This window comes from Ranitomeya imitator, chromosome 2 (genome assembly GCF_032444005.1).
Source record: "Ranitomeya imitator isolate aRanImi1 chromosome 2, aRanImi1.pri, whole genome shotgun sequence".
In the NCBI taxonomy this organism is placed as follows: domain Eukaryota; kingdom Metazoa; phylum Chordata; class Amphibia; order Anura; family Dendrobatidae; genus Ranitomeya; species Ranitomeya imitator.
The window spans coordinates 489,579,394-489,723,572 of NC_091283.1; the positions used below are offsets into that span (position 1 = coordinate 489,579,394).

A 144,179-nucleotide genomic window follows, 5' to 3' on the forward strand; every position below is an offset into this window, starting at 1 on the left:
ATCCAAGGTGGATATATATCTGGCGTGCCCAAGCCTTTCGATGAGCTCATCAATACGGGGCATGGGATAAGCGTCGAACTTGGAGACCTCATTCAACTTCCGATAGTCGTTGCAAAACCTCCACTCTCCATCAGGTTTTGGGACCAGGACAATTGGGCTTGACCAACCGCTCTTGGATTCCTCAATGACTCCAAGCCTCAACATACGCTCCACTTCCTTGGAGATAACTTCTCGACGAGCCTCAGGAATACGATAAGGTTTCACATTCACCCGCACATGGGGCTCTGTTAGGACCTCGTGCTCTATGACCTTCGTGTATCCTGGCAATTCTGAAAACAGGTCCCTGTTTTTCTGGAGTAACTCCCGGCACTGCTGTTTCTGGGTTTTCTATAGCGTCTCTGCTATAGTAACCGCTCCAACCTCACCTTCTGGGTTGCTTAACAATGACGGAGTAACTGTCGGCTCTCTATCTTGCCATGGCTTGATGAGGTTGACATGGTAAACTTGGAATGGTTTCCGTCTTCCTGGTTGGTGAATTTTATAATTTACCTCACCAAGTTTCTCGACAACCTCATATGGCCCTTGCCATTTGGCCAAGAACTTGCTTTCCACCGTTGGAACTAACACCAGAACTCGGTCTCCCGAATTGAACTGCCTCACTCTTGCAGACCGGTTGTAGACCCTGGCTTGAGCTTCTTGTGCTTGGAGAAGGTGTTCTTTCACGATAGGCATCACCTTTGCAATCCTCTGCTGCATCAGGGCCACATGCTCAATGACGCTTCTGTGGGGCGTGACTTCGGCTTCCCAGGTTTCCTTGGCTATATCCAGGAGTCCTCGTGGATGTCGGCCATATAGAAGCTCAAACGGTGAGAACCCTGTGGAGGCCTGTGGAACTTCACGAATGGAAAACATCAGATAGGGTAAGAGACAATCCCAGTCCCTACCGTCTTTCTCTATAGCTTTTCTCAGCATGCTCTTTAGAGTCTTGTTAAACCTCTCAACAAGACCATCTGACTGGGGATGGTACACCGAGGTCCTCAACTGGGAGATCTTCAGGGCTTTGCATAACTCCCTCATCACCTTGCTCATGAAAGGTGTACCCTGGTCAGTCAGGATCTCCTTTGGCAGACCTGTCCGGGAAAAGACATGGACCAACTCGCGGGCTATGCTCTTTGAGGAAGAATTCCTCAAGGGAATTGCCTCAGGATAGCGTGTGGCATAGTCCAGGATGACTAATATATACTGATGGCCCCGAGCTGATTTAACTAAGGGACCGACCAAGTCCATGGCAATTCTCTCGAACGGTACCTCAATAATGGGCAGTGGCACAAGGGGGTTCCGGAAATGAGGAGTAGGAGCAGTTAGCTGACATGTAGGGCAGGACCTGCAATAGTTCACTATTTCCCGGTGACACCCAGGCCAATAGAACCTCTGCACAACCCGTTCCTGCGTTTTTTCCACCCCTAGGTGTCCACCCAAGATGTGTGAATGGGCCATGTCCAACACTTTCCGTCTATACGGACCCGGCACTATCAACTGCTCTACCAACTCCTCCCTTATTTTCGTGACCCGGTACAACAATTCCCCCCTCAACAGAAAATGGGGAAATCTTTTGTCTGCCCCCGGCTCCTGTACCACCCCGTCAATAACTGTGACATTATTAAAGGCTTCCCTCAGAGTGGGGTCCCTATGTTGGGCAGTCCCAAAATTTTCACCGGATACCTCTAACTCCAGAATGTCAGATGTAGGGGATACTTCCTCCTCATCCCCAACCAGAACACAAAAAGGAAAGCTGTCTGCCTCTGGGTGTGGCGATACCGTTCCAGGGTTCACTGGTTCCCTGCCAGGGAGCTCAGAACCCTTTCCCCACAAATCCCAAAACAAACAGAAATCCCGGCCAATAATTATAGGGTGCAACAAGTCCTGAACTACGCCGACTATGTGGGATTCAGTGCCACATGCCGTTTCAATGTCCACCCTGGCCATAGGGTAGTCCTTTGCATCACCATGTATGCACCGCACTCCGACCTTCTTTCCTGGGAGCAGATGAAGAGGAAAAGTGGCCCTCACCAGGGTCACTAGGCTCCCCGAGTCTAACAGTGCCGTTACTGCTCGACCGTTCACCTTTACGGGACACGCTTGAGGTCCCTCGTTGGATGGAGAGTTCACACTACAGACTGGATACGCATAGTATGAACAACGGCGTCCCATGCTGCAGTCTATCTGCTCAGTGGCTTGGGAACAACGGGCAGCTATATGTCCTGGCTTGTGGCACCTCCAACAAATAACATCACCCGTGGGGACCTTGGGCACCACCTCCCCCGCCCTTTGTGACCTTGGACGCACCACCCCTTTTTGGGACTCAGCTGCCCTCTGGGACCCCCAGTACGGCATGGGCTGCCTCCCGAAGGAGCCTTCCAACCCTTGGTATCTCTCAACCAGTCCGATCAGCTCGTCGGCATTCTGGGGATCACCCTGGGCAACCCAAGACTGTATAGGCCTCGGGAGGGAATGGACAAACCGATCCATCATCACCCGTTCTACCATCTGTGCAGGCGCAGAGGTCTCTGGCTGCAGCCATTTCTGGACCAGGTGCAACAGATCAAACATTTGGGAACGAGGTGGTTTGTCCCGGTGATAGCCCCAGGAGTGAACTCGCTGTGCCCTGACAGTCAGTGTCACCCCCAGACGTGCGAGAATCTCGGCTTTCAATTTGTGATACTCTTTGGCATCCTGCAAGGTCAAATCATAGTACGCCTTCTGGGGTTCTCCCGTCAGGTATGGCGCAAGTACCTCTGCCCACTGCTCTGGCGGAAGTTTTTCCCTCTCAGCGACCCTCTCAAACACCATCAGGAAGGCCTCAACATCATCCCCGGGAGTCATTTTCTGCAATGCACGTCTTACCGTCTTCCGGACGTGGGTGTCATCAGCCAAACCTGGGGTTGGGGCGCTCGCCTTGCCCTGGATGGCGGTTGCCAGAAGCTGCATCTGCTGCTGATGCTCCTGCTGGCTCTGTTGTAACTGCTGCCGTTGCTCCTGCTGACTCTGCCGTTGCTCCTGCTGGCTCTGTTGTATCTGCTGCTGGCTCTGTTGTATCTGCTGCATCAACAGCCTGTTGGTCTCTTGCTGCCTTTGCTCCTGCTGGACCAAGTGTTTCAGCAGGTCCTCCATTTTCTCCGGCAATGCTTGCTGGCTTGCAACAGCCTTGACCCAGGACATTCAAAAATAAACTCACGTCTCCGCTGGGAACGCTGCTCGCAGGTCTCCACCAATTGTAGCGATTTCACTCACTCAGCTGCGATGGCTGACACTCAGGAGACGTGTTCCTTTAAAGTTCACTGGGTTTATTGCTTCATAAACCATGTGGCAAAACAACAGAAAGCAAAAATAGCCTTTGGTTCAGGCAAAGGAAAACAAGTGTCCAGTTCATCCGGCTCAGTCCTGAAGCCGAACACACTCAGGAGGGTTTCACCTCCACACATATCTGCTGTGTAAAGGATTAGCCAGTCTTATATAGGACTAACCACACCCAGTAATCTATCACATGATTAGCCATGTGGTCTGACATCACCACAGGTCCTGAAACACAAACATATGGTTATATAAAACAACGCAATATTCCGGGCTACATTACAGCAACAAGGCACTTATGTGGCACATACCTCCCATCGACTACACACCCTTTAGCCATGCTACACTCCAAACACGACAAGTTGTGTTTCTACCAAACAGTTCCAGTTTGGTTTCATCAGACCATAGGACATTCTCCCAAAACTCCTCTGGATCATCCAAATGCTCTCTAGCAAACTTCAGACGGGCCCGGACATGTACTGGCTTAAGCAGTGGGACACGTCTGGCATTGCAGGATCTGAGTCCATGGTGGCGTAGTGTGTTACTTATGGTAGGCCTTGTTACATTGGTCCCAGCTCTCTGCAGTTCATTTACTAGGTCCCCCCGCGTGGTTCTGGGATTTTTGCTCACCGTTCTTGTGATCATTCTGACCCCACGGGGTGGGATTTTGCGTGGAGCCCCAGATCGAGGGAGATTATCAGTGGTCTTGTATGTCTTCCATTTTCTAATTATTGCTCCCACTGTTGATTTCTTCACTCCAAGCTGGTTGGCTATTGCAGATTCAGTCTTCCCAGCCTGGTGCAGGGCTACAATTTTGTTTCTGGTGTCCTTTGACAGCTCTTTGGTCTTCACCATAGTGGAGTTTGGAGTCAGACTGTTTGAGGGTGTGCACAGGTGTCTTTTTATACTGATAACAAGTTTAAACAGGTGCCATTACTACAGGTAATGAGTGGAGGACAGAGGAGCCTCTTAAAGAAGAAGTTACAGGTCTGTGAGAGCCAGAAATCTTGATTGTTTGTTTCTGACCAAATACTTATTTTCCACCATAATATGCAAATAAAATGTTAAAAAAACAGACAATGTGATTTTCTGGATTTTTTTTTCTCAGTTTGTCTCCCATAGTTGAGGTCTACCTATGATGTAAATTACAGACGCCTCTCATCTTTTTAAGTGGTGGAACTTGCACTATTGCTGACTGACTAAATACTTTTTTGCCCCACTGTATGTCCCCATCCTTGTATATGTCCCTCCATCCTAGTATATGCTCCCCCATCCTTGTATATGCTCCCCCATCCTGGTATATGTCCCCATCCTTGTATATGTCCCTCCATCCTTGTATATGCTCCCCCATCCTTGTATATGCTCCCCTATCCTGGTATATGTCCCCATCCTTGTATATGTACCTCCATCCTAGTATATGCTCCCCCATCCTTGTTTATGCTTCCCCCCGTCCTGGTATACAGTGCCAGCAAAAAAACCTTTACACTTGTGCATCAAAAATGACTTCACTTCTAAGAGTGCACACAATGGGGGAGATAATAAAAAAACTGTCTAATAGCAAAACTGGCTTAGTTGCCCATAGCAACCAATCAAAGCTCAGGGTGACATGACAAAATACTAATTGTAATTAAAACTCAACAATAAAAGACTTGAATGTTAAGATTTTATGGTTTAGTCCAACTTGCAAAAACATTTTTTGCCAGTACTGTATGCTCCCCCATCCTGGTATATGGTCCTCCATTCTGCCTGCGCTACAGTTGTTCAATGCATAGAAAAAAAACAATAAACACTCCTACTCACTTTTCTCCCACTCCCCTGCAGCACGTCGTCATCTGAAGCCAGCAGCTGACTTCAGCATCCAAGGGACGAGGGTGCATGATGTGACTGCATGTGCCCAGTCACATGAACGCCCACGTCAGCTGTGTATTGTGGCGCACGGACCCGGTATACGAGGACACATATCCAGCAGGAGCTGGCAATAAAATGGCGCCATAGTGCGGTATGCGCATGAACTGACTCCAGCGCCACACTGCGCAGGTGTCGAGGCTTTGGACAGAAGAACACATCTCTGCTTATTTTATAGATAGAGAGACCTCTCTCAGTCACTTGGTTTTCAATCTATGTTTTCTTTAAAATGTTGCAGTGTTTTAGAGTAATACGTATCTGGATGCAATCGTACAGTTAGGCTCTGATTCAATACTGCCCACGATTCAGGCAGTTTGAACCTGATGACAGGTTCCCTTTAAAGTGTTATTCTCATCTTCAAGATCCAATTCCAATACGTAGTAGGTGTAATAATAATATTAGCAAATACCTCCAATTAGAAATTTATAGTTCAGGAAAGGCCGGAGCGAGCCGTGCCCCTTCCCCCCCCCCCCTTCCCCACGGAGTAGGCGAAGGCCTGCATGACAATGGGGGGGAGAGGGGTAGATAATATGGGAATGAGCAAGGGGAGGATCTAGCTCGGGGGTTTATGGGAGTTTGGGGGTGGGGCCCGTCACTTCCCGCTCTTGGAGGATCGTGAGCAGACATACCTGACATGTCTGGCATCGACGCGATCCTCGAGGGCCTCAGGGCGGCGGCAGCGCTACATCCCCCTGGGTGGCTGCAGGAGCAGGTCACCCACATCATGTCGGCGGCAGGGCCGTCCGGCGCTGCAGGATCGCCTGGCGCTGCAGGATCGTCTGGCGCCGCAGGTTCGTCCGGTGCTGCGGCGCCGCTGGAGCGGCGTTCTCGGAGGACGCGGCCCCCCGAGCGTCTTTCCCCAGACTCCGATCCTCGAGCCCCCCGAAGGCGCAGGAGCCCCTCCCGGGACCCTCCAGGCCGGGCGCCGGTAAGATCATCGGCTGCGCGGCCCCGGCCTGGGAGGAATCCATCTGCCGGTCGGGGCTCATCGGCGGTTATGAGGCCTACACCTCGCAGTGCAGCAGGGGCGGGGCCTCGGCGCGCCCGGCAACGACTGGGGCCTGTTAGAGCGGGAGGCCGCAGCGGTGTGGCTCCTGCCGCGCGGCCTGCCTCGGCCGCATCTGGTTGGACGGCGGTTCCGGCAAGCAACGTCGGGGCGGGCGGCCCGCGACTGGACGGACCCGGGCTGGCTCCACCTTCAGCGGCAGGGTCCTCTCCTGCATCTGGGCGACAGGACGGCATCATAGCTGCGGCGGTCGGCGCTGGGACAGATGTGAGCTGGTGCGCTGCCAGCTCGTCTACGCAGGCACCTTTCTCCCCGGGAAGTCAGAGTCTGGACCCCTTATCTGCCGTGCCTGTACCTGGACAGGGCATGCAAGTGGACCTCATGGGACTTCAGGGTCGGGTGGATTCGGGCGGATCTTTCGCAGACACGGCGAGTCCGGGACGTCTGGATGCCAACACTTCGGCTGGGGGGTCCACAGATCCCTTGCAGCCCGGTGAGTATGCGTCTGTGTCAGGTCTTTGTTCACCTAATTTGGCGTCGCCTGCTTTTTTGGGTAGTCAGGGGGTTGGTAGTGTTGAGAGGGTCGCGGGTGATGCAGGTTCAGCAGGGGTTCGTGAGCTTTTGGGTAGCGTGCAGGATTTGTTATCTAGGTTGGAGCAAGGTATGTCTGCGCAGTGGCATTTAGGGGCTTGGTTGAGCCCGCAGGTGGGGGCTTTTGGGGCGGTGGTGGCGCCAGTAGCGGCGCCGGCGCCGATATCGGTTTCAGTGCAGACGGAGAAGGAAAAAGAGTGTAGGGTGCATTTAGATGACAGGGCCCATGGCGAAGTTTATGTGTGTTTTGAGGGCCCGTTGGGGGCGCATCTAAAAAAGGAAGTTAAGGAAAAGATTGCGAAGGATGAATATGTCGAGATATTCTCGTTACTTCCGTTAGAGAAATTTAATTTGGATAAGAAGAAAAAGGAGGAGGGTAAGAAGGAAGACGAGGAAAAGCGGCGATGGCGCCTGATTCCTCAGATGTTTGGTAACTGGCTGCAGGCTTTTGTCATTCTGGCTAGTGTGATTGGAGAAAAGGCGCTCGAGAATTGCTCGGGTCTGTTCTGTTACTTGGATTCGATTAGCGAGGCTCATCGGGTTTATGGTGGTCAGGCGTGGCTCAGGTATGATGAGCAGTTCAGACAGAGGAAAGCGGTTCGGCCAGCAATTCGCTGGGATCAAAAAGATATTGGGTTATGGTTGCGGGTTATGGCGCAGTACAAGTTCGGCAACCCCTTTCACCTGGGGGCCGGAAGTTCCGGCCAGGGTTTTCAGTCCAGTACCGCGGGGTCCTCTAGTTCAGGCAGTCAAGCAGGGGGTCAAAAATTGGGTGTCTGTTGGCAGTTTAACGAAGGCCAGTGTAGATTCGGGGCTAACTGCAAGTTTAAACACTTGTGTTCACAGGTTTTCGGGAGGGTTTTGTAATCCCGGCCCCTTCTTATGATGTTCCTTGTGTTAGGAAGAATTTGCGGTCGGCTTTGTTGCATGCCGATGTGGTTTCCGAGAAGTTGCGGAAGGAGGTTGCGTTGGGTCGGATGGCGGGCCCGTTTGAGTCACCACCTTTTGTGGATTTGGTGGTTTCCCCGTTGGGGGTCGTGCCTAAGAAAGAGGTAGGGAAATTTCGTTTGATTCAGCATCTGTCTTATCCAGGGGTATGTCAGTTAATGACGGGATTGACCCAGGGCTGTGCTCTGTTGTTTACGCGTCGTTTGACACGGCGGTAGAATGGGTTCAGAAATCCGGGAAAGGGGCCCTGCTAGCTAAGACAGATATAGAATCTGCTTTTCGGTTGTTGCCTGTTCATCCAGATAGCGTTCGGCTGCTGGGTTGTTTTTGGGAGGATCGCTTTTTTGTTGACAGGTGTTTGCCTATGGGGTGTTCGCTATCTTGCGCGTTGTTTGAGGCGTTTAGTTCCTTTTTGGAGTGGGTAGTTCGTGATGTTTCGGGGTGTGATTCTGTCATTCATTATCTGGATGACTTTTTGTGCGTCGGCCCGGCGGGGTCTGACCATTGTTAGATGCTTTTGAGAGCAATTGAATTGGTGGCGCATCGCTTCGGAGTTCCGTTGGCTCCGGGTAAAATGGAGGGGCCGAGCACGTGTTTGTCTTTTCTAGGTATCGTGATCGATACTATTCAGTGGGAGTTCAGGTTGCCCATCGACAAAGTTGTGAGTTTGCGCGAGGAGGTGTTGCGGGCTTGTCGTTTGCGGAAGTTAACATTAACCCCTTCAAGACCCAGCCTATTTTGACCTTAAAGACCTTGCCGTTTTTTGCAATTCTGACCAGTGTCCCTTTATGAGGTAATAACTCAGGAACGCTTCAACGGATCCTAGCGGTTCTGAGATTGTTTTTTCGTGACATATTGGGCTTCATGTTAGTGGTAAATTTAGGTCAATAAATTCTGCATTTATTTGTGATAAACACGGAAATTTGGCGAAAATTTTGAAAATTTCGCAATTTTCACATTTTGAATTTTTATTCTGTTAAACCAGAGAGATATGTGACACAAAATAGTTAATAAATAACATTTCCCACATGTTTACTTTACATCAGCACAATTTTGGAAACAAAATTTTTTTTTGTTAGGAAGTTATAAGGGTTAAAATTCGACCAGCGATTTGTCATTTTTACAACGAAATTTACAAAACCATTTTTTTTAGGGACCACCTCACATTTGAAGTCAGTTTGAGGGGTCTATATGGCTGAAAATACCCAAAAGTGACACCATTCTAAAAACTGCACCCCTCAAGGTACTCAAAACCACATTCAAGAAGTTTATTAACCCTTCAGGTGCTTCACAGCAGCAGAAGCAACATGGAAGGAAAAAATGAACATTTAACTTTTTAGTCACAAAAATTATCTTTTAGCAACAATTTTTTTATTTTCCCAATGGTAAAAGGAGAAACTGAACCACGAAAGTTGTTGTCCAATTTGTCCTGAGTACGCTGATACCTCATATGTGGGGGTAAACCACTGTTTTGGCGCACGGCAGGGCTTGGAAGGGAAGGAGCGCCATTTGACTTTTTGAATCAAAAATTGGCTCCACTCTTTAGCGGACACCATGTCACGTTTGGAGAGCCCCCGTGTGCCTAAAAATTGGAGCTCCCCCACAAGTGACCCCATTTTGGAAACTAGACGCCCCAAGGAACTTATCTAGATGCATAGTGAGCACTTTGAACCCCCAGGTGCTTCACAAATTGATCCGTAAAAATGAAAAAGTACTTTTTTTTCACAAAAAAATTCTTTTAGCCTCAATTTTTTCATTTTCACATGGGCAACAGGATAAAATGGATCCTAAAATGTGTTGGGCAATTTCTCCTGAGTACACCAATACCTCACATGTGGAGGTAAACCACTGTTTGGGCACATGGTAAGGCTCGGAAGGGAAGGAGCGCCATTTGACTTTTTGAATGAAAAATTATTTCCATCGTTAGCGGACACCATGTCGCGTTTGGATAGCTCCTGTGTGCCTAAACATTGGCGCTCCCCCACAAGTGACCCCATTTTGGAAACTAGACCCCCCAAGGAACTTATTTAGATGCCTAGTGAGCACTTTAAACCCTCAGGTGCTTCACAAATTGATCTGTAAAAATGAAAAAGTAATTTTTTTTCACAAAAAAATTCTTTTCGCCTCAATTTTTTCATTTTCACATGGGCAGTAGGATAAAATGGATCATAAAATTTGTTGGGCAATTTCTCCCGAGTACGCCGATACCTCATATGTGGGGGTAAACCACTGTTTGGGCACTCGGCAGGGCTCGGAAGAGAAGGCGCGCCATTTGACTTTTTGAATGGAAAATTAGCTCCAATTGTTAGCGGACACCATGTCGCGTTTGGAGAGCCCCTGTGTGCCTAAACATTGGAGCTCCCGCACAAGTGACCCCATTTTGGAAACTAGACCCCCCAAGGAACTTATCTAGATGCATATTGAGCACTTTAAACCCCCAGGTGCTTCACAGAAGTTTATAACGCAGAGCCATGAAAATAAAAAATAATTTTTCTTTCCTCAAAAATGATTTTTTAGCCTGGAATTTCCTATTTTGCCAAGGATAATAGGAGAAATTGGACCCCAAATATTGTTGTCCAGTTTGTCCTGAGTACGCTGATACCCCATATGTGGGGGTAAACCACTGTTTGGGCGCACGGCAGGGCTCGGAAGGGATGGCACGCCATTTGGCTTTTTAAATGGAAAATTAGCTCCAATCATTAGCGGACACCATGTCACGTTTGGAGAGCCCCTGTGTGCCCAAACATTGGAGATCCCCCAGAAATGACACCATTTTAGAAACTAGACCCCCAAAGGAACTAATCTAGATGTGTGGTGAGGACTTTGAACCCCCAAGTGCTTCACAGAAGTTTATAACGCAGAGCCATGAAAATAAAAAAAAAAATTATTTTCTCAAAAATGATCTTTTAGCCTGCAATTTTTTATTTTCCCAAGGGTAACAGGAGAAATTTGACCCCAAAAGTTGTTGTCCAGTTTCTCCTGAGTACGCTGATACCCCATATGTGGGGGTAAATCACTGTTTGGGCACATGCCGGGGCTCGGAAGTGAAGTAGTGACGTTTTGAAATGCAGACTTTGATGGAATGCTCTGTGGGCGTCACGTTGCGTTTGCAGAGCCCCTGATGTGGCTTAACAGTAGAAACCCCCCACAAGTGACCCCATTTTGGAAACTAGACCCCCAAAGGAACTTATCTAGATGTGTGGTGAGCACTTTGAACCCCCAAGTGCTTCATAGAAGTTTATAATGCAGAGCCGTGAAAATAATAAATACGTTTTCTTTCCTCAAAAATAATTATTTAGCCCAGAATTTTTTAATTTTCCCAAGGGTAACAGGAGAAATTTGACCCCAATATTTGTTGTCCAGTTTCTCCTGAGTACGGTGATACCCCATATGTGGGGGTAAACTACTGTTTGGGCACATGCCGGGGCTTGGAATTGAAGTAGTGACGTTTTGAAATGCAGACTTTGATGGAATGCTCTGCGGGCGTCACGTTGCGTTTGCAGAGCCCCTGATGTGCCTAAACAGTAGAAACCCCCCACAAGTGACCCCATTTTGGAAACTAGACCCTGAAAGGAACTTATCTAGATGTGTGGTGAGCACTTTGAACCCCCAAGTGCTTCATAGAAGTTTATAATGCAGAGCCGTGAAAATAATAAATACGTTTTCTTTCCTCAAAAATAATTATTTAGCCCAGAATTTTTTATTTTCCCAAGGGTTACAGGAGAAATTGGACCCCAAAAGTTGTTGTCCAGTTTCTCCTGAGTACGCTGATACCCCATATGTGGGGGTAAACCACTGTTTGGGCACACGTCGGGGCTCAGAAGGGAAGTAGTGACTTTTGAAATGCAGACTTTGATGGAATGGTCTGCGGGTGTCACGTTGCGTTTGCAGAGCCCCTGGTGTGCCTAAACAGTAGAAACCCCCCACAAGTGACCCCATTTTAGAAACTAGACCCCCCAAGGAACTTATCTAGATATGTGGTGAGCACTTTGAACCCCCAAGTGCTTCACAGACGTTTACAACGCAGAGCCGTGAAAATAAAAAATCATTTTTCTTTCCTCAAAAATTATGTTTTAGCAAGCATTTTTTTAGATTCACAAGGGTAACAGGAGAAATTGGACCCCAGTAATTGTTGCGCAGTTTGTCCTGAGTATGCTGGTACCCCATATGTGGGGGTAAACCACTGTTTGGGCACACGTCAGGGCTCGGAAGTGAGGGAGCACCATTTGACTTTTTGAATACGAGATTGGCTGGAATCAATGGTGGCGCCATGTTGCGTTTGGAGACCCCTGATGTGCCTAAACAGTGGTAACCCCTCAATTCTAACTCCAACACTAACCCCAACACACCCCTAACCCTAATCCCAACTGTAGCCATAACCCTAATCACAACCCTAACCACAACCCTAATTCCAACCCTAACCCTAAGGCTATGTGCCCACGTTGCGGATTCGTGTGAGATATTTCCGCACCATTTTTGAAAAATCCGCGGGTAAAAGGCACTGTGTTTTACCTGCGGATTTTCCGCGGATTTCCAGTGTTTTTTGTGCGGATTTCACCTGCGGATTCCTATTGAGGAACAGGTGTAAAACGATGCGGAATCCGCACAAAGAATTGACATGCTGCGGAAAATACAACGCAGCGTTCCCGCGCGGTATTTTCCGCACCATGGGCACAGCGGATTTGGTTTTTCATATGTTTACATGGTACTGTAAACCTGATGGAACACTGCTGCGAATCCGCAGCCAAATCCGCACCGTGTGCACATAGCCTAATTCTAAAGGTATGTGCACACGCTGCGGATCCGCAGCAGTTTCCCATGAGTGTACAGTTCAATGTAAACCTATGGGAAACAAAAATCGCTGTACACATGCTGCGGAAAAACTGCACGGAAACGCAGCGGTTTACATTCCGCAGCATGTCACTTCTTTGTGCGGATTCCGCAGCGGTTTTACAACTGCTCCAATAGAAAATCGCAATTGTAAAACCGCAGTGAAATGCGCAGAAAAAAACGCGGTAAATCCGCCATAAATCCGCAGCGGTTTAGCACTGCGGATTTATCAAATCCGCAGCGGAAAAATCCGCAGAGGACCAGAATACGTGTGCACATTCCTAACCCTAACCCTACCCCTAACCCTAGCCCTAACCCTACCCCTAACCCTACCCCTAGCCCTAACCCTACCCCTAACCCTACCCCTAACCCTAGCCCTACCCCTAACCCTAACCCTAACCCTAGCCCTACCCCTAACCCTACCCCTAACCCTACCCCTACCCCTACCCCTAACCCTAACCCTATTCTAACAGTGGAAAAAAAAAAATTTCTTTATTTTTTTATTGTCCCTACCTATGGGGGTGACAAAGGGGGGGGGGTCATTTATTATTTTTTTTATTTTGATCACTGAGATTATATCTCAGTGATCAAAATGCACTTTGGAATGAATCTGCCGGCCGGCAGATTCGGCGGGCGCACTGCGCATGCGCCCGCCATTTTGGAAGATGGCGGCGCCCGGGAGAAGACGGACGGGACCACGGCTGGATCGGTAAGTATGATAGGGTGGGGGGGGACCACGGGGGGGGGATCGGAGCACGGGTGGGGGGAATCGGAGCGCGGGAGGGGTGGAACGGAGCGCGGGGGCGTGGAACGGAGCACGGGGGGGCTGGAATGGAGCACGGGGGGGTGGAACGGAGCACGGGGGGGGTGGATCGGAGTGCAGGGGGGGTGATTGGAGCACGGGGGGGGTGATTGGAGCACGGGGGGAGCGGACACGAGCACGGGGGGGAGCGGAGCACTGGACGGAGGGGAGCCGGAGCAGTGTACCGGCCAGATCGGGGGGGTGGGGGGGCGATCGGAGGGGTGGGGTGGGGGCACACTAGTATTTCCAGCCATGGCCGATGATATTTCAGCATCGGCCATGGCTGGATTGTAATATTTCACCCGTTATAATGGGTGAAATATTACAAATCGCTCTGATTGGCAGTTTCACTTTCAACAGCCAATCAGAGCGATCGTAGCCACGAGGGGGTGAAGCCACCCCCCCCTGGGCTAAACTACCACTCCCCCTGTCCCTGCAGATCGGGTGAAATGGGAGTTAACCCTTTCACCCGGTCTGCAGGGACGCGATCTTTCCATGACGCCGCATAGGCGTCATGGGTCGGATTGGCACCGACTTTCATGACGCCTACGTGGCGTCAAAGGTCGGGAAGGGGTTAAGGGACTTGCAATCGCTCCTCGGAAAGCTTAATTTCGCTTGTCGAGTTATGCCTATGGGCAGAGTTTTTTCTAGGCGGGTGGCCATGGCTACGGCAGGAGTTAGTGCTCCTCATCATTTTGTGCGGTTGTCAGCTGACCATAAAGAGGATTTGACGGTGTGGAGTAAGTTTTTGCAGAGCTACAACGGTCGTTCGTTGTTACAGGAGGGAGTGTTTGATAACGAGTCGTTGGATTTGTTTACGGACGCAGCCGGGGGGTCAGGCTTCGGGGCGTATTTTCAGGGACAATGGTGCACAGCAACGTGGCCGCTATCATGGATTTCTTCTGGCTTGGTTCGGAATATTGCACTTTTGGAAATTTTTCCTATTTTGGTGGCGGTGCATTTGTGGCAGCAGGCTTTTCGGAACAGGCGTGTTCGTTTTTACTGCGACAACATGGGAGTGGTTTGTGCGATAAACAATCTGTCGGCTTCATCGCCTCCTGTTGTGCGGGTGTTGAGACAGCTGGTTTTGTCGTGTTTGAGTTTGAACGCACAGGTGACTGCGACGCATGTTCTTGGTGCTCATAATTCCATTGCTGACGCTCTTTCTCGTTCACAGTTCGAACGTTTTCGGTCGCTGGCTCCGGAGGCGGAGGTCGTTGGGTTGGAATGCCCTGCAGAGCTTTGGCTTGTGGCGTCCGAGACGCGGAGGCGTTGATCAAGTCGTCGTTGGCTCCCAGAACGTGGGAGGCTTACCAGGCTACTTGGGTGGAGTGGATGGAGGTGTTGGGGGCTGCTGGGTGTGGGTCGAGCGAGCAGGAGCAAGCGGGAGTGTTGTTGTCTTGGTTGAGTCGGGGAGCTGCAGCGGGTTGGTCTCCGGCTAAGGTGTCACGGGTTATGTCAGCTTTGGCTTTCGGTTTTAAATTGCGTGGTCAATTGGATTTAACTAAGATCTTTCTGGTGAAGCAAGCGGTCAAGGGTTTTCGGCGGCGGCCGCGGCGCATGGATACCAGGCGTCCCGTGTCTTTCAGCTTGTTGGAAAGACTGGGTGGGGTCTTCGTGTCGGTCTGCGTGTCGGATTTTGAATTGCGTTTATTTCGCCTAGCTTTTTCTTTAGCTTTTTTTGGGGCATTGCGGGTGAGCGAGTTGGTTTCACCTAGCAAGAATGTTGTGGGAGGTTTGTTGGCTCGGGACGTGCTGTTATTGGCGGGCAGAGTCGAGTTGTGGCTGCGGCGGTCTAAGGTGGATCAGGAAGGTAGGGGGAGCAGGATCGTGTTGGGTTCGGTGCCAGGGTCGGTTATGTGACCGGTTACCTGTTTGGCAAATTTTTGGGATTTGGGGCCTAGTCGTGACCGGTCGTTATTATGCCATATGGATGGTTCCTTGTTGTCCCGGTATCAGTTTACGGTGATTTTTAGAAAGGCAATTGGGTTGCTGGGTTTGGATGTGGGTGGTTTTGCTCCCCACTCTTTTAGGATTGGGGCAGCGACGGAAGCTGCGTTGGGGGGTCTGGGGGCTCCGGCAATTCAGCGCATTGGGAGGTGGCGTTTAGATAGATATCGGAGCTATGTGCGCCCGTAAAAAATTGTGGGGCTCTTTGGGAGGCGGGGACGGTTTGGCTGTTGGTTCGTGTGTTGATTTTGAGTTTCTGCTTTGTGTTTTTTCAGGTCCCTCGCCTTTGTTGGTGTGGATATTCGGCCATTCGTACGTCTATTGGGGAGCGCAGCATGCCGACGTGCGGAGCGAGGGGAGGCATTTGGGTTTCGATCGCGAGGAGGCGGTAATCCGGTGGTTGGGTTTTCGGGGGTTGGTATGGCATAGAGTTCTAAAGGAAATTAATGACGGTGCCCGGTTGGACAGGGCTCCAGATATTTTCGTTTTGCACGTCGGGGGGAATGACTTGGGGGCCCGACCATTTAGGGAGTTGATTAAAGACATTAAGCAGGATTGTCTGCGTTTGTGGGTCCTGTACCCTGGTTTGACCATTGTTTGGTCAGAAATCGTGCCGAGGAAACGGTGGAGGAACATGAGGTCACTGGACAAGTTGAATAAAGCCCGGATAAAGGTTAATCGGGCTGTGTCCAGTTTTGTGGTTAGGAATGGTGGCGTGGCGGTGCGGCATTTTGAGCTGGAGAATGGGGAGGGGGCCTTTTGGTTGGCGGATGGGGTCCATTTGAATGCGGTAGGAATGGACTTTTGGGCTCTCGCTATTCAGGAGGGCATTGAACGGGCCATATTTTTTCGGAGTGGTGGGGTCTCGGGCCTTTGAGGGGTTCAAAGGGCCTCTCGTTGTGGCGGCTGGGGGGAGTCCTGGGAGTTGGTAAAAATTGGATTTGGGAATCCATTTTGGCATATGGCTCCTCTGTTTTAGTGTTGGTATCTTTTGAATCTGGTGAATGGTGGTTGGGGAGTTCCGGCAGGGGTGGCTGGATCTCCTGGGATTTTTTACCGTGAACAGTGAACCCTCGTTTGGGTTTTTGGTGCTCCCGAGCCAGGGTTTTGAACAGCTGGGGGTAAAGTTGGTGTTATGTATGTTCACGGTATGGGTTGTCAATCACCAGATTCTTGGAGCTCCTATGACTCCTTCTAGCCTTTAAAATGTTATTTATTCTTTTGTTATTAATGTATTATTGTTATATGTTTAATAAAAAAGGCTACTGTGGCCTAGATCATTCCAAAGAATTACAGTGGTTGTGTTTTTATTGGGTTAAGAATGATAGTTGGGGGGCCACGGGTGGGGATAAAATGGGTGGGGGTGTTGTACCGGCAAAGTCTACTCCGTCGACAATACCAGGGTCAAGGAAAGGCCGGAGCGAGCCGTGCCCCTCCCCCCCCACGGCGTAGGCGAAGGCCTGCATGACAATGGGGGGAGAGGGGTAGATAATATGGGAATGAGCAAGGGGAGGATCTAGCTCGGGGGTTTATGGGAGTTTGGGGGTGGGGCCCGTCACTTCCCGCTCTTGGAGGATCGTGACCAGTCCCGCCCTCCCGCCCTATTGTTATTCATAAAAAAAATTTAAAAAAAAGAGAAGGGAGGGGGTTTTATTAGGTTGCTCGTTAAATGGCAGGGTTGTTGTTTCTTTTGGGTCATTGTGGCCGTGGCGGCTGAGGGGAGTCCTGGGAGTTGGTAAAAATTGGATTTGGGGATCCATTTTGGCATATGGCTCCTCTGTTTTAGTGTTGGTATCTTTTGAATCTGGTGAATGGTGGTTGGGGAGTTCCGGCAGGGGTGGCTGGATCTCCTGGGATTTTTTACCGTGAACAGTGAACCCTCGTTTGGGTTTTTGGTGCTCCCGAGCCAGGGTTTTGAACGGCTGCGGGTAAAGTTGGTGTTATGTATGTTCACGGTATGGGTTGTCAATCACCAGATTCTTGGAGCTCCTAGGACTCCTTCTAGCCTTTAAAATGTTATTTATTCCTTTGTTATTAATGTATTATTGTTATATGTTTAATAAAAAGGCTACTGTGGCCTAGATCATTCCAAAGAATTACAGTGGTTGTGTTTTCATTGGGTTAAGAATGATAGTTGGGGGGCCACGGGTGGGGATAAAATGGGTGGGGGTGTTGTACCGGCAAAGTCTACTCCGTCGACAATACCAGGGTCATGATTCACTATGTCGCATACCCCATGTGCAGGGCATTGTAGTAGGTTAGGTATCCATACCTACATACTGGGATAGGATCTTGGAGATGGGAATATTCCTTTAAGATCAACACTAGACATATCGTACGTACCACAAAATTAGAACCTGGAAATCAATGGGAAAAAATACTGTTTTTTGGAATGGGTTCTGATGCTGATGTCCATCACTGGGAAGGATTAATGACAATATTGACTAAAAGGGGCGTTTCTAGCTGAATGGGTGGTCTCCCACCTTTCAGGCATTTATGACATGTCCTCTATGTCTATGGTGGGAAAGAATCCACTTCAGTAAGCCCAGATTAACAGTGTTCTCCACCATCACAAGTCACAGTCAGCGATATTTCCAAGTTTACTGCACTTGCTTTCTCCAATTATCTGTGTCACTGTCGCATGTTAGATTGTTCCTACGTGGAGCTGACCTTTAATTAAACATGTCAATGTTATTAGATCCTACAAATCCCAGGCGAGAGTTATCCTTTAATCCACTAAACATGTCAGCCTATTCTCCAGTGGTCTCTGCTAACCTGTAAATTGTGCTGCAGTCATCGCCCCTCTAAGTCTATTTGTTCACATAACACTTTCCCTCGGATTTGGGCCATCAACGTGTTTAAACAGGCGCAGTAAGAGCGCCTCTCGTCTGTGTAGACAACAGTCTAATCTCCTGAAGAAAAATAAGAGCAATATTTGAAGGCTATTATGGGAGTCCCAGAGGTAAATGTGAGTTTACGGGTTAAATTATTGAATTCATCATCCACAGGGCCGCAGGGCTATGGGAATGTGGTGCTCATTTGATGAGGCTGTTTCCAGCAGGGCTCAAATCACTGACATATCTCATATATATGAAATTGGCGGCAAGTCTGTACACAGCTGAGAAGAGCCGATTTTGAATATATATCTATATCTCTGTACCTTCACCTCCTGTATGTGCAGGTTAATATTGAAAATAAGCAAAATCTTCTATTTATTATGTATTGTCTGTACATAGTGCCTTTACAGATGCCAACGGTGTGCCAGCCACAGAATGCTATCCTCGGATAGTCCTCATTGTTCCTGCCATAGATGCTCCCTGTGAGTACCATCCATAGATGCTACTCTAGTGCCAGTCATTGTTGCCACTCAGTGTTCACTTGCAGATGGTGATCAATGTATTTGTCACAAATGCCCCCCTAGAGTGCAGCCCTTGGATACATGTCAATGCGCCTGCCACAGATGCCCCTGAGAATGCCATGCAGAAATTCCCCTTCAAACCGCAAAATGCTGTCCCCCTTAACGTTCTTGCAAAAGAGGCCCATGACCTTTTAATAATTTATGTAGCAGCCACAGACGCATGAGTTGCAGATGGTGTTTAATGCATTTACCACAGATACCACTTTTCTGGCCTCCCTTCCCTCTTCACCCCTAAAGTGTTGTCTATGGATGCCTCTCAATTTGCCTGATATAGGAAGCACCTGAAAATGCCATTCATGTAGCCTAATGTGCTAGCAACAGGTAATCCCCAGTATGATGTAATTGGATACCCATTAATGTGTATAATATAGCCCTGATCATTCATTAATTCATTGACATTACTTTAATTCCTGCCACAAATTATTATTTATTTATATAGCACCATTGATTCCATGGTGCTGTACATGAGAAGGGGTTACATACAAATTACAGATATCACTAACAACAAGCAAACTAACAATTACAGACTGATACAGAGGGGAAAGGACCCTGCCCTTGCGGGCTTACATTCTACAGGATAGTTGGGAAGGATACAATAGGTTGAGGGTTGCAGGAGCTCCAGTGTTGGTGAGGCGGTAGCTTTGGTAGTGGTGAGGTGAGGAGGCATCGGGGTCAGTGCAGGCTGTAGGCTTTCCTGAAGAGGTGGGTTTTCAGGTTCCGTCTGAAGGATCCGAATGTGGTTGATAGTCAGACATGTTGGGGCAAAGAATTCCAGAGGATGGGGGATATTGGTGAGAAGTCTTGGAGGCGGTTGGGTAAGGAGCAAATAAGTGTGGAGGAGAGAAGGAGTTCTTGGGAGAACCAGAGATTACGTGCGTGAAGATATCTGGAGATTAGTTCAGAGATATATGGAGGAGACAGGTTATGGATGGCTTTGTAGGTTAGTATTAGTAATTTAAACTGGATACGCTGAGGGAATGGGAGCCAGTGAAGAGATTTGCAGAGGGGGGAAGCGGAGGAGTAGCAAGGAGAGAGATGAATTAGTCGGGCAGCAGAGTTAAGGATGGACGAGAAAGGTGCAAGGCTGTTAGCAGGGAGGCCACAGAAAAGGATGTTGCAGTAGTCAAGGCGGGAGATGATTAGGGCATGCACAAGCATTTTAGTAGATTGACGGTTGAGGAAAGGATGGATTCTGGAGATATTTTTGAGCTGGAGGCGACAGGAGGTGGAAAGAGCTTGGATGTGCAGTTTGAAGGATAGGGCAGAGTCAAGGGTTACTCCAAGGCAGTGGACTTCCGGTTCGGGGGAAAGCGTGAAGTTGTTAATTGCGATAGATAGGTCAGGTAAGGAAGATCTATGAGATGGAGGAAAGATGATGAGTTCAGATTTGTTCACATTGAGTTTGAGGAAGCGAGAGGAGAAGAAGGAGGATACGGCTGATAGACACTCTGGGTTTCTGGACAGCAGAGAGATGACGTCTGGGCCAGAAAGGTAGATCTGAGTGTCATCAGCATAAAAGTGGTACTGGAATCCATGGGACTTTATGAGTTGTCCCAGGCCAAATGTATAGATTGAGAAGAGTAGAGGTCCTAGAATAGAGCCTTGGGGGACTCCAACAGAGAGAGGGTGTGATGAGGAGGTAGTGTGGGAGTGGGAGATGCTGAATGTGCGGTTAGAAAGGTATAAGGAGATCCAGGATAGGGTGAGGTCTTTGATGCCAAAGGAGGAGAGGATCTGTAGTAGGAGGCAGTGGTCAACTGTGTCGAAAGCAGAGGACAGGTCTAAAAGGAGGAGTACAGAGTATTGTCCGTTAGTAATTTTGGTTAGGGCTGTCTCAGTTGAGTGATGGGGGCAAAAACCAGATTGTAGATTGTCAAAGAGCAAGTTAGAAGAGAGGTGGGAGGAAATTTCAGCGTGGACGTGCAGCTCCAGGAGTTTGGAAGCGAATGGAGCAGCGATATTGGGCGATAGCTGGACATAGCAGTTGGATTGAGGGTTGGCTTTTTAAAGATAGTCATGATTGTGGCATGTTTGAAAGCAGAAGGGAAGGTGCCAGAAGTTAGTGATAGATTGAAGAGGTGGGTTAGGGATGGGATAAGAGTGGTGGTGAGGTTGGGGATGAGGTGGGATGGGATGGGGTCAAGCGCACAGGTGGTGAGGTTCGATTTGGAGAGGAGACAGTTAAACCCCCCTTCATTGATGTTGAATAGGGAGGTTATGTGGTTTGGGCATTGGTCTGGTATACAAAGGGGTTGTGGTGGTTGAACAATGAAGACTTGCCTTGTTTGGTCGATCTTATCTTTAAAGTGTGTGGCAAAGTCCTCTGCAGAGATGAGGGAGGTTGGAGGGGACAGTGGGGGCAGAGGAGGGAGTTAAAGGTTTTGAAAACTGTTTGGGGTTGTAGGATACGAAAGATACGAGGGTTGTGAAGTAGGCCTGTTTAGCAGAGGTGAGAGCAGATTTAAAGGGAGTGTTGCCTGTTGGAATGCAGTGAAGTGGTCTTGCGAATGCCCCTCAAGCGTGCCTATCACAAATGGTCTTTAGTATGCTTGCCACAGATACCTCCCAAAGTGTTTTCTTTGGATACCCCTCAATTTGCCTGCCTTAGATGCCGTTGCTCAATCCCTAAATGCCCATTTAGTAACAGCCATAAATGCCCCTCAGCATGCCTGTCACAAATACCCCTTCTATGGTGGCTGTAAGACACATAGTGGATGAAAGAAAAACCTGGAGTAATGCTTTAGTATATCTAGGACAAAAAGTGATTAATCAGCCTTTCAGACTTGACAGGTTGATTATGAGCAGCTGAATGGCTGCTCATCATCTCACCATCCTTAGTTGTGGTTCACTTGGTAAAATTAGACCTGTTTGTCTCACACATGGCTGTGTGTATGTATGGAGTTATACCGTTTTCCTGGATTGAGTGCCTTTGCTAAAGGACTAGGAAGTTGGACTCTGTGTTGTTTTATTTTCTGCCAGACAAGGGTTGTATTTGAGTTTCCTGTCATTTGGTTAAGGAGGACTGAAATAAACCAGCGGGACTTTAAACAGAAACGGTTTCTGTGATACCTCAGGTCGCTCCCAAGTGAGTAGCCTTGTTACATTTGGTATTAGAAGTGTGGTCAGTATTCCCAGGGAGCACATGTGACTGTTACACAAGTACTGCATGTCCTAGAGGAAGGCAGCTATAAGCCAGGGAGCAACGTCAAACAGCTTGGAGGACCTGGTTAAACAGGTGCAAGCCTAGCAGCAACAGCTACAGCAGCAACAGCTAGCACAGCAGGAGACAAGTAAGCTGCTTATGCAACAGCCCCAGCAACAACAGTACCAGCAACAGCACTGACAACAGCAGCAGCAGATCGAAATACAGTGGTGGTTCATGGGACAGCGGCAGCTCCAATTCCAAGGTCAGCTGATGATTTTTCTATCTGGAAGGAGGGGAGGAGAGCCTTGCAGAAAGTGATCCCGGGTGATGATATAGAGGCCTTTTTAACCATTTTTGAAAGAGTCGCCGATAGGGAGAAACTCCTGCTACAGCAGTGGGTGGAAGTCCTGAAGCCATTCTTAACGGGCGAGCCACAAAAGACCTACTGTGATTTAGCCTTACAGGATGCAAAAAATATGAAAATTTACAACAGAAATTTTGGCACGCTTGGGGGTGACAATGTTTGTCAGGACACAACCAGTCCACTGCTGGGCATATCATTGTGATAAACCCCCTCACTCCCAAGTGTTTGATCTGCTGCACCTCATGAAAAAGTAGTTGCAGCCAGAGTGTTCTACCCCAGCGCTGATGGTAGAGCGAGTTGTAATGGACTGGTTTGTGCACTCCCTTACGAGCCCGATGCAAACTTGGGTTGCCCACGGAGATCCCCGGAATGCCGATGACTTGGTTGGACTGGTTGAAAGGTAATGGGGTTGATGGTTCCTTCGGGAGGCAAAGTGGGCAGGGGAGGTCATGTTGAGGGTCTCATTGGGGGGGATGTAATTTGGTGGAGATGTAACGGCCCAGGTCACATAGCTGCCCAATGTCCACTGACCACCGAGAAAATGGACTGTAGCATCGGTCGCCGGTGTTCATTCTATGAATATCCGGCTTGGAGAGTAGACTGTCCACCCGACGAGGGGCCCCAAGTTTGTCCTGTAAAAGTGAATGGTCATACTCCCTCTCCAGTTGATACCTGGGAAGAAGGTGGTCGTCCGCTGCATTCACGGGGATGCTAAAGACTAGCTGGTGGTCAGAGTGGTCATTGAGACAGCCCAAGGTACTGATTGCCAAGAGGCTGGCTTGGTCCTGGATTTATTGCACCCAATTATCATAGACCGGGACTTTGTTTTCTTTGGGACTTATGGGGGGGTGAAGACCTCAATTGTTTGAGTAAGAGATGGGTTAGCCCTAAAAAGTCTCATCAACCCAAGAGCCTGACAGTTTGCTCTTCTGTGTAATGGTGGTAGATAAGGAGGTAGTATCCCCAGATGTCAAAATTCCTGAGATATAGGTGACCAGAGAAATTTTAGCTCCACCCAACATAAGGACTTAACTCTAAAAGAAGCGTTCAATAAGGTGACCGTTATAGACTACATAGCAGAGGAGCCAGGGGCTGACACAAAGTTTCCCTAATTCATGTTGAGTGGGGACTTATTGTATCAGGTTACTACGTAAGGGAGGAGATAGTGGAATAATTGTTGGTACCACGACCCTGTAGATGGTGGGTGTTGGATATGGCCCATTCACATGTCTTGGGTAGTCATCTGGTGGTGGACAAAACTCAAGAACGGGTCATATGGATGTTTTATTGGCCCTGATGTCACCAGGAATTCCTAAGGTATTGCAAGTCCTGTCCCACCTGCCAGTTAACTGCTTCCACCTCATGGCAAGACAAGGACCCCGTTGAAACTCCATATTTGCTGGTTAAGCCAGAAGGGGACAGTGAAGATTTTACAATAGCCGAGATGCTGTTGAAGGCCCAAAAAACAGCAAGATCATGAATTTCTGCAGCAGAACCGAGACCTGTTTTCAGATTTCCTGGTGTGTACCGATGTCATAGAACACAAGGTTCTGACAGAACTCCATGTGCAGGTGAATTCAAAGCCCTATCAAACTCCAGAAGCCCAACAAGAACTGATCTCCAAGGACATGAAGAGTATGCTGAATCTCAGAATTATTGAATAATCTAAGAGCGCGTGGTGTAGCCTGATTGTCATTGCTCCAAAACCTGATGGAGAATGGAGATTCAGTAATGAAACTAAATGAAGTATCAAAGTTTGTTGCATATCTGAAGCCAGGTGTGAATGAGCTGATTGAGAGACTTGGGCTGGCAAGGTACATAGAGTCTTGGGCTGCCAAGGTACATTACCATCTTGAGTCTAACAAAGAAATATTGGCAAATCCCCAAATCACAAGAATCCAAGGAGAAGATGCCTTTCTCTACGCTCGACAGTTGCTTACAATATGTCCAGATGTTGTTCGGACTGCAGGGAGCTCTGGCCACCTTCCAGAGGGCCATGGACCAGATCCTCACACTCCATGAGAATTGCGCTGTGGTATACCTGGACGATATGGTAATCTTCATCCTGGATTGGGGAAGTCATCTGGGAAAGGTCCAGGCATTGTGTGATGCGGGGTTCTCTATAAATCCAGAAAAATGTGTCATGGTGAAAGAGGAGGCCAAATACCTTGGATATGTAGTAAGGAGAGACAAAAGCAAACCCCAGATCAATAAAGTAGACACAATCCATAACTGATCGAAACCACTCTAAAAAAAAAAAAGTTGGGACCTTTGTGGGAATCGTGAGGTACTACAAGAGGTGCATTCCATACTTTGCCATGGTGGCCGCACCCATGACTGACCTCCTTAAGGGGTCAAAATCGGTCATGGCCAAATGGACATCGGAGGTGGAGATGGCCTTTCAAGAACTGAAAGTAACTCTGTGTAAGGGGCAAGTCCTGATTACCCCTGACTTTAAGAAGGAATTTGAACTCCAAACGGACACCTCTGAAGTCACATTAGGAGAGATACACGGATAGGAGAATCCTGCTTTCTACCTGAGTAGGAAACTGTCAGCAAGTGAGAAAAATTATTATATTGTAGAAAAAGAATGCATGGCCATAAAGTGGGCGGTGGACACAGTGCTATACTATCTCTCAGGGTGAATATTTAAATTAGTGTCAGACCATAGCCCACTAAGGTGGATGAGGAAGAAAAAGGGAAAATGCTTGCATTACCTGCTGGTTTCTAGCCCTGCAGGATTTTAGCTTACATGGCAATTCTGATGCCCTCTTGAAAATCCTATGTCTAGTAGTAGAAGGTGCCAAATTCACGGCTTTAAGCAGAGGTGAGCAGTATGTAAGGTGGCTGTTAGACACAGAGTGGATGGAAGGTAAACCTGGTGTAATGCTTTAGTATATATAGGACTGTGAGGAGCTGGCCTAGTTTTAAGACTATTGGACCAATGGATGTAGATTGAAATTGGCAGCTCTAAAGGTACCGTCACACATAGCGACGCTGCAGCGATACCGACAACGATCCGGATCGCTGCAGCGTCGCTGTTTGGTCGCTGGAGAGCTGTCACACAGACAGCTCTCCAGCGACCAACGATCCCGAGGTCCCCGGTAACCAGGGTAAACATCGGGTAACTAAGCGCAGGGCCGCGCTTAGTAACCCGATGTTTACCCTGGTTACCATCCTAAAAAGTAAAAAAACAAACGCTACATACTTACCTTCCGCTGTCTGTCCTCGGCGCTCTGCTTCTCTGGTATGGCTGTGAGCGCCGGGCAGCCAGAAAGCAGAGCAGTGACGTCACCGCTCCGCTTTCCGGCTGACCGACGCTCACAGCCAGAGCAGGAGGAGAGCAGAGCACAGCGCTGGAGGACAGACAGCGGTAGGTAAGTATGTAGTGTTTGTTTTTTTACTTTTAGGATGGTAACCAGGGTAAACATCGGGTTACTAAGCGCGGCCCTGCGCTTAGTTACCCGATGTTTACCCTGGTTACCAGCGAAGACATCGCTGAATCGGTGTCACACACGCCGATTCAGCGATGTCTACGGGGAGTCCAGCGACGAAATAAAGTTCTGGACTTTCTTCCCCGACCAGCGATCTCCCAGCAGGGGCCTGATCGCTGCTGCCTGTCACACTGGACGATATCGCTAGCGAGGACGCTGCAACGTCACGGATCGCTAGCGATATCGTCTAGTGTGACAGTACCTTAAGAGATGCAGACTATCTCCAACACGGAGCACCGGTCAATCTTACATCAAGAGATTTGCTTGCTGTGTTTTATTAGATATTTGCTTGTTTGTCAGTTCAGCCTCAGGAATCAATGTTTCCATTCAGTGACAGTAAGCAAAGGAAGACGTGCAGGCTGGATCTTATGAATATTTAAGGCCATACCCAAGATTAGTAATCAAGGAACGCAATCATTTCATTATTCTCCCAGGCACTAGTCCAATTGTGTGGATAGAATTAGCAGATCCAATGGAGCCATCACTACAGGGGGTCACACATGAAGTCTTAGGTGATGGGCTTCTGGAACATTCTTTATTCTTTGACTAAAAGCGAATGTTTATTGGGGAGGGTGTGAACACTTCCGCTCATTCAGGGGGCTGATCCCAGGGAAGGAGAACAAAAAGTCACATGTCTAGTCAAGGAGTCGTAGGAGTGACGTCAATGAGCAAGGATCTAGGCTGAGGTCCTGGAGCCCATGGATGGATGGCCTATGGAGTTTGGAGATCGATTTCCGGCTGGGCTGTTTCCCCCTGCTACAGTTGAGGGATCTGTTGTCTGGATTTAAGGAACTTTCTTAAGGACTGTTGCTGCTGGATACACGAGTTTCAGTTGTGTCATCTGTCATCTGGAGGAGTGTGGACTGTGACAACAGACTATACTGGAAAGAGATACGAAATTTGTGGGCCAACCAAAAGGTGGGAGACAGTGAGTATCTCCTAGTATGGTGGCAGTGGGACTACCAGCCACGGGGAGGGGATTTTGAAAAAAAAAAATAATGAAAGCTATACATTGGATTTAAAAAAAAAAAATGTATACTATGCCCTGAAAATTAGCACATGTAGTCAGTATGGTAAAGTCTGTGCTGAAGCTCTACGTCTCCATAGAATAACAATATAACTATGAGCATAGAAGCTATACTGGAAGCAACTCTCCAAAATAGAGTTCAAACTTGAGCTAGGCAGACACATTTGTGCATTGACTGCAGGATGGTACACTAAGGCCTCCACAGATGTTAAAGACTGATAGGCACAGCTAAATTGGTGGACCTGGTCCTGGGTATCTGTTTGGTCTTCTGTTTAATTGATTTTGGCTTATACATTATAGTTCTGCAGATGTTCCAAAAGCAGGAATGCTTTGGTCACGTATTAGGATGGCATCTTCTATTCTTCAGTTCTTTCTTCCCCTATTACAACAAGCTGTATAACGAGAAATCTGAAATTTGTAGAGGATGCAAACTTCTTGTGAACCTTATGTACCTGAATGAGGAATGTGAAATATATAAACTTCTGTAATTAAGTAGTATTGGACCTTTAGCACCTGTGCTCCCATAGATCTATATGCCTCCATAATAGAAAGCTCCCACCATAAGTAGTAAGTATTGCAGTGGGCAACTAGTTGCATTTGCAATCACTGATGTTATAGTTTTTAAAGATGTCTAAGTTTGCATATCAGTAATACTACTCTGCTAAAATACATGTGGTGAACGCCATAGGTGCCACCTTAAAAGTGAAGAAACAGCTGGATTACCCTTGCCACTGTGATTCCAATCTAGTTTACTATTATTTTGTTTGTCCGTGACCTCAGACTTTCTTCTGGACTTTGCCTAATTCTCTTCCTCTTTTGACTACCGTATGTCACCTAGTCCTGGTTTTGACCCCCATACATTTTCTAATTAGTCTTTCTCTTACCCTCAGGTTTGTCGCATCATTTATTCTGCCTAGTGATGACCCATAGCTGTGTTTCTGATCTGTTTCTTCTTCAGATGTTCCATTCATTGTATCCATCACTGATTAGTGGCTGCTCTACAAACATGACCTGGGAATACAACCAGGAAAGTTCATATGTCCTTGAGGGGGTAAAAGTTGAAGAACAAGGAGTTTTCTTCTTGTAGTTTAGTCATTGTATTTCCATTAGGAAAGGATGTATCTTTCTGTTGAAAATAGTAACAGTTGCATAGCATCTTAAAAATTCTTTTCATTGCCACATATCCAGTTGGGAAAAACATGATCATGGTGACTATTGCTTACCCTAAAGCTGTCACATAGGCCTAAAGGTACTGTCACGCTAGACGATATCGCTAGCGATCCGTGACGTTGCAGCGTCCTCGCTAGCGATATCGTCCAGTGTGACAGGCAGCAGCGATCAGGCCCCTGCTGGGAGATCGCTGGTCGGGGAAGAAAGTCCAGAACTTTATTTCGTCGCTGGACTCCCCGTAGACATCGCTGAATCGGCGTGTGTGACACCGATTCAGCGATGTCTTCACTGGTAACCAGGGTAAACATCGGACTCACCGCTGTGCTGTGCTTTCACTTTCACTTTACGGCCAGCAGTCAGTGCAGGAACCAGACGGCAAGGGACAGACAGCTGAATGTAAGTACGTACTGTTTGTTTTTTTACGCTGGTAACCAGGGTAAACATCGGGTTACTAAGCGCGGCCCTGCGCTTAGTTACCCGATGTTTACCCTGGTTACCGGGGACCTCGGGATCGTTGGTCGCTGGAGAGCTGTCTGTGTGACAGCTCTCCAGCGACCAAACAGCGACGCTGCAGCGATCCGGATCGTTGTCGCTAAGTGTGACGGTACCTTAATTCTAAATTCTTTTGTTCTTTGGCAAATACCTTAGACCAGGTTCTAAACTCAGGGTGACAAAATAAACTGTTCAATACTACAGGCTAACAAGACCTATGTTGAATTTCAGTTGTCATTTCGATCCACTAAACAACAAAGCGCCGCCTCTCTCTTGTTCTTCCATGTCTTGTTCCAAGAAATGCCTCACATACGATCCATCGCCTGGGAAGGACACTTAGCAACTGATCAGAGAGATTCACTGCATGGCTTTTGAAGGATAAAATACACTTATTTTTCATAGGACACACACAAGCAAACCGCTCGCAGTTCATTAATCCTGTTGCCAATTATCTCTGTAAACCGTTGAAGAAAATCAATTTTTCTCCCCTTCTCTCGCTAAGTGGGACTGGCCCTTTCAACGTAGCTCGTTAATATTCTACATCTTCTCCACCTTCTAATTATTTTCTTTCTCCTTTTTCTTTCCTTTTTTTTATCCTTCTGCCTTTTCAATTCGCTAAACCTAGGAGCATAATTAGAAGCCGAACAGTTATTAAAATGGTAGTTTAGAGAGAGCGAGAGAGATTCTTATAATTACATCCATCTCTCCAGAAAAATAGGCACAGCTTCAACCAGCGCTAATTAAAGAATCCCCAGCCGTTAGGGAGGGACGAGGGAGACACAAAATCCTATTTAATTAGTTTTTCCATGTTGTAAACGTTGAAAAGAAAGAGCAGAGAGATTTTGATGTTTTTATTTATTCCGAGCTATAAACTGATCTCTCCCTTTTTTATTTCTCTCGAGACTGGGGTGGTAGAAAGGTAATCACGAAAATCTGTTTCTAGTTCAGTTGCAGATTTTGGATTCCCAAAGCCCATGGTAGGTAGATTTTCTTTTATTTTCTCCATCAAAGTAGAGATGTTGGCACCCGGGATTAGGCTTGTGTGCTATTTTTTTTATACATGAAAAATTAGATTGCACTAAACTAGAATTTATAGGTCAAACCAATATCCAATGGAATGCAGCCTATAAATATTACCTAAAAGCTTTGTTCAGAGTTAGAAAATGTGGATGCTTTATTTTACTAAAGAGGATCACATTATGTTGCGTATGGAATATCAGCTGGGTATGATTTATTTGCATTAAACTGAGCTGTAATAACAGAAACAACCAGTGGACAAGTGTGGCGATGCGTCATGAACACCGCCCACTCGGTGTACACGTTACTCGGATGTGACTGCCAAGGTGGGACTTCACTTTTCACATTCGCTCCTCGTCCGCTCACTTATCAGAATAGGCTGACAATGAGCTAAGCGCAATCTACAGCAAGCGGGATGGTTGAACTGAGTAATATCCTAGCACACATGCCACCCAGCTTTCCCAAGCACCTGACAGATACACTTCTTGCACTCAGGCATCCACAGTGTAACACAACCAGGCTATACTTTCTCTCTTTGAGGTTGTGGATACGTTTAGAGTAGCAAGGAACAAACTTCTAAAATTTTAGATTAAATATACCATAAGAGTACATTGCCCACAAAGATGACAATAAGATGAAACTAGATGGGTATTTCCTGAAGGAACTACAGATAGTGCTTTGGAATGGTGCCCGGGCTGCCCCTGCAAGGCTTTCACACTTGAGTGCCCCTCAGGCGCCCGTTTGGTGGGTGGGGCCCCTCAGGGGCCGATTTGGTGGGCGGGGTCACTCTGGGTCCGATTTGGTGGGCAGGGTCACTCTGGGTCCGATTTGGTGGGCGTGGTCACTCTGGGTCCGATTTTTTTGGGCAGGGTCACTCTGGGTCCGATTTGGTGGGCGGGGTCACTCTGGGTCCGATTTGGTGGGCGGGGTCACTCTGGGTCCGATTTGGTGTGCGGGGTCACTCTGGGTCCGATTTGGTGGGCGGGGTCACTCTGGGTCAGATTTGGTGGGCGGGTCACTCTGGGTCCGATTTGGTGGGCGGGGTCACTCTGGGTCCGATTTGGTGGGCGGGGTCACTCTGGGTCCGATTTGGTGGGCGGGGTCACTCTGGGTCCGATTTGGTGGGCGGGGTCACTCTGGGTCCGATTTGGTGGTCGGGGTCACTCTCGGTCCGATTTGGTGGGCGGGGTCACTCTCGGTCCGATTTGGTGGGCGGGGTCACTCTGGGTCCGATTTAGTGGGCGAGGTCACTCTGGGTCCGATTTGGTGGGCGGGGTCACTCTGGGTCCGATTTGGTGGGCGGGGTCACTCTGGGTCCGATTTGGTGGGCGGGGTCACTCTGGGTCCGATTTGGTGGGCGGGGTCACTCTGGGTCCGATTTGGTGGGCGGGGTCACTCTGGGTCCGATTTGGTGGGCGGGGTCACTCTGGGTCCGATTTGGTGGGCGGGGTCACTCTGGGTCCGATTTGGTGGGCGGGGTCACTCTGGGTCCGATTTGGTGGGCGGGGTCACTCTCGGTCCGATTTGGTGGGCGGGGTCACTCTGGGTCCGATTTGGTGGGCGGGGTCACTTTGGGTCCGATTTGGTGGGCGGGGCCACACGGGGGCCGATTTGGTGGGCGGGGTCACTCTGGGTCCGATTTGGTGGTCGGGGTCACTCTCGGTCCGATTTGGTGGGCGGGGTCACTCTCGGTCCGATTTGGTGGGCGGGGTCACTCTCGGTCCGATTTGGTGGGCGGGGTCACTCTGGGTCCGATTTAGTGGGCGAGGTCACTCAGGGTCCGATTTGGTGGGCGGGGTCACTCTGGGTCCGATTTGGTGGGCGGGGTCACTCTGGATCCCATTTGTGGGCGGGGCCACTCAGGGTCCGAATTGGGGGCCGGGGGCGCACTTACTTTTGCACACCCGGGGCCGGGGTGCTCTTACTTTTCACACACGGGATCGGGGATGCACTTACTTTTCACACACGGGACTGGGGGTGCACTTACTTTTCACACACGGGACGGAGGTTCACTTACTTTTAACTCACGGGACCGGGGGTGCACTTACTTTTCACCCACGGGACCGGGGGTGCACTTACTTTTAACTCACGGGACCGGGGGTGCACTTACTTTTCACCCACGGGACCGAGGGTGCACTTACTTTTCACCCACAGGATTGGGGGTGCACTTACTTTTCACACCCGGGAACGGGGGTGCACTTACTTTTCACACACGGGACGGGGGCGCACTTACTTTTGCACACATGGGGTCGGGGGCGCTCTTACTTTTGCACACCAGGGGTGCACTTACTTTTGCACAGCCGGGGCCCACTTACTTTTGCACACCCGGGGCGCACTTACTTTTGCACACCCGGGGCGCACTTACTTTTGCACACCCGGGGACGGGGGCGCACTTACTTTTGCACATCCTGGGCCGGGGGCGCACTTACTTCTCACACACGGGGCAGGGTGCACTTACTTTTGCACACACGGGGGCGGGGGTGCACTTACTTTTGCACACACGGGGGCGGGGGTGCACTTACTTTTGCACACCTGGGAGCGGGGGTGCACTTACTTTTGCACATCCGGGGCCGGGGGCGCACTTACTTTTCACACACGGGGGTGGGGGTGCACTTACTTTTGCACACACAGGGCGGGGGTGCACTTACTTTTATACACTTGGGGTGGGGGTGAACTTAGTTTTGCATACACAAGGGGTGCACTTACTTTTGCACACATGGGGCAGGGGTGCACTTACTTTTGCACACACGGGCGGGGGTGCACATACTTTTGCACATACGGGGCGGGGGTGCACTTACCCTCTGGGTCCGATTTGGTGGGCGGGGTCACTCGGTCCGATTTGGTGGGCTGGCACCTCAGGTAACAATTTGGTGGGCAGGTCACTTTAAGAGCTGATATTATCTGGCAAAACTGTGTCCTGGTGGGGTCATGTAGAGTTCGTACGCGTTGGCATAGTAACTGGGTCTGACTTCGCATATCAATGAGCTGATCAGCCAGGTGGCAGTTGGCAGTTATTTTTAAATTGCCTCACAAATCAGCCATTATACCTTATGGCAAAATTTCCCTATTGAAATGCATTGCGGCAATGCTTTCTAATGAGGGGTAAACAATTTTCAAACGCTGGCTTCGAAATGACACCTCACTGGAGTCTGTGCGTGCAGCGGTTCGGGCCGCATTAATTGCGGAAAAAAGCCTAATAATAATAAGAAGAACTAGATGGGTATTTCCTGAAGGAACTACAGATAGTGCTTTGGAATGGTGCCCGGGCTGCCCTGCAAGACTTTCACACTTGGGTGCCCTTCAGGCGCCGATTTGGTAAGTGGGGCCCCTCAGGGTCCGATTTGGTAAGTGGGGCCCCTCAGGGTCCGATTTGGTAAGTGGGGCCCCTCAGGGTCCGATTTGGTGGTCGGGGCCCCTCAGGGTCCGATTTGGTGGTCGGGGCCCCTCAGGGTCCGATTTGGTAAGTGGGGCCCCTCAGGGTCCGATTTGGTGGTCGGGGCCCCTCAGGGTCCGATTTGGTGGTCGGGGCCCCTCAGGGTCCGATTTGGTGGTCGGGGCCCCTCAGGGTCCGATTTGGTGGTCGGGGCCCCTCAGGGTCCGATTTGGTGGTCGGGGCCCCTCAGGGTCCGATTTGGTGGTCGGGGCCCCTCAGGGTCCGATTTGGTGGTCGGGGCCCCTCAGGGTCCGATTTGGAGGTCGGGGCCCCTCGGCCTCCGGTTTGGTGGTCGGGGCCCCTCGGCCTCCGATTTGGTGGTCGGGGCCCCTCGGCCTCCGATTTGGAGGTCGGGGCCCCTCGGCCTCCGATTTGGTGGTCGGGGCCCCTCGGCCTCCGATTTAGTGGTTGGGGCCCCTCTGCCTCCGATTTGGAGGTCGGGGCCCCTCGGCCTCCGATTTGGTGGGCGGGGCCCCTCGGCCTCCTATTTGGTGGGCTGGCACCTCAGGGTCCGATTTGGTGGGCGGGTCACTTTAAGAGCTGATATTATCTGGCAAACCTGTGTCCTGGTGGGGTCATGTAGAGTTCGTAGGCGTTGGCATAGTAACTGGGTCTGACTGCACATAGCAGTGAGCTAATCAGCCAGGTGGCAGTTGGGCTGATTTCTGAGGCAATTTCAAAATAACTGCCATTATAAGCTTATGGCAAGATTTCCCTATTGAAATGCATTGAGACCAACTTTTCTAACGCAAATTGCGCCAAAACTACAAATCCGATCGACACGAAAAATACTTAGCACACCTCCCAGGAATGCTGGCTTCGAAATGACACCTCACTGGAGTTTGTGAGTGCAGCGGTTCGGGCCGCATTAATTGCGGACTGAATAATAATAATAACTAGATGGGTATTTCCTGAAGGAACTACAGATAGTGCTTTGTAATGGTGCCCGGGCTGCCCCTGCAAGACTTTCACACTTGGGTGCCCTTCAGGCGCTGGTTTGGTGGGCGGGGCCCCTCAGGGGATGATTTGGTGGACGGGGCCACTCTGTGTCCGATTTGGTAGACGGGACCACTCTGGGTCCGATTTGGTGGGCGGGGCCACTCTGGGTCAGATTTGGTGGGCGGGGCCACTCTGGGTCAGATTTGGTGGGCAGAGCACCTCTGGGTCAGATTTGGTGGGCAGGGCACCTCGGTCAGATTTGGTGGGCGGGGCACCTCTGGGTCAGATTTGGTGGGCGGGGCACCTCTGGGTCAGATTTGGTGGGCGGGGCACCTCTGGGTCAGATTTGGTGGGCGGGGCACCTCTGGGTCAGATTTGGTGGGCGGGGCACCTCTGGGTCAGATTTGGTGGGCGGGGTCACTCTGGGTCACATTTGGTGGGCGGGGTCACTCTGGGTCATATTTGGTGGGCGGGGTCACTCTGGGTCACATTTGGTGGGCGGAGTCACTCTGGGTCACATTTGGTGGGCGGGGTCACTCTGGGTCACATTTGGTGGGCGGGGTCACTCTGAGTCACATTTGGTGGGCGGGGTCACTCTGGGTCACATTTGGTGGGCGGGGTCACTCTGGATCACATTTGGTGGGCGGGGTCACTCTGGGTCACATTTGGTGGGCGGGGTCACTCTGGGTCACATTTGGTGGGCGGGGTCACTCTGGGTCACATTTGGTGGGCGGGGTCACTCTGGGTCACATTTGGTGGGCGGGGTCACTCTGGGTCACATTTGGTGGGCGGGGTCACTCTGGGTCACATTTGGTGGGCGGGGTCACTCTGGGTCACATTTGGTGGGCGGGGTCACTCTGGGTCACATTTGGTGGGCGGGGTCACTCTGGGTCACATTTGGTGGGCGGGGTCACTCTGGGTCACATTTGGTGGGCGGGGTCACTCTGGGTCACATTTGGTGGGCGGGGTCACTCTGGGTCACATTTGGTGGGCGGGGTCACTCTGGGTCACATTTGGTGGGCGGGGTCACTCTGGGTCACATTTGGTGGGCGGGGTCACTCTGGGTCACATTTGGTGGGCGGGGTCACTCTGGGTCACATTTGGTGGGCGGGGTCACTCTGAGTCACATTTGGTGGGCGGGGTCACTCTGGGTCACATTTGGTGGGCGGGGTCACTCTGGGTCACATTTGGTGGGCGGGGTCACTCTGGGTCCGATTTGGTGGGCGGGGTCACTCTGGGTCCGATTTGGTGGGCGGGGCACCTCTGGGTCCGATTTGGTGGGCGGGGCCACTCGCGGTCCGATTTGGTGGGCGGGGCCACTCGGGGTCACATTTGGTGGGCGGGGTCACATTTGGTGGGCGGGGTCACTCTGGGTCACATTTGGTGGGCGGGGCCACTCGGGGTCACATTTGGTGGGCAGGGTCACATTTGGTGGGCGGAGTCACTCTGGGTCACATTTGGTGGGCGGGGTCACTCTGGGTCACATTTGGTGGGCGGGGTCACTTTGGTTCACATTTGGTGGGCGGGGTCACTCTGGGTCACCTTTGGTGGGCGGGGTCACTCTGGGTCACCTGTGGTGGGCGGGGTCACTCTGGGTCACATTTGGTGGGCGGGGTCACTCTGGGTCACATTTGGTGGGCGGGGTCACTCTGGGTCACATTTGGTGGGCGGGGTCACTCTGGGTCACATTTGGTGGGCGGGGTCACTCTGGGTCACATTTGGTGGGCGGGGTCACTCTGGGTCACATTTGGTGGGCGGGGTCACTCTGGGTCACATTTGGTGGGCGGGGTCACTCTGGGTCACATTTGGTGGGCGGGGTCACTCTGGGTCACATTTGGTGGGCGGGGTCACTCTGGGTCACATTTGGTGGGCGGGGTCACTCTGGGTCACATTTGGTGGGCGGGGTCACTCTGGGTCACATTTGGTGGGCGGGGTCACTCTGGGTCACATTTGGTGGGCGGGGTCACATTTGGTGGGCGGGGTCACTCTGGGTCACATTTGGTGGGCGGGGTCACTCTGGGTCACATTTGGTGGGCGGGGTCACACTGGGTCACATTTGGTGGGCGGGGTCACTCTGAGTCACATTTGGTGGGCGGGGTCACTCTGGGTCACATTTGGTGGGCGGGGTCACTCTGGGTCACATTTGGTGGGCGGGGTCACTCTGGGTCCGATTTGGTGGGCGGGGTTACTCTGGGTCCGATTTGGTGGGCGGGGCACCTCTGGGTCCGATTTGGTGGGCGGGGCCACTCGCGGTCCGATTTGGTGGGCGGGGCCACTCGGGGTCACATTTGGTGGGCGGGGTCACATTTGGTGGGCGGGGTCACTCTGGGTCACATTTGGTGGGCGGGGTCACTCTGGGTCACATTTGGTGGGCGGGTCACTCTGGGTCACATTTGGTGGGCGGGGTCACTCTGGGTCACATTTGGTGGGCGGGGTCACTTTGGTTCACATTTGGTGGGCGGGGTCACTCTGGGTCACCTTTGGTGGGCGGGGTCACTCTGGGTCACCTTTGGTGGGCGGGGTCACTCTGGGTCACATTTGGTGGGCGGGGTCACTCTGGGTCACATTTGGTGGGCGGGGTCACTCTGGGTCACATTTGGTGGGCGGGGTCACTCTGGGTCACATTTGGTGGGCGGGGTCACTCTGGGTCACATTTGGTGGGCGGGGTCACTCTGGGTCACATTTGGTGGGCGGGGTCACTCTGGGTCACATTTGGTGGGCGGGGTCACTCTGGGTCACATTTGGTGGGCGGGGTCACTCTGGGTCACATTTGGTGGGCGGGGTCACTCTGGGTCACATTTGGTGGGCGGGGTCACTCTGGGTCACATTTGGTGGGCGGGGTCACTCTGGGTCACATTTGGTGGGCGGGGTCACTCTGGGTCACATTTGGTGGGCGGGGTCACTCTGGGTCACATTTGGTGGGCGGGGTCACATTTGGTGGGCGGGGTCACTCTGGGTCACATTTGGTGGGCGGGGTCACTCTGGGTCACATTTGGTGGGCGGGGTCACACTGGGTCACATTTGGTGGGCGGGGTCACTCTGAGTCACATTTGGTGGGCGGGGTCACTCTGGGTCACATTTGGTGGGCGGGGTCACTCTGGGTCACATTTGGTGGGCGGGGTCACTCTGGGTCCGATTTGGTGGGCGGGGTTACTCTGGGTCCGATTTGGTGGGCGGGGCACCTCTGGGTCCGATTTGGTGGGCGGGGCCACTCGCGGTCCGATTTGGTGGGCGGGGCCACTCGGGGTCACATTTGGTGGGCGGGGTCACATTTGGTGGGCGGGGTCACTCTGGGTCACATTTGGTGGGCGGGGTCACTCTGGGTCACATTTGGTGGGCGGGTCACTCTGGGTCACATTTGGTGGGCGGGGTCACTCTGGGTCACATTTGGTGGCGGGGTCACTCTGGGTCACATTTGGTGGGCGGGGTCACTCTGGGTCACATTTGGTGGGCGGGGTCACTCTGGGTCACATTTGGTGGGCGGGGTCACTCTGGGTCACATTTGGTGGGCGGGGTCACTCTGGGTCACATTTGGTGGGCGGGGTCACTCTGGGTCCGATTTGGCGGGCGGGGTCACTCTGGGTCCGATTTGGCGGGCGGGGCCACTCGGGGTCCGATTTGGTGGGCGGGGCCACTCGGGTCCGATTTGGTGGGCTGCGCACCTCAGGTGCCAATTTGGTGCGCGGGTCACTTTAAGAGCTAATATTATCTGGCAAAACTGTGTCCTGGAGGGGTCATGTAGAGTTCGTAGGCGTTGGCATAGTAACTGGGTCTGGCTTCGCATATCAATGAGCTGATCAGCCAGGTGGCAGTTGGCAGTTATTTTTTAAATTGCCTCAGTAATCAGCCATTATACCTTATGGCTAAATTTCCCTATTGAAATGCATTGGCAATGCATTCCAATGAGAGAAAAACAATTTTCAAACGTTAATTGCGCCAAAACTACAAATCCGATCGACACGAAAAATACTTAGCACACCTCTCGTGGACGCTGGCTTCGAAATGACACCTCACTGGAGTCTGTGCGTGCAGCGGTTCGGGCCGCATTAATTGCGGAAAAAAGCCTAATAATAATAAGAAGAATAAGAAGTTGTCTACGGGGGAATAACAATATAGTGCTTTTTACAAAGCACTATAACTAGATGGGTATTTCCTGAAGGAACTACAGATAGTGCTTTGGAATGGTGCCCGTGCTGCCCCTGCAAGACTTTCACACTTGGGTGCCCTTCAGGCGCCGATTTGGTGGTCGGGTCCCCTCAGGGTCCGATTTGGTGGTCGGGGCCCCTCAGGGTCCGATTTGGTGGTCGGGGCCCCTCAGGGTCCGATTTGGTGGTCGGGGCCCCTCAGGGTCCGATTTGGTGGTAGGGGCCCCTCAGGGTCCGATTTGGTGGTCAGGGCCCCTCAGGGTCCGATTTGGTGGTAGGGGCCCCTCAGGGTCTGATTTGGTGGTCGGGGCCCCTCAGGGTCCGATTTGGTGGTCGGGGCCCCTCAGGGTCCGATTTGGTGGTCGGGGCCCCTCAGGGTCCGATTTGGTGGTCGGGGCCCCTCAGGGTCCGATTTGGAGGTCGGGGCCCCTCAGGGTCCGATTTGGAGGTCGGGGCCCCTCAGGGTCCGATTTGGAGGTCGGGGCCCCTCAGGGTCCGATTTGGTGGTCGGGGCCCCTCAGGGTCCGATTTGGTGGTCGGGGCCCCTCAGGGTCCGATTTGGAGGTCGGGGCCCCTCAGGGTCCCATTTGGAGGTCGGGGCCCCTCAGGGTCCCATTTGGAGGTCGGGGCCCCTCAGGGTCCCATTTGGAGGTCGGGGCCCCTCAGGGTCCCATTTGGAGGTCGGGGCCCCTCCGCCTCCGATTTGGAGGTCGGGGCCCCTCGGCTTCCGATTTGGTGGTCGGGGCCCCTCGGCCTCCGATGTGGTGGTTGGGGCCCCTCGGCCTCCTATTTGGTGGGCTGGACACCTCAGGTAACAATTTGGTGAGCTGGCACCTCAGGGTCCGATTTGGTGCGCGGGTCACTTTAAGAGCTGATATTATCTGACAAACCTGTGTCCTAGTGGGGTCATGTAGAGTTCATAGGCGTTGGCATAGTAACTGGGTCTGACTTCGCATATCAATGAGCTAATCAGCCAGGTGGCAGTTGGGCTGATTTCTGAGGCAATTTCAAAATAACTGCCATTATAAGCTTATGGCAAGATTTCCCTATTGAAATGCATTGAGACAACATTTTCAAACGCAAATTGCGCCAAAACTACAAATCCGATCAACACGAAAAATACTTAGCACACCTGCCAGGAACGCTGGCTTCGAAATGACACCTCACTGGAGTCTGTGCGTGCAGCGGTTCGGGCCGCATTAATTGCGGACTGAATAATAATAAGAAGAACTAGATGGGTATTTCCTGAAGGAACTACAGATAGTGCTTTGGAATGGTGCCCAGGCTGCCCCTGCAAGACTTTCACACTTGGGTGCCCCTCAGGTGCTGATTTGGTGGGCGGGGCCCCTCAGGGTCCGATCTGGTGGGCGGGGTCACTCTGGGTCGATTTGGTGGGCGTGGTCACTCTGGGTCCGATTTGGTGGGCGGGGCCCCTCAGGGTCCGATTTGGTGGGCGGGGTCACTCTGGGTCCGATTTGGTGGGCGGGGTCACTCTGGGTCCGATTTGGTAGGCGGGGTCACTCTGGGTCCGATTTGGTGGGCGGGGTCACTCTGGGTCACATTTGGTGGGCTGGGTCACTCTGGGTCACATTTGGTGGGCGGGGTCACTTTGGGTCACATTTGGTGGGCGGGGTCACTCTGGGTCACATTTGGTGGGCGGGGTCACTCTGGGTCACATTTGGTGGGCGGGGTCACTCTGGGTCACATTTGGTGGGCGGGGTCACTCTGGGTCACATTTGGTGGGCGGGGTCACTCTGGGTCACATTTGGTGGGCGGGGTCACTCTGGGTCACATTTGGTGGGCGGGGTCACTCTGGGTCACATTTGGTGGGCGGGGTCACTCTGGGTCACATTTGGTGGGCGGGGTCACTCTGGGTCACATTTGGTGGGCGGGGTCACTCTGGGTCACATTTGGTGGGAGGGGTCACTCTGGGTCACATTTGGTGGGCGGGGTCACTCTGGGTCACATTTGGTGGGCGGGGTCACTCTGGGTCACATTTGGTGGGCGGGGTCTCTCTGGGTCACATTTGGTGGGCGGGGTCACTCTGGGTCACATTTGGTGGGCGGGGTCACTCTGGGTCATATTTGGTGGGCGGGGTCACTCTGGGTCACATTTGGTGGGCGGGGTCACTCTGGGTCACATTTGGTGGGCGGGGTCACTCTGGGTCACATTTGGTGGGCGGGGTCACTCTGGGTCACATTTGGTGGGCGGGGTCACTCTGGGTCACATTTGGTGGGCGGGGTCACTCTGGGTCACATTTGGTGGGCGGGGTCACTCTGGGTCACATTTGGTGGGCGGGGTCACTCTGGGTCACATTTGGTGGGCGGGGTCACTCTGGGTCACATTTGGTGGGCGGGGGTCACTCTGGGTCACATTTGGTGGGCGGGGTCTCTCTGGGTCACATTTGGTGGGCGGGGTCACTCTGGGTCACATTTGGTGGGCGGGGTCACTCTGGGTCACATTTGGTGGGCGGGGTCACTCTGGGTCACATTTGGTGGGCGGGGTCACTCTGGGTCACATTTGGTGGGCGGGGTCACTCTGGGTCACATTTGGTGGGCGGGGTCACTCTGGGTCACATTTGGTGGGCGGGGTCACTCTGAGACACATTTGGTGGGCGGAGTCACTCTGGGTCACATTTGGTGGGCGGGGTCACTCTGGGTCACATTTGGTGGGCGGGGTCACTCTGGGTCACATTTGGTGGGCGGGGTCACTCTGGGTCACATTTGGTGGGCGGGGTCACTCTGGGTCACATTTGGTGGGCGGAGTCACTCTGGGTCACATTTGGTGGGCGGGGTCACTCTGGGTCACATTTAGTGGGCGGGGTCACTCTGGGTCACATTTGGTGGGCGGGGTCACTCTAGGTCACATTTGGTGGGCGGGGTCACTCTGGGTCCGATTTGGTGGGCGGGGTCACTCTGGGTCCGATTTGGTGGGCGGGGTTACTCTGGCTCTGGGTCCGAATTGGGGGCCGGGGGCGCACTTACTTTTGCACACCCGGGGCCGGGGTGCTCTTACTTTTCACACACGGGATCGGGGGTGCACTTACTTTTCACACACGGGATCGGGGGTGCACTTACTTTTCACACACGGGACCGGGGTTGCACTTACTTTTAACTCACGGGACCAGGGGTGCACTTACTTTTCACCCACGGGACCGAGGGTGCACTTCCTTTTCACCCATGGGAGCGGTGGTGCACTTACTTTTCACCCACAGAATTGGGGGTGCACTTACTTTTCACACCCGGGACCGGGGGTGCACTTACTTTTCACACCCGGGGCCGTGGGCGCACTTAATTTTGCACACCCGGGGCCGGGGGCGCACTTACTTTTGCACACATTTGGTGGGCGGGGTCACTCTGGGTCACATTTGGTGGGCGGGGTCACTCTGGGTCACATTTGGTGGGCGGGGTCACTCTGGGTCACATTTGGTGGGCGGGGTCACTCTGGGTCACATTTGGTGGGCGGAGTCACTCTGGGTCACATTTGGTGGGCGGGGTCACTCTGGGTCACATTTAGTGGGCGGGGTCACTCTGGGTCACATTTGGTGGGCGGGGTCACTCTAGGTCACATTTGGTGGGCGGGGTCACTCTGGGTCCGATTTGGTGGGCGGGGTCACTCTGGGTCCGATTTGGTGGGCGGGGTTACTCTGGCTCTGGGTCCGAATTGGGGGCCGGGGGCGCACTTACTTTTGCACACCCGGGGCCGGGGTGCTCTTACTTTTCACACACGGGATCGGGGGTGCACTTACTTTTCACACACGGGATCGGGGGTGCACTTACTTTTCACACACGGGACCGGGGTTGCACTTACTTTTAACTCACGGGACCAGGGGTGCACTTACTTTTCACCCACGGGACCGAGGGTGCACTTCCTTTTCACCCATGGGAGCGGTGGTGCACTTACTTTTCACCCACAGAATTGGGGGTGCACTTACTTTTCACACCCGGGACCGGGGGTGCACTTACTTTTCACACCCGGGGCCGTGGGCGCACTTAATTTTGCACACCCGGGGCCGGGGGCACACTTACTTTTGCACACATGGGGTCGGGGGCGCTCTTACTTTTGCACACCCGGGGCGCACTTACTTTTGCACAGCCGGGGCCCACTTAGTTTTGCACACCCGGGGCGCACTTAGTTTTGCACACCCGGGGCGCACTTACTTTTGCACACCCGGGGCGCACTTACTTTTGCACACCCGGGGCACACTTACTTTTGCACACCCGGGGCTGGGGCGCACTTACTTTTGCATACCCGGGGCCGGGGGCGCACTTACTTTTGCACATCCTGGGCTGGGGGCGCACTTACTTCTCACACACGGGGCAGGGTGCCCTTACTTTTGCACACACGGGGGCGGGGGCGTACTTACTTTTGCACACCTGGGACCGGGGGTGCACTTACTTTTGCACATCCGGGGCCGGGGGCGCACTTAATTTTGCACACCCGGGGCCGGGGGCGCACTTACTTTTGCACACATGGGGTCGGGGGCGCTCTTACTTTTGCACACCCGGGGCACACTTACTTTTGCACACCCGGGGTGCACTTACTTTTGCACATCCGGGGCCGGGGGCGCACTTAATTTTGCACACCCGGGGCCGGGGGCGCACTTACTTTTGCACACATGGGGTCGGGGGCGCTCTTACTTTTGCACACCCGGGGCACACTTACTTTTGCACACCCGGGGCGCACTTACTTTTGCACACCCGGGGCACACTTTTGCACACCCGGGGCCGGGGCGCTCTTACTTTTGCATACCCGGGGCCGGGGGCGCACTTACTTTTGCACATCCTGGGCCGGGGGCGCACTTACTTCTCACACACGGGGCAGGGTGCACTTACTTTTGCACACACGGGGGCGGGGGCGTACTTACTTTTGCACACACGGGGGCGGGGGCGCACTTACTTTTGCACAACTGGGACCGGGGGTGCACTTACTTTTGCACATGCGGGGCCGGGGGCGCACTTACTTTTCACACACGGGGGCGGGGGTGCACTTACTTTTGCACATCCAGGGCCGGGGGCGCACTTACTTTTCACACACGGGGTCGGGGGTGCACTTACTTTTGCACACACGGGGCGGGGGTGCAGTTACTTTTGCACACACAGGGCGGGGGTGCACTTACTTTTATACACTTGGGGTGGGGGTGAACTTAGTTTTGCATACACAAGGGGTGCACTTACTTTTGCACACATGGGGCAGGGGTGCACTTACTTTTGCACACACGGGGCGGGGGTGCACTTACCCTCTGGGTCCAATTTGGTGGGCGGGGTCACTCGGTCCGATTTGGTGGGCTGACACCTCAGGTAACAATTTGGTGGGCAGGTCACTTTAAGAGCTGATATTATCTGGCAAAACTGTGTCCTGGTGGGGTCATGTAGAGTTCGTACGCGTTGGCATAGTAACTGGGTCTGACTTCGCATATCAATGAGCTGATCAGCCAGGTGGCAGTTGGCAGTTATTTTTTAAATTGCCTCAGATATCAGCCATTATACCTTATGGCAAAATTTCCCTATTGAAATGCATTGACAATGCTTTCCAATGAGGGAAAAACAATTTTCAATCGCACATTGCGCCAAAACTACAAATCTGATCGACACGAAAAATACTTAGCACACCTCTCATGGACGCTGGCTTCGAAATGACACCTCACTGGAGTCTGTGCGTGCAGCGGTTCGGGCCGCATTAATTGCGGAAAAAAGCCTAATAATAAGAATAATAAGAACTAGATGGGTATTTCCTGAAGGAACTACAGATAGTGCTTTGGAATGGTGCCCGGGCTGCCCCTGCAAGACTTTCACACTTGGGTGCCCTTCAGGCGCTGATTTGGTGGGTGGGGCCCCTCAGTGTCCGATTTGGTGGGCGGGGCCCCTCAGGGTCCGATTTGGTGGGCGGGGCCCCTCAGGGTCCGATTTGGTGGACGGTGCCCCTCAGGGTCCGATTTGGTGGGCGGGGCCCCTCAGGGTCCGATTTGGTGGGCGTGGTCACTCTGGGTCCGATTTGGTGGGCGGGGTCACTCTGGGTCCGATTTGGTGGGCGGGGTCACTCTGGGTCCGATTTGGTGGGCGGGGTCACTCTGGGTCCGATTTGGTGGACGGGGTCACTCTGGGTCCGATTTGGTGGGCGGGGTCACTCTGGGTCTGATTTGGTGGTCGGGGTCACTCTGGGTCCGATTTGGTGTTCGGGGTCACTCTGGGTCCAATTTGGTGGGCGGGGTCACTCTGGGTCCGATTTGGTGGGCGGGGTCACTCTGGGTCCGATTTGGTGGGCGGGGTCACTCCGGGTCCGATTTGGTGGGCGGTCACTCCGGGTCCGATTTGGTGGGCGGGGCCACTCCGGGTCCGATTTGGTGGGCGGGGCCACTCCGGGTCCGATTTGGTGGGCGGGGTCACTCCGGGTCCGATTTGGTGGGCGGGGCCACTCCGGGTCCGATTTGGTGGGCGGGGTCACTCCGGGTCCGATTTGGTGGGCGGGGTCACTCCGGGTCCGATTTGGGGGGCGGGGGCGCACTTACTTTTTCACACACGGGACCTGGGTGCACTTACTTTTCACCCACGGGACCAGGGGTGCACTTACTTTTCACCCACGGGATCGGGGGTGCACTTACTTTTCACCCACGGGATCGGGGGTGCACTTACTTTTCACCCATAGAACCGGGGGTGCACTTACTTTTCACACACGGGACCGGGGGTGCACTTACTTTTCACCCACGGGACCGGGGGTGCACTTACTTTTCACCCACAGGACCGGGGGTGCACTTACTTTTCACCCACGGGACCGGGGGTGCACTTACTTTTCACCCACGGGACCGGGTGTGCACTTACTTTTCACCCACGGGACCGGGGGTGCACTTACTTTTCACCCACGGGACCGGGGGTGCACTTACTTTTCACCCACGGGACCGGGGGTGCACTTACTTTTCACCCACGGGTACGGGGGTGCACTTACTTTTCACCCACGAGTCCGGGGGTTCACTTACTTTTCACACACGGGATCGGGGTGCAATACTTTTCACCCACGGGAGCGGGGGTGCACTTACTTTTCACCCATGGGACTGGGGGTGCACTTACTTTTCACCCACGGGACCTGGGGTGCACTTACTTTTCACACCCGGGATCGGGGGTGCACTTACTTTTCACACACGGGAACGGGGGTGCACTTACTTTTCACTCACGGGAACGGGGGTGCACTTACTTTTCACCCACGGGACCGGGGGTGCACTTACTTTTCACCCACGGGACCGGGGGTGCAATTACTTTTCACCCACGGGACCAGGGGTGCACTTACTTTTCACTCACGGGACCGGAGGTGCACTTACTTTTCACCCACGGGACCGGGGGTGCACTTACTTTTCACCCATGGACCGGGAGTGCACTTACTTTTCACACATGGGGGGGTGCACTTACTTTTCACCCACGGGACAGGGGGTGCACTTACTTTTCACCCATGGGACTGGGGTGCACTTATTTTTCACACACCGGACCGGGGGTGCACTTACTTTTCACCCACGGGACCGGGGGTGCACTTACTTTTCACACCCGGGACCAGGGATGCACTTACTTTTCACACAAGGGATCGGGGTGCACTTACTTTTCACCCACGGGACCGAGGGTGCCCTTATTTTTCACACACGGGACCGGGGGTGCACTTACTTTTCAACCACGGGACCGGGGGTGCACTTACTTTTCACACACGGGACCGGGGTGCACTTACTTTTCACCCACGGGACCGAGGGTGCACTTACTTTTCACTTACGGGACCTGGGGTGCGCTTACTTTTCACACTCAGGACCGGGGGTGCACTTACTTTTCACACACGGGACTGGGGTGCACTTAATTTTCACCCACGGGACTGGGGGTGCACTTACTTTTCACAAACGGGATCGGGGTGCACTTACTTTTCACACAAGGGACCGGGGGTGCACTTACTTTTCACACACATGGGACCGGGGTGCACTTACTTTTCACACCAGGAACGGGGGTGCACTTACTTTTCACACACGGGACTGGGGGTGCACTTACTTTTCACAGACGGGATCGGGGGTGCACTGGGCACCTCAGGGTCAGATTTGGTGTGCGGGTCACTTTAAGAGCTGATATTATCTGGCAAAACTGTGTCCTGGTGGGGTCATGTAGAGTTCGTAGGCGTTGTCATAGTAACTGGGTCTGGCTTCGCATATCAATGAGCTGATCAGCCAGGTGGCAGTTGGCAGTTATTTTTTAAATTGCCTCAGTAATCAGCCATTATACCTTATGGCAAAATTTCCCTATTGAAATGCATTGGCAATGCATTCCAATGAGAGAAAAACAATTTTCAAACGTTAATTGCGCCAAAACTACACATCCGATCGACACGAAAAATACTTAGCACACCTCTCATGGACGCTGGCTTCGAAATGACACCTCACTGGAGTCTGTGCGTGCAGCGGTTCGGGCCGCATTAATTGCGGAAAAAAGCCTAATAATAATAAGAACTAGATGGGTATTTCCTGAAGGAACTACAGATAGTGCTTTGGAATGGTGCCCGGGCTGCCCCTGCAAGACTTTCACACTTGGGTGCCCCTCAGGCGCTGGTTTGGTGGGCGGGGCCCCTCAGGGGATGATTTGGTGGGCGGGGCCACTCTGTGTCCGATTTGGTGGACGGGACCACTCTGGGTCCGATTTGGTGGGCGGGGCCACTCTGGGTCAGATTTGGTGGGCAGGGCACCTCGGTCAGATTTGGTGGGTGGGGCACCTCTGGGTCAGATTTGGTGGGCGGAGCACCTCTGGGTCAGATTTAGTGGGCGGGGCACCTCTGGGTCAGATTTGGTGGGCGGGGCACCTCTGGGTCAGATTTGGTGGGCAGGGCACCTCTGGGTCAGATTTGGTGGGCGGGGCACCTCTGGGTCAGATTTGGTGGGCGGGGTCACTCTGGGTCAGATTTGGTGGGCGGGGTCACTCTGGGTCAGATTTGGTGGGCGGGGTCACTCTGGGTCAGATTTGGTGGGCGGGGTCACTCTGGGTCAGATTTGGTGGGCGCGGTCGCTCTGGGTCACATTTGGTGGGCGGGGTCACTCTGGGTCACATTTAGTGGGCGGGGTCACTCTGGGTCACATTTGGTGGGCGGGGTCACTCTGGGTCACATTTGGTGGGCGGGGTCACTCGGGGTCACATTTGGTGGGCGGGGTCACATTTGGTGGGCGGGGTCACATTTGGTGGGCGTGGTCACTCTGGGTCACATTTGGTGGGCGGGGTCACTCTGGGTCACATTTGGTGGGCGGGGTCACTCTGGGTCACATTTGGTGGGCGGGGTCACTCTGGGTCACATTTGGTGGGCGGGGTCACTCTGGGTCACATTTGGTGGGCGGGGTCACTCTGGGTCCGATTTGGTGGGCGGGGTCACTCTGGGTCACATTTGGTGGGCGGGGTCACTCTGGGTCACATTTGGTGGGCGGGGTCACTCTGGGTCACATTTGGTGGGCGGGGTCACTCTGGGTCACATTTGGTGGGCGGGGTCACATTTGGTGGGCGGGGTCACATTTGGTGGGCGTGGTCACTCTGGGTCACATTTGGTGGGCGGGGTCACTCTGGGTCACATTTGGTGGGCGGGGTCACTCTGGGTCACATTTGGTGGGCGGGGTCACTCTGGGTCACATTTGGTGGGCGGGGTCACTCTGGGTCCGATTTGGTGGGCGGGGTCACTCTGGGTCACATTTGGTGGGCGGGGTCACTCTGGGTCACATTTGGTGGGCGGGGTCACTCTGGGTCACATTTGGTGGGCGGGGTCACATTTGGTGGGCGGGGTCACTGGGTCACATTTGGTGGGCGGGGTCACTCTGGGTCACATTTGGTGGGCGGGGTCACTCTGGGTCACATTTGGTGGGCGGGGTCACTCTGGGTCACATTTGGTGGGCGAGATCACTCTGGGTCACATTTGGTGGGCGGGGTCACTCTGGGTCACATTTGGTGGGTGGGGTCACTCTGGGTCACATTTGGTGGGCGGGGTCACATTTGGTGGGCGGGGTCACATTTGGTGGGCGGGGTCACTCTGGGTCACATTTGGTGGGCGGGGTCACTCTGGGTCACATTTGGTGGGCGGGGTAACTCTGGGTCACATTTGGTGGGCGGGGTCACTCTGGGTCAGATTTAGTGAGCGGGGCACGCCTGGGTCAGATTTGGGGGGCAGGGCACCTCTGGGTCAGATTTGATGGGCGGGGCACCTCTGGGTCAGATTTGGTGGGCGGGGCACCTCTGGGTCAGATTTGGTTGGCGGGGCACCTCTGGGTCAGATTTGGTGGGCGGGGCACCTCTGGGTCAGATTTGATGGGCGGGGCACCTCTGGGTCAGATTTGGTGGGCGGGGCACTTCTGGGTCAGATTAGGTGGGCGGGGCACCTCTGGGTCAGATTTGGTGGGCGGGGCACCTCTGGGACAGATTTGGTGGGTGGGGCTCCTGGGAGTCCGATTTGGTGGGCGGGGCCCCTGGGGGTCAGATTTGGTGGGCGGGGCCCCTCTGGGCCAGATTTGGTAGGCGGGGCCCCTCTGGGTCAGATTTGGGGGGCAGGGCACCTCTGGGTCAGATTTGATGGGCGGGGCACCTCTGGGTCAGATTTGGTGGGCGGGGCACCTCTGGGTCAGATTTGGTGGGCGGGGTCACTCGGGGTACGATTTGGGGGCCGGGGGCGCACTTACTTTTCACCCACGGGACCGGGGGTGCACTTACTTTTCACCCACGGGACGGGAGGGTGTCATAGTCACTTTATTCTGATGTTTGACTTTGATAAATGATCATGTCCTAAAATGGACACTGTACATTTGCATAGCTGCCATCTTTGGAAGGTCAAGTTGGGGGTAATGGAAAGTTCACCATTATTTCCTATGGGAATTTTTTTTTTTAAATGCGATTTTTTAAAAAAAACTACAAATCGGATCAACATGAAAAATACTTAGCACAACTCTCGTGGACGCTGGCTTCGAAACGACACCTCAATGGAGTCTGTGCGTGCAGCGGTTCGGGCCGCATTAATTGCGGAAAAAAGCCTAAAAATAATATGAAGTTAACCACGTTCGGATTACAATATTAATACTAGATGGGTATTTCCTGAAGGAACTACAGATAGTGCTTTGGAATGGTGCCCGGGCTGCCCCTGCAAGACTTTCACACTTGGGTGTCCCTCAGGTGCTGATTTGGTGGGCGGGCCACTCTGGGTCCGATTTGGTGGGCGGGGCCACTCTGGGTCCGATTTGGTGGGCGGGGTCACTCTGGGTCGATTTGGTGGGCGGGGTCACTCTGGGTTCGATTTGGTGGGCGGGGTCACTCTGGGTCCGATTTGGTGGGCGGGGTCCCTCAGGGTCCGATCTGGTGGGCGGGGTCCCTCAGGGTCCGATCTGGTGGGCGGGGTCACTCTGGGTCCGATTTGGTGAGCGGGGTCACTCTGGGTCCGATTTGGTGAGCGGGGTCACTCTGGGTCCCATTTGGTGGGCGGGGTCACTCTGGGTCCCATTTGGTGGGCGGGGTCACTCTGGGTCCCATTTGGTGGGCGGGGTCACTCTGGGTCCCATTTGGTGGGCGGGGTCACTCTGGGTCCCATTTGGTGGGCGGGGTCACTCTGGGTCCCATTTGGTGGGCGGGGTCACTCTGGGTCCCATTTGGTGGGCGGGGTCACTCTGGGTCCCATTTGGTGGGCGGGGTCACTCTGGGTCCCATTTGGTGGGCGGGGTCACTCTGGGTCCCATTTGGTGGGCGGGGTCACTCTGGGTCCCATTTGGTGGGCGGGGTCACTCTGGGTCACATTTGGTGGGCGGGGTCACTCTGGGTCACATTTGGTGGGCGGGGTCACTCTGGGTCACATTTGGTGGGCGGGGTCACTCTGGGTCACATTTGGTGGGCGGGGTCACTCTGGGTCACATTTGGTGGGCGGGGTCACTCTGGGTCACATTTGGTGGGCGGGGTCACTCTGGGTCACATTTGGTGGGCGGGGTCACTCAGTCACATTTGGTGGGCGGTGTCACTCTGGGTCACATTTGGTGGGCGGGGTCACTCTGGGTCACATTTGGTGGGCGGGGTCACTCTGGGTCACATTTGGTGGGCGGGGTCACTCTGGGTCACATTTGGTGGGCGGGGTCACTCTGGGTCACATTTGGTGGGCGGGGTCACTCTGGGTCACATTTGGTGAGCGGGGCCCCTCAGGGTCCGATTTGGTGGGCGGGGCCCCTCAGGGGCCGATTTGGTGGGCGGGGCCCCTCAGGGGCCGATTTGGTGGGCGGGGCCCCTCAGGAGCCGATTTGGTGGGCGGGGCCCCTTAGGGGACAATTTGGTGGGCGGGGCCCCTCAGGGGTCGATTTGGTGGGCGGTGCCCCTCAGGCACTGATTTGGTGCGCGGGGCCCCTCAGGGGCCGATTTGGTTGGCGGGGCCCCTCAGGGGCCGATTTGGAGGGCGGGGCCCCTAAGGGGCCGATTTGGTGGGCGGGGCCACTTAGGGGCCGATTTGGTGGGTGGGGTCCCTCAGGGTCCGATTTGGTGGACGGGGCCCCTCAGGGTCCGATTTGGTGGGCGGGGCCCCTCAGGGTCTGACTTGGTGGGCGGGGCCCCTCAGGGGCCGATTTGGTGGGTGGGGCCCCTCAGGGGCCGATTTGGTGGGCGGGGCCCCTCAGGGTCCGTTTTGGTGGACGGGGCCCCTCAGGGTCCGATTTGGTGGGCGGGGCCCCTCAGGGTCCGATATGGTGGGCGGGGCCCCTCAGGGTCCGATTTGGTGGGCGGGGCACCTCAGGGGCCGATTTGGTGGGCGGGGCCCCTCAGGGGCCGATTTGGTGGGCGGGACCCCTCAGGGGCCGATTTGGTTGGCGGGGCCCCTCAGGGTCCGATTTGGTGGGCGGGGCCCCTCAGGGTCCGATTTGGTGGGCGGGGCCCCTCAGGGTCCGATTTGGTGGGCGGGGCCCCTCAGGGTCCGATTTGGGGGGCGGGGGAGCACTTACCTTTCACCCACGTGACCTGGGGTGCGCTTACTTTTCACACTCGGGACCGGGGGTGCACTTACTTTTCACACCCGGGACCGGGGGTGCACTTACTTTTCACACCCGGGACCGGGGGTGCACTTACTTTTCACACACGGGAACGGGGGTGCACTTACTTTTCCCACCCGGGACCGGGGGTGCACTTACTTTTCACACACGGGATCGGGGGTGCACTTACTTTTCACATATGGCAGCAGGGGTGCACTTACTTTTCACTCACGGGACAGGGGGTGCACTTACTTTTCACCCAATGGACCGAGGGTGCACTTACTTTTCACACCCGGGACCGGGGGTGCACTTACTTTTCACTCACGGGATAGGGGGTGCACTTACTTTTCACCCAAGGGACCGGGGGTGCACTTACTTTTCACACATGGGACCGGGGGTGCACTTACTTTTCACCCACAGGACCGAGGGTGCACTTACTTTTCACACACGGAATCGGGGGTGCACTTACTTTTCACATATGGCAGCGGGGGTGCACTTACTTTTCACTCACGGGATAGGGGGTGCACTTACTTTTCACCCAAGGGACCGAGAGTGCACTTACTTTTCACACACGGGATCGGGGGTGCACTTACTTTTCACATATGGCAGCGGGGGTGCACTTACTTTTCACACACGGGATCGGGGGTGCACTTACTTTTCACATATGGCAGCGGGGGTGCACTTACTTTTCACCCACGGGACCGAGGGTGCATTTACTTTTCACACACGGGATCGGGGGTGCACTTACTTTTCACATATGGCAGCGGGGGTGCACTTACTTTTCACTCACGGGATAGGGGGTGCACTTACTTTTCACCCAAGGGACCGGGGGTGCACTTACTTTTCACACACGGGACTGGGGGTGCACTTACTTTTCACCCACTGGACCGAGGGTGCACTTACTTTTCACCCACGGGACCGAGGGTGCATTTACTTTTCACACACGGAATCGGGGGTGCACTTACTTTTCACATATGGCAGCGGGGGTGCACTTACTTTTCACTCACAGGATAGGGGGTGCACTTACTTTTCACCCACAGGACCGGGGGTGCACTTACTTTTCACCCACGGGACCGGGGGTGCACTTACTTTTCAGCCACGGGATCGGGGGTGCACTTACTTTTCACACCCAGAACCGGGGGTGCACTTACTTTTCACCCACGGGACCTGGGGTGCACTTATTTTTCACACATGGGACCGGGGGTGCACTTACTTTTCACCCATGGGACCTGGGGTGCGCTTACTTTTCACACACGGGACTGAGAGTGCACTTACTTTTCACACACGGGATAGGGGGTGCACTTACTTTTCACCCAAGGGACCGGGGGTGCACTTAGTTTTCACTCACGGGATAGGGGGTGCACTTACTTTTCACACACGGGAACGGGGGTGCACTTACTTTTCACACACGGGATCGGGGGTGCACTTACTTTTCACATATAGCAGCGGGAGTGCACTTACTTTTCACCCACGGGACCGGGGTGCACTTACTTTTCACCCACGGGACCTGGGGTGCGCTTACTTTTCACCCACGGGACTGGGGGTGCACTTACTTTTCACACCCGGGACCGGGGGTGCACTTACTTTTCCCACCCGGGACCGGGGGTGCACTTACTTTTCACCCACGGGACCGAGGGTGCACTTAATTTTGCACACCTGGGGTGCACTTACTTTTCACACCCAGAACCGGGGGTGCACTTACTTTTCACCCACGGGACCGAGGGTGCACTTACTTTTCACCCACGGGACCGAGGGTGCATTTACTTTTCACACACGGGATCGGGGGTGCACTTACTTTTTACATATGGCAGCGGGGGTGCACTTACTTTTCGCCCACGGGACCGGAGGTGCACTTACTTTTCACCCACAGGACCAACGATGCACTTACTTTTCACCCACGGGACCGGGGGTGCACATACTTTTGCACACACGGGGCGGGGGTGCACTTACTTTTGCACATACAGGGCGGGGGTGCACTTACCCTCTGGGTCTGATTTGGTGGACGGGGTCACACTGGGTCAGATTTGGTGGGCTGGACACCTCAGGTAATAATTTGGTGGGCAGGTCACTTTAAGAGCTGATATTATCTGGCAAAACTGTGTGCTGGTGGGGTCATGTAGAGTTCGTAGGCGTTGGCATAGTAACTGGGTCTGACTGCACATAGCAATGAGCTCATCAGCCAGGTGGCAGTTGGCAGTTATTTTGAAATTGCCTCAGAAATCAGCCATTATCCCTTATTGTTGGAACAATTTCCCATTGAAATGCATTGAGACGAAATTTTCAAACGCCAATTGCGCCAAAACTACAAATCCGATCGACACGAAAAATACTTAGCACACCTGCCAGGAACGCTGGCTTCGAAATGACACCTCACTGGAGTCTGTGCGTGCAGCGGTTCGGGCCGCATTAATTGCGGACTGAATAATAATAAGAAGAATAAGTTGACTACGGTGGAATAACAATATAGTGCTTTGTCCCAAAGCACTATAACTAGATGGGTATTTCCTGAAGGAACTACAGATAGTGCTTTGGAATGGTGCCCGGGCTGCCCCTGCAAGACTTTCACACTTGGGTGCCCTTCAGGCGCTGATTTGGTGGTGGGGCCCCTCAGTGTCCGATTTGGTGGGCGGGGCCCCTCAGGGTCCGATTTGGTGGGCGGGGCCCCTCAGGCTCCGATTTGGTGGACGGTGCCCCTCAGGGTCCGATTTGGTGGGCGGGGCCCCTCAGGGTCCGATTTGGTGGGCGTGGTCACTCTGGGTCCGATTTGGTGGGCGGGGTCACTCTGGGTCCGATTTGGTGGGCGGGGTCACTCTGGGTCCGATTTGGTGGGCGGGGTCACTCTGGGTCCGATTTGGTGGACGGGGTCACTCTGGGTCCGATTTGGTGGGCGGGGTCACTCTGGGTCTGATTTGGTGGGCGGGGTCACTCTGGGTCCGATTTGGTGGGCGGGGTCACTCTGGGTCCGATTTGGTGGGCGGGGTCACTCTGGGTCCGATTTGGTGGGCGGGGTCACTCTGGGTCCGATTTGGTGGGCGGGGTCACTCCGGGTCCGATTTGGTGGGCGGTCACTCCGGGTCCGATTTGGTGGGCGGGGCCACTCCGGGTCCGATTTGGTGGGCGGGGCCACTCCGGGTCCGATTTGGTGGGCGGGGTCACTCCGGGTCCGATTTGGTGGGCGGGGCCACTCCGGGTCCGATTTGGTGGGCGGGGTCACTCCGGGTCCGATTTGGTGGGCGGGGTCACTCCGGGTCCGATTTGGTGGGCGGGGTCACTCTGGGTCCTATTTGGTGGGCGGGGTCACTCTGGGTCCGATTTGGTGGGCGGGGTCACTCTGGGTCCGATTTGGTGGGCGGGGTCACTCTGGGTCCGATTTGGTGGGCGGGGCCACTCTGGGTCAGATTTGGTGGGCGGGGTCACTCTGGGTCCGATTTGGTGGGCGGGGCCACTCTGGGTCAGATTTGGTGGGCGGGGTCACTCTGGGTCCGATTTGGTGGGCGGGGCCACTCTGGGTCCGATTTGGTGGGCGGGGTCACTCCGGGTCCGATTTGGTGGGCGGGGTCACTCTGGGTCCTATTTGGTGGGCGGGGTCACTTTGGGTCCGATTTGGGGGGCGGGGTCACTCTGGGTCCGATTTGGTGGGCGGGGTCACTCTGGGTCCGATTTGGTGGGCGGGGCCACTCTGGGTCAGATTTGGTGGGCGGGGTCACTCTGGGTCCGATTTGGTGGGCGGGGTCTCTCTGGGTCCGATTTGGTGGGCGGGGTCACTCTGGGTCCGATTTGGTGGGCGGGGTCACTCTGGGTCCGATTTGGTGGGCGGGGCCACTCTGGGTCAGATTTGGTGGGCGGGGCCACTCTGGGTCAGATTTGGTGGGCGGGGCCACTCTGGGTCAGATTTGGTGGGCGGGGCCACTCTGGGTCAGATTTGGTGGGCGGGGTTACTCTGGGTCAGATTTGGTGGGCGGGGTCACTCTGGGTCCAATTTGGGGGGCGGGGCCACTCGGGGTCCGATTCGGGGGTCCGGGTCACTCGGGGTCCGATTCGGGGGCGGGGTCACTCAGGGTCCGATTTGGGGGGCGGGGGCGCACTTACTTTTTCACACACGGGACCAGGGTGCACTTACTTTTCACCCACGGGACCAGGGGTGCACTTACTTTTCACCCACGGGATCGGGGGTGCACTTACTTTTCACCCACGGGATCGGGGGTGCACTTACTTTTCACCCATAGGACCGGGGGTGCACTTACTTTTCACCCACGGGACCGGGGGTGCACTTACTTTTCACCCACGGGACCGGGGGTGCACTTACTTTTCACCCACAGGACCGGGGGTGCACTTACTTTTCACCCACGGGACCGGGGGTGCACTTACTTTTCACCCACGGGACCGGGTGTGCACTTACTTTTCACCCACGGGACCGGGGGTGCACTTACTTTTCACCCACGGGACCGGGGGTGCACTTACTTTTCACCCACGGGATCGGGGGTGCACTTACTTTTCACCCACGGGTACGGGGGTGCACTTACTTTTCACCCACGAGTCCGGGGGTGCACTTACTTTTCACACACGGGATCGGGGTGCAATACTTTTCACCCACGGGAGCGGGGGTGCACTTACTTTTCACCCATGGGACTGGGGGTGCACTTACTTTTCACCCACGGGACCTGGGGTGCACTTACTTTTCACACCCGGGATCGGGGGTGCACTTACTTTTCACACACGGGAACGGGGGTGCACTTACTTTTCTCTCACGGGAACGGGGGTGCACTTACTTTTCACCCACGGGACCGGGGGTGCACTTACTTTTCACCCACGGGACCGGGGGTGCAATTACTTTTCACAGACGGGATCGGGGGTGCACTGGGCACCTCAGGGTCAGATTTGGTGTGCGGGTCACTTTAAGAGCTGATATTATCTGGCAAAACTGTGTCCTGGTGGGGTCATGTAGAGTTCGTAGGCGTTGTCATAGTAACTGGGTCTGGCTTCGCATATCAATGAGCTGATCAGCCAGGTGGCAGTTGGCAGTTATTTTTTAAATTGCCTCAGTAATCAGCCATTATACCTTATGGCTAAATTTCCCTATTGAAATGCATTGGCAATGCATTCCAATGAGAGAAAAACAATTTTCAAACGTTAATTGCGCCAAAACTACACATCCGATCGACACGAAAAATACTTAGCACACCTCTCATGGACGCTGGCTTCGAAATGACACCTCACTGGAGTCTGTGCGTGCAGCGGTTCGGGCCGCATTAATTGCGGAAAAAAGCCTAATAATAATAAGAATAAGAAGAAGAACTAGATGGGTATTTCCTGAAGGAACTACAGATAGTGCTTTGTAATGGTGCCCGGGCTGCCCCTGCAAGACTTTCACACTTGGGTGCCCCTCAGGCGCTGGTTTGGTGGGCGGGGCACCTCTGGGTCAGATTTGGTGGGCGGGGCACCTCTGGGTCAGATTTGGTGGGCGGGGCACCTCTGGGTCAGATTTGGTGGGCGGGGCACCTCTGGGTCAGATTTGGTGGGCGGGGCACCTCTGGGTCAGATTTGGTGGGCGAAGCACCTCTGGGTCAGATTTGGTGGGCGAAGCACCTCTGGGTCAGATTTGGTGGGCGGGGCACCTCTGGGTCAGATTTGGTGGGCGGGGCACCTCTGGGTCAGATTTGGTGGGCGGGGCACCTCTGGGTCAGATTTGGTGGGCGGGGCACCTCTGGGTCAGATTTGGTGGGCGGGGCACCTCTGGGTCAGATTTGGTGGGCGGGGCACCTCTGGGTCAGATTTGGTGGGCGGGGCACCTCTGGGTCACATTTGGTGGGCGGGGCCACTCTGGGTCACATTTGGTGGGCGGGGCCACTCTGGGTCACATTTGGTGGGCGGGGTCACTCTGGGTCACATTTGGTGGGCGGGGTCACTCTGGGTCAGATTTGGTGGGCGGGGTCACTCTGGGTCAGATTTGGTGGGCGGGGTCACTCTGGGTCAGATTTGGTGGGCGGGGTCACTCTGGGTCAGATTTGGTGGGCGGGGTCACTCTGGGTCAGATTTGGTGGGCGGGGTCACTCTGGGTCAGATTTGGTGGGCGGGGTCACTCCGGGTCAGATTTGGTGGGCGGGGTCACTCCGGGTCAGATTTGGTGGGCGGGGTCACTCCGGGTCAGATTTGGTGGGCGGGGTCACTCCGGGTCAGATTTGGTGGGCGGGGTCACTCCGGGTCAGATTTGGTGGGCGGGGTCACTCTGGGTCAGATTTGGTGGGCGGGGTCACTCTGGGTCAGATTTGGTGGGCGGGGTCACTCTGGGTCAGATTTGGTGGGCGGGGTCACTCTGGGTCCAATTTGGTGGGCGGGGTCACTCTGGGTCAGATTTGGTGGGCGGGGTCACTCTGGGTCCAATTTGGTGGGCGGGGTCACTCGGGGTCAGGTTTGGGGGCGGGGTCACTCGGGGTCCGATTTGGGGGGTGGGGTCACTCGGGATCTAATTTGGGGGGCGGGGTCACTTGGGGTCCAATTTGGTGGGCAGGGCCACTCGGTGCACTTTTCACACACGGGATCGGGGTGCACTTAATTTTCACACACGGGATAAGAGAGTGTCATAGTCACTTTATTCTGATGTTTGACTTTGATAAATTATCATGTCCTAAAATGGACACCGCACATTTGCATAGCTGCCATGCTTGGAATATCAAGTTGTGGGTAATGGAAAGTTCGCCATTATTTCCTATGGGAAATTTTTTTTTTTAAATGCAATTTTTAAAAAAAACTACAAATCGGATCAACACGAAAAATACTTAGCACACCTCTCGTGGACGCTGGCTTCGAAATGACGCCTCACTGGAGTCTGTGCGTGCAGCGGTTCGGGCCGCATTAATTGCGGAAAAAACTGAATAAGTTTACCACGTTCGGATTACAATAATAATACTAGATGGGTATTTCCTGAAGGAACTACAGATAGTGCTTTGGAATGGTGCCCGGGCTGCCCTGCAAGACTTTCACACTTGGGTGCCCCTCAGGCACAGGTTTGGTGGGCGGGGTCACTCAGGGTCCGATTTGGTAGGCGGGGTCACTCAAGGTCTGATTTGGTGGGCGGGGTCACTCAGGGTCCGATTTGGTGGGCGGGGCCCTTCAGGGTCCGATTTGGTGGGCGGGGCCCATCAGGGTCTGATTTGGTGGGCGGGGCACCTCAGGGTCCGATTTGGTGGGCGGGGCACCTCAGGGTCCGATTTGGTGGGCGGGGCACCTCAGGGTCCGATTTGGTGGGCGGGGCACCTCAGGGTCCGATTTGGTGGGCGGGGCACCTCAGGGTCCGATTTGGTGGGCGGGGCACCTCAGGAGCCGATTTGGTGGGCGGGGCACCTCAGTAGCCGATTTGGTGGGCGGGGCACCTCAGGAGCCGATTTGGTGGGCAGGGCACCTCAGGAGCCGATTTGATGGGCGGGGCACCTCTGGGTCCGATTTGGTGGGCGGGGCACCTCTGGGTCCGATTTGGTGGGCGGGGCACCTCAGGAGCCGATTTGATGGGCGGGGCACCTCTGGGTCCGATTTTGTGGGTGGGGCACCTCTGGGTCCGATTTTGTGGGCGGGGCACCTCTGGGTCAGATTTGGTGGGCGGGGCACCTCTGGGTCAGATTTGGTGGGCGGGGCACCTCTGGGTCAGATTTGGTGGGCGGGGCACCTCTGGGTCCGATTTGGTGGGCGGGGTCACTCTGGGTCCGATTTGGTGGGCGGGGTCACTCTGGGTCCGATTTGGTGGGCGGGGCACCTCTGGGTCCGATTTGGTGGGCGGGGCACCTCTGGGTCCGATTTGGTGGGTGGGGCACCTCTGGGTCCGATTTGGTGGGCGGGGCACCTCTGGGTCCGATTTGGTGGGCGGGGTCACTCTGGGTCCGATTTGGTGGGCGGGGCACCTCTGGGTCCGATTTGGTGGGCGGGGCACCTCTGGGTCCGATTTGGTGGGCGGGGCACCTCTGGGTCCGATTTGGTGGGCGGGGCACCTCTGGGTCCGATTTGGTGGGCGGGGCACCTCTGGGTCCGATTTGGTGGGCGGGGTCACTCTGGGTACGATTTGGTGGGCGGGGCACCTCTGGGTACGATTTGGTGGGCGGGGCACCTCTGGGTACGATTTGGTGGGCGGGGCACCTCTGGGTCCGATTTGGTGGCGGGGCACCTCTGGGTCCGATTTGGTGGGCGGGGCACCTCTGGGTCCGATTTGGTGGGCGGGGCCACTCTGGGTCCGATTTGGTGGGCGGGGCACCTCTGGGTCAGATTTGGTGGGCGGGGCACCTCTGGGTCAGATTTGGTGGGCGGGGCACCTCTGGTTCAGATTTGGTGGGTGGGGCCCCTGGGAGTGAGATTTGGTGGGCGGGGCCCCTCTGGGTCAGATTTGGTGGGCGGGGCCCCTCTGGGTCAGATTTGGGGGGCGGGGCACCTCTGGGTCAGATTTGATGGGTGGGGCACCTCTGGGTCAGATTTGGTGGGCGGGGCACCTCTGGGTCAGAATTGGTGGGCGGGGCAACTCTGGGTCAGATTTGGTGGGCGGGGCACCTCTGGGTCAGATTTAATGGGCGGGGCACCTCTGGGTCAGATTTGGTGGGCGGGGCACCTCTGGGTCAGATTTGGTGGTCTGGGCCACTCTGGGTCAGATTTAATGGGCGGGGCACCTCTGGGTCAGATTTGGTGGGCGGGGCACCTCTGGGTCAGATTTGGTGGTCTGGGCCACTCTGGGTCAGATTTGGTGGGCGGGGTCACACTGGGTCCGATTTGGTGGGCGGGGTCACTTGGGGTCCGATTTGGTGGGCGGGGTCACTCGGGGTACGATTTGGGGGTCGGGGGCGCACTTACTTTTCACACAGGGGACCGGGGGTGCACTTACTTTTCACCCACGGGACGGGAGGATGTCATAGTCACTTTATTCTGATGTTTGACTTTGATAAATGATCATGTCCTAAAATGTACACTGTACATTTGCATAGCTGCCATCTTTGGAAGGTCAAGTTGGGGGTAATGGAAAGTTCGCCATTATTTCCTATGGGAAATTTTTTTTTTTTAAATGCGATTTTTAAAAAAAACTACAAATCGGATCAACATGAAAAATACTTAGCACACCTCTCGTGGACGCTGGCTTCGAAACGAAACCTCAATGGAGTCTGTGCGTGCAGCGGTTCGGGCCGCATTAATTGCGGAAAAAAGCCTAAAAATAGTAAGAAGTTAACCACGTTCGGATTACAATAATAATACTAGATGGGTATTTCCTGAAGGAACTACAGATAGTGCTTTGGAATGGTGCCCGGGCTGCCCCTGGAAGACTTTCACACTTGGGTGCCCCTCAGGCGCTGGTTTGGTAGTTGTAGCCCCTCAGGGTTGAGGATTTAGTGGGCGGGGCCCCTGGGGGTTCGATTTGGTGGGCAGGGCCCCTGGGGGTCCGATTTGGTCGGCGGGGCCCCTGGGGGTCCGATTTGGTGGGCGGGGCACCTCTGGGTCAGATTTGGTTGGCAGGGCACCTCTGGGTAAGATTTGGTGGGCGGGGCACCTCTGGGTCAGATTTGGTGGGCGGGGAACCTGTGGGTCAGATTTACTGGGCGGGGCACCTCTGGGTCAGATTTGGTAGGCTGGGCACCTCTGGGTCAGATTTGATGGGCGGGGCGCCTCTGGGTCAGATTTGATGGGCGGGGCGCCTCTGGGTCAGATTTGATGGGCGGGGCGCCTCTGGGTCAGATTTGGTGGGCAGGGCACCTCTGGGTCAGATTTGGTTGGCGGGGCACCTCTGGGTCAGATTTGGTGGGCGGGGCCTCTCTGGGTCAGATTTGGTTGGCGGGGCACCTCTGGGTCAGATTTGGTGAGCGGGGCACCTCTGGGTCAGATTTGATGGGCGGGGCACCTCTGGGTCAGATTTGATGGGCGGGGCACCTCTGGGTCAGATTTAGTGGGCGGGGCACCTCTGGGTCTGATTTGGTGGGCGGGGCACCTCTGGGTCCGATTTGGTGGGCGGGGCACCTCTGGGTCAGATTTGGTGGGCGGGGCCCCTCTGGGTCAGATTTGGGGGGCGGGGCACCTCTGGGTCAGATTTGGTGGGCGGGGCACCTCTGGGTCAGATTTGGTGGGCGGGGCACCTCTGGGTCAGATTTGGTGGGCGGGGCACCTCTGGGTCAGATTTGGTGGGCGGGGCACCTCTGGGTCAGATTTGGTGGGCGGGGCACCTCTGGGTCAGATTTGGTTGGCGGGGCACCTCTGGGTCAGATTTGGTGGGCGGGGCACCTCTGGGTCAGATTTGATGGGCGGGGCACCTCTGGGTCAGATTTGGTGGGTGGGGCCCCTGGGAGTGAGATTTGGTGGGCGGGGCCCCTGGGGGGCAGATTTGGTGGGCGGGGCCCCTCTGGGTCAGATTTGGTGGGCGGGGCCCCTCTGGGTCAGATTTGGTGGGCGGGGCCCCTCTGGGTCAGATTTGATGGGCGGGGCACCTCTGGGTCAGATTTGGTGGGCGGGGCACCTCTGGGTCAGATTTGGTGGGTGGGGCCCCTGGGAGTGAGATTTGGTGGGCGGGGCCCTGGGGGTCAGATTTGGTGGGCGGGGTCACTCTGGGTCCGATTTGGTGGGCGGGGTCACTCTGGGTCCGATTTGGTGGGCGGGGTCACTCTGGGTCCGATTTGGTGGGCGGGGCACCTCTGGGTCCGATTTGGTGGGCGGGGCCACTCGCGGTCCGATTTGGTGGGCGGGGCCACTCGGGGTCACATTTGGTGGGCGAGGTCACATTTGGTGGGCGGGGTCACTCTGGGTCACATTTGGTGGGCGGGGTCACTCTGGGTCACATTTGGTGGGCGGGGTCACTTTGGGTCACATTTGGTGGGCGGGGTCACTCTGGGTCACCTTTGGTGGGCGGGGACACTCTGGGTCACATTTGGTGGGCGGGGTCACTCTGGGTCACATTTGGTGGGCGGGGTCACTCTGGGTCACATTTGGTGGGCGGGGTCACTCTGGGTCACATTTGGTGGGCGGGGTCACTCTGGGTCACATTTGGTTGGCGGGGTCACTCTGGGTCACATTTGGTGGGCGGGGTCACTCTGGGTCACATTTGGTGGGCGGGGTCACTCTGGGTCACATTTGGTGGGCGGGATCACTCTGGGTCACATTTGGTGGGCGGGGTCACATTTGGTGGGCGGGGTCACTCTGGGTCACATTTGGTGGGCGGGGTCACTCTGGGTCACATTTGGTGGGCGGGGTCACTCTGGGTCACATTTGGTGGGCGGGGTCACTCTGGGTCACATTTGGTGGGCGGGGTCACTCTGGGTCACATTTGGTGGGCGGGGTCACTCTGGGTCACATTTGGTGGGCGGGGTCACTCTGGGTCACATTTGGTGGGCGGGGTCACTCTGGGTCCCATTTGGTGGGCGGGGTCACTCTGGGTCCCATTTGGTGGGCGGGGTCACTCTGGGTCCCATTTGGTGGGCGGGGTCACTCTGGGTCCCATTTGGTGGGCGGGGTCACTCTGGGTCCGATTTGGTGGGCGGGGTCACTCTGGGTCGGATTTGGTGGGCGGGGTCACTCTGGGTCCGATTTGGTGGGCGGTGTCACTCTGGGTCCGATTTGGTGGGCGGGGTCACTCTGGGTCCGATTTGGTGGGCGGGGTCACTCTGGGTCCGATTTGGTGGGCGGGGTCACTCTGGGTCACATTTGGTGGGCGGGGTCACTCTGGGTCACATTTGGTGGGCGGGGTCACTCTGGGTCCCATTTGGTGGGCGGGGTCACTCTGGGTCCCATTTGGTGGGCGGGGTCACTCTGGGTCCCATTTGGTGGGCGGGGTCACTCTGGGTCCGATTTGGCGGGCGGGGTCACTCTGGGTCCGATTTGGTGGGCGGGGTCACTCTGGGTCCCATTTGGTGGGCGGGGTCACTCTGGGTCCCATTTGGTGGGCGGGGTCACTCTGGGTCCCATTTGGCGGGCGGGGTCACTCTGGGTCCGATTTGGCGGGCGGGGTCACTCTGGGTCCGATTTGGTGGGCGGGGTCACTCTGGGTCCGATTTGGTGGGCGGGGTCACTCTGGGTCACATTTGGTGGGCGGGGTCACTCTGGGTCACATTTGGTGGTCGGGGCCCCTCAGGGTCCGATTTGGTGGTCGTGGCCCCTCAGGGTCCGATTTGGTGGTCGGGGCCCCTCAGGGTCCGATTTGGTGGTCGGGGCCCCTCAGGGTCCGATTTGGTGGTCGGGGCCCCTCAGGGTCCGATTTGGTGGTCGGGGCCCCTCAGGGTCCGATTTGGTGGTCGGGGCCCCTCAGGGTCCGATTTGGTGGTCGGGGCCCCTCGGCCTCCGATTTGGTGGTCGGGGCCCCTCTGCCTCCTATTTGGTGGGCTGGACACCTCAGGTAACAATTTAACAATTTGGTGGGTTGGTCACTTTAAGAGCTGATATTATCTGGCAAAACTGTGTCCTGGTGGGGTCATGTAGAGTTCGTAGGCGTTGCCATAGTAACTGGGTGTGACTGCACACAGCACTGAGCTAATCAGCCAGGTGGCAGTTGGCAGTTAGTTTGAAATTGCCTCAGAAAACAGCCATTTTACCTTATGGGAAAATTTACCCATTGAGAAATTGCATTCCAATCAGGGGAAAAACGCAAATTGCGCCAAAGCTACAAATCCGATCGACACGAAAAATACTTAGCACACCTCTTGGGGACGCTGGCTTCGAAATGACACCTCACTGGAGTCTGTGCGTGCAGCGGTTTGGGCCGCATTAATCGCGGACTGAATAATAATAATAATAATAATAACTAGATGGGTATTTCCTGAAGGAACTACAGATAGTGCTTTGGAATGGTGCCCGGGCTGCCCCTGCAAGACTCACACTTGGGTGTCCCTCAGGCGCTGGTTTTGTGGGTGGAGCCCCTCAGGGTCCGGTTTTGTGGGCGGGGCCACTCTGGGTCCGATTTGGTGGGCGGGGCCACTCTGGGTCCGATTTGGTGGGCGGGGCCACTCTGGGTCCGATTTGGTGGGCGGGGCCACTCTGGGTCCGATTTGGTGGGCGGGGCCACTCTGGGTCCGATTTGGTGGGCGGGGCCACTCTGGGTCCGATTTGGTGGGCGGGGCCACTCTGGGTCCGATTTGGTGGGCGGGGCCACTCTGGGTCCGATTTGGTGGGCGGGGCCACTCTGGGTCCGATTTGGTGGGCGGGGCCACTCTGGGTCCGATTTGGTGGGCGGGGCCCCTCAGGGTCCGATTTGGTGGTCGGGGCCCCTCAGGGTCCGATTTGGGGGTCGGGGCCCCTCAGGGTCCGATTTGGGGGTCGGGGACCCTCAGGGTCCGATTTGGGGGTCGGGGACCCTCAGGGTCCGATTTGGGGGTCGGGGCCCCTCAGGGTCCGATTTGGTGGTCGGGGCCCCTCAGGGTCCGATTTGGTGGTCGGGGCCCCTCAGGGTCCGATTTGGTGGACGGGGCCCCTCAGGGTCCGATTTGGTGGTCGGGGCCCCTCAGGGTCCGATTTGGTGGTCGGGGCCCCTCAGGGTCCGATTTGGTGGTCGGGGCCCCTCAGGGTCCGATTTGGTGGTCGGGGCCCCTCAGGGTCCGATTTGGTGATCGGGGCCCCTCAGGGTCCGATTTGGTGGTCGGGGCCCCTCAGGGTCCGATTTGGTGGTCGGGGCCCCTCAGGGTCCGATTTGGTGGTCGGGGCCCCTCAGGGTCCGATTTGGAGGTCGGGGCCCCTCAGGGTCTGATTTGGTGGTCGGGGCCCCTCAGGGTCCGATTTGGTGGTCGGGGCCCCTCAGGGTCCGATTTGGTGGTCGGGGCCCCTCAGGGTCCGATTTGGTGGTCGGGGCCCCTCAGGGTCCGATTTGGTGGTCGGGGCCCCTCAGGGTCCGATTTGGTGGTCGGGGCCCCTCAGGGTCCGATTTGGTGGTCGGGGCCCCTCAGGGTCCGTTTTGGAGGTCGGGGCCCCTCAGGGTCCGATTTGGTGGTCGGGGCCCCTCAGGGTCCGATTTGGTGGTCGGGGCCCCTCAGGGTCCGATTTGGTGGTCGGGGCCCCTCAGGGTCCGATTTGGTGGTCGGGGCCCCTCAGGGTCCGATTTGGTGGTCGGGGCCCCTCAGGGTCCGATTTGGTGGTCGGGGCCCCTCAGGGTCCGATTTGGTGGTCGGGGCCCATCAGGGTCCGATTTGGTGGTCGGGGCCCCTCAGGGTCCGATTTGGTGGTCGGGGCCCCTCAGGGTCCGATTTGGTGGTCGGGGCCCCTCAGGGTCCGATTTGGTGGTCGGGGCCCCTCAGGGTCCGATTTGGTGGTCGGGGCCCCTCGGCCTCCGATTTGGTGGTCGGGGCCCCTCAGGGTCCGATTTGGTGGTCGGGGCCCCTCGGCCTCCGATTTGGTGGTCGGGGCCCCTCGGCCTCCGATTTGGTGGGCTGGACACCTCAGGTAACAATTTAACAATTTGGTGGGTTGGTCACTTTAAGAGCTGATATTATCTGGCAAAACTGTGTCCTGGTGGGGTCATGTAGAGTTCGTAGGCGTTGCCATAGTAACTGGGTGTGACTGCACACAGCACTGAGCTAATCAGCCAGGTGGCAGTTGGCAGTTAGTTTGAAATTGCCTCAGAAAACAGCCATTTTACCTTATGGGAAAATTTACCCATTGAGAAATTGCATTCCAATCAGGGGAAAAACGCAAATTGCGCCAAAGCTACAAATCCGATCGACACGAAAAATACTTAGCACACCTCTTGGGGACGCTGGCTTCGAAATGACACCTCACTGGAGTCTGTGCGTGCAGCGGTTTGGGCCGCATTAATCGCGGACTGAATAATAATAATAATAATAATAATAAGTTGTCTACGGGGGAATAACAATATAGTGCTTTTTACAAAAGCACTATAATAAGTTGTCTACGGGGGAATAACAATATAGTGCTTTTTACAAAAGCACTATAACTAGATGGGTATTTCCTGAAGGAACTACAGATAGTGCTTTGTAATGGTGCCCGGGCTGCCCCTGCAAGACTTTCACACTTGGGTGCCCTTCAGGCGCTGGTTTGGTGGGCGGGGCCCCTCAGGGGATGATTTGGTGGGCGGGGCCACTCTGTGTCCGATTTGGTAGACGGGACCACTCTGGGTCCGATTTGGTGGGCGGGGCCACTCTGGGTCAGATTTGGTGGGCGGGGCCACTCTGGGTCAGATTTGGTGGGCAGAGCACCTCTGGGTCAGATTTGGTGGGCAGGGCACGTCGGTCAGATTTGGTGGGCAGGGCACCTCTGGGTCAGATTTGGTGGGCGGGGCACCTCTGGGTCAGATTTGGTGGGCGAGGCACCTCTGGGTCACATTTGGTGGGCGGGGTCACTCTGGGTCACATTTGGTGGGCGGGGTCACTCTGGGTCACATTTGGTGGGCGGGGTCACTCTGGGTCACATTTGGTGGGCGGGGTCACTCTGGGTCACATTTGGTGGGCGGGGTCACTCTGGGTCACATTTGGTGGGCGGGGTCACTGAGTCACATTTGGTGGGCGGAGTCACTCTGGGTCCGATTTGGTGGGCGGGGTCACTCTGGGTCACATTTGGTGGGCGGGGTCACTCTGGGTCACATTTGGTGGGCAGGGTCACTGGGTCACATTTGGTGGGCGGGGTCACTCTGGGTCACATTTGGTGGGCGGGGTCACTCTGGGTCACATTTGGTGAGCGGGGTCACTCTGGGTCACATTTGGTGGGCGGGGTCACTCTGGGTCACATTTGGTGGGCGGGGTCACTCTGGGTCACATTTGGTGGGCGGGGTCACTCTGGGTCACATTTGGTGGGCGGGGTCACTCTGGGTCACATTTGGTGGGCGGGGTCACTCTGGGTCACATTTGGTGGGCGGGGTCACTCTGGGTCACATTTGGTGGGCGGGGTCACTCTGGGTCACATTTGGTGGGCGGGGTCACTCTGGGTCACATTTGGTGGGCGGGGTCACTCTGGGTCACATTTGGTGGGCGGGGTCACTCTGGGTCACATTTGGTGGGCGGGGTCACTCTGGGTCACAATTGGTGGGCGGGGTCACTCTGGGTCACATTTGGTGGGCGGGGTCACTCTGGGTCACATTTGGTGGGCGGGGTCACTCTGGGTCACATTTGGTGGGCGGGGTCACTCTGGGTCACATTTGGTGGGCGGGGTCACTCTGGGTCACATTTGGTGGGCGGGGTCACTCTGGGTCACATTTGGTGGGCGGGGCACCTCTGGGTCACATTTGGTGGGCGGGGCACCTCTCGGACCGATTTGGTGGGCGGGGAATCTCTGGGTCCGATTTGGTGGGCGGGGCACCACTGGGTCCGATTTGGTGGGCATGGCACCTCTGGGTCCGATTTGGTGGGCAGGGTCACTCTGGGTCCGATTTGGTAGGCGGGGTCACTCTGGGTCACATTTGGTGGGCGGGGTCACTCTGAGTCACATTTGGTGGGCGGGGTCACTCTGGGTCACATTTGGTGGGCGGGGTCACTCTGGGTCACATTTGGTGGGCGGGGTCACTCTGGGTCACATTTGGTGGGCGGGGTCACTCTGGGTCAGATTTGGTGGGCGGGGTCACTCTGGGTCAGATTTGGTGGGCGGGGCCACTCTGGGTCACATTTGGTGGGCGGGGCCACTCTGGGTCAGATTTGGTGGGCGGGGCCACTCTGGGTCAGATTTGGTGGGCGGGGTTACTCTGGGTCAGATTTGGTGGGCGGGGTCACTCTGGGTCAGATTTGGTGGGCGGGGTCACTCTGGGTCCAATTTGGGGGGCGGGGCCACTCGGGGTCCGATTCGGGGGTCCGGGTCACTCGGGGTCCGATTCGGGGGCGGGGTCACTCAGGGTCCGATTTGGGGGGCGGGGGCACACTTACTTTTTCACACACGGGACTTGGGTGCACTTACTTTTCACCCACGGGACCAGGGGTGCACTTACTTTTCACACACGGGACCGGGGTGCACTTACTTTTCACCCACGGGACCGAGGGTGCACTTATTTTTCACACACGGGACCGGGGGTGCACTTACTTTTCAACCACGGGACCGGGGGTGCACTTACTTTTCACACCCGGGACCTGGGATGCACTTACTTTTCACACACGGGACCGGGGTGCACTTACTTTTCACCCACGGGACCGGGGGTGCACTTACTTTTCACAAACGGGATCGGGGTGCACTTACTTTTCACACACATGGGACCGGGGTGCACTTACTTTTCACCCATGGGACCAGGGGTGCACTTACTTTTCAACCACGGGACCGGGGGTGCACTTACTTTTCACACCCGGGACCAGGGGTGCACTTACTTTTCACACCCGGGACCAGGGATGCACTTACTTTTCACACACGGGACCGGGGTGCACTTATTTTTCACACACGGGACCGGGGGTGCACTTACTTTTCACACCCGGGACCGGGATGCACTTACTTTTCACACACGGGACCGGGGTGCACTTACTTTTCACCCACGGGACCGAGGGTGCACTTACTTTTCACTTACGGGACCTGGGGTGCGCTTACTTTTCACACTCAGGACCGGGGGTGCACTTACTTTTCACACACGGGACTGGGGTGCACTTAATTTTCACCCACGGGACTGGGGGTGCACTTACTTTTCACAAACGGGATCGGGGTGCACTTACTTTTCACACACATGGGACCGGGGTGCACTTACTTTTCACACAAGGGACCGGGGGTGCACTTACTTTTCACACACATGGGACCGGGGTGCACTTACTTTTCACACCAGGAACGGGGGTGCACTTACTTTTCACACACGGGACCGGGGGTGCACTGGGCACCTCAGGGTCAGATTTGGTGTGCGGGTCACTTTAAGAGCTGATATTATCTGGCAAAACTGTGTCCTGGTGGGGTCATGTAGAGTTCGTAGGCGTTGTCATAGTAACTGGGTCTGACTTCGCATATCAATGAGCTGATCAGCCAGGTGGCAGTTGGCAGTTAGTTTGAAATTGCCTCAGAAATCAGCCATTATAAGCTTATAGGAAAATTTACCCATAGAGAAATTGCATTCCAATCAGGGGAAAAACGCAAATTGCGCCAAAACTACAAATCCGATCGACACGAAAAATACTTAGCACACCTCTTGGGAACGCTGGCTTCGAAATGACACCTCACTGGAGTCTGTGCGTGCAGCGGTTCGGGCCGCATTAATCGCGGACTGAATAATAATAATAATAATAATAATAAGTTGTCTACGGGGGAATAACAATATAGTGCTTTTTACAAAAGCACTATAACTAGATGGGTATTTCCTGAAGGAACTACAGATAGTGCTTTGGAATGGTGCCCGAGCTGCCCCTGCAAGACTTTCACACTTGGGTGCCCCTCAGGTGCTGATTTGGTGGGCGGGGCCACTCTGGGTCCGATTTGGTGGGCGGGGTCACTCTGGGTCGATTTGGTGGGCGGGGTCACTCTGGGTCCGATTTGGTGGGCGGGGTCACTCTGGGTCCGATTTGGTGGGCGGGGTCACTCTGGATCCGATTTGGTGGGCGGGGCCCCTCAGGGTCCGATCTGGTGGGCGGGGTCACTCTGGGTCGATTTGGTGAGCGGGGCCCCTCAGGGTCCGATTTGGTGGGCGGGGTCACTCTGGGTCCGATTTGGTGGGCGGGGTCACTCTGGGTCTGATTTGGTAGACGGGGTCACTCTGGGTCTGATTTGGTGGGCTGAGTCACTCTGGGTCACATTTGGTGGGCAGGGTCACTCTGGGTCACATTTGGTGGGCGGGGTCACTCTGGGTCACATTTGGTGGGCGGGGTCACTCTGGGTCACATTTGGTGGGCGGGGTCACTCTGGGTCACATTTGGTGGGCGGGGTCACTCTGGGTCACATTTGGTGGGCGGGGTCACTCTGGGTCACATTTGGTGGGCGGGGTCACTCTGGGTCACATTTGGTGGGCGGGGTCACTCTGGGTCACATTTGGTGGGCGGGGTCACTCTGGGTCACATTTGGTGGGCGGGGTCACTCTGGGTCACATTTGGTGGGCGGGGTCACTCTGGGTCACATTTGGTGGGCGGGGTCACTGGGTCACATTTGGTGGGCGGGGTCACTCTGGGTCCGATTTGGTGGGTTGGCACCTCAGATACTGATTTGGTGGGTGGGGCACCTCTTTGTCCGATTTTGTGGGCGGGGTCACTCTGGGTCCGATTCGGTGGGCGGGGTCACTCTGGGTATGATTTGGTGGGTGGAGCCAGTCAGGGATAGATTTGGTGGGCGGGGTCACTCTGGGTCCGATTTGGTGGGCGGGGTCACTCCGGGTCCGATTTGATGGGTGGAGCCAGTCAGGGATAGATTTGGTGGGCGGGGTTTCTCTGGGTCCGATTTGGTGGGCGGGGTCACTCTGGGTCCGATTTGGTGGGGGGGCACCTCAGAGACCGATTTGGTGGGTGGGGCACCTCTGGGTCCGATTTTGTGGGCAGGTCACTCTGGGTCCGATTTGGTGGGCGGAGTTACTCTGGGTGCGATTTGGTGGGCGGGGTCACTCTAGGTCCGATTTGGTGGGGGGGCACCTCAGGGACCGATTTGGTGGGTGGGGCACCTCTGGGTCCGATTTTGTGGGCGGGGTTACTCTGGGTCCGATTTGGTGGGCGGTGTCACTCTGGGTCCGATTTGGTGGTGCGGGGTCACTCAGGGTCCGATTTGGTGGGCGGGGTTACTCAGGGTCCGATTTGGTGGGCGGGATCACTCAGGGTCCGATTTGGTGGGCGGGGTCACTCTGGGTCCGATTTGGTGGGCGGGGCACTCTGGGGCCGATTTGGTGGGCGGGGTCACTCTGGGGCCGATTTGGTGGGCGGGGTCACTCTGGGTCCGATTTGGTGGGCAGGGTCACTTTGGGTCCGATTTGGTGGGCGGGGCAACTCGGGGTCAGATTTTGGGGGGCGGGGCCACTCGGTGCACTTACTTTTCACCCACGGGATTGGGGTGCACTTACTTTTCACCCACGGGACCGGGGGTGCACTTACTTTTCACACACGGGACGAGAGGGTGTCAGTCACTTTATTCTGATGTTTGACTTTGATAGATGATCATGTCCTAAAATGGACACCGCACATTTGCATAGCTGCCATCTTTGGAAGGTCAAGTTGTGGGTAATGGAAAGTTCGCCATTATTTCCTATGGGAAATTTTTTTTTTAAAATGCAATTTTTTAAAAAACTACAAATCGGATCGACACGAAAAATACTTAGCACACCTCTCGTGGACGCTGTCTTCGAAATGACGCCTCACTGGAGTCTGTGCGTGCAGCGGTTCGGGCCGTATTAATTGCGGAAAAAAACGGAATAATTTTACCACATTCGGATTACAATATTAATACTAGATGGGTATTTCCTGAAGGAACTACAGATAGTGCTTTGGAATGGTGCCCGGGCTGCCCCTGCAAGACTTTCACACTTGGGTGCCCCTCAGGTGCTGATTTGGTGGGCGGGGCCACTCTGGGTCCGATTTGGTGGGCGGGGCCACTCTGGGTCGATTTAGTGGGCGGGGTCACTCTGGGTCCGATTTGGTGGGCGGGGTCACTCTGGGTCCGATTTGGTGGGCGGGGTCACTCTGGATCCGATTTGGTGGGCTGGGTTACTCTGGGTCACATTTGGTGGGCGGGGTCACTCTGGGTCACATTTGGTGGGCGGGGTCACTCTGGGTCACATTTGGTGGGCGGGGTCACTCTGGGTCACATTTGGTGGGCGGGGACACTCTGGGTCACATTTGGTGGGCGGGGTCACTCTGGGTCCGATTTGGTGGGCGGGGTCACTCTGGGTCCGATTTGGTGGGCGGGGTCACTCTGGGTCGATTTGGTGGGCGGGGTCACTCTGGGTCTGATTTGGTGGGCGGGGTCACTCTGGGTCCGATTTGGTGGGCGGGGTCACTCTGGGTCCGATTTGGTGGGCGGGGTCACTCTGGGTCACATTTGGTGGGCGGGGCCCCTCAGGGGATGATTTGGTGGGCGGGGCCACTCTGTGTCCGATTTGGTAGACGGGACCACTCTGGGTCCGATTTGGTGGGCGGGGCCACTCTGGGTCAGATTTGGTGGGCGGGGTCACTCTGGGTCACATTTGGTGGGCGGGGTCACTCTGGGTCACATTTGGTGGGCGGGGTCACTCTGGGTCACATTTGGTGGGCGGGGTCACTCTGGGTCACATTTGGTGGGCGGGGTCACTCTGGGTCACATTTGGTGGGCGGGGTCACTCTGGGTCACATTTGGTGGGCGGGGTCACTCTGGGTCACATTTGGTGGGCGGGGTCACTCTGGGTCACTTTTGGTGGGCGGGGTCACTCTGGGTCACATTTGGTGGGCGGGGTCACTCTGGGTCACATTTGGTGGGCGGGGTCACTCTGAGTCACATTTGGTGGGCGGGGTCACTCTGGGTCACATTTGGTGGGCGGGGTCACTCTGGGTCCGATTTGGTGGGCGGGGTCACTCTGGGTCCGATTTGGTGGGCGGGGTCACTCTGGGTCCGATTTGGTGGGCGGGGCACCTCTGGGTCCGATTTGGTGGGCGGGGCCACTCGCGGTCCGATTTAGTGGGCGGGGCCACTCGGGGTCACATTTGGTGGGCGGGGTCACATTTGGTGGGCGGGGTCACATTTGGTGGGCGGGGTTATTTTGGGTCACATTTGGTGGGCGGGATCACTCTGGGTCACCTTTGGTGGGCGGGGTCACTCTGGGTCACATTTGGTGGGCGGGGTCACTGGGTCACATTTGGTGGGCGGGGTCACTCTGGGTCACATTTGGTGGGCGGGGTCACTCTGGGTCACATTTGGTGAGCGGGGTCACTCTGGGTCACATTTGGTGGGCGGGGTCACTCTGGGTCACATTTGGTGGGCGGGGTCACTCTGGGTCACATTTGGTGGGCGGGGTCACTCTGGGTCACATTTGGTGGGCGGGGTCACTCTGAGTCACATTTGGTGGGCGGAGTCACTCTGGGTCCGATTTGGTGGGCGGGGTCACTCTGGGTCACATTTGGTGGGCGGGGTCACTCTGGGTCACATTTGGTGGGCGGGGTCACTCTGGGTCACATTTGGTGGGCGGGGTCACTCTGGGTCACATTTGGTGGGCGGGGTCACTCTGGGTCACATTTGGTGGGCGGGGTCACTCTGGGTCACATTTGGTGGGCGGGGTCACTCTGGGTCACATTTGGTGGGCGGGGTCACTCTGAGTCACATTTGGTGGGCGGGGTCACTCTGGGTCACATTTGGTGGGCGGGGTCACTCTGGGTCCGATTTGGTGGGCGGGGTCACTCTGGGTCACCTTTGGTGGGCGGGGTCACTCTGGGTCACATTTGGTGGGCGGGGTCACTCTGGGTCACATTTGGTGGGCGGGGTCACTCTGGGTCACATTTGGTGAGCGGGGTCACTCTGGGTCACATTTGGTGGGCGGGGTCACTCTGGGTCACATTTGGTGGGCGGGGTCACTCTGGGTCACATTTGGTGGGCGGGGTCACTCTGGGTCACATTTGGTGGGCGGGGTCACTCTGGGTCACATTTGGTGGGCGGGGTCACTCTAGGTCACATTTGGTGGGCGGGGTCACTCTGGGTCACATTTGGTGGGCGGGGTCACTCTGGGTCACATTTGGTGGGCGGGGTCACTCTGGGTCACATTTGGTGGGCGGGGTCACTCTGGGTCACATTTGGTGGGCGGGGTCACTCTGGGTCACATTTGGTGGGCGGGGTCACTCTGGGTCACATTTGGTGGGCGGGGTCACATTTGGTGGGCGGGGTCACTTTGGGTCACATTTGGTGGGCGGGGTCACTCTGGGTCACATTTGGTGGGCGGGGTCACTCTGGGTCACATTTGGTGGGCGGGGCCACTCTAGGTCCGATTTGGTGGGCGGGGTCACTCTGGGTCACATTTGGTGGGCTGGGTCACTCTGGGTCACATTTGGTGGGCGGGTTCACTCTGGGTCACATTTGGTGGGCGGGGTCACTCTGGGTCACATTTGGTGGGCGGGGTCACATTTGGTGGGCGGGGTCACTCTGGGTCACATTTGGTGGGCGGGGTCACATTTGGTGGGCGGGGTCACTCTAGGTCACATTTGGTGGGCGGGGTCACTCTGGGTCACATTTGGTGGGCGGGGTCACTCTGGGTCACATTTGGTGGGCGGGGTCACTCTGGGTCACATTTGGTGGGCGGGGTCACTCTGGGTCACATTTGGTGGGCGGGGTCACTCTGGGTCACATTTGGTGGGCGGGGTCACTCTGGGTCACATTTGGTGGGCGGGGTCACATTTGGTGGGCGGGGTCACTTTGGGTCACATTTGGTGGGCGGGGTCACTCTGGGTCACATTTGGTGGGCGGGGTCACTCTGGGTCACATTTGGTGGGCGGGGCCACTCTAGGTCCGATTTGGTGGGCGGGGTCACTCTGGGTCACATTTGGTGGGCGGGGTCACTCTGGGTCACATTTGGTGGGCGGGTTCACTCTGGGTCACATTTGGTGGGCGGGGTCACTCCTGGTCACATTTGGTGGGCGGGGTCACTCTGGGTCACATTTGGTGGGCGGGGTCACTCTGGGTCACATTTGGTGGGCGGGGTCACTCTGGGTCACATTTGGTGGGCGGGGTCACTCTGGGTCACATTTGGTGGGCGGGGTCACTCTGGGTCACATTTGGTGGGCGGGGTCACTCTGGGTCCGATTTGGTGGGCGGGGTCACTCGGTCCGATTTGGTGGGCGGGGTCACTCTGGGTCCGATTTGGTGGGCGGGGCACCTCTGGGTCCGATTTGGTGGGCGGGGCCACTCGCGGTCCCATTTGGTGGGCGGGGCCACTCGGGGGTCACATTTGGTGGGCGGGGTCACATTTGGTGGGCGGGGTCACTCTGGGTCACATTTGGTGGTCGGGGCCCCTCAGGGTCCGATTTGGTGGTCGGGGCCCCTCAGGGTCCGATTTGGAGGTCGGGGCCCCTCAGGGTCCGATTTGGTGGTCGGGGCCCCTCAGGGTCCGATTTGGTGGTCGGGGCCCCTCAGGGTCCGATTTGGTGGTCGGGGCCCCTCAGGGTCCGATTTGGAGGTCGGGGCCCCTCAGGGTCCGATTTGGTGGTCGGGGCCCCTCACGGTCCGATTTGGTGGTCGGGGCCCCTCAGGGTCCGATTTGGTGGTCGGGGCCCCTCAGGGTCCGATTTGGTGGTCGGGGCCCCTCAGGGTCCGATTTGGTGGTCGGGGCCCCTCAGGGTCCGATTTGGTGGTCGGGGCCCCTCAGGGTCCGATTTGGTGGTCGGGGCCCCTCAGGGTCCGATTTGGTGGTCGGGGCCCCTCAGGGTCCGATTTGGAGGTCGGGGCCCCTCAGGGTCCGATTTGGTGGTCGGGGCCCCTCAGGGTCCGATTTGGAGGTCGGGGCACCTCAGGGTCCGATTTGGTGGTCGGGGCCCCTCAGGGTCCGATTTGGAGGTCGGGGCCCCTCAGGGTCCGATTTGGAGGTCGGGGCCCCTCAGGGTCCGATTTGGAGGTCGGGGCCGCTCAGGGTCCGATTTGGAGGTCGGGGCCCCTCAGGGTCCGATTTGGTGGTCGGGGCCCCTCAGGGTCCGATTTGGTGGTCGGGGCCCCTCAGGGTCCGATTTGGTGGTCGGGGCCCCTCAGGGTCCGATTTGGTGGTCGGGGCCCCTCAGGGTCCGATTTGGTGGTCGGGGCCCCTCAGGGTCCGATTTGGTGGTCGGGGCCCCTCAGGGTCCGATTTGGTGGTCGGGGCCCCTCAGGGTCCGATTTGGTGGTCGGGGCCCCTCAGGGTCCGATTTGGAGGTCGGGGCCCCTCAGGGTCCGATTTGGTGGTCGGGGCCCCTCAGGGTCCGATTTGGAGGTCGGGGCCCCTCAGGGTCCACTTTGGTGGTCGGGGCCCCTCAGGGTCCGATTTGGAGGTCGGGGCCCCTCAGGGTCCGATTTGGAGGCCGGGGTCCCTCGGCCTCCGATTTGGAGGCCGGGGCCCCTCGGCCTCCGATTTGGAGGCCGGGGCCCCTCGGCCTCCGATTTGGAGGCCGGGGCCCCTCGGCCTCCGATTTGGAGGCCGGGGCCCCTCGGCCTCGGAGGCCGAGGCCCCTCGGCCTCCGATTTGGAGGCCGGGGCCCCTCGGCCTCCGATTTGGAGGCCGGGGCCCCTCGGCCTCCGATTTGGAGGCCGGGGGGCCTCGGCCATCGAATTGGAGGCCGGGGCCCCTCGGCCTCCGATTTGGAGGCCGGGGCGCCTCGGCCTCCGATTTGGAGGCCGGGGCCCCTCGGCCTCCGATTTGGAGGCCGGGGCCCCTCGGCCTCCGATTTGGAGGCCTGGGCCCCTCGGCCTCCGATTTGAAGGCCGGGGGGCCTCGGCCTCCGAATTGGAGGCCGGGGCCCCTCGGCCTCCGATTTGGAGGCCGGGGCCCCTCGGCCTCCGATTTGCAGGTCGGGGCCCCTCGGCCTCCGATTTGGAGGTCGGGGCCCCTCGGCCTCCGATTTGGAGGCCGGGGCCCCTCGGCCTCTGATTTGGAGGCCGGGGGGCCTCGGCCTCCGAATTGGAGGCCGGGGCCCCTCGGCCTCCGATTTGGAGGCCGGGGCGCCTCGGCCTCCGATTTGGAGGCCGGGGCCCCTCGGCCTCCGGTTTGGAGGCCGGGGCCCCTCGGCCTCCGATTTGGAGGCCGGGGCCCCTCGGCCTCCGATTTGGAGGCCGGGGTCCCTCGGCCTCCGATTTGGAGGTCGGGGCCCCTCGGCCTCCGATTTGGAGGTCGGGGCCCCTCGGCCTCCGATTTGGAGGCCGGGGCCCCTCGGCCTCCGATTTGGAGGCCGGGGCCCCTCGGCCTCCGATTTGGAGGTTGTGGCCCCTCGGCCTCCGATTTGGAGGCCGGGGCCCCTCGGCCTCCGATTTGGAGGCCGGGGCCCCTCGGCCTCCGATTTGGAGGCCGGGGGGCCACGGCCTCCGATTCGGAGGCCGGGGCCCCTCGGCCTCCGATTTGGAGGCCGGGGCCCCTCGGCCTCCGATTTGGAGGTTGGGGCCCCTCGGCCTTCGATTTGGAGGTCGGGGCCCCTCGGCCTCCGATATGGAGGCCGGGGCCCCTCGGCCTCCGATTTGGAAGTCGGGGCCCCTCGGCCTCCGATATGGAGGTCGGGGCCCCTCGGCCTCCGATTTGGAGGTCGGGGCCCCTCGGCCTCCGATATGGAGGTCGGGGCCCCTCGGCCTCCGATTTGGAGGTCGGGGCCCCTCGGCCTCCGATGTGGTGGTCGGGGCCCCTCGGCCTCCTATTTGGTGGGCTGGACACCTCAGGTAACAATTTGGTGGGTTGGTCACTTTAAGAGCTGATATTATCTGGCAAAACTGTGTCCTGGTGGGGTCATGTAGAGTTCGTAGGCGTTGTCATAGTAACTGGGTGTGACTGCACATATCAATGAGCTGATCAGCCAGGTGGCAGTTGGCAGTTATTTTTTAAATTGCCTCAGTAATCAGCCATTATACCTTATGGCTAAATTTCCCTATTGAAATGCATTGGCAATGCATTCCAATGAGAGAAAAACAATTTTCAAACGTTAATTGCGCCAAAACTACAAATCCGATCGACACGAAAAATACTTAGCACACCTCTTGTGGACGCTGGCTTCGAAATGACACCTCACTGGAGTCTGTGCGTGTAGCGGTTCGGGCCGCATTAATTGCGGAAAAAAGCCTAATAATAATAAGAAGAATAAGAATAAGAAGTTGTCTACGGTGGAATAACAATACAGTGCTTTTTACAAAGCACTATAACTAGATGGGTATTTCCTGAAGGAACTACAGATAGTGCTTTGGAATGGTGCCCGGGCTGACCTGCAAGACTTTCACACTTTGGTGCCCCTCAGGCGCAGGTTTGGTGGGCGGGGTCACTCAGGGTCCGATTTGGTAGGTGGGGTCACTCAGGGTCCTATTTGGTGGTCAGGGTCACTCAGGGTCCGAATTGGTGGACGGGGCCCCTCAGGGTCCGATTTGGTGGACGGGGTCCCTCAGGGTCCGATTTGGTGGGCGGGGCCCCTCAGTGTCCGATTTAGTGGGCGGGGCCCCTCAGGGTCCGATTTGGTGGGCTGGGCCCCTCAGGGTCCGAATTGGGGGTCGGGGGCGCACTTACTTTTCACACACGGGACCGAGGGTGCACTTACTTTTCACCCACCGGACCGGGGTGCACTTACTTTTCACCCACGGGACCTGGGGTGCGCTTACTTTCACACTCGGGACCGGGGGTGCACTTACTTTTTACACACGGAACCGGGGTGCACTTACTTTTCACCCACGGGACTGGGGGTGCACTTACTTTTCACCCACGGGATCTGGGGTGCACTTACTTTTCACACCCGGGACCGGGGGTGCACTTACTTTTCACACACGGGACCGGGGTGCACTTACTTTTCACCCACAGGACCGGGGGTGCACTTACTTTTCACCCACGGGACCGGGGGTGCACTTACTTTTCACCCACGGGACCGGGGTGCACTTACTTTTCACCCACAGGACCGGGGGTGCACTTACTTTTCACCCACGGGACCGGGGGTGCACTTACTTTTCACCCACGGGACCTGGGGTGCGCTTAATTTTCACACTCGGGACCGGGGGTGCGCTTACTTGTCACACACGGGACTGGGGTGCACTTACTTTTCACCCACGGGACTGGGGGTGCACTTACTTTTCACCCACGGGACCTGGGGTGCACTTACTTTTCACATACGGGATCGGGGGTGCACTTACTTTTCACCCACGGGACCTGGGGTGCACTTACTTTTCACATACGGGATCGGGGGTGCACTTACTTTTCACACACGGGATCGGGGGTGCACTTACTTTTCACATATGGCAGAAGGGGTGCACTTACTTTTCACTCACGGGACCGGGGGTGCACTTACTTTTCACCCAAGGGACCGAGGGTGCACTTACTTTTCATCCACGTGATCGGAGGTGCACTTACTTTTCACACCCGGCACCGGGGGTGCACTTACTTTTCACCCACGGGACCGGGGGTGCACTTACTTTTCACACACGGGACCGAGGGTGCACTTACTTTTCACACACGGGACCGAGGTGCACTTACTTTTCACACACGGGACCGGGGGTGCACTTACTTTTCACACACGGGACCGAGGTGCACTTACTTTTGACCCACGGGACTGGGGGTACACTTACTTTTCACCCAAGTGACCGAGGGTGTACTTACTTTTCACACACGGGACCGGGGGTGCACTTACTTTTCACACACGGGACTGGGGTGCACTTACTTTTCACCCACGTGACTGGGGGTGCATTTACTTTTCACCCAAGGGACCTTCGGTGCACTTACTTTTCACACCCGGGACCGGGGGTGCACTCACTTTTCACACACGGGACCGGGGTGCACTTACTTTTCACCCATGGGAGCAGGGGTGCGCTTACTTTTCACCCACGAGACCGGGGGTGCGCTTACTTTTCACACATGGGGCTGTGGGGCACTTAATTTTGCACACACTGGACCGGGGGTGCACTTACTTTTCACACACGGGACGAGAGGGTGTCATAGTCACTTTATTCTGATGTTTGACTTTGATAAATGATCATGTCCTAAAATGGACACCGTACATTTGCATAGCTGCCATGTTTGGAAGGTCAAGTTGGAGGTAATGGAAAGTTCGCCATTATTTCCTATGGGAAATTTTTTTTTTTAAATGCGATTTTTAAAAAAACTACAAATCGGATCGACACGAAAAATACTTAGCACACCTCTCGTGGGCGCTGGCTTCGAAATGACGCCTCACTGGAGTCTGTGCGTGCAGCGGTTTGGGCCGCATTAATTGCGGAAAAAAGTCTAATAATAATAAGAACTAGATGTGTATTTCCTGAAGGAACTACAGATAGTGCTTTTGAATAGTGCCCGGGCTGCCCCTGCAAGACTTTCACACTTGGATGCCCCTCAGGTGCTGATTTGGTGGGCGGGGCCACTCTGGGTCCGATTTGGTGGGTGGGGCCACTCTGGGTCCGATTTGGTGGGCGGGGTCACTCTGGGTCGATTTGGTGGGCGGGGTCACTCTGGGTCCGATTTGGTGGGCAGGGCCCCTCAGGGTCCGATTTGGTGGGCGGGGTCATTCTGGGTCCGATTTGGTGGGCGGGGCCTCTCAGGGTCCGATTTGGTGGGCGGGGTCACTCTGGGTCGATTTGGTGGGTGGGGTCACTCTGGGTCTGATTTGGTGGATGGGGCCCCTCAGGGTCCGATTTGGTGGGCGGGGTCACTCTGGGTCCGATTAGGTGGGCGGGGTCACTCTGGGTCGGATTTGGTGGGCGGGGTCACTCTGGGTCCGATTTGGTAGGCGGGGTCACTCTGGGTCACATTTGGTGAGCGGGGTCACTCTGGGTCACATTTGGTGGGCGGGGTCACTCTGGGTCACATTTGGTGGGCGGGGTCACTCTGGGTCACATTTGGTGGGCGGGGTCACTCTGGGTCACATTTGGTGGGCGGGGTCACTCTGGGTCCGATTTGGTGGGCGGGGTCACTCTGGGTCCGATTTGGTGGGCGGGGTCACTCTGGGTCCGATTTGGTGGGCGGGGTCACTCTGGGTCCGATTTGGTGGGCGGGGTCACTCTGGGTCAGATTTGGTGGGCGGGGCCACTCTGGGTCAGATTTGGTGGGCGGGGCCACTCTGGGTCAGATTTGGTGGGCGGGGCCACTCTGGGTCAGATTTGGTGGGCGGGGCCACTCTGGGTCAGATTTGGTGGGCGGGGTTACTCTGGGTCAGATTTGGTGGGCGGGGTCACTCTGGGTCCAATTTGGGGGGCGGGGCCACTCGGGGTCCGATTCGGGGGTCCGGGTCACTCGGGGTCCGATTTGGGGGGCGGGGGCACACTTACTTTTTCACACACGGGACCTGGGTGCACTTACTTTTCACCCACGGGACCAGGGGTGCACTTACTTTTCACACACGGGACCGGGGTGCACTTACTTTTCACCCACGGGACCGAGGGTGCACTTATTTTTCACACACGGGACCGGGGGTGCACTTACTTTTCAACCACGGGACCGGGGGTGCACTTACTTTTCACTCCCGGGACCAGGGATGCACTTACTTTTCACACACGGGACCGGGGTGCACTTACTTTTCACCCACGGGACCGAGGGTGCACTTACTTTTCACTTACGGGACCTGGGGTGCGCTTACTTTTCACACTCAGGACCGGGGGTGCACTTACTTTTCACACACGGGACTGGGGTGCACTTAATTTTCACCCACGGGACTGGGGGTGCACTTAATTTTCACCCACGGGACCGGGGGTGCACTTACTTTTCACAAACGGGATCGGGGTGCACTTACTTTTCACACACATGGGACCGGGGTGCACTTACTTTTCACACAAGGGAACGGGGGTGCACTTACTTTTCACACCAGGAACGGGGGTGCACTTACTTTTCACACACGGGACCAGGGGTGCACTTACTTTTAACTCACGGGACCGGGGGTGCACTTACTTTTCACCCACGGGACCGGGGGTGCACTTACTTTTCAACCACGGGACCGGGGGTGCACTTACTTTTCACACCCGGGACCAGGGATGCACTTACTTTTCACACACGGGATGGGGTGCACTTACTTTTCACCCACGGGACCGAGGGTGCACTTATTTTTCACACACGGGACCGGGGGTGCACTTACTTTTCACACCCGGGACCAGGGATGCACTTACTTTTCACACACGGGACCGGGGTGCACTTACTTTTCACCCACGGGACCGAGGGTGCACTTACTTTTCACTTACGGGACCTGGGGTGCGCTTACTTTTCACACTCAGGACCGGGGGTGCACTTACTTTTCACACACGGGACTGGGGTGCACTTAATTTTCACCCACGGGACTGGGGGTGCACTTACTTTTCACAAACGGGATCGGGGTGCACTTACTTTTCACACACATGGGACCGGGGTGCACTTACTTTTCACACAAGGGACCGGGGGTGCACTTACTTTTCACACACATGGGACCAGGGTGCACTTACTTTTCACACCAGGAACGGGGGTGCACTTACTTTTCACACACGGGACCGGGGGTGCACTGGGCACCTCAGGGTCAGATTTGGTGTGCGGGTCACTTTAAGAGCTGATATTATCTGGCAAAACTGTGTCCTGGTGGGGTCATGTAGAGTTCGTAGGCGTTGTCATAGTAACTGGGTCTGACTGCACATAGCAGTGAGCTAATCAGCCAGGTGGCAGTTGGCAGTTAGTTTGAAATTGCCTCAGAAATCAGCCATTATAAGCTTATAGGAAAATTTACCCATAGAGAAATTGCATTCCAATCAGGGGAAAAACGCAAATTGCGCCAAAACTACAAATCCGATCGACACGAAAAATACTTAGCACACCTCTTGGGAACGCTGGCTTCGAAATGACACCTCACTGGAGTCTGTGCGTGCAGCGGTTCGGGCCGCATTAATCGCGGACTGAATAATAATAATAATAATAATAATAAGTTGTCTACGGGGGAATAACAATATAGTGCTTTTTACAAAAGCACTATAATAAGAAGAAGAAGAATAAGAAGTTTACTACGGTGGAATAACAATATAGTGCTTTGTGCCAAAGCACTATAATAAGAAGTTGTCTACGGGGGAATAACAATATAGTGCTTTTTACAAAAGCACTATAATAAGAAGAATAAGAAGTTGTCTACGGGGGAATAACAATATAGTGCTTTTTACAAAAGCACTATAACTAGATGGGTATTTCCTGAAGGAACTACAGATAGTGCTTTGGAATGGTGCCCGGGCTGCCCCTGCAAGGCTTTCACACTTGAGTGCCCCTCAGGTGCCCGTTTGGTGGTTGGGGCCCCTCAGGGGCCGATTTGGTGGGCGGTGTCAATCTGGGTCCGATTTGGTGGGCGGGGGTCACTCTGGGTCCGATTTGGTGGGCGGGGTCACTCTGGGTCCGATTTTTTTGGGCGGGGTCACTCTGGGTCCGATTTGGTGGGCCGGGTCACTCTGGGTCCGATTTGGTGTTCGGGGCCGCTCAGGGGGCCAATTTGGTGGGCGGGGCGACTCTGGGGCCGATTTGGTGGGCGGGGCCCCTCAGGGTCCGATTTGGTGGGCGGTGCCCCTCAGGGTCCGATTTGGTGGTCGGGTCACTTTAAGAGCTGATATTATCTGGCAAAACTGTGTCCTGGTGGGGTCACTCGGGGCCCAGTTAGTTTTGCACACCCGGGGCGCACTTAGTTTTGCACACCCGGGGCGCACTTACTTTTGCACACCCGGGGCGCACTTACTTTTGCACACCCGGGGCACACTTACTTTTGCACACCCGGGGCTGGGGCGCACTTACTTTTGCATACCCGGGGCCGGGGGCGCACTTACTTTTGCACATCCTGGGCTGGGGGCGCACTTACTTCTCACACACGGGGCAGGGTGCCCTTACTTTTGCACACACGGGGGCGGGGGCGTACTTACTTTTGCACACACGGGGGCGGGGGCGCACTTACTTTTGCACACCTGGGACCGGGGGTGCACTTACTTTTGCACATCCGGGGCCGGGGGCGCACTTAATTTTGCACACCCGGGGCCGGGGGCGCACTTACTTTTGCACACATGGGGTCGGGGGCGCTCTTACTTTTGCACACCCGGGGCACACTTACTTTTGCACACCCGGGGCGCACTTACTTTTGCACACCCGGGGCACACTTTTGCACACCCGGGGCCGGGGCGCTCTTACTTTTGCATACCCGGGGCCGGGGGCGCACTTACTTTTGCACATCCTGGGCCAGGGGCGCACTTACTTCTCACACACGGGGCAGGGTGCACTTACTTTTGCACACACGGGGGCGGGGGCGTACTTACTTTTGCACACACGGGGGCGGGGGCGCACTTACTTTTGCACAACTGGGACCGGGGGTGCACTTACTTTTGCACATGCGGGGCCGGGGGCGCACTTACTTTTCACACACGGGGGTGCACTTACTTTTGCACATCCAGGGCCGGGGGCGCACTTACTTTTCACACACGGGGGCGGGGGTGCACTTACTTTTGCACACACGGGGGCGGGGGTGCAGTTACTTTTGCACACACAGGGCGGGGGTGCACTTACTTTTATACACTTGGGGTGGGGGTGAACTTAGTTTTGCATACACAAGGGGTGCACTTACTTTTGCACACACGGGGCGGGGGTGCACTTACCCTCTGGGTCCAATTTGGTGGGCGGGGTCACTCGGTCCGATTTGGTGGGCTGACACCTCAGGTAACAATTTGGTGGGTAGGTCACTTTAAGAGCTGATATTATCTGGCAAAACTGTGTCCTGGTGGGGTCATGTAGAGTTTGTACGCGTTGGCATAGTAACTTGGTCTGACTTCGCATATCAATGAGCTGATCAGCCAGGTGGCAGTTGGCAGTTATTTTTTAAATTGCCTCAGATATCAGCCATTATAGCTTATGGCAAAATTTCCCTATTGAAATGCATTGACAATGCTTTCCAATGAGGGAAAAACAATTTTCAATCGCACATTGCGCCAAAACTACAAATCCGATCGACACGAAAAATACTTAGCACACCTCTCATGGACGCTGGCTTCGAAATGACACCTCACTGGAGTCTGTGCGTGCAGCGGTTCGGGCCGCATTAATTGCGGAAAAAAGCCTAATAATAAGAATAATAATAAGAACTAGATGGGTATTTCCTGAAGGAACTACAGATAGTGCTTTGTAATGGTGCCCGGGCTGCCCCTGCAAGACTTTCACACTTGGGTGCCCTTCAGGCGCTGGTTTGGTGGGCGGGGCCCCTCAGGGGATGATTTGGTGGGCGGGGCCACTCTGTGTCCGATTTGGTAGACGGGACCACTCTGGGTCCGATTTGGTGGGCGGGGCCACTCTGGGTCAGATTTGATGGGCGGGGCCACTCTGGGTCAGATTTGGTGGGCAGAGCACCTCTGGGTCAGATTTGGTGGGCAGGGCACCTCGGTCAGATTTGGTGGGCGGGGCACCTCTGGGTCAGATTTGGTGGGCGCGGCACCTCTGGGTCACATTTGGTGGGCGGGGCACCTCTGGGTCACATTTGGTGGGCGGGGTCACTCTGGGTCACATTTGGTGGGCGGGGTCACTCTGGGTCACATTTGGTGGGCGGGGTCACTCTGGGTCACATTTGGTGGGCGGGGTCACTCTGGGTCACATTTGGTGGGCGGGGTCACTCTGAGTCACATTTGGTGGGCGGAGTCACTCTGGGTCCGATTTGGTGGGCGGGGTCACTCTGGGTCACATTTGGTGGGCGGGGTCACTCTGGGTCACATTTGGTGGGCGGGGTCACTCTGGGTCACATTTGGTGGGCGGGGTCACTCTGGGTCACATTTGGTGGGCGGGGTCACTCTGGGTCACATTTGGTGGGCGGGGTCACTCTGGGTCACATTTGGTGGGCGGGGTCACTCTGGGTCACATTTGGTGGGCGGGGTCACTCTGGGTCACATTTGGTGGGCGGGGTCACTCTGGGTCACTTTTGGTGGGCGGGGTCACTCTGGGTCACATTTGGTGGGCGGGGTCACTCTGGGTCACATTTGGTGGGCGGGGTCACTCTGGGTCACATTTGGTGGGCGGGGTCACTCTGGGTCCGATTTGGTGGGCGGGGTCACTCTGGGTCCGATTTGGTGGGCGGGGTCACTCTGGGTCCGATTTGGTGGGCGGGGTCACTCTGGGTCCGATTTGGTGGGCGGGGCACCTCTGGGTCCGATTTGGTGGGCGGGGCCACTCGCGGTCCGATTTAGTGGGCGGGGCCACGCGGGGTCACATTTGGTGGGCGGGGTCACATTTGGTGGGCGGGGTCACATTTGGTGGGCGGGGTCATTTTGGGTCACATTTGGTGGGCGGGGTCACTCTGGGTCACCTTTGGTGGGCGGGGTCACTCTGGGTCACATTTGGTGGGCGGGGTCACTCTGGGTCACATTTGGTGGGCGGGGTCACTCTGGGTCACATTTGGTGGGCGGGGTCACTCTGGGTCACATTTGGTGGGCGGGGTCACTCTGGGTCACATTTGGTGAGCGGGGTCACTCTGGGTCACATTTGGTGGGCGGGGTCACTCTGGGTCACATTTGGTGGGCGGGGTCACTCTGGGTCACATTTGGTGGGCGGGGTCACTCTGGGTCACATTTGGTGGGCGGGGTCACTCTGAGTCACATTTGGTGGGCGGAGTCACTCTGGGTCCGATTTGGTGGGCGGGGTCACTCTGGGTCACATTTGGTGGGCGGGGTCACTCTGGGTCACATTTGGTGGGCGGGGTCACTCTGGGTCACATTTGGTGGGCGGGGTCACTCTGGGTCACATTTGGTGGGCGGGGTCACTCTGGGTCACATTTGGTGGGCGGGGTCACTCTGGGTCACATTTGGTGGGCGGGGTCACTCTGAGTCACATTTGGTGGGCGGGGTCACTCTGGGTCACATTTGGTGGGCGGGGTCACTCTGGGTCCGATTTGGTGGGCGGGGTCACTCTGGGTCCGATTTGGTGGGCGGGGCACCTCTGGGTCTGATTTGGTGGGCGGGGCCACTCGCGGTCCGATTTAGTGGGTAGGGCCACTCGGGGTCACATTTGGTGGGCGGGGTCACATTTGGTGGGCGGGGTCACTCTGGGTCACATTTGGTGGGCGGGGTCACTCTGGGTCACATTTGGTGGGCGGGGTCATTTTGGGTCACATTTGGTGGGCGGGGTCACTCTGGGTCACATTTGGTGGGCGGGGTCACTCTGGGTCACATTTGGTGAGCGGGGTCACTCTGGGTCACATTTGCTGGGCGGGGTCACTCTGGGTCACATTTGGTGGGCGGGGTCACTCTGGGTCACATTTGGTGGGCGGGGTCACTCTGGGTCACATTTGGTGGGCGGGGTCACTCTGGGTCACATTTGGTGGGCGGGGTCACTCTGGGTCACATTTGGTGGGCGGGGTCACTCTAGGTCACATTTGGTGGGCGGGGTCACTCTGGGTCACATTTGGTGGGCGGGGTCACTCTGGGTCACATTTGGTGGGCGGGGTCACTCTGGGTCACATTTGGTGGGCGGGGTCACTCTGGGTCACATTTGGTGGGCGGGGTCACTCTGGGTCACATTTGGTGGGCGGGGTCACTCTGGGTCACATTTGGTGGGCGGGGTCACATTTGGTGAGCGGGGTCACTCTGGGTCACATTTGGTGGGCGGGGTCACTCTGGGTCACATTTGGTGGGCGGGGTCACTCTGGGTCACATTTGGTGGGCGGGGTCACTCTGGGTCACATTTGGTGGGCGGGGTCACTCTGAGTCACATTTGGTGGGCGGAGTCACTCTGGGTCCGATTTGGTGGGCGGGGTCACTCTGGGTCACATTTGGTGGGCGGGGTCACTCTGGGTCACATTTGGTGGGCGGGGTCACTCTGGGTCACATTTGGTGGGCGGGGTCACTCTGGGTCACATTTGGTGGGCGGGGTCACTCTGGGTCACATTTGGTGGGCGGGGTCACTCTGAGTCACATTTGGTGGGCGGGGTCACTCTGGGTCACATTTGGTGGGCGGGGTCACTCTGGGTCCGATTTGGTGGGCGGGGTCACTCTGGGTCCGATTTGGTGGGCGGGGCACCTCTGGGTCTGATTTGGTGGGCGGGGCCACTCGCGGTCCGATTTAGTGGGTAGGGCCACTCGGGGTCACATTTGGTGGGCGGGGTCACATTTGGTGGGCGGGGTCACATTTGGTGGGCGGGGTCACTCTGGGTCACATTTGGTGGGCGGGGTCACTCTGGGTCACATTTGGTGGGCGGGGTCACTCTGGGTCACATTTGGTGGGCGGGGTCACTCTGGGTCCGATTTGGTGGGCGGGGTCACTCTGGGTCCGATTTGGTGGGCGGGGCACCTCTGGGTCTGATTTGGTGGGCGGGGCCACTCGCGGTCCGATTTAGTGGGTAGGGCCACTCGGGGTCACATTTGGTGGGCGGGGTCACATTTGGTGGGCGGGGTCACATTTGGTGGGCGGGGTCACTCTGGGTCACATTTGGTGGGCGGGGTCACTCTGGGTCACATTTGGTGGGCGGGGTCACTTTGGGTCACATTTGGTGGGCGGGGTCACTCTGGGTCACATTTGGTGGGCGGGGTCACTCTGGGTCACATTTGGTGAGCGGGGTCACTCTGGGTCACATTTGCTGGGCGGGGTCACTCTGGGTCACATTTGGTGGGCGGGGTCACTCTGGGTCACATTTGGTGGGCGGGGTCACTCTGGGTCACATTTGGTGGGCGGGGTCACTCTGGGTCACATTTGGTGGGCGGGGTCACTCTAGGTCACATTTGGTGGGCGGGGTCACTCTGGGTCACATTTGGTGGGCGGGGTCACTCTGGGTCACATTTGGTGGGCGGGGTCACTCTGGGTCACATTTGGTGGGCGGGGTCACTCTGGGTCACATTTGGTGGGCGGGGTCACATTTGGTGGGCGGGGTCACTTTGGGTCACATTTGGTGGGCGGGGTCACTCTGGGTCACATTTGGTGGGCGGGGTCACTCTGGGTCACATTTGGTGGGCGGGGTCACATTTGGTGGGCGGGGTCACTCAGGGTCACATTTGGTGGGCGGGGTCACTCTGGGTCACATTTGGTGGGCGGGGTCACTCTGGGTCACATTTGGTGGGCGGGGTCACTCTGGGTCACATTTGGTGGGCGGGTTCACTCTGGGTCACATTTGGTGGGCGGGGTCACTCTGGGTCACATTTGGTGGGCGGGTTCACTCTGGGTCACATTTGGTGGGCGGGGTCACTCTGGGTCACATTTGGTGGGCGGGGTCACATTTGGTGGGCGGGGTCACTCTGGGTCACATTTGGTGGGCGGGGTCACTCTGGGTCACATTTGGTGGGCGGGGTCACTCTGGGTCACATTTGGTGGGAGGGGTCACTCTGGGTCACATTTGGTGGGCGGGGTCACTCTGGGTCACATTTGGTGGGCGGGGTCACTCTGGGTCACATTTGGTGGGCGGGGTCACTCTGGGTCACATTTGGTGGGCGGGGTCACTCTGGGTCACATTTGGTGGGCGGGGTCACTCTGGGTCACATTTGGTGGGCGGGGTCACTCTGGGTCACATTTGGTGGGCGGGGTCACTCTGGGTCACATTTGGTGGGCGGGGTCACTCTGGGTCACATTTGGTGGGCGGGGTCACTCTGGGTCACATTTGGTGGGCGGGGTCACTCTGGGTCACATTTGGTGGGCGGGGTCACTCTGGGTCACATTTGGTGGGCGGGGTCACTCGGTCACATTTGGTGGGCGGGGTCACTCTGGGTCCGATTTGGTGGGCGGGGTCACTCTGGGTCCGATTTGGCGGGCGGGGCCACTCGGGGTCCGATTTGGTGGGCGGGGCCACTCGGGTCCGATTTGGTGGGCTGCGCACCTCAGGTGCCAATTTGGTGCGCGGGTCACTTTAAGAGCTGATATTATCTGGCAAAACTGTGTCCTGGTGGGGTCATGTAGAGTTCGTAGGCGTTGGCATAGTAACTGGGTCTGACTGCACATCGCAATGAGCTAATCAGCCAGGTGGCAGTTGGCAGTTATTTTGAAATTGCCTCAGAAATCAGCCATTATCCCTTATTGTTGGAACAATTTCCCATTGAAATGCATTGAGACGAAATTTTCAAACGCCAATTGCGCCAAAACTACAAATCCGATCGACACGAAAAATACTTAGCACACCTGCCAGGAACGCTGGCTTCGAAATGACACCTCACTGGAGTCTGTGCGTGCAGCGGTTCGGGCCGCATTAATTGCGGACTGAATAATAATAAGAAGAATAAGTTGACTACGGTGGAATAACAATATAGTGCTTTGTCCCAAAGCACTATAATAAGTTGACGACGGTGGAATAACAATATAGTGCTTTGTTCCAAAGCACTATAATAAGTTGACGACGGTGGAATAACAATATAGTGCTTTGTTCCAAAGCACTATAATAAGTTGACTACGGTGGAATAACAATATAGTGCTTTGTTCCAAAGCACTATAATAAGAAGAAGAAGAAGTTGACTACGGTGGAATAACAATACAGTGCTTTGTTCCAAAGCACTATAATAAGAATAAGAAGAAGAAGTTTACCACGGTGGAATAACAATATAGTGCTTTGTTCCAAAGCACTATAATAATAAATACACACATTAAAGCAAAAACAGTACAAAAATAATAGGGTTAAACACAGTTATATCTCACAGGTTGGATCTGTGAGACCTTCTGGCAGAGGAGATCGCCGCAGAAATTAGGACTGATCTACAATTTGCATTGTCCCTCCTGGAAATGACCATGAGTTTCTGTAGATGAGATGTTATAAAGTTCTCATAATAACCCTTCCTTCACCCTTCCTCGTGGTTAGGTGAGAGGAAGGTAGCTAATCATATGCAAACAAAGGTGGTTTAATGACATAATTCTAATTTATGTCATATTTTCCCGTAGGAACCCCCTAGTGAAATAATATTATAGACATATTTTTGAGCATGCTTTTACCACCCTAGGCACACCCACCTAACATAACTATATGATATCCTTAATTGCAGTTTATGTTACATTCCTTTAATTTTCCAATCCTCAATCCTGGTGCTTGAATCCATAGAAGTAATTATGTCTCCAGATTACAGATGTATCCATGGATAGTGTTGATATCAGATTATTATCGCTGTGGCAGGGAATTATTGCATTTCCATAGTGCCATGTGATATCTCTTTTATGGACATGGCCAGTTTATCTCAAGGGCATTTATTTTCACTTTTAATATAGGCAGGGCTGCCACCAGGAATTTCAGGGCCCCACACTGGCAAAATTTTGAAACCCCTTGAGACTCTGCCCAGGCTCCGCCTCCACCCAGGCTCCACCTCCACCCCTCGAATCTTCCACAGTCCCACCGCTCACCCTTGGAAAAACTCCACTTTTGCACAACGTCCTCACCAATTACACATTAACCATTCCCATCGAACATCATATCAGATACATAGCTATCAGCTTTTGTTTTGACCAAAAGATTTGTTAAGCCTGCCACCAAGGCAAGGTATACTCTTTTAATTACGTCATCGTGATCATCCAGGCTGAGAACCACTGGTGAATGAGATGCTGTGAGCGCAGAGTCAGTGTCCGGCGATGGCATCATAGAGGTTACCTCCGGTCACTGAGGCTCCGTTCCTAGCATGGCGGAACTGCGGTGAGATCTCCGCTAGCATCATGAGCACTCACGATGTCACCTTTGCACTCACGGTGCTAGTGGGGATCTCACAGCAGTTCTGCCCAGCTGGGAACAGACTGAGGTCAACATTGACACAATGTAAGGTTTTAATATTAGACAGTGTAGAACTGTCCCGATCAGAGTTACCGTGACGTGGTGGGATGGCTTTTGTGCTATTTTTTTAATCAAAAAACAGTATTACTAAAAACTCTGTGTTATTTAAATGCACTTTTGCTTTTTTACTTAGTTACATCAGGGTTTTCATTTACTTTTTTCTCTTGTAGGTTTCAATGTTTTGTGGCCAATGTGAACATGCGTTTAACCTCTGCATGTGTACCAACTCAATTTAAGCTCAATTTTGTTTTTTTTGTTTTTTTTTTCCAGCTGGGAACAGAGCCTCATTGACCGGAGGTTCCCTCTATGATGGTCACTGACGCTGCGCTTGCTCATTCACCAGTGGTTCTCAGCCTAGATGGTCGCATCTTGGTACCGTCCAGGTTGAAAACGAATTAGCCCCCAGACATGGCTTACGGCATGGGACAGAATGACAGATAGGTGAGCAGGGCCGGACTGGGACTAAAATTCAGCCCTGGCATTTGAAGTCACACAGGCCCACTTGTCACATGGTGACTGTATAATATCTTTGTACACTTGTAGGTTACAAGAAGTGAGGGGAGCGTAACACGACTATATAACATAATTACAGCTGTATCCAGCATTACAGCTCAGCCCCCATAGAATGTAATGCAGCCAGTCCCCATAGAATGTAATGCAGCACAACCCCATAGAATGTAATGCAGCACAGCCCCATAGAATGTAATGTACCCAGTCCCCATAGAATGTAATGCAGCCAGCCCCCATAGAATGTAATGCAGCCAGACCCCATAGAATGTAATGCAGCCAGTCCCCATAGAATGTAATGCAGCCACCCCCCATAGAATGTAATGCAGCCAGCCCCCATAGAATGTAATGCAGCCAGTCCCCATAGAATGTAATGCAGCCAGCCCCCATAGAATGTAATGCAGCCAGCCCCTATAGAATGTAATGCAGCACAGCCCCATAGAATGTAATGCCGCACAGCCCCATAGAATGTAATGCAGCCAGCCCCATAGAATGTAATGCAGCACAGACCCCATAGAATGTAATGCAGCACAGACCCCATAGAATGTAATGCAGCACAGACCCCATAGAATGTAATGCAGCACAGCCCCCATAGAATGTAATGCAGCACAGCCCCATAGAATGTAATGCAGCACAGCCCCATAGAATGTAATGCATTATGCAGCCAGCCCCCATAGAATGTAATGCAGCCAGTCCCCATAGAATATAATGCAGCACAGCCACCATACAATATAATGCAGCGCTGCCCAGCCCCATAGAATGTAATGCAGCCATGCCATGTAATAATAAAAAAAAAAAACACTGACTCTACTCACCTTTCCTCTTGCCCCGCGCTGCTCCTGGCTCTGGTCTCAGCAGCTGCAGTCTGCTCGCCCAGTCACACAGCAGGTGCGCGATGATATGACGTCATCGCGCACCCGCAGTGTAAGCGGCAGACAGAGCGGGGAATGATGAGAGTGGGAGCGACAGCAGACGTGCTCTCCCCATCATTGCATTCAACTGTACCGACGTCTATGACGCCGGTATAGTTGAATTCGGGGCCGGGAGTGTGCCGACAGCGGCACACTCGAGCGGCCCACTACTGCCATCGGCCCTTCTGGCATTTGCCAGAACTGCCCGATTGCCAGTCCGGCCCTGTAGGTGAGGGACATTGTTGTTTTTTTTATTTTCATTTTATTACAGGAGAACGAGGGTTTCGGTGGAATAGGTGTTAGGTGAGTATAACTGTGTTTGTTATTTTTATATAAAAATGGAAAAGTGTGTTTTGTTTTATTTCTAATAAAAGGCTTTATCCTAGCCGTGACTTTATTTACCTTGTAACTATAGGATTAGTAATGGATTGGCGTCTCATAGATGCTTCCCTATTACTAATCCGTTGGTTTGATGTTACCTGACAATACAAAGGTGACATCAATCCCACAAATATGAACCACACTTGCCACTGCTACAGGGCAAGTGGGAAGAGAGATGGGTAAAGCACCAGAATTGCCGCATCTAATAGATGTGCCTATTCTGAGCAGCTGCGGGTTGCTATTTTTAGGCTGAGGGGGTCAATATCCATGGCTCCTTACCAGCCTGAGAATACCAGCCCCCAACTGTGAGCTTTAGCAAGTCTGGTTATCAAAAATGGGGGGACCCCACGCCGTTTTTTAAATTATTTAAATTATTTAAAAATACAGCATGGGAACCTTTATACTCTTGATAACCAACCTTGCTGAAGCTGACATTTGAGGGTTGCAGCCCCCAGCTATGAGTTTTGCCTGGCTGGTAATAGAAAATACAGGGGAACCCATGCCGGTTTTTTACATTTATTTATTTTATAGCACAGGTGGTGGATAATGAATACCTTCATCAGCCGCTCCTGCTGTCACTGTTATTAGCAGCAGCAGAGCTAGGCCGGAGTCACACTAGAGAATTTTACGGACGTATGAGAGGCGCAAAAACTACGCATTGCACACGCACCATTGTTTCTCTATGGGGCAGCTTCTATCTGGCGTATATTTCGCCGCCGTATTTTACGGCCGTAGAAACGCATGCAAATCTGCCAATGCAAGTCTATGGGTGCGCAAAAAATATGGATTACACACGGGCCAGCAATGTGACTTGCGAAAAATACGCCAGACATCTTCAGGTGACAGGAAATGTGTCAAGCCCTCAATCAGGAAGCTTAGACATGCTAATTAGCTGAAAAAGCCAGGCAGACATCCCGAAAGTCTGGCGCACGCCTCCGCGGAGTTGCAAGCAGCATGGCCAACATAATCAATGTTGATATGCTCCTAGTGCTGGTCCAAGAAAGGCCCTAAATTTGGGACCAACGTGATTTCAACTATGCTAACCGGGCAAGGAAAGGGGCTGCTTGGAGGAGCATTTGTGGGATCCTTTTCCCAGATTATGAGCAGCGGCCACATGAGATTATTTTTTTTTCGGATATGCGAAGTTGCGCTGCCCTTCAAACTTACAGCACAGGCGCCGGGGACGCTACTGAAGGGAGAGGAGGCGGCGCCCGGCGCGCAGAGGCCCTGATTGACGGATGTGAGGTGTCTGGATTAAGGGGAAAGACCTGCCTCCCGGACGATTTCACAGGTATGAGGGACAAATTTCAAAACCGATTATCGCAACCAGTAGCATAGCTACCGGGGGGGCAGAGGGGGCCATCGCCCCGGGCCCCGCGCTCTGAGGGGGTCCACCCGGAGCTACGCCACTGTAACTGCATCGGCGCGCTCAGCAGTTACATTCTGCGACAGGGGAGGGAGAATCGATCTCCCTGCTCTGCCGCTATGGGGCCTCTGAGCAGGTGGGGAGGCCCGGTGCCAGCAGTGGGCCCCCCGCCTGTTATCGCAATGTGAGCTGTATTGGCATCTAGCCAATACAGCTCACCGCATTGATGAGGGAAGGAGCGCTGCGCTCCTTCTCCCATCATCCCCCACACTGACAGCGGGCGCGATGACGTCACTGTCCGGCGCCCGCTGTCAGTAGATGAGCGGGAGCAGGGAGCGCCGCTGGAACAAGGAGGAAGAGAGGTGAGTATTTGTTTATTTATAGGATCTGCCTATGGGGGAGTGCTGCCTTATATGCATGGTCTGCCTATTTAGGGGGGGGAGTGCTGCCTTATTTACAGGATCTGCCTGTTGGGGGGGTGTGCTGCCTTATTTACAGGATCTGCCTATTGGGGGGGTGTGCTGCCTTATATACAGGATCTGCCTATTGGGGGGGTGCTGCCTTAAATACAGGATCTGGCTATGGGGGTGCTGCCTTATATACATGATCTGCCTATTGGGGGGGGGGGCGCTGCCTTATATACATGATCTGCCTATGGGGCGAGTGCTGCCTTATATGCATGATCTGCCTATTTGGGGGGGGAGTGCTGCCTTATATACAGGATCTGCCTATTGGGGGGGGTGCTGCCTTATATACATGATCTGCCTATTGGGGGGGTGCTGCCTTAAATATAGGATCTGGCTATGGGGGTGCTGCCTTATTTACAGGATCTGCCTATTGGGGGGGCGCTGCCTTATATGCATGATCTGCCTATTTGGGGGGGAGAGCTGCCTTATATACAGGATCTTCCTATTGGGGGGGGTTGCTGCCTTATATACATGATCTGCCTATTGGGGGGGTGCTGTCTTAAATACAGGATCTGGCTATGGGGGTGCTGTCGTATATACATGATCTGCCTATTGGGGGGGGCGCTGCCTTATTTGCAGGATCTGCCTATTGGGGGGGTGCTGCCTTATATACAGGCTCTGCCTATTGGGGGGGCGCTGCCTTATATACATGATCTGCCTATTGGGGGTGCTGCCTTATTTGCAGGATCTGCCTATTGGAGGGGTGCAGCCTTACATACAGGATCTGCCTATTGGGGAGGGTGCTGCCTTACATACAGTATCTGCCTCTGGGGGATGCTGCCTTATATACAGGATCTGCCTATGGGGGTGCTGCTTAATATTACAGGGTCTGCCTATGGGGGTACTGTCTTATACTACAGGGTCTGTCTATGGGGGTACTGTCTTATACTACAGGGGCTGCCTATGGAGTGCTGCCTTATACTACAGGTTCTGCCTATGGGGTACTGTCTTATACTACAGGGTCTGCCGATAGGGGTGCTGTCTTATACTACAGGGTCTGCCTATGGGGTGCTGCCTTGTACTATATTGAGGACTATCTGGCACATTATACTATATGGAGGTTATCTATGGGGCCATCACACAGTGAAGGGGCATCATACAGTGTGGGGATTACAGTGAGGGGGCCATCATATAGTGTTGGAGCCATCAAACAGTTTGGAGGCTAATAAGGAGTCAGTATACTGTGTGGGTGGTACTATACAGTTAGGGGGCATTATACTGTGTATAGGGGAGCTGTACAGGGGGGAGACTGAGGACATTATTATTAAATGTAAAGTGGGCACTTATTGTTATAGGGGAACTCAGGTTACTGTGACTATCAAAGGGGCACACAGGGCAATATTACTTTCTAGGGGGCAAAATGTGGGCACTAATTTCTAGGGCACTTGCACCCGGCATTACTTTAGAGGGTACAGAGAACCACACAGCAGGTGCAGTAATAGGGACACATACTGCAACAGCGGCTCAGTATTGGGGTATCAGGTGCAGTAATAGGGACACATACGGCAGCAGCGGCTCAGTATTGGGGTATCAGGTGCAGTAATAGGGACACATACGGCAGCAGCTCAGTATTGGGGTATCAGGTACAGTAATAGGGACACATACAGCAGCAGCTCAGTATTGGGGTATCAGGTACAGTAATAGGGACACATACGGCAGCAGCGGCTCAGTATTGGGTATCAGGTGCAGTAATAGGGACACATACGGCAGCAGCGGCTCAGTATTGGGGTATCAGGCGCAGTAATAGGGACACATACGGCAGCAGCGGCTCAGTATTGGGGTATCAGGTGCAGTAATAGGGACACATACGGCAGCAGCAGCTCAGTATTGGGGTATCAGGTGCAGTAATAGGGACACATACGGCAGCAGCTCAGTATTGGGGTATCAGGTGCAGTAATAGGGACACATAAGGCAGCGGCTCAGTATTGGGGTATCAGGTGCAGTAATAGGGACACATACGGCAGCGGCTCAGTATTGGGGTATCAGGTGCAGTAATAGGGACACATACGGCAGCAGCTCAGTATTGGGGTATCAGGTGCAGTAATAGGGACACATACGGCAGCAGCTCAGTATTGGGGTATCAGGTGCAGTAATAGGGACACATACGGCAGCAGCGGCTCAGTATTGGGGTATTAGCAGGATGAGGAGTTTGTGCAGGTTGGGAATAGATGGTGATGGGGCTGGAATATGAGAAGTGAAACGTGTCTTTGTTGGAAGAAGTTGTCATGTCAGTCTGGGCCAGATGGAAAAGACATGAAAAGTGAACGATTCCATCATAAAGGACATCAGCGGTAAGAGATTATCTGTAACTGTGCTGTGATCTCTTATATGTTCCATAGGACTGGTATCTACTACTGACCATATGGCGGTAATATCCATGTTGGTCTTTATATAGAGATCATCTTCAATAATAGCGCTGTCATCTGCTGAAGTTCTCCTCCACTATTAGGGCGTGTCACCCAGTTATAATCAAGGTTACCTGGTTAGGGGCCCACTCAGAAGCTTCGCCCCTCCTGAACCAAAACCCCAGCTACACCTCTGATCGCAACAGTGCCAGGAACCCGAACTAAAAGAGCCACCTTGTCAGAATGCAGCATTAGTGCTGCACAAGGTGGCTCTTTTAGTTACAAATGCCAGGGGGGGGGGGAGGGGGTGACAGGTTCCCTTTAAAGGTGCTGGACATGACAAAGGGGTTAGGTACAGCATTTATAGATGTCGCTTACAGTAAGCAAATTTACAATGACAGACTGGTATAGAGGGGAGAGGACCCTGTCCTTGTGTACTTACATTCTATGGTGTTCCCTTTTATGGTATTGTGGTATTTGTGTGTTAAATTTGATTATTGAAGATATTTATTAAGAAATGCAGCTCACTAGGGCATATTACAATCTGGGAAATCACTGACACCTTGTGGTACCACTGTGCCCAATGTCCTTATACATTATTTTCTTCTTTGTCATTGCAGTAGAAGATGTTATGAGACGTTGGCGCAGCATTACGAACCAGTACCAGAGAGAAAGGCAGCAGCGGTCCAGAAGTGGGTCATCTGCAAAAAGAAAGTATATCTATTTTGACCGTCTGTCCTTTCTGGATCCCAGTATGTATCTCAGACCGTAAGTACAAACCTCACACCACATTACACATATGTTTGGAATGCTCATAGATGATTTCTCAAATTATATTTTTCAATGTTCATAACAGAACACAATCCAACCTCACTGAGAGGGAGACAACAGGGTCCGAATCGGAGCCATTGATTGATCCTGTTGGGGAAGGAGAAGATGTGGCTGGTCCATCTACGGCTCCTACCATGTTCATCCCTCCGGATCCATCTTCGGCTGCCAGATGGGATGCTGACAGATAATGCAGCCCCACCCACAGATGCACCAGCTTCAGGGATGCCTGAAGATCCTGGCCACAACAGCAGCCCCACTGTTCCGCTGGAGGCTTCCCCACAGCCTGCTGTGACCTCACGCCATGGCCGCAGAAGGAGAGAGCTAATGGAAACCCGAAGGAATGTGGACTGGTGTCTTAAATTATTTGGCCAGGGCTGCTCAGGATGATGGTGAGGAGGCATTTTCTCGAAGCCTGGCCCGGTATCTCCGTACCCCCCGTGAGGTGAGGCTACATGTGAGAGGGTGCTTTCAAATCCTTCTTGATGCATGCACCCCCCAAATAGCCCTTATGATTTGTTTCAGTACATTGAGAGGTGGCAGGTGTCCACAAGTAATGTCCTGTGTATGCCAACAAATCAACCAGTGCATGCTCAAGAGGGATTTGAAGCACCTCCTCCACATATGCCTACACCTCAACCCTTTCCCCAACATAACCCACCAATGACTACACCGTACCAAATGGCACCCTTCCAGCAACCTTATCAATATGGCCACTTGTCGCGACCCAGTGTTGGAGGCTGGTCCCAACCTGGGATTGGACGACATGGACATATTGGTGGGGGTTATGACTCGTGAGGTGTACTATAAGTCATGATACCCATAGTATTCACCCTTATGGCCAGTACTCATCTGGGCAATCTGAGCATGGGCAGATTTTGGAGCAGGCCCAGCAGAGAAGTCACCAACAGGGTGAAGGACAATTGGCCCAACAAAGGCCAAAGAGCAGCAACCCGAACTACCGCCATCACCTCCACCAACGTAGCTGAATCTGTAAAAAATATTTTCTTGGCTTATGATATCATTTATAATCAAACATTAACAAGCCAATTTCTTTGTGTTTGACAAATCATTATTACACCATACACAATTCAAACAGCTTGGGAGTTGTCAAGGTGGTGGGAGGTCCAACAGGTTTTCACGTAGCCGCCGACTCATAATGGACGAATTGAAGACTCTAGAGTCTCCAGTTCGCCCATAGGCCCCAATATCTACAATTATAAACCTGTAGTTACTGTCAATTACAGCTAACAGAACTACAGAGAAAAATTGCTTATAATTGTAGAATTGGGAGCCAGAGTTCGGCGGCTTACGCACCCTGATATGTTTCCCATCCACCGCTCCAATACAGTGAGGAAAATCACAAGAGTCAGTAAATCCACGGGTTATTTTCAGCCAATCCTCCCTTTTGGGCTACGGCATCACAAGTTCATGTAGTTTGTCCCATATTTGAACACATTTATCAAACACAATGCCGGAAATAGTGGACCTCCCTATCAGAAATTCCAGATGTATTCCAGCATAAGACAATCCAGTTGACAGGAATCTGAAAGCACACAACAACAAAAAATATTAGCAATGTTACAATGCTTGTTAAAAACCATAGTAAAGCAAAGTAATATGAGGATATAAAAAGGCAGGATACCAGTGTACCTTACAAAATGTACACTGGCTATTAACATTTAACACTTATTACATATTTGTATCTGATTTTGTTAAAATTGAATAATATAATTTAAATCTGATGCTTCGAAAATCAAAATAGGCCAAAAAACATCATCAACATACGGTATGTGAGGATGGTGAATACATACCGTAAGGTAAGGAGAAGACGCTCCTCTGCGGATATACATTTCCACATCCTGGTAACCTGATACATTATTCCTGGACATACTGTCTCCAACAAGATATCAAATGTGGGTTTTGTCATGCGACAGTACTGGAAAAATTTGTCCGGATGTGTCCGCAGAACTGTATACAGCCTGTGAAAATGCCCTTTAGTGAGGCGTTGCCGCAAAAGTGGATGCACCCATATTCTTCTTCTCTTCCTTCGTGGATCAACTATCACGGGGTATGGCTGCCCAAAGCCGTTAAATGTCCATTTTGTCAGGCTGCATGAAAAAAACGCATTACGGATGCCATACGGATTACACACGGAGGTTTACATGCGCAAAATACGCAGCCACACCTTGCCTACGGATTACATACGGATCACTGTTTTGGGATCATTTCTGCGTATTATGCTTGTAAAAAACAGACCGTATTTCACTACGCTGAGTGTGACGCCGGCCTTAGACTGGTGGGAGTAATATTCCCATCAGCCGCCGCCTGCTTTCTCTTTTATCACTTAAATGTAACTCACATCATTCTCCCCTGTTCGTGCCGATCGCCGGCAGAGCAGGGGAGAATGATGAGAGCCGTGTTCAGCACTTGGCGCCGGGGAACAACGCTTACTGTAACGTTTCTTCACCGACGCTGATGCGTGTCACACGGATGACATCCATGTGTGTTTTGCATGTGCACGTGTGGGACGTATGCGGCCCGTGCTGACATTAAAAACGGACATGTCAGCATGTTTTGCCCACAGACACATGGTCCGTGGAAACACACTGACATGTGCACAGCCCCATTCACTTGAATAGGCAAATAGCGCTCCATTCCTCCCAAGTCTCTCCGCATGGCTAAGTAGTACTGTACAGCCACATATGGGGTATTGCCACGTTCAGTAGAAATTGTGGCACCAATTTTGGTGCCATCTTTACCCACTTCTTGTGTGAAAATGTAAAATCTTTGGCTAAAACAACATTTTGGTGGTAAAAATGTAATTAATTTGTCTTCACTGCCCAATGGTATAAAATTCTGTGACACACACCCATGGTGTCAATATGATTACTGCACTCCTAGATGAATTCATTGAGAGGTGTAGTTTGTAAAATGGGGTCACTTATGGGGGGTTCTGCTGTTCTGGCACCTCATGGGCTTTCCCAGTGGATTATGGCACCAGCAAACCATAACAGAAAAATCTGGCGCTGTTTGCCTTCTGAGCTTTGCACTGTGCCTGAAAAATATTTACCGATTACATGTAGAGTATTGGTGTACGCAGTGAAAAATGGACCTCAGTTTGTTGTAAAAAGAATTTCCTATTAGCCCTTAGAAAAATTATCACTACACCCCTAGATGAGTTCATTAGGGAGTGTAGTTTGTAAAATTAGTTTACATATAGGGGGTTTCTGTTTTTCTGGCATCTCAGGGGCTCTGCCAATGTGACATGGCACCCTCATTCCAGCAAAATCTGAACTCAAATATAGCACATCTTCCCTTCTGAACTTTGTATTGTGCCTCAAAAGTAGTATTCCCTTACATATGGGGTATCCGCGTACTCAAGAAAAATCACACAACTTTTGGGGTCCAATTTCTCCTGTTACACTTGGTAAAATAAAAAATTGGGGGCGAAAATATTATTTTTGTGGAAAAAATATGATTTTTTATTTTCACAGCTCTACGTTATAAACATCTGTGAAGCACTTGGGGGTTCAAAGTGCTCGCCACTAGTGTTGAGCATTCCGATACCGCAAGTATCGGGTATCGGCCGATACTTGCGGTATCGGAATTCCGATACCGAATTCCGATACTTCCCGCGTATCGGATACCGGAATCGGAAGTTCCCAGAATTCAAACTGAACGCAGCAGCCAATGAGGAATGAATGGAAGTGTGGGCACATCCTGTTTAGCATGGTGGGCATGTAAGTACTGGCAAGGCTGTGATTGGCTGCTGAAATGATGTCACTCTGCACTATAAAAAACGCTGCCGCCATTTTGCGCTCACTCTGCTGTGATTTCAGTTAGGGACAGGACGCTGTGTTCTAACTGAGGGCCAGTTGAGATAGCTAATTGCTTTATTTTGCTTTTCCAAGGCTAATTTAGCAAACGCTGTGTTCACTGTTCAGTTCACCTTGCTCTTGCCTTGCAGCGCTGTTTTAACAGCGTTCTGCAAGGTCTCAGTGTGTGTGTGTGTGTGCAGCTCACTCTGTAGTCTGTGTGCAGCCATATACCAGGTTGTATTCAGCTCAGGGGGGGTTCACACTGCCTCACACAGTTCTATCCATTGTCATTTTTTGCTCATAGTGCAGCCTGCTGCACATTTTTTCTAAAATTTCCTATTAGTGTCTTTCCACCCGTCTCCAGCCAAATAGTGGAAAAACACTAGATAGGATAACCTAGAGGGGTTTTTTTGGGCCTTGCAGCGCCGTTTACGGCTGTCTGCACGGTCTCAGTGTGAGCGCAGCTCGCCCTGTAGTCTGTGTGCAGCCACAGCCGGTTGTATTCAGCTCAGGGTTTTGTCACTGCCTCATACTGTAAAATAACTTGTCCTTTTTTGAAATAGTGCAGCCTGTTGAAAATTTTTTAAAAAATTTCCTATTAGTGTCTTTCCACCCGTCTCCAGCAAAATAGTGGAAAAACACTAGATAGAATAACCTAGAGGAGGGTTTTTGGGCCTTGCAGCGCCGTTTACGGCTGTCTGCACGGTCTCCGTGTGAGCGCAGCTCGCCCTGTAGTCTGTGTGCAGCGACAGCCCGTTGTATTCAGCTCAGGGTTTGTCACTGCCTCATACCATTAAAAAACTTTTCCTTTTTTTCAACTAGTGCAGCCTGTTTAAAAATTATTTAAAAAATTCCTATTAGTGTCTTTCCACCCGTCTCCAGCTAAATAGTGGAAAAACACTAGATAGGATAACCTAGAGGAGGGTTTTTGGGCCTTGCAGCGCCGTTTACGGCTGTCTGCATGGTCTCCGTGTGAGCGCAGCTCGCCCTGTAGTCTGTGTGCAGCGACAGCCCGTTGTATTCAGCTCAGGGTTTGTCACTGCCTCATACCGTTAAATAACTTTTCATTTTTTTTCAACTAGTGCAGCCTGTTGAAAATTTTGTAAACAATTTCCTATTAGTGTCTTTCCACCCGTCTCCAGCAAAGTAGTGGAAAAACACTAGATAGGATAACCTAGAGGAGGGTTTTTGGGCCTTGCAGCGCCGTTTACGGCTGTCTGCACGGTCTCCGTGTGATTTAAACTCGCTCTGTAGCCCGATCTGCACAAAAAAAAAAAAGTAAAGTTCACCAAACACCACTTAACACTTGTGTAGGCCACATTTTATCAATAATAAAGTCTAGTCCACACTTTACAACATTAGTGTTTCTTACACCTGTTAGGAGGAGCATTTCAGGAATAAGCACACTAAGGCCTTAGTACTTTTCTGCTTATCTTTATCTGTCAACCAAGATGAAGAGGGCAGGGAGTAAGGGTCGTGGGGGTGGGCGTGGAGCAGGGAGAGGAGCAGGGAGAGGACGTGGTGATTCTGTGCCTGCTGCTGGCACCGGTGACTCACCATCACCCAGTTTCAGCAGGGAACAGTCCTTCATGCGCAGCTTTGTCGGAGAGCGCCGTGCACCGCTGCTGCGTGAAGATAAAATTGAAGCCGTTGTCGGATGGATGGCAGCTAACGCATCGACTTCAATTAGTGCCACATCCTCTCAGATACAGACCACTGGAGAGCAGCCATCTGTCTCTTCACCACCTGCCAAATTGGCCAGGCAGACAGGAGCAGTCTCTACTTCTGTTCTCTGAATTTCTTGGCTTGGAAACAGGGGGCCAGCCAAGCAGTATTGGAGAAATGGAAGAAGAGGCAGTGTGCAGTGATGCCCAACAGCTTTGTCTCTCTGACTCTGAAGAGGCGGGTGGGTCAGTGCCTGCGGTGACCACAGCGCAGTACGCATCTGATGATGAAACTCAGGTGCCGCTTTCTGGTGCGTACTGTGCTGCCGAGACTACCCAGGAGGAGCAGTTGGTGGCAGAGGGTAGTGGAGATGATGAGGTCCTTGACCCATCGTGGCGTGAGGAACAGGAAGGTGGTGGGAGCAGCTCAGAGGAAGAGATTCCCCTAACGGGCCAAAGAGGGAGAGGGAGGGGGAAGACTGCGGAGCCTGTAGCCTCCACTTTGGCACCAGTTAGGAGCCTGTCTCTTTCAAAAGCCAAAAAGGGCGCTCCCAAGACTTGCAGTGCCTGGTCCTTTTTTGACACAGTTGCAGATGACATTTGTTTTGTCAAATGCAAGCTGTGTCATCAGAAAGTAAAAAGAGGTAAAAGTGTCAGCAACCTCAATACCACAAATATGTGGAAACATGTGCGGACCAGGCACGCGGTGGAGTTCCAAAAACACACTGAAGAGGTAGGCCAACCAACAGCGGCAGCTACCACCTCTTCAGCTCGTGTTGCTTCTTCCTCCAGCTAACGCACAGCTGGTTCGGCTTCCTCCTTGGATCGCCATGGAAGAACCTCTGGCACTGTTGTCCAGAGACCTAGTGTAATTCCACCCACAGCACCACATTCCCAGTTATCCTCACACTCCCAGCCTAGTCTACAGCCATCGGTAGTACAGGCATGGGAGAAAAGGCGGGCATTCTCGGCAAACCACCCCCGAGCACAGGCTCTGAATGCAGGCATTGCCAAACTTCTGTCGCTGGAAATGCTCTCATTCAGGCTGGTGGAGACTGACAGCTTCCGTGACTTGATGGCATTGGCAGTCCCACAGTACCAGGTGCCCATCCGCTTTTACTTCAGCAGGCAAGCTGTCCCTGCCCTGCACAAGCATGTGGAGGGACAAATAAAACACGCGCTACTGAACGCCGTCAGTAGCAAGGTCCACCTCACCACCGATGCGTGGACCAGTCAACATGGACAGGGGCGATACCTTTCCGTCACTGCCCATTGGGTTAATGTTGTTGAGCCGGGTACAGACCGTGCGAGTGGCGCAGGACGTGTCCTGCCCACTCCAAGCATAGCAGGAATCCAGTCTGTACGCATTGACTCCTCCTCTTACACCAGTTCCTCAGATTCATCGCTGCAGGATCCGTCACAGTCCACCTCCACATGGACCCATGAACGTTTACCTATGACCGACATGAGCACAGCCGTGGCCAAACGTCAGCAGGCCGTCTTGAAACTAGTTTCTTTGGGGAATCGAAGCCACACAGCGCAGGAGCTCTGGAATGCCCTAAAGCAGGAGAGCGATGTGTGGTTTGTGCCAGCGAATCTCTAGCCAGGCATGGTAGTGTGTGACAATGGCCGAAATCTGGTGGCAGCTTTAGGCCTTGGCAACCTCACTCACATCCCATGTCTGGCACATGTGCTCAATTTGGTTGTGCAGAGTTTTCTGAGGGACTATCCGGATCTTGATGCACTTCTGCACAAGGCCCGCCTAGAGTGTGCTCACTTGCGGCGTTCCTGCTTGGCAAGATCCCGCATTGCTGCTCTGCAGCGTCGGTTTCGCCTTCCTGAACATCGTATCATATGTGACCTACCTACCAGGTGGAATTCCACGTTACATATGTTGGAGCGGTTGTGTGAGCAGCAGCAAGCAGTAATGGAGTACCAGCTGCATCAGGCGCAAAAAAGTCGCAGTCAGCGCCGCTCAGACTTTACAACCACAGAGTGGGCCACTATGAAGGACGTCTGCCAGGTTTTGCGTCCTTTTGATTATTCCACGCGGATGGCAAGTGCAGATGATGCACTAGTCAGCATGACTGTCCCCCTTATCTGCTTGCTTCAAGAAACCCTGCAAGGGATAAGGGATGATGTGGAAGAGGTGGAGGATGAGGAGTCACCTTTTCCATCAGGTTCTGGACAGTCAGCGCCACGTGGTTCCTCACAATGGGGTCGGCAGGGGACCCTTTGTGAGGAGGATGAGGAGGAGTCAATGGACGAGGAAGAGCTACGTCCAGAGGAGGGAGTTCCACCATCGTCCAGTGGTCAGTGTGTACAGCGAGGGTGGGGTGATGAAGAGCGGGCAGAGATCATGTCACAAGCAGGGGACAGCATTTCTGGGCCAGTTGGCAGTCTGCAGCACATGGTTGAGTTCATGTTGCAGTGCCTGAGAGACGACCGCCGCATCGACCACATTCTCAACGTGCCTGATTATTGGGTGTACGCCCTCCTCGATCCTCGCTACCGTGACAATGTCCAAAACCTCATCCCGGCGTTGACACGGGAGCGTAAAATGCGGGAGTACCACGACACACTGGTGAATTCCATCATCTTCTCCAGTCCAACTGAGAGGAGTGCTGCTAGTGCTTTACAAAGCAGCTCAGCGTGTCGAGGCAGTGGAGGAGGAGGCTCTGCACAAAGAGGGAGCAGAAGCAGTGCCTCTGCCCAAGGCAAGCCAAGTATGGCACAACTGTGGCAAACTTTTGTGTGCCCGCCCCAAATGTCTACACCATCACCGGCGGCTCCAGTCAGCAGGAGGCAACGGTTCCGTCAGATGGTGACAGACTACATGGCTTGCCCTCTTAGTGTACTCCCAGACGGCTCTTCCCCGTTCAAGTTTTGGGTCTCTAAGCTGGATACATGGCCAGAGCTAAGCCAGTATGCATTGGAGGTGCTGGCTTGCCCTGCGGCTAGTGTCTTATCGGAACGTGTCTTTAGTGCCGCAGGTGGTGTACTAACAGACCGTCGCATGCGACTATCCTCCGATAACGTTGACGGGCTTACTTTCCTGAAAATGAACCAGGCCTGGATCTCGCAGGAATTTGCCACTCCTCTGCGTGATTAAGTAATTGGGTGTCATCCAGGTCTCCTGATGTGTTCATCTTTCTACCCCCTCGGCGTTTGTTACTGAAAGAGCCATCTTGTGCAGCAGTAATGTTGCACAAGGAAAAGGTAGCTCTTTTATTTTAGCTCCTTGCACACGCAGAACTTAACACTTATAAAATGTGTTCACTGATACTGTTATACCGTCCCGGAGCTGGGACTTTCCTTCATAATGTGATGCAGCACAGCCGTCATTCCTACCCCCTTGGTGCCATGCGCTGCCTCCTCAGCATTGTTTTAAGCTGTCACGGAGCCTGCGCTGTTCTGTTATCCCTTGGCCATGGCCAGTTTGCGCTGCCTGTCTTCTGACATAATTTGGTGTCAGGATGGCTGCGCCTGTGCGCCCGCGCTGCCCGAGAACCCACCTCGCAGTGTCTTCTGATTGAATCACACTACGAGCCTGGGATCCATGGGCATGCGCAGTGCATATCTTCACCTCGGGCTCTCGCCCATCTCCCTCCGCCTTCTTTAGACTGTGCGCCGTCAGCTGATCCCTAATAGCATGCCACGGCCGTGACGCCGCACAGTCTGAAGAAGAGGGAAGGAGGGGAGTAAGAGTCGAGGATATGCACTGTGCATGTCCATGGATCCAAGGCCCGCAGTGGGATTACAATAGACGACACTGCGAGGTGAGATCTGGAGCAGCGTGGACGCACAGGCACTGACAGCCTGACACCAAATTATGTCAGAAGACAGGCAGCGCAAATTGGGCATGGCCAAGGGATAACAGAACAGCGCAGGCTCCGTGACAGCTTAAAACAACGCTGAGGAGGCAGCGCACGGCACCAAGGGGATAGGAATGACAGCTGTGCTGCGTCCCATTACGAAGGAAATTCCCACCTCTGGGACGGTTTTACGGTATAAGGGGACACATTTTTAGTGTTTACTTCTGTGTTTGCAAGGAGCATAATTAAAAGAGCAACCTTTTACTTTTGCATCCTTAGTGCTGCACAAGATGGCTCTTTCAGCTACAAACGTCTTGGGGGGGGGGGTTAAAGGTTCCCTTTCAACTTGCTCCAATCAGGCTTCGGCCTACACTCTGTTCCTCTGATCCTCCTGCTGTCCCTGGGCTCTAACACCGCCAGTTGGTGCCTGGAAGTGCTGTCTGCACAGTCAACAGTCGCTCCTCTGTTATTGGGGTTCAGTAACGTCAGCTGATCCCCAGCTGTGTGTGCGGCAATACCTCCGTTCCTCTGATCCTCCTGCTGTCCCTGGGCTCTAACACCGCCAGTTGGTGCCTGGAAGTGCTGTCTGCACAGTCAACAGTCGCTCCTCTGTTATTGGGGTTCAGTAACGTCAGCTGATCCCCAGCTGTGTGTGCGGCAATACCTCCAATCTGCTCCTCCTGCTGTCCCTGGGCTCTAACACCGCCAGTTGGTGCCTGGAAGTGCTGTCTGCACAGTCAACAGTCGCTCCTCTGTTATTGGGGTTCAGTAACGTCAGCTGATCCCCAGCTGTGTGTGCGGCAATACTTCCAATCTGCTCCTCCTGCTGTCCCTGGGCTCTAACACCGCCAGTTGGTGCCTGGAAGTGCTGTCTGCACAGTCAACAGTCGCTCCTCTGTTATTGGGGTTCAGTAACGTCAGCTGATCCCCAGCTGTGTGTGCGGCAATACCTCCAATCTGCTCCTCCTGCTGTCCCTGGGCTCTAACACCGCCAGTTGGTGCCTGGAAGTGCTGTCTGCACAGTCAACAGTCGCTCCTCTGTTATTGGGGTTCAGTAACGTCAGCTGATCCCCAGCTGTGTATCCGGCAACGTGTCATGCGACCGCCACGCTGGCACAACTAAAATGTAAGGGGACCTGTCCCCCCCCCCCTAGGCGTTTGTAACTGAAAGAGCCACCTTGTGCAGCACTAATACTGCACAAGGAAAAGGTCGCTCTTGAAATTATGCTCCTTGCAAACGCTGAACTACACACTCATGTAATGTGTCCCCTCACACCGTCCAACCATCCCGGTGGTGGGACTTTCCTTTGTAATGTGACGCAGCACAGCCGTCATTGCTACCCCCTTGGCACCGTGCGCTGCCTCCTTAGCGTTGTTTGATTCCGTCATGGACCCTGCGCTGTTATGTTATCCCTTGGCCATGCACAGTTTGCGCTGCCCGTCCTCTGACATCATTTGTTGTCGTCCTGGCTGCGCCTGTGCGTCCACGCTGCTCGAAATCCTACCTCGCAGTGTCGTCTAATGTGATCCCACAGTGGGCCTGGTATCCATGGCCATGCGCAGTGCATATACTAGCCTCTCACTCCCCTTCTTCAGACTAGGCGGCGTCAGCTGATCCCTAATAGCATGCCACGGCCGTGACGCCGCACAGTCTGAAGAAGCAGGAAGGAGGTGAGTGAGAGGAGATGATATGCACTGCGCATGCCCATGGATCCCTGGCCCGCAGTGGGATTACATTAGATGACACTGCGAGGTTGGATCTCGGGCAGCTTGGACGCACAGGCACTGCCAGCCTGACACCTATATGATGTCAGAAGACGGGCACCGCTAACTGTGCATGGCCAAGGGATTACATTACAGCGCGGGCTCCGTGACAGAACCAAACAACGTTGAGGAGGTGGCGCACGGCACCAAGGGGGTTGGAATGACGGCTGTGCTGTGTCACATTACAAAGGAAAGTCCCACTTCCAGGACGGTTTGACGGTGTGAGGGGACACATTATATGAGTGTGTACTTCAGCGTTTGCAAGGAGCATAATTTTAGGAGCCACCATTTTCCATGTGCAGTATTACTGCTGTACAAGATGGCTCTATCAGCAACAAATGCCTGGGGGGGGGGGGGTTAAAGGTTCCCTTTCAACTTGCTCCACTGCAGGCTTCGGCCTACACTCTGCTCCTCTTTGATTCCCTGGGTTTCAACACTGTCAGTTGCCACCTGGAAGTGTTGTCTACACAGAAAAAACACTAGCTGATGTGTCAGTGGGGTTCAGCACCGCCAGCTGTTCCCCTGCTGTGTAGTCGGCAACGTGTCCAGCACAAGCCACGCTGGCATAACCGACCAAAGCTGCCACCAGTGCAGGCTTCGGCCTACACTCTGCTCCTCTCCTCCTCCTGCTGCCCCTGGGCTCAAACACCGCTAGTTTTTGCCCGGAAGTGCTAGCTGCACAGAGAAAATCACCAGCCAATGTGTTAGTGGGGTTCAGCACCGCCAGCTGTTCCCCTGCTGTGTAGCCGGCAACGTGACCTGCAAACGCCACGCAGGCACATGAACTGAAATTAAAGGGACCCTGCCACCCACCCCAAGGTGTTTCTATGTATAACAGCTACCTTGTACAGCAGTAATGCTGCATTTGTACAAGGTGGCTGACTTTTTCTCCTTGCCAACGTGGAACTCAACACGTACAAAATGTGTCTCATTGAGACCATTCCACTGTCCCTGAGGTGTGACTTTCGTTTCTAATGGTACGCAGCACCACCCTTGGTAGCGCTGCCCGTCTTCTGACATCATTGGTTGGCTGCCTGTGCCTGTGCGTCCGCCCTGCCCGACACAACCCCCCTCGTTGTCTCATATATTTTGGCTGCGAGGGTGTTATTGATGGGCATGTGCAGTGCATATGTTCGCCTGTCTTAACTCATCTCCTTCCGTCTTCTTCAGACTGTGCGGCCTCATGGCCGTGGTAGGCGATAAGGGATCAGCTGAGGCCGCCCAGTCTGAAGCAGGTGTAAGGACATGTGTGAGCGGCAAACATATTTACTGCACAAGGCCACGAATCCCAGCCACGCAGTGTGATTTTTTGAAAACACACTGCGGGCCTGGGATTCATGGCCATTGCTAACCACACCGGCCAACATGAAATGAGGTCAGAAGACAGGCAGCGCTCACAGCGCATGGCCAAGGGATCACAATAGCGCAGACTCCTGTACAGCAAATAACAACGCTCAGGAGGCTGCGCCCAGCACCAAGGCGTTATTTATGTGCACCTGTGCTGCGTCTCCTTAAAAAGACAAGTCACGCCTCCAATACAGAACTGAATTACTGTTCAATGGGCTAAATTGTGTACGTTTTTCATTCTGCGTGTGCAATGAGCAAAACTTAAAGAGCAACCTTTAACTTGTGGAGCTTTACTGCTGCACAAGGTGTGGCTCTTCAACATTGTAACACCTGAGGGTGGGTTAAAGGTTACCTTTGAAATTGGTTCAAGTAGGCTAACGCCTACACTCTGCTCCTCCTGCAGACCCTGGGCTCTAACTACGCCAGTTGGGGCCCGGAAGTGCTGGCTGCACAGAGAAAAACACCCACCATTGTGTCAGTGGGGTTCAGCACCGCCAGCTGTTCCCCTGCTGTGTAGTCGGCAACGTGTCCAGCACAAGCCACACTGGCACAACCGACAAAAAGCAGCCACCAGTGCAGGCTTCGGCCTACACTCTGCTCCTCTCCTCCTCCTGCTGACCCTGGGCTATAACACCGCCAGTTGTAGCCTGGAAGTGCTAGCTGCACAGAGAAAAACACCGGCCAATGTGTTAGTTGGGTTCAGCACCGCAAGATGTTCCCCTGCTGTGTAGCCGGCATCGTGTCCAGCACAAGCCACGCTGGCACAACAGACCAAAAGCTGCCACCAGTGCAGGCTTCGGCCTACACTTTGCTCCTCTCTTCCTCCTGCTGACCCTGGGCTCTAACACCGCCAGTTTTTGCCCGGACGTGCTAGCTGCACAGAGAAAAACACCAGTCAATGTGTCAGTGGGGTTCAGCACCGCCAGCTGTTCCCCTGCTGTGTAGCTGGCAACGTGTCCTGCAAACGCCACGCAGGCACATGAACTGAAATTGAAGGGAGCCTGCCCCCCACCCCCAGGTGTTTCTATGTATAACAGCCACCTTGTACAGCAGTACTGCTGCATTTGTACAAGGTGGATGACTTTTTCTCCTTGCCCACGTGGAACTCAACACGTACAAAATGTGTCTCATTAGAGACCATTACAATGTCCCTGAGGTGTGACTTTCCTTTTTAATGACACGCAGCACCCCCATTGTTAGCGCTGCCCGTCTTCTGACATCATTGGTTGGCTGCCTGTGCCTGTGCGTCCGCCCTGCCCGACACAACGCCCCTCCTTGTCTCATATATTTTGACTGCAAGGGTGTGATTGATGGGCATGTGCAGTGCATATGTTTGCCTGTGTTTACTCATCTCCTTCCGCCTTCTTCAGACTGGGTGGCCTCATGGCCGCGGCATGCGATAAGGGATCAGATAAGGCCGCCCAGTCTGAAGCAGGTGTAAGGACATGTGTGAGCGGCAAATTATTTACTGCACAAGGCCACGAATCCCAGCACCGCAGTGTGACTTTATGAAAAGACACTGTGGGTCTGGGATTTATGGCCTTCGTTAACCGCACCGGCCAACATGAAATGAGGTCATAAGACGGGCTGCACTAACAGGGTATTGCCAAGGGATAACACAAGAGCGCAGACTACTGTACTGCAAATAACAACGCTCAGGAATCTGCGCCCAGCACCTAGGTGTAAATTTTGACACCTGTGCTGCGTCTTCTTAAAAAGACAAGTCACGCCTCCACTACAGTTTGACTGTAGAATGGGCTAAATTGTGTACGTCTTTCATTCAGCGTGTGCAAGTAGACAAATTAATAGAGCAACCTTTGACTTGTGCAGCATTAATGCTGCACAAGGTGTGGCTCTTCTACTTTGTAACACCTGAGGGGGGTTAAAGGTTTCCTTTGAAATTGGTTCAACTAGGCTTCGGCCTACACTCTGCTCCTCTCCTCCTCCTGATGAACCTGGGCTCTAACACCGCTAGTTTTTGCCCGGAAATGCGAGCTGCACAGAGAAAAACACCAGCCAATGTGTTAGTGGGGTTCAGCACCGCCAGCTGTTCCCCTGCTGTGTAGCCGGCATCGTGTCCAGCACAAGCCACGCTGGCACAACCGACCAAAAGCAGCCACCAGTGCAGGCTTCGGCCTACACTCTGCTCCTCTCCTCCTCCTGCTGCCCCTGGGCTCTAACACCGCTAGTTTTTGCCCGGAAGTGCTAGCTGCACAGAGAAAAACACCAGCCAATGTGTTAGTGGGGTTCAGCACCGCCAGCTGTTCCCCTGCTGTGTAGCCGGCAATGTGACCTGCAAACGCCACGCAGGTACATGAACTGAAATTGAAGGGAGCCTGCCCCCCACCCCCAGGTGTTTCTATGTATAATAGCCACCTTGTACAGCAGTACTGCTGCATTTGTACAAGGTGGATGACTTTTTCTCCTTGCCCACGTTGAACTCAACACGTACAAAATGTGTCTCATTAGAGACCATTACAATGTCCCTGAGGTGTGACTTTCCTTTTTAATGACACGCAGCACCCCAATTGTTAGCGCTGCCCGTCTTCTGACATCATTGGTTGGTTGCCTGTGCCTGTGCGTCCGCCCTGCCCGACACAACGCCCCTCGTTGTCTCATATATTTTGACTGCGAGGGTGTGATTGATGGGCACGAGCAGTGCATATCTTCGCCTGTCTTCACTCCCCTCCTTCCGCCTTCTTCAGACTGTGCGGACTCATGGCCGTGGCAGGCGATAAGGGATCAGCTGAGGCCGCCCAGTCTGAAGCAGGTGCAAGGACATGTGTGAGCCGCAAACATATTTACTGCACAAGGCCACGAATCCCAGCCACGCAGTGTGATTTTTTGAAAACACACTGCGGGCCTGTGATTTATGGCCATTGCTAACCGCACCGGCCAACATGAAATGAGGTCAGAAGACAGGCAGCGCTCACAGCGCATGGCCAAGGGATCACAATAGCGCAGACTCCTGTACAGCAAATAACAACGCTCAGGAATCTGCGCCCAGCACCTAGGTGTAAAATTTGACACCTGTGCTGCGTCTCCTTCAAAAGACAAGTCACGCCTCCACTACTGTTTGACAGTATAATTGGCTAAATAGTGTACGTGTTTTATTCAGCGTGTGCAAGGAGCAAAATTAATAGAGCAACCTTTGACTTGTGCAGCATTAATGCTGCACAAGGTGTGGCTCTTGTACCATGCAACACCTGAGGGGGGGTTAAAGGTAACTTTTGAAATTGGTTCAACTAGGCTTCGGCCTACACTCTGCTCCTCTCCTCCACCTGCTGACCCTGGGCTCTAACACCGCTAGTTTTTGCCCGGAAATGCGAGCTGCACAGAGAAAAACACCAGCCAGTGTGTTAGTGGGGTTCAGCACCGCCAGCTGTTCCCCTGCTGTGTAGCCGGCATCGTGTCTAGCACAAGCCACGCTGGCACAACAGACCAAAAGCTGCCACCAGTGCAGGCCTCGGCCTATACTCTGCTCCTCTCCTCCTCCTGCTGCCCCTGGGCTCAAACACCGCTAGTTTTTGCCCGGAAGTGCTAGCTGCACAGAGAAAAACACCAGCCAATGTGTTAGTGGGGTTCAGCACCGCCAGCTGTTCCCCTGCTGTGTAGCCGGCATCGTGTTCAGCACAAGCCACGCTGGCACAACAGACCAAAAGCTGCCACCAGTGCAGGCCTCGGCCTACACTCTGCTCCTCTCCTCCTCCTGCTGCCCCTGGGCTCAAACACCGCTAGTTTTTGCCCGGAAGTGCTAGCTGCACAGAGAATAACACCAGCCAATGTGTTAGTGGGGTTCAGCACCGCCAGCTGTTCCCCTGCTGTGTAGCCGGCATCGTGTCCAGCACAAGCCACGCTGGCACAACAGACCAAAAGCTGCCACCAGTGCAGGCTTCAGCCTACACTTTGCTCCTCTCCTCCTCCTGCTGACCCTGGGCTCTAACACCGCCAGTTTTTGCCCGGACGTGCTAGCTGCACAGAGAAAAACACCAGTCAATGTGTCAGTGGGGTTCAGCACCGCCAGCTGTTCCCCTGCTGTGTAGCTGGCAACGTGTCCTGCAAACGCCACGCAGGCACATGAACTGAAATTGAAGGGAGCCTGCCCCCCACCCCCAGGTGTTTCTATGTATAACAGCCACCTTGTACAGCAGTACTGCTGCATTTGTACAAGGTGGATGACTTTTTCTCCTTGCCCACGTGGAACTCAACACGTACAAAATGTGTCTCATTAGAGACCATTACAATGTCCCTGAGGTGTGACTTTCCTTTTTAATGACACGCAGCATCCCCATTGTTAGCGCTGCCCGTCTTCTGACATCATTGGTTGGCTGCCTGTGCCTGTGCGTCCGCCCTGCCCGACACAACGCCCCTCCTTGTCTCATATATTTTAACTGCGAGGGTGTGATTGATGGGCATATGTTTGCCTGTGTTTACTCATCTCCTTCCGCCTTCTTCAGACTGGGTGGCCTCATGGCCGCGGCATGCGATAAGGGATCAGATAAGGCCGCCCAGTCTGAAGCAGGTGTAAGGACATGTGTGAGCGGCAAATTATTTACTGCACAAGGCCACGAATCCCAGCACCGCAGTGTGACTTTATGAAAAGGCACTGTGGGTCTGGGATTTATGGCCTTCGTTAACTGCACCGGCCAACATGAAATGAGGTCATAAGACGGGCTGCACTAACAGGGTATTGCCAAGGGATAACACAAGAGCGCAGACTACTGTACTGCAAATAACAACGCTCAGGAATCTGCGCCCAGCACCTAGGTGTAAATTTTGACACCTGTGCTGCGTCTTCTTAAAAAGACAAGTCACGCCTCCACTACAGTTTGACTGTAGAATGGGCTAAATTGTGTACGTCTTTCATTCAGCGTGTGCAAGTAGACAAATTAATAGAGCAACCTTTGACTTGTGCAGCATTAATGCTGCACAAGGTGTGGCTCTTGTACTTTGTAACACCTGAGGGGGGGTTAAAGCTTTCCTTTGAAATTGGTTCAACTAGGCTTCGGCCTACACTCTGCTCCTCTCCTCCTCCTGATGAACCTGGGCTCTAACACCGCTAGTTTTTGCCCGGAAATACGAGCTGCACAGAGAAAAACACCAGCCAATGTGTTAGTGGGGTTCAGCACCGCCAGCTGTTCCCCTGCTGTGTAGCCGGCATCGTGTCCAGCACAAGCCACGCTGGCACAACAGACCAAAAGCAGCCACCAGTGCAGGCTTCGGCCTACACTCTGCTCCTCTCCTCCTCCTGCTGCCCCTGGGCTCTAACACCGCTAGTTTTTGCCCGGAAGTGCTAGCTGCACAGAGAAAAACACCAGCCAATGTGTTAGTGGGGTTCAGCACCGCCAGCTGTTCCCCTGCTGTGTAGCCGGCATCGTGTCCAGCACAAGCCACGCTGGCACAACTGACCAAAAGCTGCCACCAGTGGAGGCTTCGGCCTACACTCTGCTCCTCTCCTCCTCCTGCTGACCCTGGGCTCAAACACCACTAGTTTTTGCCCGGAAGTGCTAGCTGCACAGAGAAAAACACCAGCCAATGTGTTAGTGGGGTTCAGCACCGCCAGCTGTTCCCCTGCTGTGTAGCCGGCAACGTGACCTGCAAACGCCACGCAGGCACATGAACTGAAATTGAAGGAAGCCTGCCCCCCACCCCCAGGTGTTTCTATGTATATCAGCCACCTTGTACAGCAGTACTGCTGCATTTGTACAAGGTGGCTGACTTTTTCTCCTTGCCCACGTTGAACTCAACACGTACAAAATGTGTCTCATTGAGACCATTCCACTGTCCCTGAGGTGTGACTTTCCTTTCTAATGATACGCAGCACCACCCTTGGTAGCGCTTCCCGTCTTTTGACATCATTGGTTAGCTGGCTGCGCCTGTGCGTCCGCCCTGCTCGAAACAACGCCCCTCGGTTTCTTATTTATTTTGTCAGCGAAGGTGTGGTTTATGGGCACGAGCAGTGCATATGTTCGCCTGTCGTCACTCATCTCCTTCCGCCTTCTTCAGACTGTGCAGCCTCATGGCCGTGGCATGCGAGAAGGGATCAGCAGAGGCCGCCCAGTCTGAAGCAGGTGTAAGGACGTGTGTGAGCGGCGAAAATATTTACTGCTCAAGGCCACGAATCCCAGCACCGCAGTGTGACTTTATGAAAAGGCACTGTGGGTCTGGGATTTATGGCCATCGTTAACCGCTCCGGCCAACATGAAATGAGGTCATAAGACGGGCAGCGCTAACAGGGCATTGCCGAGTGATAACACAAGAGCGCGGACTCCTGTACAGCAAATAACAACGCTCAGGAAGCTGCGCCAAGCACCAAGGCGTTATTTGGGACACCTGTGCTGCGTCTCGTTAAAAAGACAAGTCACGCCTCCACTACAGTTTGACTGTAGAATGGGCTAAATTGTGTACGTCTTTCATTCAGCGTGTGCAAGTAGACAAATTAATAGAGCAACCTTTGACTTGTGCAGCATTAATGCTGCACAAGGTGTGGCTCTTGTACTTTGTAACACCTGAGGGGGGGTTAAAGCTTTCCTTTGAAATTGGTTCAACTAGGCTTCGGCCTACACTCTGCTCCTTTCCTCCTCCTGCTGCCCCTGGGCTCTAACACCGCAAGTTTTTGCCCGCAAGTGCTAGCTGCACAGAGAAAAACACCCGCCATTGTGTCAGTGGGGTTCAGCAACGCCAGCTGTTCCCCCACTGTGTAGCCGACAAAGTGTCCTGCAAACGCAACGCAGACACAAAGCTGCCTCCAGTGCAGGCTTCGGCCTACACTCTGCTCCCCCTGCTTACCCTTTGCTCCAACACCGCTAGTTGGGGCTCTAGGAAGACAATCTTTAATAGGCAACGCATCCGGGTTCCAGCACCACCAGCTGGCTCTCGGCAGTGTTTTTGTCACGGGTACTCCCTCGTGCCCAGCCTGGTTCCAGCACCGTCAGCTGTTTCCGGGGACTGTCAAACTCACTGAGACGCCTATGCGTTGCCCCGTCGTGTTGCGGTCGAGTTAGCCAACTCCAGGGTGCCTCCAGTTTAGGAGCTTCCTATGTGGGCTGCATGAATTGGTAGTCAAGGCTGGTTCTGTAGTGCCAGTAGGCCAAGCTCCCCCTGTAGGACTGTTGGGGTTCGGTAACTGCGGCTGCCTCGCGGCCTAGCTGTTCTCTCCTCTCCTGTGGACCTTCGGGTCCACCACCTGGTTCCGGCACCGTCAGCTGGTTGCGGGCTGAGCCTTTTTGGCTTAGGTGCCTCCTCCTGGGTATCCGAGTTCCGCCAACGTCAGGCGGTCCTTGGTAGTGCTTTTAAGCGCAGGCACCTACAGCTTAGTAACCGGGTTCCAGCACCGTCAGCCGGTCCTCGGTCGTGCCATTGGCTCTAGCACACTGGGGCAACGCATCCGGGTTCCAGCACCACCAGCTGGTTCTCGGCAGTGTTTTTGTCACGGGTACTCCCTCGTGCCCAGCCTGGTTCCAGCACCGTCAGCTGTTTCCGGGGACTGTCAAACTCACTGAGACGCCTATGCTTGCCCCGTCGTGTTGCGGTCGGGTTAGCCAACTCCAGGGTGCCTCCAGTTTAGGAGCTTCCTATGTGGGCTGCGTGAATTGGTAGTCAAGGCTGGTTCTGTAGTGCCAGTAGGCCAAGCTCCCCCTGTAGGACTGTTCGGGTTCGGTAACTGTGGCTGCCTCGCGGCCTAGCTGTTCTCTCCTCTCCTGTGGACCTTGTGGTCCACCACCTGGTTCCAGCACCGTCAGCTGGTTCCGGGCAGAGCCTTTGGCTTAGGTGCCTCCTCCTGGGTATCCGAGTTCCGCCAACGTCAGGCGGTCCTTGGTAGTGCTTTTAAGCGCGGGCACCTACAGCTTAGTAACCGGGTTCCAGCACCGTCAGCTGGTCCTCGGTCGTGCCATTGGCTCTTGCACACTGGGGCAACGCATCCGGGTTCCAGCACCGCCAGCTGGTTCTCGGCAGTGTTTTTGTCACGGGTACTCCCTCGTGCCCAGCCTGGTTCCAGCACCGTCAGGTGTTTCCGGGGACTGTCAAACTCACTGAGACGCCTATGCTTGCCCCGTCGTGTTGCGGTCGGGTTAGCCAACTCCAGGGTGCCTCCAGTTTAGGAGCTTCCTATGTGGGCTGCATGAATTGGTAGTCAAGGCTGGTTCTGTAGTGCCAGTAGGCCAAGCTCCCCCTGTAGGACTGTTGGGGTTCGGTAACTGCGGCTGCCTCGCGGCCTAGCTGTTCTCTCCTCTCCTGTGGACCTTGTGGTCCACCACCTGGTTCCAGCACCGTCAGCTGGTTCCGGGCAGAGCCTTTGGCTTAGGTGCCTCCTCCTGGGTATCCGAGTTCCGCCAACGTCAGGCGGTCCTTGGTAGTGCTTTTAAGCGCGGGCACCTACAGCTTAGTAACCGGGTTCCAGCACCGTCAGCTGGTCCTCGGTGCCATTGGCTCTTGCACACTGGGGCAACACCTCCGGGTTCCAGCACCGCCAGCTGGTTCTCGGCAGTGTTTTTGTCATGGGTACTCCCTCGTGCCCAGCCTGGTTCCAGCACCGTCAGCTGTTTCCGGGGACTGTCAAATTCACTGAGACGCCTATGCTTGCCCCGTCGTGTTGCGGTCGGGTTAGCCAACTCCAGGGTGCCTCCAGTTTAGGAGCTTCCTAAAGACCAGTGGCATCCTCTACCTCATCCATTTGAGGTGCGGATACATCGGCGCATGACAGTGATGTCATATGTCGGTGACGTGGGCGCCGACGTCAGCTGCCGGCCTGTGATTGGCTAGCAGCTGTTAGCTATTGACCTGCAGGAAGCCTTAGTTTTACTGAATCAGCAAGATCCTGTACTTTTTAGTTCAGTGAGCAGAGAGGAGCCTGGTCCGGGCCCCATACGCCAGTAAGGCCAATAATGTCCTGGATATAGAACATATGTAAGGTGCCCAGGGCGGTAGCTGTGGGAGAGCTGCTGCTTCTCAACACCCTGGCACCCCACAAATAAATAGCGTCCAAGTCCATCAATGCTGTGCTCTGTACAATGCAGTGTACTCGCTTTCTGGCTAGAGGCCTCGACTGCATCCACGTCCTTTGGTCACAGAAGCCATTTCAAGGTACCTTGAGACTAGCAGTCTCATGAGTATGCCCACAGCCCTTGTTCTGGCTCACCAATCATCCCAGCCCCCTCAGATCACTCACCAGTTGCCAAATTCTGTCTCTTCCATCTTCGATCCTCAGGAACTCCGGCAGAGAGTCTGGACTCAGGCCCTGGTGGCTCCATGAAGTCTGCTGGTTCTGGACCACAGGCTCCTGCTCCCTCTGCTGCTGGTCTAGCCTGTTTCGACTCTTCCACTCCTCTGGTTGCACCCTCAGAGGTTTCGTTCGACTCCTCCCTGGTCTCACCCTGTTGTTCTCTTTCCAACTAACTACTCATGAATGGTGTCATTTCTTGCGGCTTCTGGGGCCCGTCATGGCTCAGCCCCTTCCGGCTCAGCTGCCCATTTTCTGACAGTCTCCACCCGTTCTCCATTGACTTGCTGCAATGGGCATTGTTTTGTTTTTTTTCCTTGTGCCCATTGGGGGCAGATACTGCTCAACATTGGCCGGCCTTTCTGAACAAGCCTCTTCCTAGGCTGGACAGATTTTCACGCTATTTCTCCTCGGGTACGCCCACAATGGGTGGGTCCAGCTAGCCATTTTGCACCACTCACCGCTATCTTGTCATCGTTGTTCAGCGCTATCTTTGTATTCGCTGGATCTTTCCCCGCATCTGTCAAGTTTTCTTGATGCGCGGATCGATCCTACCAACTACGAAAAATGTCAAGTACTGCAAAGAGGTAGTCGCAACCGAGCTGCTGTCCGATTACACTCTGATACTTTACACACAAGGGGTGTCCTAGTGTGCTGTAGGCATTGGGGTACATCACACTCAGTTGTAGGACACAGGTCTCCGCTATCTCCTGGCTTCTGTCCTCAGGAGCCGCTGCAAACAATGCATGAGACACCAGGTTCTTTGCAACAGTCAAACTTTTACTAAACAGTCTAACATCATCAGGTGGATACAGGTGGGATTGGGCACAGCAATTCAGACTTCCTTTTTCCTTAGTACAACTCCTCTTCTCTTCTGTTCTGCCACGCTTTCATTCTGGACTACCCCCAAGCCCTCTGACTCCTTTAGCCTCAGGGATTCATTTTCCACTCCGGCATCCGGCAGTGCACCCGGGACCAGCCACCTGACCAGGGCCGGACTGGGACTAAAATTCAGCCCTGGCATTTGAAGTTACACAGGCCCACTTGTCACATGGTATCTGTATAATATCTTTGTACACTTGTAGGTTACAAGAAGTGAGGGGAGTGTAACACGACTATATAATATATAATCACAGCTGTATCCAGCATTACAGCTCAGTCCCCATAGAATGTAATACAGCACAGCCCCCATAGAATGTAATACAGCACAGCCCCCATAGAATGCAATACAGCACAGCCCCCATAGGATGTAATACAGCACAGCCCCCATAGAATGTAATACAGCACAGCCCCCATAGAATGTAATACAGCACAGCCCCCATAGAATGTAATACAGCACAGCCCCCATAGAATGTAATACAGCACAGCCCCCATAGAATGTAATGCAGTACAGCCCCTATAGAATGTAATGCAGCCAGCCCCCATAGAATGTAATATAGCACAGCCCTCATAGAATGTAATACAGCACAGCCCCCATAGAATGTATTGCAGCCAGCCCCCCATAGAATGTAATGCAGCACAGCCCCATAGAATGTAATGCAGCACAGCCCCATAGAATGTAATGCAGCACAGCCCCATAGAATGTAATGCAGCACAGCCCCATAGAATGTAATGCAGCACAGCCCCATAGAATGTAATGCAGCACAGCCCCATAGAATGTAATGCAGCCAGCCGCCACAGAATGTAATGCAGCACAGCCCCATAGAATGTAATGCAGCACAGCCCCATAGAATGTAATGCAGCACAGCCCCATAGAATGTAATGCAGCACAGCCCCATAGAATGTAATGCAGCCAGCCCCCCATAGAATGTAATGCAGCACAGCCCCATAGAATGTAATGCAGCACAGCCCCATAGAATGTAATGCAGCACAGCCCCATAGAATGTAATGCAGCAAAGCCCCATAGAATGTAATGCAGCACAGCCCCATAGAATGTAATGCAGCCAGCCGCCACAGAATGTAATGCAGCACAGCCCCATAGAATGTAATGCAGCCAGCCCCCATAGAATGTAATGCAGCACAGCCCCATAGAATTTAATGCAGCACAGCCTCATAGAATGTAATGCAGCCAGCCCCCGTAGAATGTAATGCAGCACAGCCCCATAGAATGTAATGCAGCACAGCCCCATAGAATGTAATGCAGCACAGCCCCATAGAATGTAATGCAGCCAGCCCCCATAGCATGTAATGCAGCACAGCCCCATAGAATGTAATGCAGCACAGCCCCATAGAATGTAATGCAGCACAGCCCCATAGAATGTAATGCAGCCAGCCCCATAGAATGTAATGCAGCACAGCCCCATATAATGTAATGCAGCCAGCCCCCATAGAATGTAATGCAGCACAGCCCCATAGAATGTAATGCAGCCAGCCCCCATAGAATGTAATGCAGCACAGCCCCATATAATGTAATGCAGCCAGACCCCATAGAATGTAATGCAGCACAGCCCCATAGAATGTAATGCAGCACAGCCCCATAGAATGTAATGCAGCACAGCCCCCATAGAATGTAATGCAGCCAGCCGCCACAGAATGTAATGCAGCACAGCCCCATAGAATGTAATGCAGCACAGCCCCCATAGAATGTAATGCAGCACATCCCCATAGAATGTAATGCAGCACAGCCCCATAGAATGTAATGCAGCCAGCCCCGTAGAATGTAATGCAGCACAGCCCCATAGAATGAATACACATATATACACAAATAACTATGTGGCGTGCATTAAAGAATAAACTAAACCTACAACATAATGCACAACTCAGAAAATCATAATCAACATAATAATTTATTATTAATGTTAAAAAAGAAGATACATAACATATACAAAAGGGAAAACAAAAACCAGGTGGAAAAGAGTGCGGGATATCACAAAGGACCAATATTACTATACAATCTGACTCCTAAAGTCAGATGAGAATAAGGGTGTGTACCCAATAAACATCGCAGAAAATCCTATATTAGCATCCACAAAGTATTTTTTAGTGCCTGTCAGATCTGAAAAAAGGGGCCACCATACAACGGATTATGCATGATCTCACAAAAGATGGTTATAGTGCCAAAAAATATATTTTTTGATCTATCCATAATTCTATCATTAAATCAGTGATGCCAAAATAATATAGGTTATATGTAATGAAACAATAATGAAAAAAATTATGAAATAGGCACAGAGTGTCAAAGTTTCAAACCGTGTGCACAGGTCAGTAATATAGTCAAGTACAATTGTTTATATGGCAGCACGGTGTAAAACAGTGCACGCTGGATTAAATGGCAACACATAGATGTAATAAATGGACTAATAGGATAAATAGACCAATACCACAAAATTAGTATGAATCACAGCACAATGTAAAAAATGAAGTGAGAAAAATGCATATCAGATAGCATGGTAACACAATGTGAGCATCTAGTGCTCATGCAGCAGACTGATAAGGAAGACTGTACAATACAGTGGAGTACTAACCGTGTGTGTGGTCCAGTGATAACCCGCACCTGCCCGACGCGCGTTTCGCCTGAGCTTTGACGAGGGAATGAGACAGCCCCATAGAATGTAATGCAGCACAGCCCCATAGAATGTAATGCAGCACAGCCCCATAGAATGTAATGCAGCCAGCCCCATAGAATGTAATGCAGCCAGCCCCCATAGAATGTAATGCAGCCAGCCCCCATAGAATGTAATGCAGCACAGCCCCATAGAATGTAATGCAGCCAGCCCCCATAGAATGTAATGCAGCCCAGCCCCATAGAATGTAATGCAGCCAGCCCCCATAGAATGTAATGCAGCACAGCCCCATATAATGTAATGCAGCCAGCCCCCATAGAATGTAATGCAGCACAGCCCCATAGAATGTAATGCAGCACAGCCCCATAGAATGTAATGCAGCACAGCCCCATAGAATGTAATGCAGCACAGCCCCATAGAATGTAATGCAGCCAGCCCCCATAGAATGTAATACAGCACAGCCCCCATAGAATGTATCGCAGCCAGCCCCCATAGAATGTAATGCACCACAGCCCTCATAGAATGTAATGCACCCCCCCCCCATAGCCCCACAATCCAGTTATCAGTCACTCATTGATGTATTTATAAGAAAAAAACACTCTACTCACCTTTCCTCTTGCCCCGCTCTGCTCCAAGATCCGGTGTAACAGGCCAGTTTAACCCCACGCCCAGAATATACCCGGGGTTAAAGTGGCCTAGGCCAGATTACAGCCCGGGTATATTCTGGCCTAGCCCAAACTATACCCCGGGGTATAAATTGGACTAGTCCAGTTTATAGACCTCTGGGCCAGAATATACCCCGGGTATATTGTGGCCTAGCCCAAACTATACCCCGGGGTATAAATTGGACTAGTCCAGATTATACCCCTCCAGGTCAGAATATACCCTAGCTGCTGTAGATCAGGCAGCGCACAGGGCCCCAAGCAGCAAACAGGGGCCCCAGGCAGCACACAGGGGCCCCAGGCAGGGCACAGGGCCCCAGGCAGCACACGGGGCCCCAGGCAACACACGAGGTCCCAGGCAGCACACAGGGGCCCCAGGCAGCACACGGGGCCCCAGGCAGCACACGGGGCCCCAGGCAGCACACGGGGCCCCAGGCAGCACACGAGGCCCCAGGCAGCACACGGGGCCCCAGGCAGCACACGAGGCCCAAGGCAGCACACGGGGTCCCAGGCAGCTCACAGGGCCCCAGGCAGCGCACATGGCCCCAGGCAGCGCAGGGGGCTCCAGGCAGTGCACGGGGCCCCAGGCAGAGCACGGGGGCCCAGACAGCGCACAGGGGCCCCAGGCAGTACACAAGGCCCCAGGCAGCGCAGGGGGCTCCAGGCAGCGCACGGGGCCCCAGGCAGAGCACAGGGGCCCAGACAACGCACAGGGGCCCCAGGCAGCGCACAAGGCCCCAGGCAGCGCAGGGGGCTCCAGGCAGCGCACGGGGCCCCAGGCAGAGCACGGGGCCCAGACAGCGCACAGGGGCCCCAGGCAGCGCACAAGGCCCCAGGCAGCGCAGGGGGCTCCAGGCAGCGCACGGGGCCCCAGGCAGCACACGGGCCCGAGGCAGCGCAGGAGGCCCCAGGCCGAGCATGGGGGCCCAGACAGCGCACAGGGGCCCCAGGCAGCGCACAGGGGCCCCAGGCAGCGCACAAGGCCCCAGGCAGCACACGGGGCCCCAGGCAGCACATGGGGCCCCAGGCAGAGTACAGGGGCCTCAGGCAGCACACGGGGCCCCAGGCAGCGCAGGGGGCTCCAGGCAGCGCACGGGGCCCCAGGCAACACACCAGGTCCCAGGCAGCACACAGGGGCCCCAGGCAGCACACGGGGCCCCAGGCAGAGCACGGGGCCCAAGGCAGCACATGGGGCCCCAGGCAGAGCACAGGGGCCCCAGGCAGCGCACAGGGCCCCAGGCAGCACACAGGGGTCCCAGGCAGCACATGGGTCTCCAGGCAGCGCACAGGGGCCTCAGGCAGCACACGGGGGCCCCAGGCAGCGCAGGGGGCTCCAGGCAGCGCACGGGGCCCCAGGCAACACACCAGGTCCCAGGCAGCACACAGGGGCCCCAGGCAGCACACGGGGCCCCAGGCAGAGCACGGGGCCCAAGGCAGCACATGGGGCCCCAGGCAGAGCACAGGGGCCCCAGGCAGCGCACAGGGCCCCAGGCAGCGCACAGGGGTCCCAGGCAGCACATGGGTCTCCAGGCAGCGCACAGGGGCCTCAGGCAGCACACGGGGCCCCAGGCAGCGCAGGGGGCCCCAGGCAACACACCAGGTCCCAGGCAGCACACAGGGGCCCCAGGCAGCACACAGGGGCCCCAGGCAGAGCACGGGGCCCAAGGCAGCACATGGGGCCCCAGGCAGCGCACAGGGCCCCAGGCAGCACACAGGGGTCCCAGGCAGTGCACAGGGGCCCCAGGCAGCGCACGGGGCCACAGGTAACGCACGGGGCCCCAGGCAGCGCAGGGGGCTCCAGGCAGTGCACGGGGGCCCAGACAGTGCACAGGGGCCCCAGACAGCGCACAGGGCCCCAGACAGCACACGGGGCCCCAGGCAGAGCACCTCAGTGCCCTGGCTGCTGGGGATCACGTCCCTCTGCTGTAACCTGGCCGGACTGCTGGTGCCTTGACCCGGGGATTGGAAAGGCTAAAGCCCGCTCTGCCCATCAGGACCTGCGAGCGGCTGGCAGTGGGGGGCGCTGGTGGTGGGGAGCGCCATCCTGGGCTGTGGGAGAAGAGCAGCTGAAACCTCTGGAGTTAGTAGGAGAAGCCTCCACCTGGATCCCGGCAATTTCCTGTGAAGTGCTGAAGCCCAGGACAGCGGTCAGCAGAGCAGCACAGACCTGGCACCAGCATGCGTCTCTCCAGGAATCCAGGCTGGGTGATCCTGCCCATCACGCTGCCAGCCTTCTCTTTACCAGGACCTGGATAGTGTAAGTGCACGGCAGGGGCTCGGGGCTGCTCTGTGATGGGGGCGGTATAGCCGGGGAGCACTGATCAAAGGAGTCTGTGTGTTGGAGAGAACGCTAATGATGTGTGAAAAGTCTTGGGGGAGGAATGGGGCTGATACTGATCTGTGCACCTCCAGGAGATGCCATGGTCCCAACAATGCCTGCAAGTCCTGGCACCTTCATCATGTCACTGTACCGTCAGCAGATGGTCTGCAGCCGCCTGTCATGTAAGGGTATGTGCACACGCTTCGGATTTTGCTGCGGATCCACAGCATTTCCCATGCATTTACAGTACCATGTAAAGCAATGGGAAATGAAATCCGCAGTGCACATGCTGCGGAAAAGAGCGTGCGGAAACGCAGCGGTTTCTTTTCAGCAGCATGTCAATTCTTTCTGCAGATTCCGCTGCGGGTTTGCTCCTGCTCCAATAGAAAACTACAGGTGAAAACCCGCAGAAGAAACCGCAAAAGAAACCGCGGTAAATCCGCAGTAAAAAACGCAGCGGTTTTTCACTGCGGATTTTGCAAATCCACTGTGGAAAATTCCGCAATGGAATCCGCAGCGTGTGCACTTAACCTAAGGGTCACTATGGGGGAAAATACTAGGTGGTCCCTAGAAGGTCATAGGTCCAATATGAGCACTGCCATCCATAATGACACTATCCTGGGGTTGTCACTACGACTGTGGGGTTGTCAGCATTTATGACTGATTGTTATTGTGACAGTTCTGATATTTAGCAGCACTATTTTCTTTTAGGCAGCGCAGTACATATTGGGGATGGGATGTATGGAACTGTTAAGGTACCGTCACATTTAGCGACACTGCAGCGATCCAGACAACGATCCCGATCGCTGCAGCGTCGCTGTGTGGTCGCTGGAGAGTTGTCACAGACAGCTCTCCAGCGACCAACTATGCGAAGTCCCCTCGTAACCAGGGTAAACATCGGGTTACTAAGCGCAGGGCCGCGCTTAGTAACCCGATGTTTACCCTAGTTACCAACGTAAACGTAAAAAAACAAACACTACATACTTACCTACCGCTGTCTGTCCCCCGGCGCTCTGCTTCTCTGCACTGTCAGTGCCGGTCAGCCGTAAAGCACAGCGGTGACGTCACCGCTGTGCTTTACGGCCGGCGCTGACAGCCAGTGCAGGAAAGCACAGCGCCGGGGGACAGACACCGGAATGTAAGTATGTAGTGTTTGTTTTTTTACGTTTACGCTGGTTAGTAACCCGATGTTTACCCTGGTTACCAGTGAAGACATCGCTGAATCGGTGTCACACACGCCGATTCAGTGATGTCTGCAGGAGTCCAGCGACGAAATAAAGTTCTGGCCTTTCTGCTCCGACCAACGATCTAGATCGCTGCTGCGTGTCAAACTCAACGATATCACTACCAGGACGCTGCAACGTCACGGATCGCTAGCGATATCGTTCAGTGTGACGGTACCTTTCATCTATGTTCACATGTTGCATTTTTTTTATGCAAATTTAAAGCTGCATTTAAGCTGCCTACAAAAAGCAGTTTTTGCTGTGTTTTGTTGTCTTTCGTGCATGTTGATAAAGTTTAGTGCCCCTCCACCTCCCCAAAAAAGTCTGATTTAACTCTAAGGTTTTTACACCAAAAACTGCTACTTGCGATTTCTGCTGCGTTTTTAAAAAGTGCAGCATGTCACTTTCAGCATTTTTTATGCTTTTTTTTTTTTTTTTTTAAACAAGGGCATAAAAACCGCTGAAAGTGACATGTTGCAGTTTTTAAAAACACAGTAGTTTTCCAAATCAGTCAGGGAAATAAAACCAAAGTGTGTGCATGAGATTTCTGAAATCTCATACACTTTCCCGAAAATACTGTAAAACGCAGCTTACAACTTGCATAAAAAAGCAGCAAAAAACCCTGCAAAAATACAACACATGAACACAGTCTTATTAGTAATGTTTTAGGGTAAGTTCACACAATGGCGGCGTTAATGGACTACGTTACACCGCGTTATGCCACGGTGTAACGTAGTCCGTTAAACGGGTTCACATAACGTGAACCTAGCCTTTGACACGCTGTCATGTGCATGACAGCGCAGCAAACACCGCTTCTGATCGGTGGTGAAATCGTCCCGGCGGGTCAGTGAGCCGCGGTTCCCACAGTGTCAGGAGCCAGCGGCATGACAGGGAGTCAGAGAACTATTTCAGTCCCTCCCCTTATGAAAAAATGGACCCTCAATGAAAATATGTCTACTACAATGGTGAGACCAAACCATTTTTTATCTTGAGCACTGGTATGCACGAGCACTTTATACACGTGGTTTTCTTTGTGTCTTTTTTGCCCATGATTTTAGTGTTGTATAAAAAGTTATGTTTTAATAATAAGGGAGACTCTCCTAGCTAAACTCAGTTATGCCATACAAATTCATCAGATTAAGAGAGCTGCTGTAAAAATACAGCAGGTGTATGGGCTGTACGGTCTGGGTCCAGGTGCACGCGCAGTCCTCATATTGAAGCTGGCCCGTGCTGGCCGTACACCTGATAAGCCCCCACAATGCACCGGACCAGAACTGATGTCCGGCTGCACGTCATACTATGAGGAGGAGGCGGGAATTTTAACATAGGGGGCGAGAAAAGAAGGAATGATGACGCCCAGCGGGGCGTGATAAGAGCAGCGAGGGGGAGAGATTGGAGACCCGGAGACTACCCGTCCCATTCTACGCCATAACCTGGAGCCTCATTATCAGAGGAATATGTCAGTTAAATTGTTTTTCTAAAGCTTTATAGTGCAGTTTTAGATCAGAGGGGTTGTTAGGGATGAGCTTGCAAGGTGCAGGGACAGGTAGTTATGGCTACTTGCGGACATGTGCGGCACTTGCAGTTTTGCACTTGTGGTGAGACAAAAAAACAATGCTAACCGGATCGTGGCAAGTGCCACACATGTCCGCAAGTACCATATTGAATGAATGAGGCCGAATACAGTGTTGCCGTAAGTGATCCGTTACGTGGCAGATGCAGAAAAACTGCCGGATCATCCGCAAATGGCAAAAATTGCTGATGTCAAAGTAGCCTAAGTCACCATCGACATTATCTGCATTAGTCATACCAATGGGGGAGGCAGCACGAAAAGTGCCTAGGGCAGCATAAAGTCTAAATACGGCCCTGCCGCTCATGATGGGATGTCTTCTCCAGGCAGATGCCCTCTTGGGCCGGATGGATTCTTAAGCCATTTTGCTCCACAGATGCCCATGATGGGCAGAGCCTTCTCTGTTTTTTGCTCCTTCATCTGCCATCTAAGATCCCTTCACAGTCACCAGCTTAGCTTTTTCAGAAGTCCCTCCACTTTCTTTGTGCGATGACTCTGAATCCTGCCTACTATGCCAAGTTGTAAGGTGCCCAGGGCGGTAGCTGTGGGTGAGCCACTGCTTCTCCACAATCTGGCACCCCACAAATAAACAGAGTCCCAATCCATCAATGCAGTGTACTCACTTTTAGGTCGGAAGCCTCTGCTGCATCCACGTTATTTGGTCTAGGATCAACCGCACACACATCAGGGGACACTTTTTTATAACAAATTCAACTTTACTGGACAGTTCAGATGCAGCAGTATTTAACACACTGACTGGCCGGCGGCTCTCCCGACCAGAGCCTGGCAGCTTCATATAATTATATGCTGCTCTCATGTTCGAGTCATTAGAGCCAAGGCTAGTCCAAGCATTGTGGTCCATTTCATATGGCCGTCTGACTGTACCCTTACAGTTTTCCCTTCCCAAAACTGTCAGCTATTTTCAAATTCATTTCGATACATACATAGATGCTGTCAGGTGTCCAGTGATATTGGATTTATTAATTTGATCCATGACAGAATCCCTGACTCGCAGTTTCTAAAGACGGTAGCCGTGTTTTTGTAATTCTGGATAAGCAGATGTTTTAAATACAGTTTAATTTTATGTACCCTCCTAGAACATGTGGATCTCATAAAAATGTTCTAATTTGAGCTAGCCTGCTCTTTTGCTCACTCCTTGCAATACTACATCCTACCTGTAGTGGCCACTGCAGGAAAAATGTCTGGCTGTTCACGGGTTCCCTAGGCAAAAGCAGTCGATCATCTGTGATTTCTGAAGTCAGACCCTTGACGATCAGCTGTTGATCGGCTGCCATTGTAATAAGTTGTCATGGTGAGACAACCCTATTAAGCTAGTGGGATTTAGGGACTGAGCTTAATCAATATTCATAACAAAAGCTAATAAACTCTCAAGAAAGTTCCTTAGTGTCCTTAATTACTAGTGAATTCATTAGCTATTGGTTGCTGCCTCCGCAGGGTATCTTTTTCTCAAGTGACCTTGAATGCAAAGCGTTAATTTTAATATGCAATACTCTTATTTCCAGGCAATCTAGAGAGAAGTCATGTGGTGAATGTCTATGGTTTAGAATTGATGAGACAGCCACAGTTCTGGATTTCTGCCTGTTTCTGAGAAGTATAACTTTTTTTTTTTCTGCAGATACTACAAAAATCTGTAAATGGATTGACATTTCAAAGCGGGGAAACAAGATGATTGATGATTTTAGAAATGTTACAGGAAATGTGGTGCGCTGACTGCAGTTCAATGCAAGTTCCAAATAGCATGTGAGCAAAAAATGTGGAATTAAAGGTGAAATATCACCTTTTTGTAAACATGCAGTTAAAGGACCTCGTATACACTATAATTCCAGTGATCTGACACTTTCTGGCCATCGCCAAGACAAATTAACTCAGAATTGTCTGCGTACAAGGGCAACAATCGAGGCAGCAAGGGTTTTTATTTTTGCCTTGGAAACCCCATCCATTTAGGAATAATCATAATAAGCAGGATAGGTTAATTTTTAGGTAATCCAAAGGAAATCCTGCACTTTAGAATTAAAAATGTCATTTTATCTTCAATCCGTTATCGGACTGAAAATAAAATTACCATTTTGACACAATATATCCTGGCTCTGAACCTTAGATTAAGCCTTGCTGTACGATAACAGCCTACATGGACTTATTCATAAATATTGGGTTTCTATAGACTCAAGAAGTTAACAACAATTTTTTGATTATAGGTTAATTTGTAGACTGATCTTTACCTTCCGTGATTCTACTATTATGATTTTGACACCATAGTAGACATGATGATGGGTATGGGCTATTGACCACCGTAGCGTAGCATTAGTAACCCTAGAAGTGTAACTTTCATGCGAATACACACTTTGCAGATTTTTTTTTTATCAAGTAAGCAAGTTAACACATCCATAGGATAAGTGATAGCTTACAGATATGCAAATTGCCTCTTCCGAGAAAAAGAGGACTTAACTCTATAGTGCTACCTGTTGGAAGTAGCGATGCTACAAGTCACAATCAACTCTTTAACGAGTCGTGTAATATGACTTAGGATAAAAGCCAAATCAGTATCTCAATTCGCAGACACAGTGTTTCGGGCGGTTGTTTCGGGCTGTTACAGATAACAACTTACATCTGCAAGAATGGAGGTCGATAATACCCCATCTCGTTGCACACGTGGCTATTTTTACTGATTCCCCCATAAACATGAGCTCTTGGTTTGGCCTGGTACTCAACAAAGTGAGGCATTGGCTCTTCTCTCTCAAAAACAAAAGGTTTCAGTCCTTAATATTTTAATGGCTTCTCTCCCCAACTGATGAGGGTTAGGGCCACCCCGATAAATATCAGATAGCTGTCAAGTTATTGTCAAAGCAGGTTTGGTCAACTTTCATGAATTGCGTGCCTCTGTTAATCTATAACTAAGGCAAGGGGCACAAACCAAATATTTCAAGTACATTGGCATGACTGCCGTCCTAAAGTTAGTAATGTGCATCCATAATGGGCATGGAAATGGTGAATAGCCAGTAGCCATCAAACACTTCTATAAGATGTGAAAACACTAGGAGTAGACTAGGTACAGTGGGTTAATGGAAGATAAAGATCAGTCCAAAGACCAAAATATTCAGATCCTAGGTAAAACAAGGAAGAAAACATATGCACATTAGTGTAGAAGGCTTCCCAGGTCATGCCCCATAAGTTTAATGCTTGATTTGTGAGAACATCTGTTGTGGTCGGGACAAAGCCAATGTGGCTAATAAAGTCAAGTGTTGGCAGGAAAAGGCATAATACTGAAGGGGACATTGAGATTTAAAGAGCATGGTAGTGGTAGAATCCCAGTTTACAACTCTTTGCTGAAAAGACTGGAGCGGAATGGAATGAGATACACTAAATGTGATTGACCTTCATTGCCACTTGCGTCCTATCGCAATGACCTGATAAATTAGACATATAGCCGATGCCTACTTCTTTAGCTGCCAGGACTGAGGATTTTCATCGTAATTGAACCGGCTTAAATATTGAAAAACATTGCCTATTTATATATGTTATTCTAATGATTAGACAGAGTTAATACGTTTTCGCCATTCAGTTACAGTAGGAGTAATAGGCAATTTTCATTTACAGGCAGTTATACTGCACCATTAAAAAAAGCGATTAAGCGAATCCATTCATGTTTCCCAGCAATCAGCTTATCCACAGTTCCCAGTAAGAACACCTGTGAGGAATGAACATCAGAAAACTCAAATGCGTTTAAGACAAATTCTAGATCTTCAGAGCAGAACAGCCTAACACATGGCCTTCCCATATAATTTATAGTAAAAAAAAAATTGCCTGAAAATAATTTAAAGGGGAATGTTACATGAATGTATGTATATTTCAACAGTGCATTTAGGCAAATCAAATAATAACATTGACTGGGGTAAGTGAGCTAGACTTCCTTTTTATGTTTAAAATAATAGGGGTCATGATGATGTTCTGTAATGTACCCATTCCAATTTAACACTGCTATCACTGCTGTATGGGGGGCTTAAGCTGGATCTCCAGTGGCCAATTATCATGAATAACTATTCTTAGAAATGACTTGTTTTCCAATAATCAAATTTTAATATTTTTTAAAGACAATCTGTCAGTAAGATAAAGGCCCCCACCATAACCAAAATTTTTGCATGCAGGTCTTTAAAAGCAAAATCCATCACCACCTTTGTATTTTCTATCTCTTGCTGCATTCCTGAGTAATGAACATTTGAATTAATATGCAAATGAGGTGTTAGGTGTTCTAGGCTTGGCATAGCACTTTCTGAGCCTTTGCCTCCTGAGGTTGTTTGATGGACAGCTCACTATCTGGTTTCCTTGTCTGGAATCTGACAAGAGAGTGAATTAAGAGAGTGACGTCACCGCTCTGCTTTCCGGCCGCTGTGCTTACACAGGGCAGAGAAGCAGAGCGCCGAGGGACAGACAGCGGAAGGTAAGTATGAAGTGGTTTTTTATTTTTTACTTTTACGCTGGTAACCAGGGTAAACATCGGGTTACTAAGCGCGGCCCTGCACTTAGTAACCCGATGTTTACCCTGGTTACCGGCATCGTTGGTCACTGGAGAGCTGTCTGTGTGACAGCTCTCCAGCGACCAAACAGCGACGCTGCAGCGATCCGGATCATTGTCTGGATCGCTGCAGCGTCGCTCAGTGTGAAGGTACCTTTAGTCTACTTTGAAATTTTTATCTGGGAGACACCTTGCTGGTGTAGTAAAACTACCTTGTGTCTTGTTGTTGCACTCAGTCTTCTTTTTACAGTAGAATTTCACTGTTCTAAGCCTCCTACACAGCTGTTTCAGTTGTGAGGACCTGTTACTTGCCGAACAAAAACTGAGTAACATACAGTACAGACCAAAAGTTTGGACACACCTTCTCAAAGATTTTTCTGTATTTTCATGACTATGAAAACTGTAAATTCACACAGAAGGCATCAAAACTATGAATTAACACATGTGGAATTATATACCGTACTTAACAAAAAATTGTGAAACAACTGAAAATATGTCTTATATTCTAGGTTCTTCAAAGTAGCCACCTTTTGCTTTGATGACTGCTTTGCACACTGTTGGCATTCTTTTGATGAGGTTAAAGAGGTAGTCACCGGAAATGGTTTTCACTTGACAGGTGTGCCCTGTCAGGTTTATTAAGAGGATTTCTTGCCTTAGAAATGGGGTTGGGACCATCAGTTGTGTTGAGCCGAAGTCTGGTGGATACACACAGGGCCGTATTTGCCACTAGGCACGCAAGGGCACGTGCCTAGGGCGGCGACATTGCGGGAGGCGGCACCTGAGCAAGGTGTGTGGTTTTTTTTTGTTTTTTTTATAAGTCCCGGCCCGGGTCAAAAACGCGCCCGACGGCCCCGCCCCCCCCCCGCCTCCGAGTCCCCCCAGGCCCCCACCTCCGAGTCCCCCCACCTCCAAGTCTCCGAGTCCCACCCACCCTCCCTGAAGACGATACTCACTTGCTCCAGCGATGCCTGGTCTCAGCGTCTGTAGCGCGTCCTGAGTGAGCGGTCACGTGGCACCGCTAATTAAGGTCATGAATATGCGCATATTCATGACCTTAATTAGCGGTACCACATGACCACTCACTCAGGACAAAGGCGCTGCGGCGCCGCGGGACAGAGCCGGCCCGGAGGGATGTCGGCGCGGCGTGTGGGACAGACAGGCAGCTGACAGGTGAGTATGAGGGAAGGGGGGCGGGGGGAGGATGGGAAGCCACCCGCGCCATGCAAGATGGCCCGGGAGAAGGAGCGGGGGAGGGGGTGGAGAGATGAGCCATGCATAGGGAGGGGGGGGAATTATGAGCGCCATCAGCCATGCATAGGGGGGGGAATTATGAGCGCCATCAGCCATGCATAGGGAGGGGGGGGAATTATGAGCGCCATCAGCCATGCATAGGGGGGGGAATTATGAGCGCCATCAGCCATGCATAGGGGGGGGGAATTATGAGCGCCATCAGCCATGCATAGGGAGGGGGGGGAATTATGAGCGCCATCAGCCATGCATAGGGAGGGGGGGGGGAATTATGAGCGCCATCAGCCATGCATAGCGAGGGGGGGGGGAATTATGAGCGCCATCAGCCATGCATAGGGAGGGGGGGGAATTATGAGCGCCATCAGCCATGCATAGGGAGGGGGGGGAATTATGAGCGCCATCAGCCATGCATAGGGAGGGGGGGGAATTATGAGCGCCATCAGCCATGCATAGGGGGGGGAATTATGAGCGCCATCAGCCATTGTATGGAGCAAGTATGGAGCATCATGTATGGCCATTATACAGTATGGAGCATCATGTGCGGTCATTATACAGTATTGAGCATCATGTGTGGCCATTATACAGTATTGAGCATCATGTGTGGTTATTATACAGTATTGAGCATCATGTGAGGTCATTATACAGTATGGAGCATCATGTAGGGCCATTATACAGTATGTGGAGCACTGCGTAGCCATTATACAGTATGGAGCATCATGTGCGGTCATTATACAGTATTGAGCAACATGTGCGGCCATTATACAGTATGGAGCATCATGTGTGGCCATTATACAGTATGGAGCATCATGTGGGGCCATTATAAAGTATGGAGCATCATGTATGGCCATTATACAGTATGGAGCATCATGTGCGGTCATTATACAGTATTGAGCATCATGTGTGGCCATTATAAAGTATTGAGCATCATGTGTGGTCATTATACAGTATTGAGCATCATGTGAGGTCATTATACAGTATGGAGCATCATGTAGGGCCATTATACAGTATGTGGAGCACTGCGTAGCCATTATACAGTATGGAGCACTGCGTGGCCATATTTTTTTGGTTTTAATTATTGTATATGAAACAGTGTGATCAGCAGTGCTGAATGGGTGTGGTTGGGACTTGGATATGGGTGTGATTAGTTGTGAAATGGGAGTGGTCAGAGGCGTGGCCCAAAATTTGTCGCGGCGCACGTAGTGCGCCGCAACCTTTACGCCTTTTTCCCTTCTTCAAAAGTTGGGAGGTATGGTACCGCATTTCCCAGATCACAGCAAGTACCGCAAATCCCATAGGGAATGAATGAAACCAAACGCAGTGTTTCCGTAAGTGATCCGTTACGCGGCAGATGCAGAAAAACTGCCCGATCTGCTGCAAAAGGCGACTTTCACAACAGTGATTCTTGCCAAAGTCACTGCGGATAGTGTCATACTCACCAATGGGGGAGGCAGCACTAAAAGTGCCTAGGGCAGCAGAAACTCTAAATACGGCCCTGGATACACAGCTGATAGTCCTACTGAATAGACTGTTAGAATTTGTATTATGGCAAGAAAAAAGCAGCTAAGTAAAGAAAAACGAGTGGCCATCATTACTTTAAGAAATTAAGGTCAGTCAGTCCGAAAAATTGGGAAAACTTTGAAAGTGTACCCAATTGCAGTTGCAAAAACCATCAAGCGCTACAAAGAAACTGGCTCACATGAGGACCACCCCAGGAAAGGAAGACCAAGAGTCACCTCTGCTTCTGAGGATAAGTTTATCCGAGCCACCAGCCTCAGAAATCGCAGGTTAACAGCAGCTCAGATTAGAGACCAGGTCAATGCCACACAGAGTTCTAGCAGCAGACACTTCTCTACAACAACTGTTAAGAGGAGACTTTGTGCAGCAGGCCTTCATGGTAAAATAGCTGCTAGGAAACCACTGCTAAGGACCTGGTTATTTATTGCTTGCATTGAGAAACACGTGATGGTGTCTCCGCGGCTTTTCTACATGTATTTGCATATTTCCCATCAGGGATGGGGGCAGTGTTCTGGATCACTGCGTTGAGAAACACGTGATGGTGTCTCCGCGGTGTTGGATGCTTTGATCTCCCCGAGGTCATTCATCCTTATGTTTATAGTCCTTTTACTAAGCACTGTTCCTAATAGCCAGTTTCCTACTCCACACTGATGAGGAGCAAATACCCCGAAACAGCTGTCTGTGGATGAATACCATGTTTTGGCATAGGTGGTTTTTCTTTTTGGATGCTGCCCTTCCCGTGGTTGTTCCTTCCCGGTGAAAGACCTGGCTGTTTATTGCTTACGTTGAGAAACACGTGATGGTGTCTCCGCGGCTTTTCTACATGCATTTGTATATTTCCCATAAGGGATGGGGGCAGTGTTCTGGATCACTGCGTTGAGAAACACGTGATGGTGTCTCCGCGGTATTGGATGCTTTGATCTCCCCGAGGTCATTCATCCTTATGTTTATAGTCCTTTTACTAGGCACTGCTCCTAATAGCCAGTTTCCTACTCCACACTGATGAGGGGCAAATACACCGAAACAGCTGTCTGTGGATGGATACCATGTTTTGGCATAGGTGGTTTTCCTTTTTGGATGCTGCCCTTCCCGTGGTTGTTCCTTCCCGGTGAAAGACCTGGCTATTTATCGCTTGCGTTGAGAAACACGTGATGGTGTCTCCGCGGCTTTTCTACATGCATTTGCATATTTCCCATAAGGGATGGGGGCAGTGTTCTGGATCACTGCGTTGAGAAACACGTGATGGTGTCTCCGCGGTGTTGGATGCTTTGATCTCTCCGAGGTCATTCATCCTTATGTTTATAGTCCTTTTACTAGGCACTGCTCCTAATAGCCAGTTTCCTACTCCACACTGATGAGGGGCAAATACACCGAAACAGCTGTCTGTGGATGGATACCATGTTTTGGCATAGGAGGTTTTCCTTTTTGGATGCTGCCCTTCCCGTGGTTGTTCCTTCCCGGTGAAAGACCTGGCTATTTATCGCTTGCGTTGAGAAACACGTGATGGTGTCTCCGCGGCTTTTCTACATGCATTTGCATATTTCCCATAAGGGATGGGGGCAGTGTTCTGGATCACTGCGTTGAGAAACACGTGATGGTGTCTCCGGGGTATTGGATGCTTTGATCTCCCCGAGGTCATTCATCCTTATGTTTATAGTCCTTTTCCTAGGCACTGCTCCTAATAGCCAGTTTCCTACTCCACACTGATGAGGGGCAAATACACCGAAACAGCTGTCTGTGGATGGATACCATGTTTTGGCATAGGTGGTTTTCCTTTTTGGATGCTGCCCTTCCCGTGGTTGTTCCTTCCCGGTGAAAGACCTGGCTATTTATTGCTTGCATTGAGAAACACGTGATGGTGTCTCCGCGGCTTTTCTACATGCAAGGACAGGCAACAAGCAGAAAAGACTTGTTCGGGCTAAAGAACACAAGGAATGGACATTAGACCAGTGGAAATCTGTGCTTTGGTCTGATATGTCCAAATTTGAGATGTTTGGTTCCAACCACCGTGTCTTTGTGCGACGCAGAAAAGGTGAACGGATGGACTCTACATGCCTGGTTCCCACCGTGAAGCATAGAGGAGGAGGTGTGATGGTGTGGGGGTGCTTTGCTGGTGACACAGTTGGGGATTTATTCAAAATTGAAGGCATACTGAACCAGCATGGCTACCACAGCATCTTGCAGCGGCATGCTATTCCATCCGGTTTGCATTTAGTTAGACCATCATTTATTTTTCAACAGAACAAGGACCCCAAACACACCTCCAGGCTGGGTAAGGGCTATTTGACCAAGAAGGAGAGTGATGAGGTGCTACGCCAGATGACCTGGACTCCACAGCCACCAGACCTGAACCCAATCGAGATGGTTTGGGGTGAGCTGGACCGCAGAGTGAAGACAAAAGGGCCAACTAGAGCTAAGCATCTCTGGGAACTCCTTCAAGATTGTTGGAAGACCATTTCCCGTGACTATCTCTTGAAGCTCATCAAGAGAATGCCAAGAGTGTGCAAAGCATTCATCAAAGCAAAAGGTGTCTACTTTGAAGAACCTAGAATATGAGACATATTTTCAGTTGTTTCACACTTTTTTGTAAAGTATATAATTCCACATGTGTTAATTCATAGTTTTGATGCCTTCAGTGTGAATTTAGAATTTTTATAGTCATGACAATACAGAAAAAATTTAAATGAGAAGGTGTGTCCAAACTTTTGGTCTGTACTGTACATCGCAAAAATTCATGACCTCCGCTTATTCTGCCGTTCCTTTCAGTTTTGCGCAGCATCACTCCGTTGTAGAGTAATTCATATTCGTAGTGTTTGGAGTTCAGCAAACGGCGCTCTAAAAGCAATAGATGTGAACATCTCTTCAGGGATTTTCACAAGGTGTTTAAGTCAATCTTTTTGAGCAAGTGGCAGGTTCTGTTTAATGACTTTGTTTTCCAACTACATGTGAAATGATAATCATTATCACCTGTTTGGTATAATTGGTTACTCATACACCTGACCATAATCCTACAAAATCCCTGACTTTGTGTGAGTGTACCGAGAAGGATTGATGCTGTTTTGAAAGCAAATGTGGTCACACTAAATGATGGCTTGATTTGGATTTCTATTTTTTTCATTCTCTTATAAACTGATAAAAAAGAAACTAGGAAGACTTCTATTTTTGAAACCATTCCTACTTTGCACCATTTTTTCCACACTTGTGTAAACCTTTCGCACAGTACTGTACTGTATATACCCAGTGTGATGGGAGTCATATATGAGGCTCGTTACATGTCCCCCAGGATGTGTATGGAAACATACTTAACCCGCTTGAGAGAATTGTAATCACAGATGCAGCTGAGGTTACAACACAAAATAAGGACTGGGTCAAGCTATTTGACCAAGTAACATTTAGGAAAACCAGACATGGGTTTTTATTTTTGGAGAGATCTGTAGGAAGGTAGTGGTACGGATCTCTCCCTCCAGTACAGGTTTTTCAAGTGACCCATGGCCCCCATTCACATTTAATTCTGCTGGTAAGGGTTGGGTCTGTCAGTTGTTGTTTTCAAGTGCAGCAGAGCAGAAGGTCCGGTGTACACTTGGCTGTGTGAGATTGAACACAGACCAGATCCAGAGATTTGGGTATAGCCGTTACCACACCCAGGATACCTACAGCAGTGTAGGTACCCATGGCAACGGACTATACACAAAGGCACCTGGCTGTGATCCGGATGATGAAAGGTCGGAACTTTAATTTGTAAAGTTTGGAAGATAAAGGCTTTGTTTTATCTTGTGTCACTGCCTCAGAGGTGTATCTAGGGTTTCTGGCACCCGGGGCAAGAATTAATTTTGGCGCCCCCCCCCCCTCCCCATCCCCAGAACATATGCAATTTGCACTCTTAGTCATGTACCCACAAGTTCCTCTCCCTAATGCTCTCAATGTTCAGTGAAAAACTGAGAGAAGCGGGAAGAGAAGCTCGTTGTCACAGGACCATACGTATGAAAATCGCATATGAGTGAAGTATCCATGTGACGACTACTGGAACCTGCAGAGCTGAATCCTGACATCGCAGGCTTCTGAATTCTCACAACTAATGCACTGCACACTTTTAGGGTTCTCCCTGGCTGGTGGACAGTCATATCAGCACAATCATGTGATTTGTATACTTCTGACCACATTCCGACTAGACGTGCCCGGACTCTCTCAGTTCATTTTCATTGAGTGAGGCCACACATGTCGAGTCGGCACGTGACCGCATGTATGTAAATCACCAGCACCAGAGAATCCTGACAGCGTGCAGGGCGCACTGTGAGAAGTCAGAAGTCTGCAGTCACAAAGAATGACTGCAGACTCATTACAAACCTGGACATCCCCTTTAATGCTCCTAACATAACTAAGAGTTAGTTAATATCACAAATTACATTTACATCCAGGTACCTTATAGATGACGTCGCCTCTGGAGCCGTTCTCCTTTTCTTCATCTTGTCCAGACCCCATGATGAGTTTTCTCATCCACAGCAGTCTCTGCAGACTTCCATCTTCTCCGCTCTTTTGCAGAAAATCTCCACATGATGCCCTTAAAGATACAAGTGTCATTATAATGCTCCTGAATGAAAAATTGCCCCTCACTATATTGTCTGCATAAAATATGACCCCCACACTGTCCCTCTTATGGTACATGCTATTTACACGGACCTCCCCTTTCCATACTGGCCCCATTTTCACACTGTCCTCTCACACTGTGTCCCCCGCTATAGGGCCCAGTATTTATACTGTACTCTCTCATCACACTCCCCCTCCTTGGTATACTGTTCCCTCCTGGCTGTGCCCTTACACTGTCCCCCCATGCTACGCATGCACACATCCCAACACCCTCACTCCCCGTACTCTGTCCACATACGTTTTTCACATCGCTACTCATACTGTGTCTGCATACATTCCCCCATTTGCTCCCCAAACTGTCTGCACCCATCCCCCATACTGTTTCCTCATTAATGCGCCCCATCCCCCGGTATTGTTTCCTCATACATGCCCCCCCATCTCCCCCTTTGCTCTTCATTTTGTGTCCTCACATCTCCCCCACACATTAAATCCCCCATCTCCACTCCAAACATCACTCCACACATTAAACACCCCCATCCCCATGACAAATCTCCCCCACACATTAAATCCCCCATCCCCACTCCAAATATCACCTCACACATTAAACACCCCCATCCCCATGACAAATCTCCCCCACACATTAAATCCCCCATCCCCACTCCAAATATCACCTCACACATTAAACAATCCCATCCCCATGACAAATCTCTTTCACACATTAAATCCCCCATCCCCACTCCAAATATCACCCCACACATTAAATCCCCCATCCCCATGACAAATCTCCCCACACACACATTCAATCCACTCCAATTCCCCCCCCCCCCACATTAAATCCCTTCCCCACAATAAATCCTTCATCTCCACTCATATTAAATCTCCCCCATCCATTAATAAATCCCCCCATCCCCACTCATATTAAATCTCCCCCATCCAATAATAAATCACCCATCCCCACACACATTAAACCCCCCCACAATATATCCCCCCATCTCCACTCACATTAAATCTCTTCCCCACAATCCCCCCATCTCCACTCACATGAAATCCCTTCCCCACAATAAATCCCCCCATCTCCACTCATATTAAATATCCCCCATCCAATAATAAATCCCACCGTCCCCACTCACATTAAATCCCCCCCACAATATATCCCCCCCACAATATATCCCCCCCATTCCCACTCACATTAAATCCCCCCCTGCACCTTCAGCTCCACTGGAGCACTTACCACCGATCTGCGTCTCAGTGCTTCTGCTCTGCTTCTGCTCTGCAGCGCGGGCGAGTGACGTCAGCAGCGTGATCACATGACCTGATCACGTTGCTGACGTCGCTCTGACCCAGCAGTCAGAGCTTCAATTGTACTCGCATCTCAGATGCAGTACAATTGAACACTGGGAGCCGGCGCGCTGCAGCTTCTCTGTGCCGGCTGTCAGCTTGACAGTCGGCACAGAGATCAGCTGACTCCCAGTGCGGAGGGCGGCAGAATGCAGCCGCTGGGGGAGACACTGCGTACCGCCGCTTTAGGTGGCCCGACTGCGCCCCCCTGCCGGCTGCGCCCGGGGCACATGCCCCGGCTGCCCCCCCCCCTAGATATACCACTGCACTGCCTTGCTAGTAGATTGGTGTGAAAGCCGCTGGCTTACACCAAATATTTAAAAGGGTTGTCCGCTACTGGAACAACCCCTTCTCATACCCCATTTTGGCCCTGTTAACAAAACTCCACTTATACTCACCTCCCGTGCTGCCGCTGTTCCAGTAGTGTCGGCACTCGTGATCCCAGGGCTCACGTGAGGTTGTTATATCATGTGAGCCCTGCACCCAGTGAGCGCTGGCATCATTGTCCCACCTTTGAACAAATCAAACATCAAGAGGAAGTCAGAGCGCAGAGTCACAACCTCACATGAGTGCCGACACCACTGGAATGGCGCTGGTACCAGAGGTGAGTATAGGTGTTTTTATGCTAATGAAGCCAAACTTGTGGAATGAGAATGGGTTGTCCTAGTAGGGGACAACTCCTTTAATATCCCTAATATAGCATGTAATTTATGTCTCACGGTGAATAGCAGAAAGTTCAAGACGTAAAAAGACCCTTGTTTGCATGGCGATACCTTACACACCTTAAAGGCATAGTGACATACCGAATGGGGACAGAGGTGATGATATCTGTAAAGAGCTGCGGAATATGATGGCGCTATATAAGTAAGCTAAATAAATAAAAAAATTATATTAAACCACAAGCCGCTTGTATGCCATCTTCAAGGAAATGCCCCACACCTGCATACATTTATTGTCTTGCACCAACTGGAAATCATTATCCCACAGCGGGAAGGTTTGCAGAGAGAACATTTCTCATTTTTTCTCCTTTTTGTATTTACATAAGTAGTTACATCTAATTTGTCTGTACAAACACACGGGTAAACATGGCGGGAACGGGCTGTATACACTTATGCTTAGTCGTGTTTGGAACTCCTGAAATCTTCATTCTCTGAAGTCAAGAAACTTATGCAAATGAAGCGCTCCAAATCCCCGACCTCAATAAAGCTAATAAAACACTGTTAATGTCATATTACTAGAAATTCGATGCATGATTAATACCTACTCGAAATCCACGCTGTGTTGCAATACTTTGCTTTCATTAGCATTACTTATTCATAATACTTTTAGAGGAAGTATGGTCCAGAATATAAGTTAGGCTTAATACACTCTAAAATATGTGTAATTTCCCTTGCCGGCCTTCTTTTTCATTGGTACTTGGAGTTTTATTATGTATTAGGAAAAGGTTACTGAGCTCAATCCCGTAGATAGAGGCCATTTTGTGCATACTATTCATTTTCCAGAAATTAAAGGCTACTGCCGGTGGTCAGGCTTCTCTCACCTCGGCTGACGGCTGATTTATCTTGGGGAAATTGCTGTGTGTTGGGTATACAATTCCTTGCAGTGGCAACTACTGGAGAAATGTGGTATTACATGGCGCCATTCAAGTACAAGCACTAGCACATGAGATGAAGGAGTTGACTCTGTCCGAACAAGATACTGTATGTGGTGTATTAGTAGTCCTCCAGTCTTACGCATATAAGGCGGTCCTAGGTGGGAGTCCCTACTTCAGCAGCAGTTGTCTTTGTGTTACAAAGCTTTTTTCTCCATTTTGACAAAGTCCATTCTTATTGCAGTAAATGGTTCATTGGTGGATACTACAATACAATTATACTCCCATCGTTAACAATGTAATTAAACGCTGAGATCACATTGCAATTCCAGGATCAGAGGTAGCTCAGCTCACTGCCACCTAAAGGGGTTGCATAATGGGTAAGCTTTTTTTTAACCAATAGGTTAAAAAATAAAAAGAGCAATACTCCCCTCTTCGATCATCAGCAGCTGACATTGTCCGAGTAGTGAACAATCCTTTTAAGAATTATTTATTTATTTTTTTGACTATTGAAAATAAATGGAT

General features: G+C 53.3%; 1 long non-coding RNA gene across 1 annotated transcript; it reads left to right on the forward strand.

Annotated features, from left to right (window-relative positions):
- Nucleotides 1-26,447: 26,447 nt before the first annotated feature.
- LOC138667512 (uncharacterized) lies at nt 26,448-101,390 on the forward strand. The gene is made up of 3 exons (XR_011318801.1): nt 26,448-26,732; nt 97,731-97,878; nt 97,967-101,390. It is a non-coding gene; the product is annotated as an uncharacterized lncRNA (long non-coding RNA).
- The last annotated feature ends 42,789 nt before the right edge of the window (nt 101,391-144,179 follow it).